At 44.4% G+C, this 117,233-nt stretch overlaps 4 protein-coding genes across 7 annotated transcripts; 3 read left to right on the top strand and 1 right to left on the bottom strand.

Annotated features, from left to right (window-relative positions):
* Positions 1-24,553: 24,553 nt before the first annotated feature.
* On the top strand, positions 24,554-25,857 carry LOC125906857 (cathepsin M-like). Its single transcript, XM_049607598.1, has 3 exons — positions 24,554-24,592; positions 25,403-25,560; positions 25,630-25,857. Exons 1-3 carry the CDS (start codon positions 24,554-24,556, stop codon positions 25,823-25,825), a joined length of 393 nt encoding a protein of 130 aa, XP_049463555.1. The 3' UTR covers positions 25,826-25,857.
* An 8,633-nt stretch (positions 25,858-34,490) lies between these two features.
* Positions 34,491-41,339, top strand: LOC120949484 (uridine-cytidine kinase). Of its 3 annotated transcripts, none has more exons than XM_040366808.2 (7): positions 34,491-34,729; positions 34,924-34,989; positions 35,084-35,420; positions 35,501-35,598; positions 35,679-35,727; positions 38,045-38,164; positions 40,484-41,339. In XM_040366808.2, the coding sequence occupies exons 1-7, from the start codon at positions 34,622-34,624 to the stop codon at positions 40,558-40,560; spliced, it is 855 nt and encodes a 284-aa protein (XP_040222742.2). In that variant the 5' UTR covers positions 34,491-34,621; the 3' UTR covers positions 40,561-41,339. The 3 variants fall into 3 exon arrangements, with proteins under 3 accessions (XP_040222742.2, XP_040222745.1, XP_040222746.1); XM_040366811.2 differs by having other exon boundaries at positions 39,526-41,339; XM_040366812.2 differs by lacking the exons at positions 38,045-38,164; positions 40,484-41,339 and adding an exon at positions 36,361-37,700 and having other exon boundaries at positions 34,492-34,729.
* A 618-nt stretch (positions 41,340-41,957) lies between these two features.
* LOC120949483 (protein crumbs) lies at positions 41,958-73,466 on the top strand. 2 transcript variants are annotated; one of them, XM_040366806.2, is made up of 11 exons: positions 41,958-43,596; positions 58,233-58,373; positions 63,766-64,974; positions 65,212-65,424; positions 65,638-66,332; positions 66,408-68,548; positions 69,034-70,181; positions 70,267-70,391; positions 70,450-70,694; positions 70,755-70,926; positions 71,749-73,466. In XM_040366806.2, exons 1-11 carry the CDS (start codon positions 43,539-43,541, stop codon positions 71,977-71,979), a joined length of 6,378 nt encoding a protein of 2,125 aa, XP_040222740.1. In that variant the 5' UTR covers positions 41,958-43,538; the 3' UTR covers positions 71,980-73,466. The 2 variants fall into 2 exon arrangements, with proteins under 2 accessions (XP_040222740.1, XP_040222741.1); XM_040366807.2 differs by lacking the exon at positions 65,212-65,424 and having other exon boundaries at positions 41,959-43,596.
* Positions 73,467-73,608: 142 nt separating this feature from the next.
* Positions 73,609-89,263, bottom strand: LOC120949481 (protein pecanex). The gene is made up of 10 exons (XM_040366805.2): positions 88,433-89,263; positions 80,267-85,808; positions 80,045-80,205; positions 79,806-79,962; positions 79,491-79,733; positions 79,266-79,418; positions 78,991-79,184; positions 78,261-78,920; positions 76,592-78,178; positions 73,609-76,500 (listed from the first exon to the last, which is right to left on the bottom strand). Exons 1-10 carry the CDS (start codon positions 88,583-88,585, stop codon positions 75,913-75,915), a joined length of 9,438 nt encoding a protein of 3,145 aa, XP_040222739.2. The 5' UTR covers positions 88,586-89,263; the 3' UTR covers positions 73,609-75,912.
* Between the last annotated feature and the right edge of the window lie 27,970 nt (positions 89,264-117,233).

Below are 117,233 nucleotides of genomic sequence, written 5' to 3'. Positions count from 1 at the left end.
CTTTCTCCATCTACCTTCCACATTTGGCCCTTTAACCTTTAAAAAAAATGAAGGCTCATCAGTCTTTCCTCTTGGTCGTCGCTCACCAAATAACCACACCGTTTCCCTTGTTCCGGAGCACTCCGTAGCGTGATTGCCGCCTATATTCACTGAGCGATACGCAGCGAATCTCCGAATATCGCACGCATCGTGACCTTACCATTACCTAGCCAACCCGGGCTCAACCGGGCGCCCCAGAGGAAATGGCTGCAATTTAAAATTAATATCTTCCATCACTTCGTCCGGAGCTGTTCGTAAAATCTCCGTGCGAGGGTGCACGAACTCTCGCGCCCTAAACTTTGCGATAAAAAACGGGCCGAGCAAAACCATCACGGGATGCAACGGGAAGCACACACACTGGCCGATGTGCATGTCCAGAAGCGTAACGAACCGCGGGCATCCAAAACTGTTCGAAAATCGTTCAAAATCGAGTGCAATCGGTGCGCAGTGCGTCCTCTCGTCTTCGTTCGAGCAAATGGTTTGCTCAGCATTGGCGTCACCCGATCGTGGTCGCCGTGGCGCAAGATAAACATTGTGTTTCGCGAACGCACACAGACAATCCGTACCCCGGTGAACGGAAAAGATAAAACAAAATGGTAATAATAAGAAGAAAATTGAATTATCATGTATTGATAATTGAAATTTATTGTTCCAGGGGCCGTTTAAAATGTTCCACTCGATTAAGGCGAACAGCGTCGCTCTCGGGAGCATCTGGTTTTGACATTTTGACTGTGGCACAAGGGTATGGCGTGGCACACTGCAAGAATGCGGGAGGATGGACGAAGGGAAGATAGGAGCGCCATCAATGGCGAGATGCATAAGGGGCTGCAATGGGCCACCACCTCGAGCGAACGCCGAGGACAGTGGGGCACGAAAAATTAAAGCTTAACCGGTAGCGTAAACAACATTTAAAGTACTAGGTAATTTTGGACTATTTATTTAAAGCACTCTTATATCTTTTCCGTTGCTTCGTATGCTACGGCTTTGGTGGCCCATCACGCTGCCGAGGGTAGTCCTTTTGCGTTAGCCAATTTAAAATCGATAATGAATTGTTTCTCACAATTATAGGCACCATGCAATATGCCTGCCCATTTCTTCCCGAAACGATAACGCAAACTGGCTGGACGTGTCACAATTCAAATATTTTTGCGAAATTGAGAGACAATATAAAATTTTTTTGAAATTTTATAATTAACAGGATTGATATTTAAAGCTTTTTTACTGTTTCTTAACTCTCAACATTGCACTGCTGGATTAGTAAATAAGATAATATACTAGTTAGTATTGTTTCTAAACAAACATTTAATTTATGTGAACAAATAGTATATACAAATCATTTCATTTAACCAAGAAAAGCTTGGAACAATGGCCTATTGTAATTAACCGACCATTATATTACTCAGCAACTTGATTCATGTTTCCCCATTGCACAAATGCTCGAAGCAGCTCTCATTTCGTCCGCCCTTTATGTATTGTCTTCAACACATCCACATACCGATGATCTTGGGCAGCAATACGAGCCATCGGATTGCAAATCGAGACGAAGATATTACAATGCAAATAACACCACAATTATACTGTGAAATACGAGAACACTTACGCAGAGCACTGGGAGACCGCAGCCGACCAACTACCCGACTACCTCCTACAACCCCTTAGCCGGAGATCGGGCAAAAACTACCGCGACACCGTGTCCCATTCCCAAAGCTGCCCTCTGGCCGGTAATGTAGGGAAAAATTCCAACGTACTAAATAAATTGCTCCGATTTAAAAAATAAACTCGCTCGCAGATACTGTCAAAAAATATGGCTCCCGGCGGTAGCCGGCACTATCTTGCCACAGACAGGAACACACAGTCGCATCGGCCGTAGCAGAGGAGCAGAAAGCGAAGCGCCCTAAATTGGTGAAGTGTAATTCCTTTTAATCGGTTGTTGGATTAACGATTTTTAATGCGCTTGCAGTGAGGTTTGTTTTTTTCACGTCTTTGAATACTTCCCTCGAACCACCCATTGAAACTACGATATCGGGCTTGTTTTCCGATGTGTTCACAAATTTTGTGTTAAATTTCGTCACCGGAGGCCATTCCAGCTCGGTCGGGAGCACATAACCATTCATTACCGTTTTTTCTCCCCCTGGTCGCTCGAACGATCGTCACACCCGTCTGGCTACACGTGACCAATGGCCATCGAGCTATATTAACTTACCCACGTTGAGCTGAGTTTATGGTAACCCCACAAACAATTATTTTGGTGGAATTAAACGGGTGGAACAGTTTGCGGAATGCTTTGCACGAGAATATATGAGTAATCCAGTCAATTAATTTTACAATACACCTAAGCCTGTGTAACAAATCAATAGTTGAAGGATAAACGGCAAGTCGATAGATCCTTTTTTCTTTAAAATACGAGAAAAATTTAACACCATTCAATTGTATTATGTGTAGTTAAGTTCTTAAGGAATCATGAGTAATTTGAAACCAGATCATAATCCTTTGTACCTACCTAAATGCCAAAGAAGAAGAAGATATACATTTAATTCAAGAACAAAATCACTCGAATAAACTCATTAAATTAACGCTGACCGGTTACATCACTCCTGCCACTTACTCCGTGTGGCGTTGATTAACCTATTGACATTGCATGGCACAGCAATTTTTGGGGCATAGCACGCAGCCTACATGCGCCGATGTTACTACCGCCACGATCACGAACGACCTCATCGTCCACGCAGTGAACACACACACGCACCCGCTTATGCTCTAGCAATTTTGGAAGATCCCAACCTGGGACCAACTGTTGGCTTCAAGCAGCACTTACTTTTTGCACTCTTTTGCTTGCTCGCTGGCACGTCCTCCCGATCGGAAAACAATGGGGACCGCTTTTGCCGCGGCGAAGCGTCCCTGACAGTCCCATGAAAATGGGTATTATCTTAATTTCGTTTATTTGTTTACCGATACTTTACCGACCGCTTCGATCCTTATCGGTGCTGTGAGTCCACCACCATGTGCGCATAAATTGGTTAACTGAAGGTGATTTTTTGTTGCCTAACTGGCGTTGTGCTAAACAAGCAAAAATAAACCGTACTCTCCTGATCTCAGCCAGCAAGATTACAGGAGCTGGGAAACAAAACCGAAAGTTTTGCACAAACCCGATTCCAGGTTCAAGAAGAAAAAAAGATCGTACTGCGTAAGGTTTTACGTGTCACTTAATTTGAGGTTACCTACAGCACACTGGCAGGACCTTCTGTTTTGCATTTCATTTTGTTCCAGGGATTATCCATATATTGATGCCTGTTTTCGATGGCTAACTGGTTAAGTTTGTCGAAACAGTAGTTTGGATGCTTTACGTGACATTCACGAAATTGGAAGCTGATACAAAATTATTAACGTTTTACAGAAATCTGTATACAGTACGATCAGATTCAGAGCATTTGTTTGCACAAGTTGCATTCCTATTAAAAAACAGTGAGCCTAAATGTTACCCATGGATGGTCATTGCATTCTATAGTCATTGTTTGCTATCCATGCTCGTTTAACCAGTTTTAATGGTACATTGTAATGATTTATGGCATATTATCACGACATATTTTAAAAGTCGGTTTTATAGCATCGTTGCCTGCAATGATTATACATCCATTCCTCACCAAATCTCCCGCTAAAGATATTCCTCTTCCAAAAAAATCCACATGAATACTAATTTACAAGATTGATAAAATTTATAAGTTAATAAACAACAGGGACTCAACCAGCTTGTGCGGACTCGTCCGACCAAACATTCCAACGCATCTTTTCCCTTGTCAGTCGCTTAATCATGTACACTAGGTAATAAGCTTACTTTAATTGCGCCTCGGCTCCAAAAAGAAAACTTCGCTTCGCAAACAAACCGCCGCTTATCGTATTTATTTTTTTTTTTTTTGCACAGTTTTTCGATAACAAAATTTAAGACATTTACATTCGCTCATAAAACAGTAGGTGTTCGGCAGATGAGATCGACCGATGCGTCCAGCATGCTTTGGCTGCACATTCCATCGGTCGGAGAGGAAGCGACGACGGCCCGCTAGCACACAGTAACTTCCAAAGGGAGTCCACCCGGCTCTCTGCTCTGCTTGTACCACGCGCCCTGGTGAATGCATGCAACCGAGCGGGCATGCATGATTCACGACACCATCGATTTTAATCAATTTGAAATGCATTACCATAAACACATCCCATGGGACAAGCATTAAAAATCAATCGCTAAAACATTGTCGCCATCTCCTTTGGCATGCGCGAACCACAAAAAGCTGCACACACATGCTATGGGTTTGTTGCACTGCTATGGGTTTGTTGCAGTTTTGTTTGTCGGGCGAAGGAAAAAAAGAAACAAAAATTGTTCAACAGATTTTATGACACAGAAGGTGCTAGCAATATGGTTGACGTATATTTGCATCATTATTAGGCGGAGTTCAGAAAAATACGCAATAATGATAATGAACATCATTTAGTGCATGTTTCCAATCTTTTAAATTGTTTTCTATATAATAATACCACCCTTCTTTATTGTGTTACATGTTACAACGTTTTTAGTGTATGTTAACGACAACATTGGTTCTTTGTTTCAGATATTACTCATTTCATAAGTAAACCCTATTTTATCATGTGACAGGACAGTTTGAACTCTCAGAAGATTTTTTTCCCAAATCTATGCTCTATTGAATCGCTCTTCGTTAGAAATTTATGCAGATTTTCGTTTTATTGATTTATGGTTAGTTTTTTTTTTCTTGGCAGATTAAGTATAATTATTATTTATTCATTGTAGGTTTCTCCCTCACAAGCTTATTCAAAACGTATAAAAATCGCAGGACAACCATCAAAATAATGCATAATTTCTCATAATTTATATTTTTTCATAATCGATCAGAAATCGTACATACTCGTACTATCTTCATTACCTTTCCATCATGCCGAGCCCTCCACATGATGCTGAAGACAGCATGAACACCACCTTGAAAGTCACTTCAAGCGTTAAACAACGTCCTTCATTGCCATCGGGGCCCGTCCATCGTAATGACAAAATTTCCGTAATTAAATTTAAGTAAATGTGGGCTGGGCTTTCATTTCATTCCTTTTTTGCACCCGTCGCCCCTAAACCGAAGTTTGCAGCTTCCCCGAAAACACACAGAGAGAAACAATTTGCGTGTCTTGATCAATCAACGGCACGCACACTCTTTTTGCGCATCACAAGAGCAGACCTCCCAAAACTCGCTTGCCAAAGGTGAACAAATCAACCGATATTGAGGGCAAAGGGTGACGCAAAGCAAATCACTTCCTGACACGCCCTTTCAGTGTCATCATTCAGCTGACAATTGCTCACTCAAGCGCATCTGTGCAGGGTAATTTGTTTTGTGCGGTGTCAAATTGCTTTAGCAATTTAACTTTTTTTTCTATTGATTGTACAGATCAAGCAAGTTTGCCAATAAATGCAGTTATAATATTCAATTAACCAAATTTATTCTTCCTGCACAGGTTTATGACTGTAGTTTTACTTAATTCCTAATCATCTATACAAGTGTATGAAATAATAAGCTGAGACCGTTGAATCCGTTGATCCACATCCTTTACACTTTACGCAAACAACCATAATCCTGTGCTTAGCAGTGAAACCCTATCAACGAACCCTTTTCTTCGCAACAGCCACCGGTGGTATCGCCTATTTATCAGCGCTTACCAAAATTAATCAACCTTTGTGATCTCAATAAAGATACGACGACCCCGGGAAGCAACATTCTGGCCTTTTATTTATCTTATCGCAGCCGATCGACCGGACCGTGATCAACGATCGGCGCCTTTGACGATCGGCGTCTGTTACGCGAGCGCCGAAACTGAACGACCCCGAACCGCCAACCAGCCGTTCGACAGCGCGAAAAGCTCTACGCGAGTTCAAAGCAGCGTGCCGGGTGGCAACCCCGGCATGTGCCCGGTTCGATAGCAGAGTGTACCTTCGGTTGAGATTAATAAAAATTAACAACAAACAAACATTTTAACAAGTCGTTTTTTTTTCTTCTCTTCTTCGCTCTTCTTAGTTGTTTGTTCCACTCTTCCTCGCTCTGGATCCCTGTACGGTATCACTGCTCGCTTTTTTTCTTAAATCGATTATGAAATTTTCTCGAAACGTTTTTATTTACTTTTTATACGCGATCTCCGATTTCGTTACAGACGCTTTGGACGGTTCTCGATGTCACGGTGGCCAAATGATTGGTCACTTGAATAGTGCAAGAAAAAAAGTGAAACAGATCGACAGCTTTGCTCCCGCGTCAGCTCACTGTCTACGAACGGGCAGCGTCACGAATGTGTCCGTGACAAAACTGTGTGACTAGGTGACTTTTTATCGATTGGCCACCATTTTTTCTGCCACCCGGATTCTACTACACAGTACCCAGTTTATAGGCTGATGGACAGGCCGCTTTTTTTCTACATCCCTTATCGCCTTACCGTGTGTACCTTGAAACGGATCAGATTTATCTCACTCTGTATCAACTGTATGGATCAGTTTTTTTTATTTGGTGCCCCAATTGCCGTTCCAACTGGCGGGCCGTTTATTGTCCTTCCTCGGGGAGTTCTTCCCCATCTTTCGACGCGTGTCAGAGGAAATCCAAAAGCTGTGTTCATTGTTAGGCTACACCGTTGTCAACATTGGATCAGCAGACTGTTACGGCTACTTAACGAACAATTAAGCTCATTGATCAAGCAAAAAAGCATGCAATTGAGCTAAAAAAGCATTCAAAAGCTTTCGGTTAACACTAGACAATAAATCGATCGAACGCGAAACCAGTGCAGGGTAAACGTGTGTGGTAGATTTGGGTGGGTTTATACTTTCAGTACACCATGTAAACTGATTGATTGATATCGGATCTGTAGACGTCTTGCAATGTGGATCAGAAAAAGTTGTTGCGAGAGATATGGATCTACTGGTCTGAAATCTCCCTTGCCAAGGTTGTCCAAACCCGAAAAAGAACAGGTTTTTGTTTTAGCTTTATGCCTTTTATCGATATTGTTACGGCTGCAGAAAGTATTTGTGACAGCTTAAAAGTAATCACAATCACAAACACAAAAAACAAAAAAACACAGTGCGTCATGTCACATTCGATTTCCAGGGAGCCTCTCATTTTTTTAAAGAAATTTTTGATATTTATGGACATCTCAGATATACGGATAAATACAAAGTTTCTTCTAATACCTCCATTACTTCTACTATAAAGAATTGAAACATAAGTATGCCCTCGCTAACTGATATCGGAAAAATGTAGTGAATCTAAGGCTACGTACAAGTTTACCAATCTTTAGGCAATAAAATAGAACCAAACACAACACTGACTTCCCTGACAAAACACATCGGCTGCTACAGAGCCTTACCGTACTTCTGGAATCTGCATTCGACCGCAAAGCCAAAGACAGTTGACATGCAAACGCGCCGTGCGCCTTGTTTTCTGCAAAAACTTGCCACATTTTGCGCTACCCGTTCGGCGGCTCGAACGACACCGAGCATTGCAGCGCGGTTCGTTGCATTCCACCACTGTCGATCCTGTCAGCGCGTACAAGCAAAGCTTCGGGCAACGCAATAAATCCTTTCGTTACCGGTGCCGGCTCGCATGTTTCCCCGAGCGTTGTTTGATTTATTCCAACCTTCTTAGTCTTCCGGCCCGAAACGCCGAAAGCATGGGGGTGGTAAAAATACATACCTGAGGGGGAGAGGAGGGGTGGATAGTAAGGTTAGGAAACGAGAAATGGCAACGCCACCGGGCAGGTTAAGACTATTAATGTGTAACGCATAGCATTCCTACAGACATCAGGTGAGATGAAATAGAACGATGTTGCAAACTGAAACATTGACCTGTCACACAGTCGTACGATTCGGTTGAACAGCGAAGAGCAGCAAATGATCAGTCTAAGAAAAACGTTTACAAAACTGTATTAGAAAAGATTTAATATTTACGAATTTTTGTGACTCACAAATAAAATTGTTGCTATTGGTTAGCAAAAAAAACAGCGACACTTCACCTTAAAAATTTCATGTACAACATCTCTCATATTAAATAAATCGTCTTTTAGGTCAATATGGCCGCAAGATTAGGCACATATTAAGCTAAATACACAAAATATATTTTTTCAAATCGGATTGGCTACTAATTTTGTCCAACTTCACTTAACCTTCCCACATTTCTCTTTCACGCTCTTGGAAACATCTGAAAGTGCTCCCTGTTTTCAGCAAACAGGACTGCAGACAACGGATATTGCTGCGAACGGGTGGGCACTCAATACAAAACCTGCTAACAAGGCCGGCATCGGGCTGCCTATCCAGAACCGGATCAAACGATATCTTGTGCCCGTCCAGTTCCACGCATATCAGCATACCGGAGCTACCACCAGAATCGAACATCGGATGCATACATCTATCGTCGATTGCAGGTGGCTTCAGCGGTAGCACCCGTGCACTATTTCATCTAGTCGCATGGGTAGAACTCACTACCGCTGTTTACGATCGCCGACCGATGGACCTCACGCCAAATATTCAGACCTCCTGCGCTTCAGTGACCGCCAAACAGGCAGACGTGTAGCGTGCGAACAAGCACTTCTGTTTCGTTAACGTAACCACAACGTACACACGGACACATGGACACATGGTTGCACCGTGTCTGCCTTACGTGACGTTGGATACGACGGGCGACGACCCAGCACTCGAGTGAACCTTCGGGAGCATGTTTTATGTTATGTTAATTCTGTTTGATAGTTCTTTGATTATGTCGATCCAGTCGCCGACCGATGTAACCATTCAACGGCCGATAGCGACCGACCCCAAAGCGAACATCTCGATCTCGAAGCAATAGCACAAGCGGTTTAGCATTTATAAGTGCATCTTACCTTTATTAATTGCAAAATCTTGCCGCCCGTTTATTTTCACAGACTCGGATAAAGTGCTTTATGCCGATACTCAAGATCAAGGATACAGTACTTGAACGGTCCCGCCACATGAATCTTCATTTGGGGGTGCCTTTATGCACCAACGCCGGCCGGCTATTTGTAATCAATATTTGGACAACTATTTCGAATTAAGCATGGGTAATAAATTAGCAATGATTAAACCTGCCTTCTCTCTCGCTCTCTCGCTCTCTCTCTCTCTTTTCTCTCTTTTTTCTCTCCGCATGCCCTAGCACTGCTGATAACACCCCGAAACACCTTGGACACCTTGGTAACCCTGCTGGTATGCCGCGTGAAATGCGATACATACCGGGCCGGTTTTCTTGCACTGCACTGCCAAACCTTTACGTGGATGGCAACTCTTTTTGAAGTTCATTAAAAATAATTGAAATTCGAAAGATTAATCGATTTGATTGCGCTCGGGACGCGCATTCCACGTGCGACGTTCCGGCTGTGTATGCGTGTGTGAGTGTGTGGCTTGTGTGTACCAAAGGCGCGTTCCTTTCGTGTCGTTACGTCTTAATTTTCGTGTCGGCGTTCATTAGCGAAAGCCGGTCAACTCTCTTCACGGTGGATTATGGCATTCGTCGATTAATCTTTAAAGCCTACCAACGCGGCCTTTCTACCCCGCTCCACCCCGGTTAGTGACCTTCCGGCATCGCGGGCGGACATTGCCGTACCAAGGGCGTGAACGTAGTGTTTGTGGATTTGTGTAGGTGCACACGATGGCGGACCCGATGCAAAGTGTGCAGTTGCCAAGCTCAGCTATTCGAGGACGTTTTTAGCAAATAACGATCATGGATCTTTTTCGCCATCATCGGCGCTCTATGAAGTCGAGCCGAGAATGTCGGCCTTATTTGATCGGGGAAGCCCTGTACTTGCTGGAATCTCGGAAATGAATATGGCAATAAGATATAAGAATGCATTAACTACAAGCAGTAATTGTTGGTGAGACGCTACAGGAATTGTGCGACACACATTGATCTCTATATGTTCACTGTGTTCACTATCTGCTGTTGGCTGTAATTAACTGCAACAATTAAACGTTTCTTGTTCATTAGCATTCTACAATTATTATTCCAATGCGTATTAAGATGTTTTTTACGTTACCCATGTCGTGCGTCTTTGTCGATCGTAAAGAATGCCACACAACCTACGACCAGTCTAGACAAAAGCATCCAATCAAACAATTATGCGAACACATTTCCCTGTCTAATTAAGGTATCTGATTAACCACTTTAAGTACAATTTTAATACAAATGGTGCACGTATATCATCCATCCTTACTCACCGTGCCTTCGTTTCAATATCCAATTTTAAATGCTACTTTTGAAATCGTTGTCCGATGCATATGAATATGATTGACACAAATTAAGCATCATCACGAATCGAAATGCTTGTATTACAACTCATCAAGCAAATTTCCACAACTCAACACGTTTCAACGGTGTACGGCCCAAAATTATCTCAAGCATCCTCATCAACGACCGACGGTTTATGTTTTGCTATGTTTGTAAAACTAATGATCGTTCGAATAGCGTCTAGCAAGGCAGATGGGATCCTCAAGCGCACAAAGCGACAACTTTGTAACGGATGCACCTAATGAACCCGGACACCTTTAATAAAACACACAGATCCCAGCGACGGCGATTCGATAACAAATTATTGTCTTTAATTTTTTTTTACACATTCGCTCCCGGGACTGGGTAAACTGACTGGGAGACTGACGATTTTCGGTTTGTGCGTTTGCGCGTTAGCCGCATAATTAATGATCGACCCGTCCTCTTTCCTGGGCAAACCCGATAACCCTCCAATCAGGGGCAGCTTTTCCTGCGTTTTCCTTTGTTTTGAACCCGCCGTTGCACGCTGCCTATACCGTACATATTCATATATCACAAGCCAATTTCGATAACAACCTCCAACCGAGAGAAAGAGGCCTGCGCAAAGATAACTCGATATCGATAAAAACTGTTTCAGCCACATATTTGCATTAGGTAATTTAAAGGGTAAAGAAGTGGGAGAAAGAATTCAGGCTGAGGCATTATTGGTTAAGAACGTCGTAGAAGGAATGGGATGATTTTTTCCTCCATCTTTAGTATTGCGTTTCGTGAGAAAGTTCATACCGGTCGGGGAAAGAACAACGAACCCTCACCAGATTCCGTTTTCTATTTGACGGACTACATGTATGCTGACTGCTCTATTCATTGCGGCCAATTTGATGTCCCTGGTGACCTCATAATAGGCCGCCGCTTATGGCTTAACGATTATCCCCCTGGAGAGCTTCTTCCGCGTGAACGAACCGTGCGAACTTGGCAGTGCGTGGCGATCGCCGTATGGATAACACATTTTAGGGGGACATTTGTCATCGTTTTTCTCACCTTTGGCGATGCGCTAAACCACCTGAATTATGGTGGGACCTGCAAACCGGCGCAGATGTGCGAAGATTATCCGCTCGGGACACAGCAATAAATAGCGAAAGCGAAACCACAAACTATAATTATCGGAACGGTTTTGTGGAAGAGGGCAGGACCTGAGCTGACTGCTTCGAGTCGGGGCTAAAAAACGCCACGCCACGCATCGCATGAGAACCACTCGCCACATCGTTTCGAGACGAATGGCGAGGTTGATCCCTTTCGGCAACGATTGTGATCTACGGTCGGGAAAGGTCCACGCAGGCGAACAGCTGAGTTGGCCCAGGACGGACAAGTCTTGCGTGGACCTGGTTGCGTGTCATGCAGATAACTCTACAAATCCAATACAAACGACCCTAAGTACGCTCTATTATGAATGCTTGGAGAAAAGAAACGCCGAACATCGTCCAGCCTTTTAGATAGCATTGTGGAAAACAAACAATCACCTACCATTATCGGAGCTAGCGATCCTAGCGCTTCACACTTTTGCACTCGCCACGAAGTCGGAGTTGAAGTTGGACAGCCTTCGTTTCGCGACCAGCTCGAATCGACTCCACACTTTGTACAACCTGTTAAGAAGCTGAAAAGAAAGGTGTCTACGGCAACGAAATAGTCGCTCGAGCGAAACGGACCTGGCTTCTTCGCTGATCGCCAATGTGATTTTTCCTGTATTGCTTTGTGGAAAATATCCACCATTGCAGCGTTTCGTACACGCTTCGGGAGGATAATAAATATTAATAACCTCCGCCCGCAGACCGAGAGTATGCAGATGTGATTGAGCACAGTTCGGTTCCACAATCCTGTTAAGACCGGAGGCACCAGACATGACCATAATGCTTACCGGGATTACGCTCCAGTCTAACGGTGCGCATGGTGGTCAGCTAGCCCTCAAGTGGTCGCATTTCCAAGATGCAATCTTCTGGTAGCAAGGGTAGCTAGAAGGGACCACATTGCCAAACGTACAGCCACTTGTCATGCCATGTATCGAGCGGGCTGTACCGATAGAAACACCACTTGGAGCTTCGCACAGACACTTGCAGCAAGATCGCCGAAGCTCCGGCACACTGCCAAGCGTAGATTTACTTTTACTGATCGATCGATACTGATTTGATTTCAATTGCTTCGAACGCGAATCAATGATGGTGAAGCGCCATGGTGCCATGGTTTGCAGCTAACCTAACGTGTTCGGAAAGTGCTTAATCCATATCAGATGGCAGCGAGCGAAAGAGAGTATTTGGCCGTTGCGCGAGGTTGTTGTAGTGCTAGACTTGAGAGGGATATAACATGTTTGAGCTGTTCCTAATGTAGATTGTGGAGGTATTTGCTTACAATGCCTAAAATTGACGAAAATAAATTATTAAAAAATAAAACAAAATATCATAAAAAGTGGTTTATCATAAATGGAATTAATCAAGCACGTCCGATAAAATCACATTCGATGGAGCACAGAAACCACCCGTTGTATTTAGTATTTGTAATTACACTACACCTAAACGGAACATAATGTTTATCAAAATATACAATATTTTCAAATTTTCATTAGACTTGATGTTGTAATATCACATATCTTATACTCCTTATACTTTTGACTATTGAGTTGTTTTTTAAATATTTTAACACTCCTTCGTTAATCGACTGTGTTGATCAATATGTAGCCCGTTTTTTGCATTACCTTAGTTCTACGAGTTGTATCAGCCATAGTTTTGCACCAAGCATCATATGCTAACAATTAGTGACATCAACTACCCTAATGCAAGTGAACGATCAATCCTTATTCGTACCATTATTAGCATGAAAGATTGTTGCAACACAGCACCGTCTCCACCAAGACCATTTGTTACCACTCGTCCTGATTCGATTAATCATGGTCTCATCGATCGCAGCTAAATGGCCAAAGCCGACCATCCAAAGACGACTAAATTCCATAACAGCATCCAACGTACCAATCCGTTTGCCTCCCTCTTGAACGTACAAGACAGTTTTCCTCTAAGCAAAAAATGGGTGGCAAAAAATGGACCAACCTAAGTACAGCACCTTATACACATGTTTCGCACCAACGCTGCAACGAAAATCGCATGAGAGCTCTGATTTATGGGCTCTCGTGCGCACCTCCGCACAAGCTTTCATGGATTTGCCGCGGCATCGAAGCGATCGAAGCAAACATTTAAATTCCAACCTAAGGTGCGGGAAGAAAGAATGGCAATCCACTTCCCATCGCGATTGCAGTCGCGATCGCAATCCGGCCAACATCGAAGCCTAAACGCAATGCCGTATTTATGGCGACGCCTTTGCCAACCCATTGGACCATAAGCCACCATAAAGGACTTAGATCGAATGGTAAACCATCGATCAACTGCTTGTACATTCGGTCGGACACGTCGGCAATGTTGCAGCGCAAGGGGCACAACGCCTATCGTCGCTACCCTTAACGTTTCAACTACACTAAAAACCAAAGCGCGCACTAAAACTCACACTCGATAAAAAGGTTATTTATTTTCCAATAAGTGTGATTTGGATTGCATTTATTTTTAAATCATTATATCTTTACTTCGTTGTTGGGCACGTGCTCCATCGGGTGAGGCAAACGAAATGAAGTGAGAAAAGGAACCAAAACCAATGTGAAAGGATAAATTTAAAATATGTTATTTGTTGAAATGAACAAACACCTACAGTTTAATTTCAAAGAATTTTCCAAATAAAAATAATCCTAACTATTCAAATTTGAATATAGCCACACAAAATGCACCCAATATAAAGCGTCACTAAGTACAACATCACATCTCGGACTCTTACACTGCTCCAAATGACCTATTACTAGGATAGAAGTGAGGGATAAAATTGCCAAAGAAATATATTTACATATTTAAGACAATAATAATGGCCATTTATTTTGATACCAATCTCCATCAATAAATTGTGTTTCGCTTCCATACCGTAACGGCCAATCGGTTTCATACGGCGTGTGGTGAAGCGTGTTGCAATTCACCATGAATGACATAGAGCACATAGTTCGTTGCAGCTGTATAGCTCTGCCCCGATCAGGCTGCCGTAGGTAAGCCCAAACGACCATTACTGCAATGCACGTGCAACAGCGAATGAATCCAGCCCTCCTTCCTGTTCTACAACACTACGCATTAGACAACGCGTGCAATGGCATTGTTAGACACATGAAATGATGCCATGATTTTGCCGTGCCATGCATATGAGTGCATGGTTCACACAAAACACCTGCAGAGCAAAAACAAACCCTCACTCTCCTCTCTTAGTCGGTGCGCTGCATTGATCAAGTGTCAAAATGCAACAATCCGCATCTTCCAGTGTGAGCGGGCCCCCCATGCGTGTCGCCTCCACCATTTGACGGACATTGGCATGGAATGCACGACCGATCCAAATAGGTTGGCGTGTTCGAGCGTGTAAAATGTGCGCCGCTGCTGCCACTTGGCCGGCCCATTGGAGCCGGTGCGCTTTTTACACCGGTGGCAGTGATATATGGAAGCGCATTACGCGACGCAGGTATGCGCAAATTGAAATTACCAATTAAGACAAGATATGCAATGCGAGCGCGCTGACCGGGCATCGGTTGAAAGTGAAGACAAGCGCGCGTAAGGGATATAGGCAATGGCGTATCATCACTCTTCCCGTGGATACTGTTTTTCGTCTGTCTTTCGGTGCGATCGCAATCGCAATGCCCCAAAAAGGGATTCGGATGGTGGGCTTTAGGAAATATTGCTTGCATGCGAGTACGAATGCGTTTGCACATGGTTGGTTTTACTTTTTGTGATCACTATCAATCGAACCTTCAAGCCCTTTTAGGAAGATGAAGATTGATGGTTCCAAGGCGCATTGCTTAAAGCAAAGTCTTTTTTAACAAATAGCTGATATTTTACGATAAAACAATCCCTTACTCAAAACACAATTTCAGTTCAGAATTCAATATTCTGCAATTTAATTATATTCATTGCACTGTGAATATTCTGATAAATAGTATTGATTCAATAAAGCCTGAATCGATCGATAAATCTACTATTACAACCCTCTCCACCAGCTTGATTGATAAATAAATCAATATTTAGTGCATGCTCAGCCAGATCTGGCTCTTCGCTCCAGTGCTCGTTTACAAACCGATACCGGCCCATACGGACCGTAGCAAATGAAAACAGCCCGCCACCGCGTAATAGCCGATTTTTATCACCTTCAAACGGTAATTCTGGTATTTTGCTACCATGAACCGATACGAGCCAATATATTAACTCAGCCAGCCGCTGGTATGAGCGCAGCGTGACGTCCGTGTACCGGTCATCTTCCCGCCCGGTTCGATCTAATGTGACCTGCGAGTCTATAAAAGTCTCATAAAAATGCGATTTCGTACCGTGGTGCTTAAAACAAATCAACCCAATGCAGCCCAACGGTGTACGCTTGGGGTGCTGGCAGACCGCCAGAAGGCCAGGATAGAGTTTCTGGCCCGCCGAAGCCCCCGTCCTGAAGCTCGACGACAACCCGGGCGACACTAGGACGTCCCACCGTGCTCCTTCTAATCAGTGTTCCTCCTCATCCCATGTTTGAATCGCCACAGCGGCACACGACCGCGACTTTGCGAGACTCCCTCGCGCGGTTTTGATTTAGCTGTTTTACGAGCCAAATATTTTACGACAAATAGTCCACCCGATCGGTGCTCGACAGGTGGCGAACAGGCGACCCTACCCGAGCGATCCTGGCGAACAACCGAACCGTGATGAAATGAGTGTGTGGAAGGGGAGCAATGGGAGCGGTCACGCTGTTAAATTAATTTATATGTTATGGAACAATATTCGCCCATCATTGTCTTGGCTGAGCCGGGTACAATGAGCCCGGGGCACGGGGATTTTATTCGCAGCCGAGTGGCAGCAGCTAATACCAGTCAAAGGCCCCATTTTTCTCCATCTAGCGATCGATCTCGTCGATCGACATTTGGAAAAAAGAGCCGAAACCCCAGTAGCCCCGCTGAGATCGGATTCGTCTCGGTCGGTACGACGGGCAGTTTCCTTCCCCCCCACCCCCGTTCTCAACCGGAATCCGACGGTACCACTTCCAAACGCCAAGGCGTCGAGGCGATGATGGACCCCGGGGGAGGCATTGAAATATATGAAAACGAGTTTCAAGCGCTCCAGCCAGCACAGTCCGGTCAGCAAAAGGTACGCGGGGGGGTGGAAAGGTGTTGGTAGAATTATTAAATTTTGATTTGTCGATTCGGATGGCCCGTCGACTTTTTACGATCGACGCCCGGACCCGGTTGTCGTAAATGAGTCGGATGCTGGATGCGGTCGAGGAAATTTACATTCCTCCTCCTGGCCCGGTTCGCCCATTGGAAATTATTTTGACTGCTGCACAATGGGCGAAAGCAAACAGAGATTAAAAATTATTGGATTACCTTCGTGCCCCGCCAGCCGGGCGCTAGCTTTTGGGGGCAGCATTGTTCGGCACACGCATGTCTGGGACACGCAAGCGAGCCGACATTAGTGGTGGATGTCTTCTGCGCAGCCTCATTGTGTTCCTGTTTGTTTTTCTAGCGCTTTTATATTTGCAGCTGTAAATCTTGACACTCCTACGCGGCCGGGGAGGGAGCAATAATTTATTTTTATTTCATTTTGGAATGCAAATTGTGCAGAAGGTGCCGGATAAAACCATAACATATGTTAGAGCTAAACGCTAGATTTGTGTGCAAAATTATGCCTTTTTTAATGTTATTAAAATTACTCAATTTTAACGCCTCTCAGTTTTTAAATCCCGCATTTACGTTTTTCAAATTCTTCTAACAGGAAGAGCATTTGAACTTTCATCAATGGGAATTGGAGCGAAATTTAAGTGTTGATTTGCAACATTGTATAACTTTACTGAGTAATTCATTATTTTTGTTTTTTACTTATATGTTTCTCACTCAATGCATAAGAAATAACCATGCTACCAAGCAAAATTATCATGTGCTTCCAAACTATGCATTGGTTTATGCAAGACTTTATTGCACTACGGAGCATATTACTTGAGAAAATCATAAACACAAAATTAGGTACCAGATGAGCGCTGTGCCATAACAGCGACTATAAAATAACAATAAAATAACCGAAGTAAAGCTCAAGCCATACTGAACGTCCTAAACTCTACACGCCGAACGATTAATACCATATGCCACTGAACAGAGCTACGTGATGTATTCCTGACAATGAAATCAATTTGCAACATTAGCAACAAGGTCGAAGGTGTGATTGCATGAGACATTCGCATTATATGACAACTTCCCTTTTTCTGTAACCCGCCAAACCTGCCATCTCGCCAGCGCATCATCAATTAACACCAATGCTTCACACCAAATGCAGGCGTTATTTATTGCCAAACACTGCGCCTGCCGGGTGGAGAGAAGCGGTCGATTATCGCCCAAACGGCAGCCACCGATCACTGCGGTGCAAGTGCAGCAGTCGCGCGTCATGCCGGATCAGACCCGGGCAGGAACCCATAAACTGCCGTAATAACTTAATAAAGCCATCAAATCGATTGCAATTATCGGCTGACAGTTTCTCATCAAACTTTTACAGCTCGCACCCCTTTCAAAACGATCCTCTAACGCACGCATTCAATCGACGACCCCATCGCACCACGTGGGGTTGCCGTGTCGGGAAGCGGTTGTGTTGAATGAAAACTGCTCACAAAGCTAACCATTCCCGCGATGACAGTGGCTGCGATGCTGGTCCGACGAATCGGTGGAGGAAGGGGGGAGAGGGGGAGAAAAGTGCCCAAGAACCCACCGAAGGGAGTTTGGAAAATTAATAGCTCCATCATAAATAACTCAATAGGCAGCAACGCACCAACAGACGAGACGAGATCGACAGCTGGCGGTAACGTCGACCTGCACCCGAGATGCATCTTGTTGGGAACGGGAAAAGAATCGTACCACCGCACGATCATGATCGGTAATGCAATGCAATGTGGGAAAATGCAATTAGTTTTATATTTGCTGCGAGGACTGTGCTGTGTGCGACCGTCACTTGCGGCGCTGCCGCATTCGATCTCCAGCGCTGGACGCATTGCACATTGGAAACCGTCGGTGGTCGATGCAACCAGTTTGCTACTTCATTCATAAATAATTGAAAAGCAACACGGACAGTGTTGTCGCGAACTGCAGCAAAAAAGCACTTACCTTATGATGGTGATGGGAAAAGCTTTAGGTTGCCGGTGTGTAAGTGTAGCTGCAGTGCTTAAGAATACACAATGTTTGAGTTTTAATTAATTTTCCATTTTTGCCCGGCAGTAGCTGTGGACACCGTTGCGTACGACATGAGTTTATAGTTCCAATCAGCATACATTTTGCATGTTTATGTACCAAAATTAAAACACAACACATTCGAAGTTGAAAATACAAATTGAAGCCTAATAAAAAAAAACCACACCGTCCTGGTAAAATATTTGCATGCATATTGAAAGTGTATCTGCTTGACAGTTGTACAGGAATTGAATTTCTTAATCAAATATCCATAAGAGCTCACCAGGCCGGGTGACTCAATACGATCAGCAACCTGTCAAAGGTATCTGGCGCAAATGAAACATGCGTAAGCATGCGGCGGCGCGTTGAAGGCACCCCAATCCGAATATGGTCAACTTGCTAGAGGATTCCACTTCCACGAGAACCCATCACCATCTTCACCAGTTGCTTTTCCCTCGACTAAAAAACAACTCCATTCCTATCCTCCGCCGTTGGACAAATGGACGAAACCGTGAGAAAGCATAAAATTGCGCCAAATAATGTTACAACCGGATCACCCGCTGGGCAGTCGCAATCGCCATAGCACTGTAGCCCATTCCTTGCCAGCGGTCCGGTTCGGTACGGCTAAGCTAATGCACTAGCGCACAATTCCGGACCAGCAGCGCACTTCAGGTTGCAAGCCTGCGCCTCATTTGACCAAATTTGGCTCCAGCTACCTTTTTGCCACATCCATGAACCGCATAATCAAGTGATTTGACACGTTCGGCCACAAACGCGAACGGTAAGCGCTCATTACGCGCTGGCGCGGGTGTTGTAACGACCTTCAGCCAAAAGCATCTCAATGCTAGCGCGCAGTTTGAAGGCGCCCAATATTTCTCATTACACCATAAACAGAATATTTCGCTTTTAAAATATGCGCTTTCCTCCCTTAACGTATGTCATAATTAGCATGCACAAAAAAAACATGTCATACCACATAAAGGCGACTAATTAGACACTCCTCGGGACAACGGTCGCTGAACTAATTATTTACCATCCGCGAGGGAATCGTAAATAAATCGCAACCAAATATTCAACCGCGTAGGCCGACAAATGACGCCCTCGTCAGCCAGCAAATAGTATGGCAAGATTTGTGTAAGAAAAATCGAACCGAAAAACCGTCCTACCCATCCAATCAGTTCTGAGCCACTTCCGAGACCAAGGTGTCTCCGCCAGGAATGACCATAATTAAGAAGTCGTTAAGCCATACTTTTTAATTCCTACCACATCCCACACCAGCTCGGGTGGGAATGCAATCGACCAAATTGAAAAGCAAACAAACAAAATGCAACGCTTCTCGTGTGATCTACCGGAAAGCGGCTGATCGTTTGGGGCAGCGAGCAGACCCCCACTCACACAGACACATAAAAAAGAATTAATTTGGAGCATTTTTGCGTTGCTGGTTGGCTCACCAAACCAACGACCCCATGAAATGCACCTAATTCCCCCCGAGGGTCAGGGCCAGAGCGTCTGGTTGCAAAAGCGTCTGGCGTGGTCGCGGTTTACTCGCGAGTGTTAATTGCTAACGCCTGCTTGTCCCGTGATCGAACGCGATCGGCGTTGCCCTCGGGGCGCAAACGTTGCTACGAAGCGATATCACAGACCTTCGCAAGAACATAAATATTCGGTTAAAAATTTCACGCTTGTCCTCTGTCGGTGGGTGTGGAACCTACGTAAGATGCACATTAATTTGGGGCGTGCAGCTGAAAGGTGTCCTGATGACCACGAAATACAACTGAGCCTGTCTACGCCCCAAACTCGCCTCTTTTGGGTCATTATTTTTTATGAGCTTCGTTTTTAGTTGCTTGTGTTAAATGGGTTAAATGATCGACAAAAGTGTCTTCATAGTACAGTTCATAACATTACAGTGATGCAATTATATGTACATAGTGAATTCACAACATGCTTTCAATAACTTGCCTTTGTATTGGAGTTCGGAAAGACAACAAAAGGAGGTGAAAAAAGTTGAATCACAAAATTTAAATAAATTGTATCACACATGTAGATTGGTATCATTTATTTCTGTTTTCTCGATTTTCAAATCTCAATCTTTGGCACCTTGAGCACCAACCGCGAGCAAAATGCATAATACATCGATAGAGCGAATGTCGATATCTTCCAAGAAGTCTCACCCACCATCGAGAACCTTGATGTTCTTGTTTTTAAACCATCGAGCAACGTTTGTTTTCGTTTTCGTTTTTTATTTAAAATATACACATTTTTCAATTTATCTTGTTCACTTTTCATTCGATTCGAACTGGATCTTCTTTTGCTCGATGGACTAGAAACGATCGAAAAGGAATCAGGAATGTATTACATGCTGTCGAATTGATGCAGCCTTTGTGTCAGAGCGCTACAACATGATCGTGGTAAAATTCAAAACTGCACTTGCATGTCGATCGTATACGATGATTCTAACCTGCTGTGAGCAGTGGTGATCACTACACACAATTCGCGCCGAGTGCGTAAATCAACGATACTTGTCCAATCTTGATTCACAGAAATGGAATCTTTATTCTGGTTGCTAGTTTGTTTGTTTTGTTTACTTCAAAGGCATTCCATTCGAGACATGGTACGTCATGTTCTGCTGTCGAAACGAGACATGAAATATTAGTTTGTAGTCCAGCTATTGTACTCCAGTGTCGAAATTGCAAAAATTAAATTTCGAAAGAATTGTAGAATTATGCAAAAACATTAATTTTCGTGACATTTAAAATTTTTATTGCTAGCTTCCTCATCGAAATGAAGCTCTCCATCGTCACACCTTCCCTGTCGGCTCGTTGTTGCGTGTTATTTATTTAATTTTACGAGCTCGTTAAGATTCCATTAGCACACCCAGAGGTTGGTACACATTTCTAATCAGACCTGACACTAATTTTGCTTATCGATATTCATCGATTAATTGCTCCTGCTCCATGAGACGCCGGACGTAACCTATCGCAACGTGCACCATTGCTTCGTTCAACCTGTTACCGCAACTAATTTCCAACTACACACACCAAGCCTAACTGCGACAACCTGCGCGGATAACCCTACGTGAACCTCCCCGAGGGAGCATCGGCAACGGGTACAAGACATCGTCATCACTCTAGCACCAGCATACGCGTATCCTCGCACGCCATTAAGCTCACGGGATCAATGATCGAAAGCTCTGCACTGCTCATGTCAAACGGAGTTATCGGGTGCAATCTCTCCACACCACACACCAGAGACACACGGTGTTCCAAATACTTTGTACGTCGAATGATGGTCTAAAGATGATTAGCTGGCCCCCTGGAGACGTACGATTGGTTCTACGCCAGAGACTACGCAGACTAGCAGCCCGAACAGGTTGCAAACTCATTCTGCAAGCGAAGCCCAACACTAGTGACTACTAACATCAGATCGCCCGATAAGATGGTGAACCGAGCCCGACGATACAAAGATCAATATTTATATGTTAATTAATGTTAGATAACCAGCAACATGGGGAGAAGCAGGTGTGTATGTGCGTGTGTGTGAGACGAGTTGAAGGGGACAAGGCTTCTGCAGTTCGACCCCGTAATGCCCCACAAACTAGTCTGGCTGAGTCTGAGCCTCTTCGCACCGCAGGATGCTGCTTCGTTCCAGACTGTATTAAAAATGATCAAAGCTGCCTCGCTGTTAAAAAACCGGACAAGGGGAAAAAAGCTACAGGACCATTGGACACCCTTAGTTGTTCGGTAAAGGTTTATCACCACCACCACCACCGGACAGTGATAATAATTTATTTCCAGTGAAAAACTGCTCCCGATTCTGCTACCCATCCCGGCCTCACGTGTTTATGGAACACGGCATACGGTATACTGTGTGGAACAAGTTCCACTTCCTCTACCAGTGGACCAGCTATAGCGCTCGAGTAAGTGCTCGAGACCCGGCGAATGAGTGCCAGTGTGCAATGGTACGCATATAATCTGCTTATCGATGTGCTTTAATCTCAGTCACCCGACACGTCTGGTGTTGGGCGGCAGTTTCGGACGGGATATAGCAGAAATGCTAATGTGCAGGAAGTTTAAGTGCGGGCAATTCTCGCGCTGAGCTCACTGTACTGATGGATACTGGACCCGTAGCAGGACTTTCTTGTAAGGACGTATTCCAACTTCAAGCGCACAAGAGTTCTTTCAACCAATTCCATCTGGGGCTGCCGTCCGTTTCAACAATCCTTCTGGTCGGAGCAGAATCAATCCAGGACGTCTGGCCAACCCGATAACTTCCAATGGCACTAATAATAGGGCAATCATGCACAAGACCTAGCGCAAGACCTGCCGACCGGCAAGCGCTACCGTGAATAGCGAAAGCGGCTCGCGACATGCCGCTGTCAGGTTCGGATGAAAAGTGTAGCAAATTTTTCACCTTAATGGACGCTGTAATTAAATCATGCACTGGTGCCATCTTCAATTGCCCTGCGCTTGGATGCCACTGAGAGCTCGATCCCGTTCCACACTTCGATTTACGATCAACTGGAACAGCAAGAGTTTTAGTTTTTTTTTTTCACGTAGATATCCCCAGGCTTTATGGTAAGGTGATAAAATATGCACCATTTAGCACGGTGTGTGTGTAAGTGTGTTCATGACACAAGACACCGCCGGCGAAGATGGAAAAAGCATTTAAGCAAAGAATTCTTCGACCGTAGCACGAAACGTATCGCAGTCAATCGGTGGCACTGTCATTAAAATAAATCAGTTGCAGAAATGATCTTTAAGGCCACGGTCACTACGATCTGTAAATCATCCGTCCTGCAGGGCAGTGCGAATGGTTTGTGCGCGTGGAATTTATGTAGCTCCCGGTTTGACCGAGTGTTCGTCTAATGAAGTACCTAATGGTAGATAAACAGGATGCTTTTAATTTATTGCACACAAGACCCTTCCCAACACGCTCCATTTAAATGATCAGTTTGGTAAATTACTAACCGGGATGGTAACAGGTGCCCGGGCTCGTTAATTTATGCACCAGAATTATAGAGCTTTTCGAACATGATCCATTTTCTTGCTTTAAAGGGTTGTAGTAACGATGCTATGCAAGTAAAATGTTGTTTTAAAGAAGTTGTGCAGGTTTTACTAATATTCACTCGTTTTCTATTTCCAGCCAACAAACTGACATTTCAGCCTGTCAGTGGAACAATATAGATCATTTCGTTCCACCAAATTGAATTTCACCATTGTTTATTTTTTGTTTTTCTATTCGAAATGAGTCATACTAATAAGTATTACTAATAGTATTATTTAATTAATTTAATAATATCCATCAAAACAATTATTGACATTTCTTACTAACATAGTCATGCTTCTTAAAAAATGTTATCCTTTATTTTATCATGCTTAAATTCTATGGCTAGATTTGCGGTTTTGTATGGAGTGTTGATATGATTTCAGCCGCCAAGTAATAAACTACTTATAAAAAAGCTGGCTAGCACCGTAAAACCATCCATTTATAGATTTTTTTACCTCAGCTTTAAGCATACTGCTAAAATTTTACTCACATATATAAAGTAAAACCTTACCATTTTTAGCATGATATGTATGTCTCAGTTTCAACGGTAACGGACTAACGCATACCAATTTTGTTTCAAAGCTCGTTTCCTATTTTTGCACGATCATCAATCTAATTGAATCGTAAATAAACAAGCACACATTTGATTCACAACAAAAACACGCTTTAGTCATGTGTGCCTACCGCTGAAACAACTCATTCCGTAGCGATTCTTCCAGTTGGTGTGAAGTAACTTCGCTAGCAAAGCATTACAGTTCTTACACGACTAGCAGCTGTAGATAGAGAAAGTCTTTGATTGATCAAAAGTTTTATCACATTGATAACCTCAACGTTTTGTGCATGACCTCAATTTACGACACATTGTGCTAAAGACATGTCCATCATGCTCGGTGAGAGCAAATGGGAGTGCAAAGTGATTTCAATGGTGCGCGATTAATAGTAAACCATCTTCTGTTTCGGCCACCAGTTCAGAGGGCATGTCAAATCAATAACTTCGCCACCGGCAACGCCCAACACCGGAAAAGAAAAACATCTGCGACCGACTTCCATGTGGTTGCAAAAATGCAAACAATGCAATGTTTCAGTGCACCCCAGTTTGACCACCGAACGCCGATGGTCTGCAAAGGAAGTGTGCGTTTTCGTCAACCCTCGGGCCGGCTTGTTTGATCCGCCTCTATGTGCCAAGTGGCGGGATTTACAATAAAGCGGCGATGCATTCATTCCCGTGCAATCCTATCGTGTGATCTGCAGCGACCGGTATTTCGAAAGGTGTTAAGCTGTGTAACGTATGCAACGTAATCGTTTGCAGACATGTACGTAAAAAAAGTACACCGCAGGATCTACCTTCCGATGACAACCGGATAAAGTTACGGGCCAAGTTCCAATCAACGCAAGCTGATGGATGTCCGAATGGCAGTGATGGAGCAGACAGGAGATGCCGCTACACCTCCTCGGTGAAAGTTTGGTTATATAGTGAACTGTTATTGCAGGCAAAGATATGAGTAATGAAAATACAAAATTGTGTTAAATCTATGAAAAAACCGACAATTTAATTGAAATTAATACTTTACTTCTAATTTCAGAGCTACTGCGTGTGAAGCATTTCATTTGTTTTATTTTTGATTATCATTTGCTTGTTTTCTGATTTTAAATTATGTCCCTTTTAATATTTCATAATGTATACCATCTTGAGTTTAATATCTATTTGTTTCCATTACCACAGCAAGGACAGTGTACCTTCAATAGAGACTATGCAATTGCCAACATTAGCGAGTGGTCCATTATGCCCAAAAACGAAGACGCACTTGCATTTGCCCTGTGGAAGGTCGGTCCCATTCCAGTCAGTATTAATGCGGCACCCAAATCATTCCAGTTGTATAGGTAAGCATTGAGTTGGTGTCTGATCCTGAGATCTTTGATTTATCTTCCTTTCCCCCATCCCTAAAACAGCAATGGTATTTACGACGATGAAGCTTCGTGTGATAACTCCAAAGTGAACCACGCGATGCTCCTGCTCGGATACACCAAAGACTACTGGATACTGAAAAACTGGTGGGGCAGCTGGGGAGAGGATGGCTATATGAGGCTGGCACGTGGCAAAAATCTATGTGGCATCAGCAACTACGCGGGCTACGTTACGGTTTAAGTGGTCGCTAGTGATGTTCTGTAACAACGAATAGCCAACAACGTTATTTTAAAAATAGATATAGCCAAATTTTAATGTAATGTTCTATGTATTTTTGGGGGAACAAGTATTATAATACATTAATTAAAGTTTCAATCCGTGGTAACTCCATTAAAATCCATGGCTTTTGATCGAACAATGCGCTAAAGTAAAACCCAAACACGACGCTACAGAACATGTAACGCCCATCATCGTTGGTCTGGAATTGCATCTTGTCGACAGAACCCCGTCCTTCTCGCTTTCAATTCAAAGCAACACTTGTTTCGGTCGAATTGGTTCGTACCAGGCACAAACAATCATGCATAAATTTTACTAATCTGATCTTTCCTTCAATAATGGTAAAAACACCATAGCCAAATCCCAAACTGGAGCTGCATCTTCCAAAAGCTGGCCTCAACTGCAATTGTATCAAGGCTTATAAACTTTGCGTACGACAACAACAAAAAACACACTCCAAAATGCAAAACCATTCAGAATAAAGTGTGAAAATGTCCGTTTACGTGAGGCGAAGGATAAGAAAAAGCAAGAAATGATGATGACACCTCCCGAAAGCTTGTTTTCAACCAGCAAAAGTCACTAAGAATCGATTGTCGTTTGTCGAAAAAAAAAAGATCCTACGCTCCAACGGTGAATCGATTCAGGCCGATTGCACGGTCCATCTCTCCATTCAATGGGCGAGCGTATGGAGGTAACCAATAGCCCGAAGCAGTTTGGTGGAAAGCATCATCACCGTCGCCGTTTGCCAAAATTGTATTCACCCGATGCCCAATACGGAGTCCGGCTAAAGCCGTGAATTATTGCAAATCAAAAAACATTTATTCCGGCCACACGAAAATACGATCCCGACCGCGTGGCTGTGATCATCCCCGGAACGGAAGCGGTTCAGAAGTGATTCTGGCGGGAAATTGGCCAAAATGACGACAGTTTTCGATTCGGTACCGAATCGAATAAAATATAACCACCGCGTATGGATGCGGCAATTTTCTGTTGTTAAACCTTTTCGTCAATGCTTTATTGCACACCCGTAGCGAGGCATGGACGGGGCGACGGCTTCAACATGTCAGTTTCAAAACTGCTCGAAGGCTCCAAACACTACAGAAAGCTGTATTTAACACTTTCCGAAGATATTTACTGCAAAGAAGACTTTTTTACATTTTTTCAATTTTTTCATGTGAAAAGTTTTAGTTCACCATACCATACCAAATTCCCATTGTTCAACCACAGCGGTGATGAACAATCGTGTTATCGTTAAAATTTACAACCGTCTGCAAATTGTACACCTACCGATTGGAGCCTATCGCCCTGATGCAAAAACTTATGAGGAATTCAGCTACCCAAACTCGATTATAACTTTACTTTTTTATATTTTACTTTATTTCTTTCCATTACCGCCACGTTCGCATTATCATTACTCAGCCTGGTATCTTTCGCGCGCGGCAAAGATACGCTAACGCCTTTGAATTGCCTGCTAATTGACGATGAAATGCATCCGATAAGAGAAACACAAACTCGAACTGGTGTGCGCTTTTGACACCACACAAAGCCCCAGCAAAAGTGCACCACTCCGCAACAAAACTGTCCGGCTGTGCGAAACGCACCGAAGCGCTGAAGCTCATCGTCACCTCGCCCAGTCGCAGATGAACCTGCTACAGGTTGGCTGGCATGCTTGCCTGCCCCCGGTCCCGGCATTGTATTCGCGGTCGAATGTTACGACGTCCGGAATCGGCAACGGAACAGCTTCAAAGCCATTGTTCGACATTTCTCTATCTTGTCGAAATGCATCAACAGGCAAAATAAATAAAGTGCATAAGGTGTCGGCATCGGCGGCAGCAGCAGCAAATCCTTCAGCTTGCTTCCATTTTGCCCACTGAAACGGATCTGGTGTCGGAAGATTGATAGGACCAAGCAGGGATTCGCGAGCAGTGGCTGGAAGCGGGATTTTTGGTTTACAAATGATCAACACTTGTAAGACGTCAGCATGGCAACGAACGTCTGCACCTGGACGGGATGCATCGATAAACGAGGTTTTCGGTTTAACGTTCTTAGCCAATGCCACGCTTATTCTACTGTGCAGAATAAAATGCAAGGATTTATTTATAATCCGTGCATTTTTTATTTATTTATTTATTTTTTTTTTTTTTTTTGAAAAAGAAACATTGTTTGAAATTTGGTTATTTCTAAATGGGAAGATTAAAACTACGCTAGCAGTGAGCAGTCCATTACCGAAAAAATGCTTTTAAATCACATCTTGTTAGTGGCTAGATGTAATAAATCAACCACCAGCAAGCCTAACCTCGCTGGGTGGCCAGCTTGACATGAGTTAGAACCACGGTTCTAAGCTTTCAACACTCGTGTGTGAACTTCTCCGCCACGGGCAACAGCAAATACACGTAAACCTTCTACCGGCAAATATGATAAATCATTCTACCGGTGTAAGAATAAATCAAAGCTTATTAGCTACGAGCTACACTCAGCAACGGAAGCCTACCGATAAAGCGTTCAAAGACGCTATTAGCGAATGAGCAGGCCACGATAAGCGGATTTAACAGCATTTAGCTTAGACGAGTGGAGAAATATATTCTCATCAAAGTTGAAAGTGGTTTAGAATTGATCTCGATACACTTAATAGCTGCTTCAAATTTAACTCAGTTTTTGTGACGAGCCAGCTACAGTTTGCTGCAAAAAATTGTTCTCCTTTGTTCCTATTTACCAACACAATCAATGCAAACGAAGCCAAACATGCCCACAAAATATCGTTGACGCTCTGATCGTATTAATAGTAAGCTTGCCAAACTTAGCTTATGACCTCAATATTTGCTCATCCTCAATTTCACGTCGTGCTTGTCGAAGGCTCGCTAGGCGTCGTCACGTTTGGGACATGGGAAAGTGAACAACATGATAGACACACAAACGGCTGATACGTCAGCTATCATCCTGACGAGAAACAAAGTCTGGCATGAGCTTATTACAGGATTGCGCAGAAAAATTAAATCATCACGGAACTGATGTCTTGACACAGGGGCTGTCTAGCCGCATATCCATCCGTTCAAACCTTTTCTTAAGCCTTTTATGTGTCCGGCTCGGTACACATCCAATCACAAGCACCTTCTACGTTGTGCAAGCTCTGTTTTAGGCACGAGCCTTAACCATTTGTTTTTGCACAAATATTTATCATCAGATAAATTGGCTTGTGTGCTTTTTTTAACGACATTTATTTGAGCATAATATGGTCGATCTCATCGCTCGAACTAAGACGTGTTTGTATAAGGGAGCCTACATTTACTCCGGTAGGTTTGATAGCGTTTGTCGATCAAATTTATTCACCAAACACTGAGTCAGCAATATGCTGGATGATCTTTAAACATTTACACCTCTTCCACATCCCAATCTATCGTCTACTGCATTGTCCTGCACCTCATAATCATCAGATTTCCCACTTATTTCTCTCTTTGCGGGTAGCTTGATTTATGGGACATGGTTTTAGCCACGACGAGCTCGACCATGACACGACTGCGCAAATATTTGGCGTCGTGCCAGTCTAGATCGCCTGTCATTGGCCACGATTTTGGCATTACGAAAAATTAGCCACACCAACCGGACGCACTCACCAGTATGGCCTCAGACTGGTCACGTGCTAACATTCCATTGTTTCAACCAGCACCAGAAGACCTAACAGTGGTCAGTGTGAAAGTGATCGCCCTGCCTGTAGAATTGGACTGTGTCGATTTGACTGATCGGTTGTTTCATTAGGTCGGATTAGGTACGGGATTATCGGACGCTCTTCATACCGCAGATTGGGTTGAAGAATGAACCTCGAAGCAAGGATAAGATTTAAACATATTTCACCATATCGTATTGACAGTGCGTTAATCTCATTTCGAATGCTTCCCCTTCCTCTTCATATAGCTTGGAGCCGCTCATCTTACGCCTCCAAAAAACCGGAATATAAGCTCGCCCACAATTGTCTGCTGTTTTCAGAAGAATGCAACGATGCATACCACTTGCACGGATGTCGCTCAAGCTAGTCTGAAAGTCAAGGAAAAAAAAGGCTTCTTAATGTTGACAGTTTGTTCAGGGTAAATTTGACAGTTACGGCTTTAAAAAAAATGTTGTTAATTTTTAAATACTAACCTGTGACTTTAATGAACAATTTTGAACCGTCCCTTTCTGTGGAAACAGATCACGTGTATCACGATGATCCCGGAAAGTAGAACCGGGGAAAAATGAAAACTACTCCGTGTCCCTAAGAACCATGAAAATGATTCGGAAAACTGCATCGGAGGTCTTATGGAAGTTGTACGAAGAATATCACTCATCAGACAATAATAATGTATTCATACCGACACTTTCCTGGCCAATCTGCAGGAATGAGTCTGCGAAATGCGTGCCGATAAGTGGTTTCCGGCCAAATGGGACAATTCATCGTATTTTTGACTATTTTATTTTTGACGAAGTTAAAAGAGGTATCAACAGATCGTTGAGCAAAAATTGTTTTATTTTTGCTCAACGATCTGTTGATACCTCTTTTAACGCAACAAATTAGTGCACTTAGGTTGGTCATAAAAATGTTAGAGAATACTATATATTACTACTTTTAAAATATGTTTTTTACATTGTTGATTTTGCATAATTATAATACGTGGATCACGAAATGTCCAACTGCCTATTGTACTGCAATGCTCACCTTTCGACACAGTATTGCCTACATTTAGGCGTATTAATATTTTTTTATGATGCATGCTTGCTAGAAATGGTATACCGTAGTGATGTGCTCTTTGGAGCGCACCTACGACTCCAATCCGACTCCGGTTATTCTTAGTGCGATTCCGACGCCAGCAAATTGGAAACCACTAGTTCCGCGTGGAATCGGAGTCAACTAGATTCATCCGGAGTCGTCCGGAATCTTCCTAAGTCGTTCGTAGTCGTCAGGAGTCGCCCGGAATTGTTGGGAGTCGAAGTCATTCGGAGTCGTCTAGAATCGATCGGAGTCAACCGATAACGGAGTTTTTCGGAGTCAACAGTAACCCTCCAGTGCAATGGTGCTTGTGATCAGGCATTTCATTTCGTTGTGTTTTTTTTTTCACTTTACGCGTGCACTCAGTGTTTGTGTCGAAGGCCTACTCCGGATTACTTCGACTCCATAAAAAACCCAGTCGACTTCGAACGACTCCGAACGACTCCGACAACTCCGACGATTCCGAACGACTCCGGATGACTCTGACTAAAGCCAACTCCTGACGACTCTAAAAGACTCCGGACGACTCCTGACGATTCCGAAACACTCCGGATAATGCTGGGCGGACCTACCTTCCGGAGCTGGTGGATTTTTGGCAACTGTACCCATCACTAATATACCATATTCTCAGACCTGCGATGATGATGACATGTTTCTGCTTTCTCAAGCCATCTTGAAGGTTGTGATATTTTTGGATTGTTGTGTTTCATTAATTATATATATTGGTTATTGTTAGAAAACTGCGGAAAAATAATTTAATGCAGAACACGTTTAAGTTTTTTGGTTGTATTTGAGCTGTTGCCAAAAAAATAAGTCTTTTTATTCCGCCAGTTCGTTTGTAATAAATTCTCTGGCTTATCTTGCGAGACTTTTTATCCTATTTTCTTACAACTATTCTTGTGGTAAAGCTCCATTAGTTATCTTTTCCCAGTTTCTTCTGGCGAATGAAATGTGTAAGTTATTAAAGCGCTTCCATAAACCAAACGAGCTGCTCTCAGCAGAGTGACCAGAAATACCGATTTATCTGTATTCCTACCGATTTCTGGTATGTAAACCTACCGATTCATTTTCTTATACAGGCGTCCCCCGAGTTACGACCCCGTCGAGTTACGACCCCGTCGAGTTACGACGATTCGCAGATACGACGATTTTGATTTTGACAGTGAATAGTTGTCAGTGAGAAGAAATTGATGTATTTTTTGAATTTCTGTGCTGAAAACCGTTACAAACACATTTCCAAAGATTCTACAACTAGCCGATCTTTGATATTTATATCGCGTAAATGACCTTCGGTGTAGAATTAATACATTATCAAACATTATTTCAAACAAAAATCACAATATCATAGATTTCGCCTCTTCAACTTCGGTTTTAAACTTAACATTGACAGATATTCGACATACGACTATTTCGACTTACGCCTTGCTTTGGGCCATTTTTTCGGTCCCAAATACAGTCGTATCTCGGGGGACACCTGTAATACTGACCGAAAAGTCATAAAACCATTTCTCAAATGATTTAGTGTAGTGAACTCCATATTTAATATGGTGTAGCATATCTGCTAAACAGAACTTATTATAAACCACACTATCAGCTATAGAGACATTGTAACACTTTTCGGAAAGCCAAATCACACTATTACTACACATTCATTATATTACATCAGCAAATCAATCCACACCATAGTAACATACCCAGACAAAACCTTCTTCTTCTTCTTCTTTGGCTCAACAACCGATGTCGGTCAAGGCCTGCCTGTACCCACTTGTGGGCTTTGGCTTTCAGTGACTAATTGATTCCCCCCCATAGCAGGATAGTCAGTCCTACGTATGGCGGCGCGGTCTATTTGGGGATTGAACCCATGACGGGCATGTTGTTAAGTTGTACGAGTTGACGACTGTACTACGAGACCGGCCATACCATCCATAGAAAAAATCATTGAGACACCCCAAGTGCCAGAAATCCACTAAACGACCACTAAACTGCTTCTAAACGACTCAAGCACTCTACCTAAACGGAATATAGAAAGACTTCGTTTAGCAGACGGCAAACGACTCATGCATTCTAAAAATAGCAAAAAAGCTGGTGGCGCCCCAAGCGCCACAGATTAAGCTTAAACGACTGGAAAATTGAATATCCATAGAAAAAAAATGAAAGCTCCACAGCTTCATTGGTTTGATCAATAGATGGCGTATTACAACTCATCATTATATTGCCATCCTTTTCTTACAATGTGTTTCGACAAGTTTCATCTTATCATGACCTATATAACCTTCTAACTTTCTGAGCAAAAATCTATATGAATGGTCGTGTGGTCAGATACGTGGGTATCAACACCAACGACTCTTACTCAAATCTCACTTGCTTCAGTGCTGGTGGTTATCATTGGAGTTTAGTATTTAAACAATCGTATCGCCGTTCTAGTTCTAGCGATGCATAACTTCAATGCAAAACCATACAACAGTACAGAGGAAATGAGAAAGCTCTCCTCCAAGCGATGAAGCTCAACTGGTTGGGGTATCCCACCAACAGATGCCCCAAGTGCCACCACCACCAGCACTAAAGCAAGTGAGATTTGAGTAATGGTCGTTGGTGTTGATACCCACGTATCTGACCACACGACCAATCATATAGATTTTTGCTCAGAAAGTTAGAAGGCTATATAGGTCATGATAAGATGAAACTTGATGATGAGTTGTAATACGCCATCTATTGAGCAAACAAGTGAAGCGATGGAGTTTTCATTTTTTTTTCTATGGATATTCAATTTTCCAGTCGTTTAAGCTTAATCTGTGGCGCTTAGGCGCTCAAAAGGAAATGTACATCTCAATCCTTCGTTGGCTTAGAATCCCTAGTGCAGTTTTCAGATCAACACTTAAGAAAGGCCTCATTCGTATGACCGCTATGGACCAAGTCTGATGCATCTCCTTTAAATAAAAAAAGGATGTATTTTCTCGTGCAGATAAGAATCCCGCCCCCCCCCCCCTCCTCCGCTTAAAACTTCAAAACATACCGAAAACTACCGATACAAATTGAAACTCCTATCAAATACAGTGGAGCGCCGTTTATCAGGGCTTCTCGGGACTTCACCTCGCCCGGATATGCGAATAACACGGATAATGAGTCAAATGATATATTTTATCACCGATTCCTGATTGAGTTTTGGAAAATTTTCTTATTTTATGATAAAAATAACCCAGTTTTTATGAATTTCATCTTTTTCCAATGATAATATTCGAAATTTGCCATGATTTACAGTAGAACGTCGATTATCCGGGGACGGATTAACCGGCGGGCGGCTTAACCGTGCTCATAAATCTGACAGCTGTTCATACGTACGGCGAAAGTTTGCAGCGATAGTCAATTGGATAACCAGTTTGTTGTGCAGCTCTGTAGTGTCTAGAGGTATTTTCGAAATTCATTTTTGTTCATGAACAGTTGTTAAATCTACAGTTATTGATTTAAGTAATATTCTACTAACGATTAATCGATTGATTCTAGGTGAATTAATAATAAAACTAGTGCATTTCATATGTTTTATTTGGACGTTTGATATTTCTTGGGCCATTATCCGTGCAAATCGATTAACTGGCAACCGTCCGGTCCCGAGCTGCCCGGATAATTGACGCTCTACTTTATAGTGTTTTCTTTTTTGTTACGACAATGTGGTCTTATAACCGCTTTTTCAATTTTTTTTCCTCATAACGCAATGTCAACTTTGTATTGAACTGTCATTTCTCTACAGCACGGATAAACGGAAAATCGGATAAAAGGTACCCGTAAAAACGGCACTCCACTGTACTACCGATAAAATATTGCCGCTCCTACCAAAAATCGCCAACAAATCTGGCCACACTGGCTGTCAGCATCTATCAAAACATAAATAAACTGTCTGTCAGTCCCTCACACCCCATATGTCATTACAGTGAAAATAATTTCGTTTTGCGCACTGCCATCGTGCGGATTATTTTTCCCCGTTTCCCGTGGTGCAAAGTGAGGAAAACTTACCCCAATCCTTAGCAATGGGTGACGGAGAGTGTTTAAATGGTGCACGATTGAATGGCGGTGCTGCGGATGGCGTGAAAACACCCTTTCTAATTGGCGTTGCTGGTGGAACGGCCAGCGGAAAGGTAGGTGTAACGTGTGAGCGTAGGGTATCGCCCGTGGGATTGCTGCGCAGTCTGCAGTGCGAATCAAAAGTATGGCCCCGGCCTTGAAAACGGTGCCAAATATAGTCGTTCGTCATCTGCATGCACCATCAATTGATAAAACATACACTGACCGTCCAACACGCAATCTGCTCCGTTTTACCCTGTTCCCGCAGTCGACCGTATGCAAACGCATCATGGAACAACTAGGCCAAGCTGATATGGACCATACCCAGCGCCAAGTGAGCAAACAAAGCGTCCCACTCATTTACGTAATCAGTGATCACTTACACAGCACCCCAACATGCATTTGTTTTCATTCCAATCGGTGCACAGGTCGTCACTATCAGCCAGGATAGTTTCTATCGCGAGCTGTCGGATTCGGAAAAGGCGCGCGCCGAACGGGGTCTTTTTAACTTTGACCATCCGAGCGCGTTCAACGAGGATTTGATGTTGCAAACGCTGCAGGACATTCTGCACGGCAAAAAGGTGGAGATTAGCGAGTATGACTACCGCCGGAATGCCGTCTGTCCGGAAAAGAAAATCACCATCTACCCGGCCGACGTGGTACTGTTCGAGGGCATACTGGTGTTCTACTTTCCCGCCATTCGAGATCTCTTTCACATGAAGCTATTTGTCGATACCGATTCGGACACCCGGCTGGCCCGAAGAGGTAATGATGACCCGTACAGCCCCGTTTATTTGGTGTGCTGCGTCATGTGATATTGCTTCTAAACTATGTTTGTGTTCCAGTTCCACGTGACATTAACGAACGAGGACGAGACTTGGATCAGGTGCTGAATGCGTACATGAATTTCGTAAAGCCAGCATTCGAAGAGTTTTGCTCACCGGTATGATCATCAATTAACATTCATTGTTTTAAAACACTACATTACTGTTTAATACATCACTACTGATTCGTCCATTTCAGACTAAAAAGTTTGCTGACGTTGTCATACCACGAGGAGCTGACAATACAGGTAAATTGAATTTCAAAATATCTGGACCTATAACTAATTATTGTTTATCACTATGATCAAACTAGGTGCATTTTTATATATCATTCTATCACAATTTGAATGATTCATTTTTTTAATACTAAATCAATCAACAAATTTATGTTTGTATTATTCAGGAATACATAATTCCATTGATTGCAAAACATCAGTAAAACTATTCTTTGAAAATTATTATTGTTTTTATTACTTTTTTACTTATTTGCTCTTTTTCGTGCGATAACTTCGCAATAAAGAATTAATTTTGTTTTCACTTTACTCGTATTATTCGCTATCTTGACACGTGAACTTTATGATATTGTTTAAATTTTCCATTCGACTATCAAATTTAAAACGCTTTTTGTCAAGCGATGTACCATATTGAGTTTTTGTGTTATTGTTATTCCTTAGGGCTCAGTTGAATAACTTGTATTGTGCAAAATAAATCATATATTCTTGACTTTTATTTCGAACCCTGAAGTTCATGCGCCGTGGCTGGTCTTTCATTCCGTGCGATCAATTAAATAGTTTGCGCCAAATAACACATCGGGGTAGCGAATGGTTTCTACTGGACGTTTCTCTTATTTTTCTTGCTCATCTTTTTCTAACATTTTACAGTTGCGATCGATCTGATAGTGCATCACATTAATGAGATCTTGCATCCGAGTGGCGGACTCAACCAGAACGGGCATTAAATCGCGTGGGGTCGTGTGTTGGTCATATTGGTCCTCTGCAATAGAAATAAGCTCTGCAGCGATCATCATACAACCACAGTAGGACTTATGTGTCATTGGTGTCACGTATAAAACGTTGTCAGAGGATAAGAGCAAATGATCATACAAACATGCACACAATTGAAAAAAAACAAACAAACAAACAAAACAGTGCGCCTCACCTCACGCATCCAATGTTATTTCTGCCGAAGTTGCACACTCGGTCCTACTTATTAGAGAAGATATATAGGCGTAACGGCAAAACACCTCAGCAAAAACGCATGCCAAATTTAATGTTCCAGGCTAACATACTGCATGACAGCTATTTTTATACCGTTTTTCACTGGGAATTTGATACCTTAACCATAATCATAGTAATAGACCATAACAATTACTTACTAAAGTACATCCCTAAAACTTTACGGTAAACCATTACATAGACTGATCAAAACAAATGAATAAGCTTCTGGTTTATTTATTTTTGCATTTTTTTTCCTTTTGTCTTACTTTGTTACAATATTAACGTTTTCGAAAGCCAACTGATTAACTAATTTAACAACCATAGTAACGAATCGTCATTCTTTAAAAGTAGTAGCAGTATACACATTTTATCTTTAATTTGCAGCTGTGCAATCAATCATGTTATATTGTTCTACCATACTGCACCTGTTAAAACATTGGCCTTTATAAGGCCATCCGCCCCGTGTGCCACAAATTCCTACGCTTGCATTTATGCATTTCAATATGTAGGTCCTGTTGAATGCCGTTTGTATTAGCCATTCCTTCCGTTCTTAAATTCATTATTCTTTTGGATTCGGAAATATCCCCCGCCAAACACATTCCTTTTTTGCAGTTATCAGTTTGCGCCACTGCCGGTCTGTTAAAATCTATTCTTGAATATCGACCTAAAACTTTATCTTATCCTACTAATCAGTGAGTTGTTGTCAAGTAGCATAATAAGTAACCAAGTTGGTAAAGGTAGCCTCAATTGAAGGTCTCACTAGACTGGACTATCGTTATGACAGCAAGACACTCCGGTTTATCTTCGGTCCCAAACGTCATCGTTGAACACGGAAAGTGTGTAAATGGCTAGCGTTTAAGAAAAACAAAACAGGAAAACGAACAAGTATAACCGATAATCGAAGCGAATGGTGATTATACAACCGTTAAGACCAATAACGAATAATCCGATAAGGCATGATTTGTGTATGGCACAATAAAGAGGACATTTTTCGAACACACATACATCGGTACGACTTATTTCATTTTGTTTTCGTGTTTATCATACTGTATATCATTTTGTTGGGTATACGCTCGGTTATGTGGTTCCACCCTACAAGCCCCATCGCTGGTTCTAATTACGTCCACTGTCCCGTACTCTTCAGTTTCCCTTTTTTTTTCGACGGATGATGCACTATCAGTTCGGTGACTTGTATTGCCTTAAATTTTGTGTAATCTTTGCTTATAAAAGCCAATTCTTTCACATTCTGAAGCAAAAAACTCGATTCCATGTACAAATTGTATCCCAAACCAATATTTGTTCATTTAATTGCACTAACAAATTCTTCTATTTGTTCTCCTCATTCCAGTGGCAATTGATCTGATCGTGCAACACATTCGCGAGTTTCTGAACAATCGCACCCGCAGCGATCATAGCCCGCATCTGGCCACTTGCGGTACCAGTGCCCTGAATCTAGCTAATGGTAGAGGTAAGCCATCCTTTAACGATACCGATCCGCACTATCGGCCACACTGAGAAGTAACAGTGCCGGACTGCCGACCGTTGACCGTTCGGGAAACACTCTTCTTGCTAGCCCTTATCCCAAAATTTTAAACCAAATCAAACTATGAAAGCATACCTGCCTGTGACATCTATGTCCTTTCACCTATATGACATTCGTGTGTCGTAGTCCTATACCAAAAAAAAACATACACACACGAACACAATAACAAAACAATTTATTTTTCACAAAAAAGTGTAGTAATAAGCATTGTAATAGCTGATCGTATTCTGACTACCAATAGTGTCTAACTCTAGTTCACACCTCGTTGCGTTACAAATGCATAAAGAGCACACAAATCGCTTCTGACGATCAGATTGCGTTAGAAGAAGAAACACCGATTGGCGTTACACCAAACTGACCATACACAAGCGTTATTTGTCAAAAGTAGTTTCTTCGTAGCGTTTTTTCGCTAATCAATTCATTTTTTTTTAATTAAACCTATTGCATACAAGCAAACTAATGCATATCAATTATTTGAAAAAAAATTCATAAAAGCACCTCGAGAATTTTTTTTGTTATTCAAACCCTTTACTTCTTACATACACACTAACCCAAACAATTATTCAATCTGCCATTAACCTTATCCTCGCTAAGGAATTTCCTCAATATGCAATGTTCAATATTGGTTGTTTGTATGCGCAATGCAAATCTTAAATCGTCTCGATAGCTAGTGTAGCAAGCTATTCCAAGCAATATGTAGTGCAGATCGTCATTTTATCTTCTAAAAGCTTGTTTCATCGCTTGCAGGTAGCAAGGTTGTGTTAACAGTGACCTACAAATAAAGCGTACCATATAGCTTTTAGTCGATATATCTGAATTTATGAATAAGCCCGATAAACCACACTTCCTTGCAAACAAAATGAAGCATACTGTTACCATTCGGATAGTGCTTAAACATAAGCAATAATGCAGCGTACATTAGGAATGCATAACATAAACATGTAAGAATGGTTAGTCGTGTAGATTGGTACCTTTAATTCAGCAAATCAGCACGAAATAACCACTAATTTCACTGTACGCCAATGTGCATTTGCCATTCATAGGCTTTCTCCATATTTGGTGTTTATTTTGTGTCTTTTTATTTTTAGTAGCCATTTTCTCCCACTAATATTAGGTTAAATGCTTGATTATTGTTGTTTGTTGTGTTTTTTACAATGTTGTAACATGATGTTATCTTTTGTTATCTTTTATGGTCTAAATTGCATTTTCAATTATATTCTTTTGTATTTTGTACATTATTAACTATGTTTCGTTTCCTCTCTTTATACCGTGTCTGATATTTCTAGTACGTTACTTCGTGTTCCACTAGAACCCATATACATAGTATAGATGAAAACTGAAGCTAACATCCAAATTTGCAATAAAAACCATTTCTACGAGTCACAGGACCTTAAACAGACGCTACAGATATAAGAAAAAACAAAACAGAGTAGACTTTTGAAGGCCCTCTATTTGAAATAATGTTGTGGACAAAACATGTTTGGGTTTTTTAATATGTAACCCTATACGATTTGGATACAGCAGCATGAACACCAAAAGCAATCCCAGTTCTATTACTCACATTATATGACTAATCGGTTGTAGCACACACAAATAGATCTTCTAGTGAACGTTCTTGACTGGACTTTATGTGTCGAACTATGAGTGAAATATAGGTATATATATATATATTTATGTTGACAATTGAAAGCTTCTTACTCAAACTCACTGTGTTGTTACCACCTGTGCAAGCACAAATCAATCTTCAATTCTATTTGGTTGTTTATATTGTTTTATTACTGTTAGTCAGCGTTAGTTAGCTCTTCAAAGTGCCATCGTTAATAGTTTTTAATTTATTGTTATATGTACCACATCACTGTACTGTTTTACTAGTTACTAGCGTGGAAAAGGTACCTAATGACATGCTGACACCAAAATTGAAACAGATTCAAACATATTGAAATAATAAAAAAGTAATACAGCAACCCCAGTTGCCTGGCTGTGCGTGTCTTTGAATGTAATGAAAATACTTCAAATGTGTTGTCCCTGGTGGACCGTTTCAACTCATTTATGTTTCACATCTAAAGCAGACCTGTTTCAAAATCGAAATTCAAATAAACACGCTCCTACCATGTTCATGTTCATCACTAAAGTCCTAGAAAATTGTACGTAAATTGTCAAACCTTTTAGTTGTGGAACCGATCCTCGGATTAAAATTATTTCAATTTTTCCTTGTTTGTACTTGTTGCTTTGTATTATCCGCAGCTCAAGCTAGTACGCACTCCATATCTCCTTCCATGATCAGTAGCCAGCTCTACGCGGTGTTGTACGAGTACAGTTGAATCGTTCGTGAGCTAATACTTTGTGTAGAGCAAAGGGAAGATCATTAAACAGTTTATTCGTAGCTTGCGATCAAAAACCAGTTTGTGAGAACAGCGTGCTCAAAATTACCCATTCTTTTCAACATAATATGTAAAGCAAGGTCCCACAAACACTAACGTGGAAAGGAGCAACTGAAGCCACCGGTGTGTCGAAATTTAGCGAATAATAGTGGGTTCTAGTAGAGAGTCCCTTAAGGTCGAACAATAATCTTTGAAGAGCAATACATTATTTATCGTTAGGATAAAATGTACGTAAGGTAGGTCAATCTGTCGTCTTGTGACATGTGCTTCGAAACAGAGAATGTGTATGCTATTGGACATTGACACGTCCTCGAGCGACTTTAAGCTACCAGCTATATTGGGAAGGTAACCAACCATGCGAGAAAGTTAATATTATAGAGAAGAACCGAAAACAAAACAAAAACAACAATTTTATAATCCCTGTGTGATATCGTACAAACTTGGATAATGATATTGGTGGAAGGTAAAAAACAACAAACATATTTAATGTTTTATTTAATAAATGCTGCAACCTCAGGACGCAGATTGTTGGTCGGCGATCCTTATCACAGCGCATTGACGCTACTAAAAACACGCATATAACATAAAAGATAAATGTACAACCGTCAACCTTTGCTGAAATCTTTGAACTTTATGTACAATAGGATAAAACACCACCAAATATTATGATTTATTTTATATCTACAATTTGAAAATAAAGCTGTTTAGACCAATGATAACATTTGATGTTTATAAATCTTTTGTAGTTTGTTGATGACAAATTTTATTGCAGTATATGTATAGATTTTTTTCTCTCTATTTTATTTCTCTTTTGTTTTCAAATTCTAGTGAAATGAACAAATCCTAGTGAATTTAATTACAAGAACATTCATTAAAAACAAAAACAATTCGGAGAGAAAAACTAACTCTGACCTATTGTAAGTTAACCCTCATCCTTTACTATTTATCTTACTCAATCGTTACCTTTTTGCTAATTCAATACTAAACTGTACTCAAAAGCAAAAGAAACATTTAAAAAAACTTTAATTTTATGCCAGTGACTAATTACCCGGCGCCTTTAGAGTGTACCGCACTGTAAAAGCTTAGCTCAAAAATTTATCTTGATAAAATGGGACCCGATGCATCGGTATAGTCTACTTTATTTATTTTTTGTAAACAGCACGTAATACGTTTATCTTAGTTTAAAATTCTTAAAAGCAGCAACTTACAGTATTATAAAATTTAAGTATTTGCTCATAGAAAATTATTAACCGATTCCAAACGGCAGCCTCTACTGTTGATTTTCACCTGTCCACACCAACACTATCATGCTGCGCCTACACATACCTGCAGTTTCTAGCAGCACACGGTGGCTGCATTAGCAAGGGCTCATTTGTTTGGCCCCGTGTAGTCCCTTGCAGTGTGTAGCGCCGTTCACTGTGCGTGTAACGGGGCTGCCCGTCGTGTCATTGTGTGTTTCATTCTGTATCATTCGTTGTGCGTTGTGATTTGTGCTAAAACTTCCCATTCGTCAACCACCGATCCCCCAAAACGGGTAGAATTCAACCTGCGTGTGAGGTTTCGTAGCAGCGGCGCAAACAGCACAATCCCACAAGGGTGCGTGAGAGCCAACCAGCAGCTAACACACCAACACACCGGTGGGATCCATTAGCCGTGTGCCGTCACGCCGTGCGTCGTTTCTCCCGTGTGTCTCGCCGTCCGGTTGTCATGGTGTTCAAACGCCAAAGCGTGTCTCGTGTCGTTGTGTAGGCACGGGCTTTCCGCAAACCGCGATGCGTACGCGAACGACGGCCGCCAGTTGAGTTCGAAGTTTGGTCGCGTACGGACGGGTCCCACACTGACGGCGGTCCGGACCAGTGGCCCTTTTCTTTTAAATATAAAGCGACCGGTCAGCGTGGCTCGGGAAAATCGGTGGCAGCCCAACTCTCCCCCACATTTGTTTTACCGTCACAGCTGCACACAACGCGAACACGTGTGCAAAGTGGCCAGTTTGTGAAATGTGGCGCTTACCTCTAGAGGGACGTTTAATGTTTTGAAATCGAATCTTGCTGCGTTTAATGTGTAATTGTTGTGTCTGTCCCTGAGAGCATAAGAGCGTGCGGTAAAATGCGTGATCAGTGTTTACGCCCCCCATCTTTATGCGCGTTGAGATAAAACGAATTTGCTAGCGCTATAGATCCGCACAGGGGGACTTGCTTGTCTCCCCAGTTCTTTGCGTTTGTGTGTTACGTGCGTCTGTGGCTATGTGTGTGTAAGTGGATATGTGTTTAGAAGGGCAGAAAAGTGTTCTACGAGAGAAGATGACAAATTTTGCATTTAAAAAAGGAAATCATTAATCGAAGCTGCTTACCCCATTTCCTTGCTGTTGGGCGGGTTTTTGGCGAGATTTAGCAACACGGGTGAAATTTTACTTCCCCCGCTTCCCGCCCCTTTTCCCGGAATTGCTACGAGCGAGTAGAAAGGAAACATCGAGCATGCGATCGTGCTCTGGCGAGAAGAAAAGCGACAACGAGCAGCATCAACGGCGAGGGTAGCTTCAAACGCCCCAATCGCGTCATCAAACGGTAGTGAAACGGTGCTCTGTGCGTGTATGTGTGGTTGTGTGTGTGTGTCTGCAGTTTTTTTTTTGTTGCGTTATCTCCTCCACCCTGCGTTGTTTTGCTTTGCACTTGTATTGTGCCGGCGGAAAATTGTGAATGTGAATGCGAAGAAGAGCCTGCAAGAGATAGTGATAGTGTGGTGCGGCGGATGTAAAGCAAAAAAATATATATATTGGGAGAAAATCTAACAGGCAGGTGTGTGTGTGTGTTCACGAGATAGTCGGCGCACGAGTCGAGAAAGTGCAGTGGCGGTGCATACGCCGTTCGAAAAGGGAAGGAAAGAAATCTAGACGCAAGCTACGAACCCCCCAGCGCAAGATGAGGATCCGCAGTTTGGTGCTGGCTCCGGTCACCACCCTTGGGGTGTTTGTTATTGGTAAGTGTTTGAGCTTTTCTGTTGCTGGCTAGCTTTTCTCACCCCTTTGGCAGCAGCTTCGTGTAAAGATAGTTTGTTGTTGGAAAGCTCCAACATGATAATAAATCACACCTTCATTCGAACACCAGGGTGCAAGGCCTATTTGCATTTCTCTTCAACCAGTTTCAGTTCTACTCTCAATTTAAAAAAAAATCGTAGATGCGAGCACCACTTAGGGATAGCGCGGACAAAAACACAAACACCGCGCCACCTTCGAGCTGGTTTGGGCGGGTGGGTAGTGGGAGGTGTGTGTTGCAATGTGAGCGTCACCGTCGTCTAGCCCGCGTGTGCTATAGGTACCGTGCCCTGTGCATGAGTCATGCGTTGGAATTTTAACACCGTCAGCGCCATTACTACCACAGCGACAGCCGCTGATGGGGTGGCTTTAATGCCATCGGTACCCACCGCCCCAGCGACAGTCACGACGCTCCACGTTCATCGTTACGATCTTTGCTATCTCTTCCACGGTGTCACGTATCGTTGAGTTTTGCATTTTTAAGTTTGATTTTATAATTAGGTATACGCTTCCATCTTTAATTGGAGCTGGTTAGAATGCGTTCCCGCCTGCGTACCTATGCACACCATGGAACGATTACATTTAAAGCCTTTTCTTGTGCGTCAAACGGGGGAATATTTCATTTTACAAACATTTTATCTCCCACTAACGATCAGCGCCTTTCGGTTACAAATTCAAAGCACGAAAGACGCCCGGTTGATGGGACGAACAGCCAGGAGCCAGGTGCCTAAACCGCCGCCTAAACCTCTAACGCACACGCTCACACTACCTCTGTGTGCTACCTGTTCGCACACAACGCCAGACAAGCATAAAAGCATCGCTCCGTGCGGATGAGAAGATCGGTACAAACACATTCCAATTCCCAGCGATCGACCCCTAGGCAGCATGTAAGAACGGGGACCCTCAGAGAAACGCTTCTTAAGAAAGTGCCAACCTGTATTTGTGTTTCCAAGTGTCTGGCTGTGTGTGTGTGTGTGCGTGGGACTTTGAACACACACACTGTTTGCAATGGGTATACCCATTTCCGTTCCCGCTCTCGCTCAAGTCACTGTATAGGGGTGGGTTTCGTGATGGTGATGATGACGGTTAAAGAACACAGCGGGAATCAGCAAAAACCAGAAATCATCATCAACCAGCGCAAGAACCACTCGGCGAAACACGGCGTACAAATGATCGCATCGTCTTCGACGTGAAGCGAAGAAACGACCCCAGACCACAACCTTAGCAAGCGTACTACACAAACGATAAGGGAAAGAACGAACCAAACAAAAGCGAGCAGAGAGAAAGATCGCCGTGAAAAGACACCACACACACATACACTTGCACACAAACATACTTTCAGGGGTTCGTCTTTTTCGTACGGTTGAAGTCTTTCGTTTGGCGGCCCTACCTTTCACTGACCCTGCGGAGCAGCGTAAATTTTGGGTTTCTCGGATCGGTTCGGCGTGATCGTACCAATTTTAAGGGAAAACTCCGACTGTCCTTCCCTTTCGCCTCGTAGCTAATTGCACACGGTTTTATGGTGGATCGTAGTTTGGGAAGCGATGGTGTACACTTGGGCTAACAGCGCTCGGTTCCCTTCGAGTTTGGACGGGATGGATAGCAAATCCGGGAAAGAATGAAGCTATTGCGAGCAGATCACAACCAGCATGGTGTCGTAAAATTCTAATTTCAAACAACAAGACATCCCGTGCTGTTGATGAGGCAGGTAACAAACAAATAGACGTTCTGCTGACATTCAGAATCTTTGCCTCTTCCTGTTCGGTGCGTTTGCTGGGAAGGAAGGTTCTGTGGGAACTGTTAATGTGTTGATGGTTTGACTAGGAAATTACTGCTTGTTATCGGCCAGAAGGTAGTATTCCAGTGGGGGGAAAAATCATTTCCCCCACTGAAACGACATTTTAACGATCATCCGTTTCAAAAATGCTCTCAATTATTCCTGTAGATTAAGCTATTAAAATGTTATTAAGTGTGCATTTTCGCTTCATTCTATAGCTAGTGCTTATTTTTGCACAATTTACACCTCGTTCTTAATCCAATCGATTAGACATGGTGCATTAAAGCCTTTCTATTTTTACCCTTTTTGCGTGATACAGTCGCGTCCTTGATAGTTGAAAGTACTGACCTTACGAGCAACGGGATTAGAGGCTAGTGAAGAAACAACTTCCCCGTGCACGTAAGAAAAACACGCGCGTACTTGAGCGATGAGACTCACGTTACACGGAGGCAGCATACGTCACTGAGGAGGTCACTTTGACAGATCGATAAATTACCGTCCCTTCCTCCGTGAGTGCCGCCCATTTGCGATCGATACACGTTCCGGCACGGCAGCGAATGCTGCACGGAAACCGATGCCATTTAGCGTAATGCAATTAGCACAATGCAAACGATTCGCTTTGTCTTGCCGTTTGCTTGAGGCATAAATTCCCCGAAGGAATGTGCAACATTTCATGGGATTTGTTATTTATTCCCTCAACAAAACATGCCACCTTTGAATGCTCACTGCCTTGCTTTTTGAGCGACAAAAATCTGACATAAAACGCCCAGCTTGCGCTGTTGCTATCCTGCCGCGTGAAATGTTTTCGCCTCACATTCTTTGGAGAGATTAATGTTCGAGAAGTAAAAATAGACCTCAACCCAGGTCCGTTCCAGCCTGCCACCATGGAAAACGTTTCTCTATTGAGCTTCTTTCAAAACTTCTTTGCAAGCAGCATTACGCTGCTTCCCTCCCCAACGAACCTGACAAACTTTCGCAACATGGCGTAATCTCTCGCGCATATATGCTTTCTTTCACACCTCAGCGTAACAGCACGGTCGATCGTTCGTTCGTCCGTTCGGTCGTCATTCGAATGCCAGCTCAGTGCGGTCCACCGAAAGACGCAGAAGAACTAAAAGCCATCGCAACCCGTTGGCCCCAAGGTTGAAAGCACTCAGCTTCGGTCACCCGTTGCCGGACGGCGCAGAGAAATGAGGCCACCGCCAAAAGACCACCACTTACAGCGGGCCCAGCGGAAGAACTTACGGCTTGAAAGCGAAGCCTTCACAGCCGCTCCCTCGTAAACCGGATGGTTTGAAAGTGTACACAGCCAGCGTCGACTCCTTCCTTCCTTGTGGCGGCTGTGCCGGTGACCGCAATGACGCGACGTCAATTCCGTGGTTCCACTCGAAAAGGGGCATCGAACATCTTGATCTGGGGCAAGCTCACTTCGGCTGTGTGCAGAGCGTCCAGAACAGGCCGGTGGCGTCCCTTAAACCGATAGCACCAAGCAAACAACCAAACCTGTTTCTGGTGCTGGTTTTTTTGACGGGGCTATTTCGGGGTTTCACGTTTCATGGGTGTCCCGTGGAATAGGGCGCAAGGGACGGAATCGGTGGTGTATACAAGCGAGCAATCGAAGGCACATTCTTGCGCACCGAAAATCGATCAGAGATCGTCTGGCAGGCGTGACCTTTTTTCCCCCCTTTGCTCTGCTTTTCATTTAAGCTGAAGGCATATAAGACGGGAATGCACGGAGGATCATGTGTGTGGGAGATGTTTTACGTCATGAATAGCATCAAGACATTGAAAAAGGGCCGGTTTCGATTAACGAAAGGATGTTGCGGTTTAATGGATCTTCGTTTGGTCATTACTTGGAAATTTTGTTAATTGTTACAAGCAAACAGTTTTATTTTTGATTGCTCCACTATATTCTCCCTGTTATGCAAAAATGTCATTGAAATGAAAAAAAAATCACTAAATCGTTTACAGTAAGCAGTGTTTATAAGCAACATAATTCGTTTAAAAACAAATATCTTCACGCATGAATTCGACTACGAGCTTCCCCACGTAGCTAAACTCGCAACACCGTACACCGAATGGCTCAACCATTGTTTTACAATCTCCCACACCCACACGCGATAAGTTCCATGCGGTGGAAGAAAAACAACACCAGCAAGCTACCGAAACCACCCACTAATTAAGCCATTTTTGTACACACGGTTTCAATTTTTCACACCTTCGCGCGAATCGCATGTACCGTTCATTTGCATGCCAAATCGGGTTAATCGACATGCCGACCTCGAACTCCTCATATGCGACTGTCGTTTTACGGAACGCTCACGCTGGTAGAATAGCGCACTTTTTGGGAAACAAATATGGTAATGATTCATCTAGTTACTGTTGCGGGTGCAGCAACCGCAAATTGTTGGTTATGTTGACTGCCTGTTTGCGTTGCCATGGTTGCCGCCACTTTCATAGCTTCGTGTGTTTGATGTCGCTCAAACCAATTCAAACCATTCCACCAACCGTACGCACTGCTCGCTGCACTGGCAACCAAATTCAAATAAACAGACTAATTGCACATACACCGATGAATGACTTTCGCCCTATGCGAGGTAACGGTAGTGAAACAAACTTGTAGCGTTGCCTGCAATTGTTTTTCTTCATATTGCTGGGCGGTAAGGTTTGCAGCCGGTCCCGTTGTTGGGGTTTACACAATTATTTGTTTATGTTTTACGACGAGTTGCAGTACTGTCGCTAAGGGAACGGAGCAGGGTAAGGTAATTGAAAGGGTGGTTTTATGCAAGGTTTTACTTGGTAGAAAACGAGGTAGCCAAAACAAGCAACGTGTTTAAATGAATGTTTTAAAATAAAAGTAAACAAACTGCTCAATGTGCTGCAAGCTTTATATAAGAGTTCACCTTGTAGCTGTTCTATGCTATTCTATGTTGAAATGAATTTAAAAGAATTTTATTCACATTTTTGTACGGACATGTTAATAACTTTTAGAGATTTTTACACGTAGTTTTTTATTGTAAGACCACTTGTTTTAAAACATTGTCTAAAATAATTGTAATGGTTTCACAACTATCATTTTATTCTCCAAAAATGTAGCATTTAAAACACCCTATCATAAAGTTGTCTATATGAATATGAGGCCATCTTACCTACCTGCTGTAAATCAGGTTGTAAATCAAACCTGTTCCAGCCCATGTGCCAACAATGCAACAATTAGTGCATTATTCACTCCCTCACTCACACAACCTTTTGTACTCGGCAAATGCACCTTTTTACCGTGCCAAACCCAGATTTTTTTCCATACCGCTTCCATATACAACCTTTCTTTCGCCTATCTCATCAGGTGGTTCGCTTGAATTGAAAAAGGGGGCCCTTTGAACATTTGAAAACGGTTGACGGGAAGTGGCACCAATTGCTACGCACCAGTGGCATCGAACCAAACCCAACATTGTCACCGATCCGGTGTCCTCACCTGAGCGTTGCATTTTTAACACCCACACACATCGGTTGGGCACGGTGTGTGTGTGCATCGAGCTACTGCTACTACTTTAAGTGGATAATGTGGTACAGAACATCGTGTTTTACTCATATTTTTCCCAAGCGTACAGGCACGTAGGTTCCTTTTGCTGAAGAAACTGACCACTTAAAGCACTTAAAGTAGTATCGATTTTATCGCACTTCGACCCTGCCGAGTCGAATATCACCTTGGGTGGATGTGGTTGAAGTTCAAGCTGCAATCGGTTCGAGGTAGTGTGTGTTGTGGAGTTGGACCGGGAAGTGAAAAAACGCTCTACCCACTACGTACTACCACAAAATGGATGTAATAAAGTACATCAAATGCGACTGTTGGTAGGGCACAACGCATAATCTGCCTAGTGCTTCTTTTGCCTTCAACCGACGCTGGTCGACTGAGTCACGTGACCACCGTTCGCCTTATGACCTCATATTTGTCCTCAATGTTTTCTACCTACATACTTTTATTCTGTTTTTAGCACCTTCACCAAAGGCCGTGTGCTAATTACCGTCTTACGCTATTACTGGGGGATGGTTATGAAAGTAAAAAAAAGAACTCATTTGCACCCAAGCAAAGCCCAAAAGGAGCTCAAAGTGTGCGCCCCAAGATTTGTCGCCAACCTTTATCTCTCACGCCCTATGCGACATGCAAACGAAATAATAACAGTACCAGAGCTACCAGAGTATTTAGATCGAATTTCGTTAACCACCGCACCAACCACACCGTATGCTAATGATGTTGCTGGATGGTGAGAATGGTGATTTGTTTGCTGCGTATGCTGCGGCTAGCAGGAGTTGCCTAATGTCGGCATTTTGCCACTTATACGCGGCACACTCCAAACACTCCGCGATACAAGCCGCGATTTCTTCGATAAGACCAAATGACCCAAGCACACACAGAGTGGCGCAATGGACGGGGAATCGTAGCAAAACCACTTCGTTTAATACTTAATGATCTTGCAGGTGAGTGAGCTAAAGTGAGTTTTGATTGCGGCATGCACCGTGCGATGAATGGAACGATATGATTGATAATGTATCAGTTTTGCTGAGCGATTTCTTTGAAATAATAATTATTTTCCCTATCAAGCGATGCTTGCACGTGCACGAAATTAAATTTTGAAGCGGTCTAAATATATAAAAAAAAACCTCCTCAACCCACCCACAAAACCCATTCGTAATCTGATCGACCGCCATTCATCTGTTCCCCGCGTGCAGCTGAGTGACACACCGTGACAGCTTTACTAGAGCCACTGAAAAATTGGAGGGGGATGGTGAATTTTGGTGAAAAATGCCGCGGAAGCATTCCACCTAAAGCGTTCACGTTAAACTATGGCCGTTCAGTGCATGGTTCGTTTCTTTTTTTACTTCTTTTTTCAATACTTACATAACTATTACGACCGGCTGCTTTTTGTGTATGAACGATCTGTATGGTAGGTATTGCGTTCGGCCAGACGGCGTTTGGGGAGCCCTCAACCATAATAATACACGTGATTGATCTGTTAGCGGGGCTGTGGGGCTTGGGATCGCTTCGGTTTTGTGATTTACCCGAGACTCTATTTTGTGCATGTTTCGGTCTCTTTTTTGCACCGTGCGTTTGGTGCATGTGATCGAGGTTTTCCTTTCGCTACATCTGCAAAAAGGTTTTCCTTATTTAGTTCCCAAAAATTGAGGATTATTTATACTTTTTATTGCTTGTTGAATACTGCATGCAGTGTTAAGTAATAGTAAATTGAACACCATTGTAAAATAAATCTATCCAAAATCTTGTTGTAAAACTAAATTTTAAAGTTTTCAGAATTCATATTTTTCAGTATATACAATATACAAGGCTTTCAAAACTGTTATTATTATTTTTTGAGGAAGTTGTATTTTGTTTTGTCACTTATCTTTTGTATTTTAATCATCAATTTTCGAATAACCTCCATCCATAACCAATAATTCAATAAGCAAATTGTGGAGGCCCATAGAACAGATAACACAGAACGCTTTCTGACGTAAATTTATATTCAACTTCCAAATTAAGCTACCTTACACAATAATGATTCAATCTCGATCGAAACACTGAATAACTTCATCTGAGCAATGCCTTTCATGATTTCTCCTGCTTATTTATTTTTCATTCCTTCCAAAACATACATCAGACAATGCAAAACAACACTTCTCTCTAAGTGACTGTTTTAATGCCGAAAAAACAATACATAAAACACACCGCACGACTCTGAAAAAGAAAGGAAACGATCATTTGTTTACCGAACTGCCCCAAACTGCTCACAGTTACTCCAAGATGCAACATACTTACCAGTACACGCCATTCCACATACATTCCAGCGTCTGTTTATGCTTCTTCCTGCATCATTACACTGCGGAGCCTTAACTGCGCCATCATTAGGAACAACCGACAAAGTGCAGCCACTCCATTAGCGTCTTTTAATGATACTTCCTCGACCGACGACGACGACGACGACGACGACAGCGTCGACGATGGATATGCGAACAAAACGTGATCGATGGACGAGCGAAGCTGAGGAAACCAAATGCAACATTGTTGAATGCGCTTTAGCGCTCCGAAGAATGTGGCTTCTTCATCATTTGAATTCGTCGTTTCGAGTCTAGAATTCAATAGCCTACTCTACCGTGCGCGTTGAGTTTATTTTCTGCACGAATCGAAAGCTTTCAATAAGTTCATGCAGGGTAAAAGGGTGGTAATTTATTTCCCCGCCATCGACATTGCGTGCATGAATCGACCAACAAATCACGTCTGCCGTACACCGATTGGTCGTGAGATTAGATTTGGTTTACTGTTTTGGTGCACGATCTTGCGCTTGCTCACGATCGAAACTACCGGAATTGGCTCCAAACGTACCTGGACACTGCCATGACGCTTTTTTTGTGGGAACGGGTGTAACATATGATCGAATGTGCATAAAGTGAATCGTAATTGTAATCATCATCATTAGCCTGTAGGAGAAATGGGTTGGAATTGAATTGTGCTGTTTGTCGGCACATGTTTCGTAATTAGACGCGATCGTAATTAGAATCTTAGAACCACAAGCACCCACTGTAACGAACCTGCGAACATTGAACCTTAGTAGTCACAGGGAAAGCCCGCTCATCACCTTCGTACATTGGTGTTCACGCCACGGAGGAACCATTTGTCCACCGATTATTTACACCCCGAGCCACGCCGGCCCGCTGGGAAGCGGTGATGTAAAAGTTACGCATCGCGAGATTTTCTGTCAAGTGGTTTCAGTGGTTTGCTTCAGTTCGGATTCGTTTTATTTTCCTTCGCCTTCGCTTTCATACGCACCACTCCCGCATCACGCAATAGTGGCGGCAGCGCACACGAGAAGGCGAATTTTGCGCGACATTTGTTTTGGTTCACGGGGCACGTAATTATGCTGCAACGGGCCGCACTGCTCCAACCCATCTGGTTGTTGGGGTTGTGTTTTGCCCAAAAGGTTTAACGCTTTTTCTTTTTTTGGGAGTGGATTTGCAACGGCAACTAACTCGTCGTACGCTTCATTGTGACTGTCAAGCGGAAATAAATTAGCAGTTTAAGTCGTGGGTTAGTTATTTCACCTTTCGTGGTTTGGAAAACATCCGCGCCCTCGATAAAAAGGAAGGGCATGGGAGAATGTATTTTAAAATCAAATGAATAGTGATTCTATGAAACAATTAAAAAAAACTCTAAAAACTGTTCCAACCGAACAAACCAGACCTAATGTAACAAAATACTTAGACAAACAAACGGCAATAAAAATCAATCAAAGGACAAAATCAATCGCAACAAGCAATTACTGGCATCGATTATCTCCTGTCTGATAAGCGACCCAGAAACGGCACGTACCGCTCCAGGGTTGTGTTTTACAACCTCTCTTTTATTTGCTATCCGTTTGTCGTTTGCCCCTCGATTGCAATAACCAAACACGCTCGCAAACACAGATTAGCAGCCGGTGTGGAATGACACAAAAAAACATCAACCCGCTCTACATGAACGTTATCAGTGGCGTAGGTGGAAAAATATAAAGATACAAATCGATGTTCCTGTCAACTTCCTATTGTGACTATAAAAAAACCTGCCCTACACGCGGCAAAAAAGATAAGGTATCTTTTCGCTTCTTCTAGGTGCTAACCGCATAAAATGAACCACGATACGGTGGCTAAACTGACCTTCAGAGAAAAGTCCTTTTCATTTTAGAATCTATATCAACAAAACCCCTCTTAAGTGAAACCATTTCAATATTTGCGCAGGAAATTGATTCGTTAAAATGTGGATCGTTTAATGCGTTTGGCGATCGGAAAGGAAAATCTGGTTTACACTCATTTTGCGCAAGGTCACACTGTGCTGCAACCTCGACCATGCAGCAACCCACAGCATTTTCACCCACCATGGTTTCACTTTCGTTGTTGTCCAGCCGAACAACAAGCCTTCACGTAACCTCTTGCAATGTGATGTATCTCCATTTTGCTTTCCATTATCGCTCCGCCTCCGCTTTCGGTGGCGGTAATAGAAAAACGGTCTCTTTTTTGTTTTGTTTTTTTTTTATACTTGCAAAACACCTTGAAAGAAGTAGCTCCATTTTCCGACTTTATCTCAACAGGTAGCGCTGCAAACAGTGTGCGTAAAAGAGAAAAAGAGAGAGAGAGAGAGAGAGAGAGAGAGAGAGAGAGAGAGAGAGAGAGAGCCGAATACAAATAAAACACGGTCATTAACCCACCGAACTCACGCGGCGTTGGGGCGCGCAAATTATCTTATTTTTACCGAACCGATTCGCCGATTTCCTCTTTCACCTTCGCGTTAAACCGTGTGGCGAAAATTAGCGAATGGAAAGAGTGGAGAGAAAACAACAACAATCGAGAACAATCATTGCAGAATAGCTTTTTGGATTAATTCAGTTTGCTTTTTACACCTTTCACCCAATTAACTACATCCCTCGGCAGTGTTAACGTGCATATGCAAAGAGATGAACGATTGCACTGAGTTAATTGGAATGTAATAGTCGGCCGATTTGTTGCTGGCATTGTGATGTTCATATCACTTGCAATTCATTGCGATATATTTGTTCTCCTTTGTTGTTTGAAACCACGAAAGATCAATTCCGTGACCTTCTACGAAATGAAGTCTCGTTTTACCCTCCCGGCCGTGGAATTTAATCGTTCGCTTTCTGTTTCACCATGTTTTTGGCTATTTAGTGTACTGCTGGAAAGTTTTACAGCCAAGGCTCGTGTAAACTAAACGGTGGAGGCGTTCAAGCATCCTTGGCTGCACTATGCACGTGTTGCATCCGCCAGTATACGAACTTCGACACGGTCAATGTCGATCGATCGCGAACGATTGGCACGCACAAACGAGCTTAACCGAGGACTGGAGCAGTTGGAAGCAGCACTGGTAGCCGAGATCAACAGCAGCAGCAGTAAAACGATGTCATTCTGTTTTATGTGAGAAACTTGTGCAATGCTTAACAGGGCATAGCTAATGCGTCAACCTAGAATATGTGCACCATTTGCACAGTGTCACGTGTTGTAGCGTAAGCATAGCATATTGCACGAAATGCTTAAGTATGTGCTTAGAGATTATCTCTCTTTGCATGGTGCATGATCTAATTCATGTACCCATTAATTAACTATTATCTTTATCGGAGCATCTTTACCTTACTAGAGTCTTAGTTTACTAGAGTTTACCTACGACTAGTATAAAATCAAATAAAATTCTCCACAAACCAGGCCTAATACAAACCCTATAAATGTAAAGTTTCTTTTGATTGTCTAATTGATTTCTTGAACATCTTCATATGACGCATTAAGCAAATAGGTTCAGCGTTCACTCTTCTAACCATGGCAAGATTAATGATCAGCCAGATGAATCACGGCTCGGTACACACTCGGGTTTGAAAACAATGCGACTGCATAATTAATGTTCATTACCGGAAGCACTTTGTTTGTTTACCCTGCAGCAGGGCAATACCTTCTTGCTGTCTTTGCGGTTCGGTAAAAGATTTGCAATCCCTCCATATAGCCCACTCCAACTAAACTGCGCCGGCATATATTAAAACAAAACACAAAAGCCTTCACCTTACAGAGTGGTACGACTGGTTTGTTTGCCACTTTGCAAACACAAGACGCCTCCAAACAGAAGTCAAACAACGGAGGAACGGAAACGGTAGCGCAAGGTATTGTTCTACCAATCGGAACCGGCGATACAATTGCAAACAGTTTCATTAAACTATTAGTCACTTACGAATGCAAAACGCATCTTTTTTCCCCTAAATGCATTATAAACACATTTTTATGAATGCTTCGGAAGGTGATCCTTGATCCTTCTAAGAAGATTTTACCATCGTCTTTAAGGTTTGCTGGCCGGTTACGGTCTGCTGTTTCTGAGTTTGGTTCATACAATTCCGTTTTCAGCTCAAGATCTACGATCGCGTTGACCAATGCGTATCGCTGCCGAGACTGGCTACCGAGCTTACAGAACCGTGACCACCGTGACGGCACTGACCCCAAAATGTACGGTTCTACTCACTTCAACACCATTGTAAAGTTCATTCCCTAGCAGTGCCGGGCGACGGTTAATCTTAGACCACATAGCATAGATAAATGGTTTCGGCGTGATCGGCATCACATGTACCTACACCCACCCTCTCACTGCTCGGTCGGCACAGCTTTTGCTGCACAGTACCATCAACGAATGAATCAGCAATGAATCAGCGTAGAAACTGTGTAGATGGAACGTATTTGCGACCAGTTTGTGCAGGCGACTGACCAGGCGATGGTTCATTTCTACCCGATTCACAAACATTGACATTAAGTCGAAACATAGCAAATTGTTCAAAGGTTAGAAGTGTGTTTTTTTCTATTTCATTAACAGTCACGTTTGGTATTTCTTAATCTGGGGCACACGCGTTCCGAAACTGTTTTGGAACGATCGGAAATGAGTAACGCATTTGCTAAATATCCTTAAGAATCGTTCTTTTAAATCATTATAAACATGATCTTAAATTGTTTAAAATACACGATCGTTATGACAGTGAATATGAACTTCCTTAGTCTTTTTATATAGCAAACATTCATTTCTAAACCATTATTTATGAATTCAGCGAAAAAAACTAGCTTTAATTTGAATATCACACCTTCTTACCGACAGCTCAGCTCATTACATTGATTCACTTAACGAACCAAAGGAAATCCCTCAAGTGATCGCTAATTAAACTCTAATCCCACCCATCTCTCATTCTCCTGCCACCAAACCACTGGACCGCTTATCTGGTCGCCTATTTTTCTCACGATCCCCTATCCGGGGCGTCATTTGTTAGCCCCTTATTATTTTTCGTCTCAGTTTCCGCCGCCTTACCGTGGCGGAAAATTCGCCGCATTATGACCGGTCGATATAACGCCTGTTTTCACTTTCACGTACATGACAACTTTCTTCGATCGCAATAGCAACCACCGGGCGGTGAAATTGTCTTTAATCCATGCACGCAGTAAATTTGTGATGAAAATTACATTCCGTATTACGGGACCCTGCACGCTGCCACCGTCAGCTGCCGAGCTGAGGTGCACCTACCCAAAACGCGCCTCTACCGAGCTATTAACATTCATGGGCAGCATGTTAATGAAATTATCTTCACCTGCTTCAGTTTTGCTACGCAGCATCGCAGGTGGGAAACAACTTGAAACTGTTCCACGACCGGTGGTCTCGAACCGCATGGCGTGCGGGGCCTGGGAAAAGCGGGAACACCAGCACGGGTAGCAGCATGGCTGAGAAAGTACGAAACAATGCGTTTGCATAAGACTCGGCGATGGCTGGGACGATAGATGTTGTGACAGAGTGGCGGCATGTGGTGACGGAGCGTCATGTCACCGTTATGATGGAGAAAGATCACGCGATCAGCATATGACGACAGGGTTGTGACAAAAAAAAGAACAATATCTTCCATCGCCCGCTAGTGCTGCTACTCTTGCTTGGCGTAAGGCGGGACAGATGGATAGAAAATTATGCGAATTTCTAGCGGGGCTTGATGAGATCCACTGAATGGATTAATCTATCGACGTGACGATTACGTTGTGTGTGTGTGTGAGTTTGTGGTGAGTGTGGTCTGGTAAAAGTGGGTGAAAAATAAATTGATGTGTCTAACAACCGAACGTGATTTGGAACGCGTTTTGCGTCTCCGTTCGTAGGTTTGTTCGGTTGTCAACCTCCCAGTGCTGAACGCTGAAAACGTCGCCATGACAAGGGATTTTAAATAAAAGATCGACACCTTTTTGTTACTCTCCGATTCCAAAGACCCAGAGATTCTTAAAGCAATCAACTGTTTCTGCAATGTCATGACTTCTATCTACATAACGGTATGTCTGGGTCTTCCAAATGACCAAACAGTTTGACTCATTGGTAGAAGCATGTTAAATTATAAATGCGATAAAGATACAAGCAGTGGCGGATTGACACGAGCGGAGACCCTACGCAGTCACACGCCTTTCTGAAGTGTCGAGCGAGAAATTGTATGAAGAATTCTAAACTAGAGAAGAATTCAGAATCAAATTTACTTGTGAGCGGGGGATGGGTTCCTATTTTTTGGGACCCCACGCGGCCGCTTAGTTTACTCAGTGCTTAATCCGCCCATGGATACAAGTGTATTTAAATTGCTGCCTATCCTCAACAATCATCGACTTGTTCATACAACCGAGTACGCGTAATTGTTGTGTTACATTAGAACTGTATACTTCTAATAAAAATTGTTCTACATTAAGCCGATTATCTCAAAGCAATCAAATACTTTTAGCATCGTCACCCGAAATAAATTGTTGTATGCAGTTTCACAAAATTTCTACTAGTCACATCTGATAACCCAAGATCAAGATTATCAAGAACATTCCCCAGCAAATACAAATACTAAGCCCAAACCCTAAAAGTCAATTAAGAGTCGCTCTATATTCAAATTGAAACAACTCAAGTCATACAGACCACGCAAAATGTCTAAAACTCGACGCCTTCGTCCTAGACACCTTCTTCTACTACAAAAATCATTTCAGCACATAAATGCAACCAACTCCGAAATGTTTTGGCATTTGTTCGGCTTTGGTATTCGCATTAGTAAGCTAACCATTAGACCATTTTCAATCCAAGAATCAGGCACTAACAATAATACACCCATAAAAACAACCCGGGGATGAAGAACACCGTTCCGTTAATTTATTGCTACTGAATTCGTAATAAATTGCATCGCCAAATAGATCGCTTTAATTTAATGTTTCATATTTTTTTGTTCTGTTTGCTTCACTCTCCTTTTGCAGTGATCCTTCAGTGCTCGGTACAGACCGTGACGGCGATACAGACGGAAAAGGAAGCCTACTTCAATGGATCTGCCTACCTGAGGTTAAAGACGCCAATGACCCTATGGAGCTATTCGGCGATTAGTTTCAAGTCGTGCCGAGGTAAGTCCGCGAGGCCAAGTTGAGGCTTTTTGCTATTCTTCTTCCACTTCCTGTTTCCACAAGAGAGATCTCCTTCTCACTGGCCTGCCACCCAGTGCGCCAATCACGGACGTGGTGGTTCTGTTTGTGCAACGGTAGCACGCCAACAGCCACTTTCAAGTTCATGGGAAAGGGTCTTGTTTTTTTTTGTTATACGCGCAGTTGAGTGGGCATGGGTGGAAAATTCTGCACTGCAATCTGGTTGGGGGCGTCGTTGGGACCTCTCTTTCTCACTCTCTCCCATCTATAGAGGGGAAGGAATGTTTTTTCCGCAACGTCTAGAACAACGGCAGCTCCAAACAGTCCACGGTCAGTTGACGCTTTCGTTACGCTTCGCCTGCAGGCATCGACAAACCGTACCTCTAATAAACCGACCACATCCCGTGCCTCCTTCCACCCAGCTGACCGCAAAATCGAATGGCTAAGTCCACGGTTCGGTGCAACCTCTCCGGGGGGTTGCGGTGAGCGTTTGCCGTAATGAAAAACCATAATAAAATTGAACCAAAAAAGATGACCGGGGCTCGATCGTCGCTGCGGACAATCGCTAGTTGTGATGCGCCAATGCTCTCCCCCGTTCGTGCAGTGTTTGGAAGGGATTAGTTCACCGAGTAAGACAACCTCCCGCATGAACGTTCCACGAGCTAGAATGATGCAATTTCAATACCACGAGCACGTGGAGCGCGTTTCGTTTTGCTAGCTAGCCTTGCGGTTTGGTAGAGTGTATGTAACGGTAGCGTAATCGAAGCACATAAACACAAAGCACGGTGCAAAGCGAAACCGAAAAAAGAAGCGGTTTAATTTTGCGATAGGTTTGGTAAATAAAGCCCACTCTAGAGGGTTAAAAAAAGGAGGGGAGAAACAAATCACTGTGCTTGCGCAGAAGAGTGATCAACAGTCCGTTTTGCCAGAATGGAAAAGCGGAGAGTAGGAATAATAATGGGCTCATGTTTGCTATTCAATGAGAATGAAGCGGTTGGCTTTTATTATGATAGCTTATTAAGTCGCTGTTTGCGAGAGAATGAGGCAAAGCGAATTTAATCTCAGCTGCGCTCGAAGTCTAAAACAACACGTTAAAAATCATCTCCAAAAAAAAGGGGGAAACCACTTTTCCGAGCCTTTTCTTGATATCAACGTGCATTAATGAAAAGAGTGCGATATGAGCTATCTGTTATTTCAACATGTTTTCTCATAAGCAGTCCATCCTATCGAACCATAAATTCCACAACAATGGTAATGGTCTCAGGGAACATTTTAAGCTTTCGCTGTGATGAAAAACAGTGCCACCATTGTTCGTACGATCGTCACAACGCGCTCACGCTCAGCCGGCATGTTTGTACCTTTCGATGAAAACAGGTATGTGTGTGCTTGTGATATTTGAATACCGCCCTTCAAAAACAATCCGACAGAAAATCCCATCCATGAGAAACAACCGAAAATGAACAATGACGCGAAACACATTCCGATCCAAATAATTGGAACATTCTCTTCTAACGGACACTTTCACTGTCCACTGCGTACTCTCACCGCGTGAAATCGAACACAGTCATCCGCACGAAAGGGAACGGATCTGTTTTTTGGGGATGCAAAATGCTTCAATAACAAAAAAAAAACAATCACACCATCTCTCACACACTTTTCCGATGTACAATGTAATGATTGCATTGGCGGGGAGCTGTGCAAAGATTTAATAGACCGGAAAAAAGGCGTCGTTTCGTATCGACTTCAATGTTCGTGCGTTTGTAGCGCAAGGTGTTTTAAGCGGTCTAACGCTTCCCAAAAAAAATACAACGAGAAAGGATAAAGGTGTGGTTGCGTTTTGTACGTGAATCGGAAAGCAAAAGTTCCGTTTTTGTTAGTAAGACTGGTATGTTCAAGCGATGAATTTGAGATCAAAAATTTCTCTTTCATCGTCGATCTGTGAAGCCATTAATCATACACTTGCTGCACCTTGTGTAAAGTCACACCCTGCAACCATGCAAGAAAGTAACAGGCTAACATGGAAACGAAAAGGCTAATTCAAATTTACCCTAGTGTGACGGGAGAGATGCTGTGTATTGAACTGTATGTTCTCTTGCATTTGGATACTTTTGCTTACAAGTGCATGTTTATGGATATTAATTAGTTGCAATCTGTGTACCTGAAGATGCGGATGTAATTAATACTGTTGTATTGATGGCACCGTCCACTACATACACTAGCGGTTGCATCAAATAGAACATGAGATTACTAAAAAAATCTATTTAAAAGCAGGATCGCCGCAAACATAGTTTACATTAGGTACTAATACACAGTACCTGGCAGACGAAGTGAATTAATTAAAAAAGCCAATCAAATGATGATGATGAAAAGGATCTTTTTTTGGTGCATAAGCAATAAAAAACTGAAGTAAACCATCTAAGTGATTTGATATAATAGTATTACCTCATCAATAAACAGAGTGGCATAAAATAAGTCGCTACTGCTGTTCGTTAAAATCTTCATGATTTTGTGGTAGGCAAACCATCATTTCCTCATTATGCACTATATTTATACGTTATTATAATGCATTGAGATAATCAAACGAAAACAAATTTAAACCCACCGTGCAGGATTTACCTTTTTATGACTTCTGGCAAATTGATAAATTGATCTTTGAACAACATTTGGGGTGATCATGAATATGGATCGAGAGAAAATCTAGGTAAAAACCATTAAACAAAGGTATCTAAAGCTATTCCACAAACGACCGACATATTCAACACACACTATTAAAGCAGTATTAATTCCCATTCCCGCTCGTACTAATCATACCTCCCAAAACTTCATTTTCCCATACTGAAAACGATTCACAGCACATCCCTAACAAAATTACACACCGAGTTGAGTCATGCATCGTCATCGTCGTTTGTGGCACACGGCCACACTAACGGTTCGTCGAGTCTGCATGCAACCACCAAAGCTGCACCAACTGCATCCAAACGGTGGTGGTTTACGTTGCGCCATACTCGCATACATGAATGTTCTGTTGTGCCAATGTTGCAAATGTACGAAATTAGTACTACCTTCAATAGCGCATGTGCCAAGTATGCACATACAAAGCAAACCAACTGCATTGTGCCCATTTTTTTGGGCTTGTATTTAATTCTTTCAAGCTCAAACAACCCATGCAGGAGTTAGCTCGCATGCTAGCCCAGACATGCGCAGCTGCGTTGCCCGACTCATTTGTTGACTCACTATCGGCATGCCGCAAACCTACACGATCGGCCGCGGTATTTCGAACGCCTATTTCGGCTGCATTTGCTTGCGGAACGAAAACCGGATTTTTGGTATCCGGCGTTTTTTTTTTTGCGTCAGCACCTTTCCGCTGTAGTTGGCCAACCCTTCTTGCCGGTTAGGCCCCAAAATAGGCCACACGGAAAGGCAAAATAGGAAGTAGGCGCTTGTCGAGTGTCACGCGCAAAGCAAATTTCGAAACATTCCCTTTCGGGCTGCGATGGTGTGAACTGGAGCTGCTTGAAGCTGATCGTGTCCCTTCTCGCAAGCGCACACACTGCTGACAGAGTTTCCCGTTCCGGTCACATCGCCCATTAACCCTGTTCCCGTGTTTGCGATTCCGACGTGTGTGTGGATATTCTTTATAGCTCCGCCTGCAGTTCCAGTTCCAGATTTTGCCCTCCTAACCTGACGTCAGGGAGAAATGTGTGACCACTTCAACACACACCGGGCACTTGTTTTGTTTTTTTCGAAGCTCCGTTAGTGGAAAGGAAACAACTCCTTCCTGTGTTGCGTGCTGTAAACACCGACCCCCTGGTGCAATTCTGAACGATGTGACAGTTTAGAGAGCGAGCGCTAAGAAAGCCGTGACGTAGCGCATTTCGGTGCGTTTTGCGGCTTCCCTTCCGTTAGACGGGGGGGCTGCTCTAGTCGTTTGTTTTTTTTTTCAATCCTCTCCCTCTCTCCCGCTAACCATCGTTCCCGTTCACCGTGTATGTGACCAAGTGGTGCTTAAAACGGTTCATTAAAGCCACGGACAAATAACGCGCGAGTGACAACGGCCGAACACCGACAAACGCTGACCATGCGCAGCCGCTCGCACATGTTTTGCTGTACTTGGGGAAAATGAGTTTTGGTTTTGTTGGGGTTTTTTTCCATGTTCATGCTTCGTGTTGGGTGCATTTCAGCTTCATTCAATGTACACACATGCTCTGCCCCCAGTGTGGCGTAGTTCCTTTTTCCGGACGGCAGCCATTCATCGTGGGTGACAAATTAGGTGTGTCGCGCCAAACTGGGTCACAAACCACACGGGATGAACTAATTGCTTCCTGGTAAAATCATTCACAACTGAGCTTAAAACTCACGAAATTCGAGCGAGTGGACCAGAATTGGGACTGAAATGATCATTTGTGTAATAACACCACAAGTACAGCCGTTCAGCTAATGAGTAGAGCATAACAAACCTCTAAGATCCGCAAAGACCATTAGTTCAAAACTGATCAGCACTTAACTCTCCAGTTTATGATGCAAACAAAATGGGGCCATTGTCTTGTAGCTAGCCACATACCTGACGTTTTTGGTCCGATTGAGACCCAATAACAACTAAAAACGCAAATAACGATCTTGAACGTTGCATCAAACAACACATGACTGAACTCGTGTTTGTTGTCTTACTTAAATTGCCATTTAGGTAAGGATCTTGAGCTGTAAGCCATAAGCCATAAAAATGTATACCATGTTTTACTGCTTTCCTATGCAAATCGCATCACCCGCGTCAGATGTTTATCACAACGTGCTATAAATGACGCTGCCTCCGAGGTTAACTACATTTCTGATCAATCAGGAGTTCCGAGTGCGTTACTTTCACGATCTCCGCTGCTGAGATCCGGAGCTCGTAGCAACCTTTGCCGTTCGCGCAAATGCAACGAGGACAACGTTCACTGGAGCAGCACACAACCGGCAGTGATTCTCATCGCGTGATCCAGTTTCATGCGGATGGCGCTCTAACCCGTAGCCTACTATTCAAACACGGTGTGTCTATGACTATTTCATCTGCCAAAACAATGTGCTCTATGGCGAAAGCTACCGTGCCGTAACGATCGAAGTTTTGGGATTGTTTGCCAAAGGGTCTAATCTATTCTTCCTTCAAAGCTATAACCGTTCCTTACTGGGTCAACCCAGGCATTGAAGAGCTGTTTATTTTTCTCTCTACCCAATTTCCATACAATGCCATCGCCCACGCCAGCCCCAGCTCGTACCTTGCTTCCTCCTTCGCGATGTGCATCTCCTTTTTCTAACCTATCACAGACCTCCTAGAGACTCGTACCACATTCACCCACCTCCAATAAACTCTCCGCTTCTGTTCGTTTCCTTCCTGCAGGTGGAGAAATTCTCTCCCAGCGCTATTCAGGTCACGCCCTACTGGTGTCCGTCCTGCCCGACTGGGTATCGATCGTGCTGTCGACGCCGGCCCAGCAACCGATCGAGGCCCGCGTGACCGGCCGCCTGCTGGACAACCGGTGGCACACGCTCGAGCTCATCTACCAGGCCGGCACGCTGTACTGCGTGATCGACAAGCAGTCGACCCCGATCGCGAACCAGAGCTACAACGCGCAGCTAATACACGACCAGGAGATCAAGAACGAGGCGGCCGTCCTGATCCTCGGCAAGCAGTACTCGGGCTGCCTGCTGCACGGCCCGGGCCTGGTGTTCAACTCGAGCGCGATGAACGCGGAAGCGGTCGTGTTTGGACCGTGTCCGCTTGCGGCCGGCCCCTGCTCGGACCACGACGTGCTGGAGGGCGTCCCGGTCGACTACTGTTCGCACGATCCGTGCATGCAGCATGGGACGTGCATCTCGCGATCGGACTCGTACGAGTGTCACTGCACTGCGCGGTTTAAGGGCAAAAACTGTGAGATCGACATGGGGCCGCCCTGCTTGTCGTACCCGTGCCAGCACGGAGGGACCTGCCTGGAGGACAGCAAGGGCGAATATCGTTGCACGTGTGCGCCGGGCTACACGGGTGCGGTGTGCGACACGGAGCTGAGCGTACATCCGCTGTGCGAGAAGAACCCGTGCGCCAACAATGGGACGTGCCGGGTCGCGCCCGGTACGAACACTGTCGAGTGTGAGTGTCTGAAGGGATTCATCGGGATGCGGTGCGAGATCAACTGGGACGACTGCAAGCCAAACGTGTGCCTCAATGGGGGCCGCTGCATCGACGGCGTGGATGCGTTCACCTGTGACTGCAAGGGGACGGGCTATGGTGGCACCCTCTGCCAGAACAACATCGACGAGTGTCTAGCGAACCCGTGCCAGAACGGTGGCACCTGCTTCGACACGTACGGATCGTTCCTGTGCGACTGTCCGTCCGGCTTTACCGGGCCCAAGTGTCAGATGAGCGTGAACGAGTGCAAATCGCAACCGTGCCAGAATGGAGGCACGTGCATCGATACGCGGGAAGGATTCGAGTGTCGCTGCATCCCTGGCTACAATGGAGCGCTCTGCGAGCTGGAACCAGGCTGTGGCCAGTGTCCACCGGACTCGGAGTGTATCGCGGGACGATGCGTCTGCAAACCGGGAACTACAGGTAGGGCAAAACGATCTTATTCGGACAATCATTGATCACCGAACACCGGGCAGTAGCCTCAACTAGTACATCAACCGTAGAGTAGCTTGATAAGCACTTCAAAATTCAAAATTTATCTACAAAACACACCCTTTCTCTCTCTCTTTCTCCCTCTCTCTCTCTCTCTGTATTCCATCCATATTGGCTACTCCGTTTTACTTTCCCCTTTTTCGACCATTCGGCTCCACTTCGCTGTAGGCATGGTAGGGCTTTGCGTAGAGCAGGTCACTGCCGCCGCCACCGCCACGATCGCGACCAACGTCAATGCCGCCGGCACAAGTGCACAGAAATCTCAGGCCCTCACTAATGCATGCGCTAGCTATTGCTACAACGGTGCCAGCTGCGTCCCGGCCCCGGGACCCGCCGGCTTCGCTCAAAATTTTACCTGTCTTTGTGCTAGCGGATACACAGGTTGGCTTATGTTACGCAAATTACCACAAAAATTAATAGCTTAGTAGCTTAGTGTCTAGTGTACACCGGCACGCTCTGTTTGCACCTCTTAGATAGTAACTGTGGAAGCAATCGACAATTTTGCTACCAGAGAATACTTGGTAGCAATATTGAAGAATTACTTTCACCTACAGCAACCCAGCGTACTAATACACACTCTTCTTTAAACGCCAGGAACGCGCTGCGAATCTCCGATCGCACTCCCGTACTCCGACGAATGCAACTGTCTGAACGGGGGCAGCTGCACACCGAACGGTTCGGCCTGCCTTTGCCCACCCGGGTACGATGGGGCGCGCTGTGAGCAGCCCGTCGGCAACGGGCTTTGCAGTCCGGCCAACTGTGCCGAACCGTACCGGTGCATCGGCGGCAAGTGCCAGTGCCCGGACAACATGAACTGTGACAATCCGTGCGCTTCGTCGCCCTGCCTGCACAACGGGTCGTGCTATCTGCAGGGCCAGGGATACGCCTGCAAATGTACGTCCGGGTTTGAGGGCAAGCGGTGCGAGAACGACATCGACGAGTGCAAGAAGGACGGTATCTGCGGCAACGGCATCTGCCAGAATACGCCCGGTTCGTTCCGGTGCTTCTGTACGCCCGGCTACACCGGCCTCAACTGCGATCTGGACGTGGACGAGTGCCTGAGCCATCCGTGCAAGAACAACGCCGAGTGTCAGAACAAGCAGAACGATTACGAGTGCATCTGTCCGGCGGGCTACACGGGCAAGGATTGCAGCGTGGACATTGATGAGTGTGAGAGCAACCCGTGCTCGAAGGGTTCGAGCTGTGTCGATCAGGTGGCGAACTTTACGTGCATGTGCGTGCCGGGCATGACCGGTCGACTGTGTGAGATCGATATTGACGACTGTGAGGTAAGCAAAATGGGGTTATTAAACAATACAAGCTGAGCGGATTATTCTAATCGAAACTTCGTGTCTCCTTTACAGAGTCAACCATGTCAAAATGGAGGACGGTGTATCGACCAGCTGGGTGGCTTCCAGTGCGACTGTAACGCGACCGGCTACTCGGGCATCTACTGCCAGACGAACATCAACGAGTGTGAATCGAACCCGTGCACGAACGGGGCCGAATGTGTGGACAAGATCAACGACTACCAGTGCAACTGCTTCCCGGGGTACACCGGCAAGAACTGCGAGGAGGACATCGATGAGTGCGAAAGCGTCCCCTGTCTGTACGGTGGCACGTGCCTGCAGCGCTCCAACTACAGCCTGTACCAGCCGCCGGCGCTTGCCGGTGCCAAGGGACTGCCGGTGCACTTTGCGCAGCCGTTTTCGTACGCGATCGCGGCCGGCTACGAGTGTATCTGCGTGCCCGGCACGATGGGCACGAACTGCGAGACGAACATCAACGAGTGCGAGAGCAATCCGTGCAAGAACGGCGCGTGCGTGGACGGCGTCGGCAACTATACGTGCGAGTGCGACCCGGGCTTCGAAGGGTCGCACTGCGAGACGGACATTGACGAGTGTCTCAAGTACCGGCCGTGCGTGCACGGCACGTGCATGGATGGCCGCAACAACTACATCTGCGACTGCGACGGGCTGTGGGGCGGCAAGAACTGCTCGGTGCAGCTGACGGGGTGCGTTAACGAGCCGTGCCTGAACGGTGGCACCTGCGTACCCTACCTGGAGAACGAAACGCAGCACAAGTTCAACTGCTCCTGCCACCAGGGCTTCCAGGGCAAGACGTGCGACACGGTGACGACCATGTCGCTGGTGGCGAGCAGCCTGCTCGTGGTCAACACGACCCGGGACGAGGGCTATGACATACAGCTGCGGTTTAAGACCACCCTGCCGAACGGTATACTCGCGTTCGGGAATGGCGCTACCTCGTACATTCTGGTGCTGAACAATGGCCGGCTGAATCTGCACTCCGCGCTGCTCAACCGTTGGGACGGGGTGTTCATCGGATCGGAGCTGAACAACAGCAAATGGCAGAAGGTGTTCGTGGCGATCAACTCCTCCCATCTCGTGCTGTCCGCGAACGACGAGCAAACGATCTACCCGATCAACTCGTACGAAGGCACGAACGGTAGCAACACGTCCTTCCCGATCACGTACCTTGGCGGCACGATCCCGTCGCTAGCGCAGCCCTACCTCAAACACATTGCCCGCGCCGTGTCGAGCTTCGTCGGCTGCATGGAGGACGTCGTCATCAACGGGCAGTGGGTGCTGCCGGGCCAGGAGCAGGAGTTCACCACCCTGCACAACATCGACACGGGCTGCCCCCGGACGCCGCAGTGCGAGCCGAACCCGTGCCACTCGAACGGCCACTGTACCGATCTGTGGCACACGTTCTCGTGCAGCTGCCAGCGGCCGCATCTGGGGCACACGTGCAAGTACAACATTACCGCGGCGACGTTCGGGCACGAAAACACGACCAACTCCGCGGTGAAGGTGACGGTGAGCGATGTGGCCCGCCGAGCGATCCGCTCCGTGCTGGACATTTCCATGTTCATCCGGACGCGCAAACCCTCCGGCCAGGTGTTCTACCTTGGGTCCGATCCGGACAATCAGAACGCCAACGCCAACCAGTCGCCGAGCGACGATTCGTACGTCGCCGCCTTCCTGTCCAAGGGCGAGCTGCTGGTGCGCATGATCTTCAACGACACGCCGGAAGGCTACACGGTCGGTGGCAACAAGCTGGACAATGGGTATCTGCACCTGATCGAGGTGATCCGCAACTCGACCCTGATCCAGGTGAAGCTGAACGGCACGGAGTACTTCCGCAAGACGCTGTCCACGTCCGGGCAGCTGAACGCGCAGGTCCTGTATTTGGGTGGGCCACCGCCGAACGCCGACACGATCAACAGCCTGTACAAGGACGACTCGGAGAAGCAGTACTTCAAGGGCATCATACAGGACGTGCAGGTGTCGAACGGGTCGCACGCCATGATCGTCGAGCTGTACCCGCTCGGCAACGAAACGGAGGGGCTGGAGCTGCCCGCCCCCTTCGGACAGGTCACGATCGATCGCACCTCCGTGCTGGAGGGTATCGTGTCGGACGATCTGTGCCGCAGCCAACCGTGCTATCACGATGCGTACTGCGAAAACACGTGGAATGATTTCATGTAAGTGGATGGCTTCATTTAATTCACGTGTAGGGTAGCTAACATTGCTTCAAATGACTCGTATGGACTATTGAGTATTTGGAATGTATTTTTGCTAGTTTACTTAGCCGAAAGTGTAAACAAATCAGTGTCATACACGATCGCCCAATGCACACGTATTAATCAGGAACTATAATTTCTTTCTACATGACCTTACATTAACATGCTTACGGTACACGCTTCCTTTTCGCTCGACTGCCAGAACAGTCTGTGCAAGTGGTTAAGCTTTGTGGACACGTTAGCGGAAATGAAAAAGTTCTGGAACAAGCTATCGGTGGCTAGGTAAATCGACGACCCTCTTGGGACACTTCCCGATAGATCTTTCTCGCTAGTTCCATTAACTTCATGTTCAGATCTTTACAAAAAACTGTAGAAAGTAGTAGTCGGCAGTACCACAGACATCACTCATTCTTACCGTACTCATGATTCACCTTTCCTCTTTCCAGCTGTACCTGCCCGCGAGGCTACAAGGGCAAGTACTGCCAGGACATTCAGTTCTGCGAGCTGCAAAAGTGTCCGATGAATGCGACCTGCCAAAACCTGGACGCCGGCTACGAGTGCATCTCCAACATGACGTTCCATGACGACAAGGAGCCGCTGGTCTTCTCGTTCAACGACAAAGACCGGAAGGACATCAGCATGGACACGATCGAAATTTCCTACCGCACCAAGTTCGGCGGCACGCTGCTGTACGTGCACGATGGCGATATGTACTTCGAGATCTCGACCATCCGCCAGCTGGTAACGATCTCGTGGCTGCTGTCGGGCGACCTGCCCGAGACGCACCGGTTCGAGCGGGAGCTGGCCGGCGAGGACGATAGCTACGACTGGCACACGCTGCTGGTGAAGGTCAGCCAGGGCGGCAAGCTGGAGGCGGGCTGGAAGGGCTGGGAGACGGCGATCGATCCGCAGCCGAGCCTTACCGCCGACATTGACTACTTCGCGTTCCGGCATCTGTTCTCCGGCCGGCAGCAGATCTACCTGGGCGGCATGCCCGAGATGGCCCACATCGAGAACAACTCCGTGGTGAGCGGCGGCATCGACAAGGGCTCGTCGTTCAAGGGCTGCCTGGGGGAGACGCGGGTCGGCGGGTTCCTGCTGCCGTACTTCCCGCACGAGCTCATCTACCCGGACACGTTCAATCTGACCGAGGGGCACTTTACGCTCAACTCGAGCCAGCCGGAGCAGGGCTGCATCCTGTGCTTCCAGCAGTCGTGCAAGAACGGGGGCGTCTGCAGCAACCCGTCCGAGCAGTACGCGTGCGAGTGTCCGGCCGGGTACGAGAGTGACGATTGCTCGCAAAACATCGACGAGTGTCTGGCGGCGAACTGCGCGAACGGGGCGACCTGCGTCGACGGCGTCGCCAGCTTCGCCTGCCAGTGCGTGGAGGGCTACGAGGGTCAGCTGTGCGAGATCGAAATCAACGAGTGTGACTCCAACCCGTGCCACAATGGGGGCGTGTGCCAGGATCTGCTCGCTGGGTTCACGTGCACGTGCACGGAGGAGTATGCGGGACCGCAGTGCGATGTCTTCCGGCTGGTGACGTGCGAGAATCTGCCGTGTCGCAATGGTTCCCGTTGCGTGGATGGATACAGTGAGTAGAGGCCGTCCGGCGTGTTGGGGAGTTAAGCTCACCCGTTGCTTTGAACTTCGTCCTAACTGCGTGTCTTCTCCAACAGATATGACCACCGGCAACAACTTCACCTGCACGTGCAGTGCCGGATATGCGGGTCCGCTGTGCGACGTACCGTTCTGCCGATTGGAACCGTGCCAAAATGGTGGAATGTGTGACACGGAAGCAATGGTAAGTTACAATACCGCGGGAAAAGAAAACGCCTTTTACAATGTTGCTTCTCTTGCAGATTCCCGTCTGTAACTGTTTGCCCGGATACGTGGGCATGTTCTGCGAAACGGAACTGAACGAGTGTGAGTCGGCGCCCTGTCTGAACGGTGGTCAATGTATCGACTTCATCAACGAGTACCGGTGCAACTGTACCGGTACCGGGTTCGATGGCAAGAACTGCGAGCACGACATCAACGAGTGTCTGCAGGAACGGATCAGTTGCGGTGGCCGAGGACACTGCATCAACACGGAAGGTTCCTTCAGGTTGGTATGCCGCATGTGAACGTCACTCTGACTGTGCTAATCAACTGTCCATTTTCGCAGATGTCACTGTGAGGAAGGTATGTGCGGGAAGGACTGTGCCCAGTCCGATCCGTGCCAGGTGAACCCGAACGTCTGCCTGAACGGAGGCATCTGCGTGGAGGATTGTGATAGAGAACGAAGGTACTACTGTAACTGTACCGGCGGTTACACGGGTGTCAACTGTTCTGAACAGGTATGTCAGCGTATGTGCCACCATCAACACCGCACTCGGTCTGTGCGTGGACGGCAACACTAACACACATATATTGCTTCATTAAACAGCCGGTTCTTCGTGCATAGATAGGGGCATCGGATCGCTCCGATCGCTCGCTCGATCGGATCCATACATCACATCATCGCTTTTCTCACGCATTCTCATCTCTCTCTTCTTTCTCACCTTTCTCGTTTCTGGTACATCGTCGCCCTTAGGCCGATAACAGTCTCAATGAGATCAGCTATCTGGATACGGTCTACTACTATGTTCATAACTTTGTGGGGAGTGTTCTATTCTTACTCTAATCAACTCTTTTCGCACCATGGCCGAGATACTGAACCTTTCTCTGTACATGGTTTTGTTTTATCTTTCTGTTTCGTTACGGTTTATATGTTCATCTACTTTTACACTAACACTAACTAACGTCTAACGTTTATCTTTTGGGTAGAATGTACTTTCTCACACAACTAACCACAATGTGTTTGTGATAGTTTTATGTATGATTTGTCATTTATTTTGGTAACAAGACTTACAAAGATCGCATTAATTCTCGGTAGATCACTTAGTCAGATCGCATTTAATTGATCGACGTTTGATTTACTATTTGGTTACCCCTCCTTGATGCTTTGCACACTCTTTAACAGTGTATCATTTTTAGATTGATTTCATTTACATCGCATGCTGCATCAAACTGCCTGTCACATAGAGAGAAGCATGATGTAGTGAAAAACCCGTTAACAAATGGTACAACAATTTCAATAATGTTTCCCTGTGTGTCCAAATGCATCTTCCACCCTACAGGCGACACTAGAGGCCGAAGAAGCATCCGGTGCGGACATCGCACTCATCGTCGTGCCGGTCGTGATCGGCATCCTAACGATAGCCGGTGCGCTGATCGGTACGTTCCTGGTGATGGCGCGCAATAAGCGCGCGACCCGCGGCACCTACAGCCCGAGCGCCCAGGAGTACTGCAACCCAAGACTGGAGATGGACAACGTGCTTAAGCCACCGCCGGAGGAGCGACTGATATAGGGTAGTGGTGCTCGGTGGTTAGTTCTCTGTTATTGTAGTCCCTTTTAATATGTGTAGTCCCATTTTGTTTCATTTATGTCCCCCTGTGTCTTCCCGTTCCTTCCCATTTCCTTTCATAAGCTAAAAACATTGTTCATTGCCGTCCAAAAGCGATTATCATTTTCGCCAGACAAAGAAGGGTTAGGATTAATTCTCCTTTTGCCGTCCTTCCTTCTGTCTTGGGCAAAAACCCGCAAAAGAGGATATTGGGGTACCTAAACCTTAGGGAAAAATACACACACCCTTAAGCCCGAATCCCAACCAAAGTGGGGATTCTAATTGTAAAAAGTTAGCGTAAGCGTCGATGTAGTTGATTGAGAAAACAAAAATTAGTAACAACTTTCCAATTAGGCATACAAAAGCGTCCTATCAGCACACACTCACACCGGGGTACCGCGCCACTGCACACGACTTGGGGTGGTTTTGCCTCACTTTACTTGTATTCATTTTAACGTCTGTTTTTTTGGTTTTTAAACGCCTCAGCTGATAACATTGTGATATTCATCAACTGCTCGGCTAACAACAGTGGTGCACCGCGAAAAGCGTTCGATTATCCAGCCCCTGGGTGTGCGATAGGTAGCGCAAAACAGGAGCAATGGGACATTTTATACCACTTACAACACCTTCGTTGAACAAGATTGAAGCATTTTTACTAGATCCAACGACAATCATAGACACACACACACACTTATCGTGTTCCGATGTGATTCCTCGACTGTGGTATGAGGATTATTCGCAAAGGGATGGGTTAAACATTCCTGGCAGACATCTAATGTGCCTACAAAATTTTGTGATCTATGCCCGAACGGTGACGTAGGTGAACTCAGCATGCTCCAATTTCCTCACACTCAAACAACGCTCAGGACAAGGTTGTCTGTGCAGGTGAAGTTAGTGTTAATCTTTTAATGCCCTATACTTATGCGACCAAAAGTGCAGATAGAATCACATTACAGATATGGTTAATGAAACACGTATGGTTTTTGTAGGCGATACAGCTGTCAAGCTACTATATGATACTATGAATCTTTAGCAACCAAGAATGCAAATGTCCGCCGTGTGAGAGAAGAGAAAAGCGACGGACAACACTTTACAAAACGGGGATATTGTGCGCGTTTCCTCCAAACACAGCAAACTGCTTCTAGAGTTGCAAACAACTCGTTTTTACTAAACTCAACCAGGTTTCGTGCGTTCAAACAGGAAAGCTGCTAAATCAACCCCATCCAAAAAAAACGCGAAGGATGAATATTTTTGTAAAGTAGAACCGTAGCGATGCATAATTTTATTCTATAAAACGACAGTGTTCAGAGCATGCCGAACATGTTTTGAGGAAAAGTTACTTAAACGAACGATCGATAGCCAGTAAGGTAAAACTAATCGAATGCCGGAGTGTAAGCTTGGTGCGTAATAAATTTCGTTCGCTCAAGTAGATACCACTTGAGTACCGTGTACCTAGTCGCTGTATTGTGTTAACTACGAGTTTACTACGAACAGAATTTACTACGAAAGAAAGAACCATCGAAATACGTCACTTTTCGGATAAGTTTTACAGTGGCCGTGAATCGCGCGGACAAGATTCGCATTTTAATTCGGTACGTTTGAAAAGTTTCTGGTTTTTATTCTTGTTTTGTTAAAAAAGGCATAACTTGTGAATCCGTTCAAAGATGTCCATGAGCGAGTTTGATTATATGATAACAGAAAAAAAAATACTAGCCACCTCTCGCCAAAGATTCAGGCTCCTCACGGTTCGTCACCATTGTTCGTTCAATTGTTTTGTTTGTTTGGTTTGGATCCCTATTCATAGTTGCTCGATAGTTAGCTGTGTAATGATGTAAGGGCATGCTCACGTATCTTTGCGCAACTGTGCTCTTGCTCGATTATCTAGCGCCTTCGCGCACCTTCCGCTCGCCATTCGCCGTTTACCGCCCCCATTCGTTTCGTTTCTAGTTTAACCGATATATACATACAAACGTTACACAAGCGAGATAGTATGGAACAAATCAACATGTTCTAGTAGACAGTAGTAAAAACAGCAGTAACTCTCCTCTCTAGGCGTTCGATTCTATAACCACGGCGCTTCTGGGTGACTGGGGACTCCAGTGCTCCGCTCTCCTGTGATACTTGATAACAAACTACCGTGACCGTCGTACCCGCCTCCACCTTCGTCGTATCTCTGATGATCGGTGTAAAGTAATTAACTAACTAGGCTAACTACTCTAAAAAATAATCTTCATCAATTCATCGAACGAACGCGGATATCGTAAAGTAAGGTATAAGCATTCTTCAGTGTAGTCCGGCTGGAGAATGTACAGGTTTTCCTCCCGCTTCCTTCCTCCGGCTCAAGTCTTAATTCCTCCTTCAAGGATCGTGTTTTTCTACTTTCTCTCTCTCTCTCACCCTCTCCCCCCTCCCTTTCTGTGTCCCTGCTCCACTCGTATCGTCCGCGGAATGCGAAATCGTATCGTGTTGTCTTACTGCTTTGTTTGGTTGCAAACGTCATTTCTTGAACTCTACATAATAATTTAACGAACTTTCGATATAACGAGTAAACGAGTGCCGAATATAGCATTGTTGGTTAGTTCCATGATTTCTCTATTTTAATTCTTCGCATGACTTTTTTCTTCAACTATGTCTGGTCCTATCTATGTTTTTTTTTTCTCTTTACAATCCTTAAAACCATTCCTAAAGCAAACATTAGAGGCAAGCCTTTCAATCTTTTATCTACTTTACACCATATCTATATATGATTTTTTTTTGTTTTCACTTAAACGTTAATTATCACATTTCATCGCGTTTGTTTCCTTCGATTCCATTCTTTTTTTTTGCGATTTTCTGCGGGCATTTCGCTTACGCTCTCGCTACATAACTCACGCATACGCAACAGATCAATCGGTTTCATGCTAAAGGTGATGATGATGGGGGAATAGGAGGTGGCCTAGCTCAACGATCTACGCTCCCTGCGCTCTCCGGCTTTTGTTTTATTTTTCTAGCTAGTAAAACAGTTTTAAAATTCTGTACGCAAGTAGAGCTTGTGTAATAGAAAGTGCGGAAAATATTACGTTCTGAAGCCTAAAGGACTTGTGAAAACAACTATCGGGGGACGCATGGAATATGTTTGTAGGATGCGTACAATAACATGAAAACAGATGAAGCACAATCTCGTTTTTAAACTATTGCTGAGTGTTAAAAGCAAAACAGATAACATGATACACGAAACAGTTATGTAGAGAAACATTAAAAAAAAAACATTGATATTGCATTAAAAACAAGTGACTTGTCTTGTGAATCTTTGAGATTAAAGAAAAAGAGTAAACAACACAACGGAGCAAATTGAAGCTAAATCGTACGAATACTGTAAACTGTTCAACAACAGTGGAACATTGTTTGATACAATTTTGACTCACTCGATATTGGTTTTTTGCATATGTTACGTGTTACTTTGTAGGTAGGAAACGTTGTCCCTAATACCTAATCCCTCTATCATTACGCTGACCAAATTCTTCATGCTTGCACCTTATCACTCTCTGTTACGCCCCTCTGTTTGGTACCTAAACGCATACCGTGCTTCATTTCGTGAAGTTTACGTTACGCATATCTAGCAGCTTAGTGCAATCAAGTGAAAAAGCTGATGCCCTAATTGATGCCAGAGATGCTAACGAAAACTACAGAAAATGAACACGTACAACAAACCACGCTTCGCTACAATTAAACTATAACATGAATAAGGCGATGATGAAAATAGCTATTTACAGTCGTAGTGTAGTTCGTTCTACAACTTACCAACCTTCACGCAAAAACCTCCTTAGTTAATTAAAGCAACACATTTAACGTATGTGATGTCTTTCGAGTGCTTCGAGATGCAACAGATGCTTTTCGTGTGCGGCCCCCAGTCGGGTACTATTTCGTTTGCGCTGCGTCCACCGACGACTCGGCAGGCTCCTCCATGCTATCTGGTACACCCTTTGGTTCGGATTCAGTGCCACCCTGGCTCGCTAGATTGCCGGTCGTGGAAGTTATCTGTGTTTCACTCTGTTGGGAGGACTGCATGTCATTCGCTTCGGTTGACGCACGATCGCTGGACACAATCGTCGATGAGTCTACGGCAATGGCAGATGTTGTATCCTCACTAACTGCCTCCAGGGAATGCTGTCGTCCTGGCGCGACGCCACTCCTGCTAGATTCATCACCCTGCACGGTAGTGGGGAGAGTTTCCGCTGCAACCAAGCCGATCGTGTTGTACTCCTTTATACCCTTTTCACCGATCGGTACATGCCGTTCGCCGATCTTAACTAGCAGGATGGTGCGATTTACGTTTGATCGGTAGTGATGGTCGGGATGGTTCGGCTGCCAGTAGTGTACCACGTTTCCCACCATACCCTCCTGTGGGCTCCATTCTTTCCACGACGAGCGTCCTCCACTCGACCGAAACTGTTCATTCGGCCAAGTCACGTCGATACGACGCCCCAGATCGAGGCAGTCATATATCTGGGAAAAAAACCAATTGGAAATTTTAATCTATACATTCACTAGCTTAAAGAAGCTGACCGAGGTCTTCCGATTAGATCCTACTACCTACCTGGGATGCATCCACGATGATCACCTTCTTGTTCAGTCCGATTGTTGGCGGCGAATGCATCCACTGCACACTGGTCTTTGGTTCGTCCGGCTGCGCCTCCGCCATCACAAACAGCGAGTACGGAGCATCGTCCGGTGGTGAGAGGGTAAAGGTCAACGTTCCCGGCACCCCGGGAATGCGACTACCGGCAGCGACCCCATTACCTCCGCTCGCTAGGGCCGCGCTAAACCCCGATCCACCACCCGAAAGCATCGACGAAGGAACGTTCGCTTTGTGGACGTACCCGCTAGCCAGACCGGACGTGGATTCAACGCTTCCCTGCTGCTTCAACGTCGAGTTAGGACTGCCGCCAGCAGTGCTCTGGCTTTCATCGTCGGCTCCGACAGAGCTGTCGTTTCCGCTGCCACTAGCACCGCCGGCCGCTGCAGCGACCGCTTCCGCCAGCACCTCGCGGAACGAGTCGCGCTTGTTTATCTGCAGTGCGGCCCAATCGATGCGGTCCTTGCTCGTGCTGCCAACGTTCCGCTTGGCAATAGTGCTCCGTTCGCGCACACCCGTCGTCCCCATCGCCATTGCCTCCCGCTCGGCGTCCCTCTCGCGTATCAAAAATCCTGCCAGCAGCGTGGAGCTGGTCGGTTTGTTAATGCTCGCCATACTGCCGCGAGTCGCCGCTGCGCCCGAGATCGACATGTTCTGGCTGCCGTACGAGAGCGTGCCCGCTGTGCCCGACAGCGTGTTGTTCGGCGTCGGTGTGTTGCAGTACACGCCCTGCATTTCCGTCATTTCGCCCTCGATGATGGCACTGCCGCTGCTGCACCCTTCCCGGCATCGCTGGCGTATGCGCTTCCAGGTGCGGATCAGCATGGACTGAATTTTCTCCAGCGTTATCTCGCCACCGATTATTCGGCAGAGCTGTGCGTTTGTTTCGGCATAGGAGGTCGTAAGCGGCGACACGTAGATCGGATAGCCGATGGGCTGATCGCACGACGAGTTGATGATGTTCCGCAGCGCCTGCTTTGCGTTCTGTATGCTGCCCCGCTCGGGATTGCGATTGCGCAGATAGATCAGCTCCTGCTGCTGCCCAGCCCACAGGCCACGCACACACTCGCGATTCAGCTTGATCACCCGGAAGGTAAGAAATCGCTTCGTCAGCCGGATGACGCGATATTCGTCCGACCCGTCGTCCATGACGTGACGCAAGGCGAGCAAGTTGGGCGTCCCGCGCAACACCGCATTGCGCCACAGCGGATCGGCTTCGTGCGAAATCACCAGCTCCTTCGTGTGGAAGTCGATCGCATTGTACAGGTTGCTGTAATCGTCGTACTCGTCCGGGCAGAGAAAGTGGTCCTGGTGAAGCTTCAGCGACATTCGCACTGCCGGCGCAACCACACCGTGCAGCAGCTCCATGTCCGCAAACACCCACTCATCCCTCGGGCAGGTGATACGAAAGTCGCCTTTGAACAGCGCGTGCAACCCGTGCAGAAAGAACTCTACGCCGCACGAGGAACTGTGGCTGGCGGTGGCAAGAGTGCGCCGCGCCAACAGCGCCAAAGACATACACAACGAGGTCACCAGGGAGTCACGGTTCTGTAAAAGGGAATAAACTATATGTGTTAATTTAAAAGCCCTACCATCAGTGTGTTTCGGTTTCATCGGATGCCTTACGTACCGATTTGAAAAACGACGTCCCATTGGCAGACCCATTCGATGCATTGTTCGTTGATCCCGCACCATTCGCTTGCGATCCGGCCGATGCTCCGGTCGAGGACGTGCCCGCTGGTACAGTATTCCCATTTGTTCCACTAGATTCGCCACATTCTGCCTTGTTGTCTGCCGATCCTGCTTCCATCCAGCCATCCAGTACCGTCGATCCGGTGTTCGTGCCGACAGCACAACCCGTCGATCCTTTCCCGTCCTTTGTCGCACCGCTGGCACTATCTGCTTTCATAACATTTGCATTCGATGAGGACGAAACGAAACAGTTCCCAGCTCCACTATCGCCAGGTGTGGCGGTTGTTGGAGCAGCAGTGGTAGCAGTAGCCGCTGCTGCTCCGGTAGTTTTCCTTGGTGTTCGCTCGTTCAGGGCCGCCTGAAGCTGCTGGCGCTTTTTGTCGCTGCAAAACTGTATCCAGTCGCCGTAAATACACCAGAAGCTGCTACGCGTAATGCCGGCAGCCCGCGAGTCGTAGTCGTCGTCCAGGTTGATGTTGAACACTGGGTCCAAATCCACAAACTGCCGGTCGGTGGTGTGTTCGAGCGCTTCCTCTATCGCTTGCGACTGCAGCCAGCTCATCAGCTTTGGCGATCGGAGTGTGTAGTAGATGATGCTCTGGATAGGACAACGAACAAGTAAGACACTGCGCAAACAGCCTGTCGGAACTTTAGTGTCCCCGACTTACCTTTACGTAATACGAAATGAGCACCTTACGGAACTCAAACACCTGCATGGTGGCAGTGGCCGAGTTATCTGAGATTGAGTAGCCCTCCAGCACGTACTTGGAGGCCATCACTTGCCAGGCTAACCAGCGCGTCGTGAACATTGCATTGGCACTTAACATACGCGGCAAATGGCCGATCGTACAGCAACAGCATCCTGTTAAATGGTTAAACGCAGTGTGTTAGATTCCGCCGTTTTAAAGAAAGCGCCTGCGCCAGCGCCAAACCGTCTACCTACCGATATTATCTTCCACCTCTTCGGAGATTGCTTCGACTTCGCGCTGCTGACAGTAGGTGCCTCGAAATTCGAGGCCACGCATTTGAAACGTACACAGCCCGTTGCCGAGTTCGATGATGTGTACAAGGCAGTTTAAATAATCAGAGGCAAGCACTAGGGAAAGAGAAAAGCACAATCAGCAAACACTGCGCACGCAATGGCAATCTCCCGCAGCTCGTCTCTTACCGAAGCAATCTCCCTGGCTGACGTTTCCCCAGCGACCCATTAGCAGATCGCCGCACAGGGAATGCTGCAGCGATCGCGTCAGGTGCTCGTAGAATATGCTGTTCAGATTATTATCATCCGCACCGAGGTCGCGCTCGAGCTGCGAACTCAGCCGGGTGTTCGAGTGATCGATGCGCCGTGTGTTGTAGTCACGCTCCCAGAACTTAATCGGGCGTACGTACGAGGTGAGAAATATGGCACTTCCTATAAGAAAAGAGAAGAGGAATCAAATGTTAGGGCTAATGGGAAAAAAGGGCTAGATGACACGCTTCTTACCAAGGAATGGATTGAGAGGTGTTGACAGGATTGCACTGATCGCCGTCTGCAGAAACAGCATCGCCGAGTGCGGTACGCTGAACGGTTGGGCAAAGGCGTGGAACGCGGAGCCCCACGTTATTTGCCACGGTGCGATGTATGTTACCACAAATTGTAGCTGAAACCATCCGAGAACAACGTACACACAACGTTAATTAAAAATTGAGCCAATTGAGAGGGATATTAGTGATAATCTTTACCTTTAGCAAGAATTCTGCAATCTTGCGATAGAGGATCGAAATGAGGAAATAGTCCAAAAGAAACGTTTCACTCGACATTTTGTAGTCCGATCGAAAGAAGAGCACCGTAAAGATGAGTATAACGTACTGGCTGCCAGTGTCGGAGTACGCATTTCGAACGCCTGTAATACAATAAATACATTTTTGAATAACTCCTCCTCGTGAGCGTCTTCATAAACTTACATTTCAAGCTGCACATTACGATCAGGATCGAACCGAACGTGAGACCAAACTTGTCCGCAATCTGTCCGCAGTCGGCGGTCAGTGCGCTGATGAAGATCAGCGGGTAAAGGATGTTACGCTCGAAGAAGCACAGCACCACGTACATCGTCTCGAACCACATTATCTTCGACAGCTTGTGCACCTCGAACAGGCCAAACTCTTCCGGCTTCAGGATCGGCTTCGCAATGCACAGCCAGGGCAGGTGTTTGCGCAGCTGTGGGACGATGTAATGCATCAGGAAGCCAAGAATGCAGGCACCGGAGTGCAGCACGTGATTGATTTCGGGCTGCAGCACGGTAAACACGGTGCTGCAGTGCAGGCTGAACATGGCCACCGATAGCACCACGCACACGACCGCATCGTTCTTGAGGCGAGCCGTCACCGTATCCTGCAGCTTGCGGGGCAGCGGATCGTCCAGCTCCTTGGCGACTGCGTCCCGTCCCGCCTCCTCGTCGAAGTCCCGGTTCATCTCGTCGGTGGAGCGGGCCGAACCGCCGGCCCCACCGTCACCGCTCGAATGGCGCTGCCCATCCTCCTTGCCGTCGTCACCCGAGTCGGACGATATTTTCGAATCCTCCTTGCTCGACGCATCATCGTAGTCGGAGTGCGTCAGCAGGCTCGACTTGATCACTGCCCAGATGTAGGTGTAGTCGCTGGCGCAGCGCGACAGATGGTACGACACCGTCACCAGAAACGCGCAGTACATGGAGAACAGCACGTGCTGCGTTCCCGTTTCGGACAGTGCGCCGTACACGAGCCCAAACAGCAGCGTGCAAGCGACGATCGATCGCACCACCGACAGAAAGGACGCCAGCAGGCTGCAGGACGCATTGCTCCCGAACAGATGCATGTCGACCTGCTCCAGGAAGTACATGGTGAAGGTGTTGATCTGCGGAAACAGGCCCAGACAGAACAGCAGCGGAAAGAACAGTATCACATACTTCAGTACGGTTTGAGCCGACTGCAGAAACGCTACGATCGAGATCGGCGAGCCGAACAGCACGATCGACACCGTGTCGCGCCCCATGTCGAGCTGATACTCGCGCAGCAGCTGGTGAATACCCAGCAGCAGCCCACAGCACAGGCAGAAGTAGATCGGCCGCGAGTAGGTGACGGTTTTGTTGAAGCCATGAATCGGGGACGCCGCATCCGGCTGCACACTCTTGAGCAGCGAGTACTGGCTCCCCGCAATCACGAAGCAAAAGATGAACGCGTACAGATCTTCGTAAAACTTCTGAAACAGCACCAGCGAGCCGAGCAGCGAGACCAGCGTGCAGAGCGCGATCGCCAGCACCACCTGCACCCAGCTCGTGTCGCGATCGAACAGCGCCAGCAGCTGCAGCCGGTTCATCGATATGTTCAGGTGCTCCCGGAAGCACAGAAACCGCAGCGACAGCTTGTAGTACCGCTTCGGGCGCACCTTCGGTCCCGATTCGCCAAACATCGAGTGGGGCACCACGTCGATCGTGCTTTGCGCCCGCGACAGACTGCAATCGGTCGAGGCGACGATCGTTTTGTCCGCGATGCCGCTGCCCGAATTGATGGACGCCGTGTTGAAGTCATCGCCCGTGGACGAGATCGTGCCGCCCGTTGGGCCGCCCGATGCCAAACCGCTGCTGCCGCCAACACCGCCACTGCCCAGCCCGCCGATCACGCCCGATGTGCCGCTCGTCGACGGACCGCTAATGCTGATCGTCCGATGGTGATGATGGTGGTGGTGCAGGTGGTGGTGTGAGTGCAGATGATGGTTGAACGCACCGAACCGTTCCTTTAGCACGTTGGCCGCGCAGCGCAACCACCGATCGGAATCGTCCGTGACGTAGAAATTCAAAGGCACCTCTCCGACGGTTCCCGGCATCAGCGCATCGTGACAGATGCTGCGTGCGCCGGCAGGATAGCCAGCAAAGCTACCACCACCGGCAGCAGCACCGGCCGTGGCCAGGGATTGTAACCGCGTCTGCGGACTTTCCAGTGCGTCCAGGCAGTAGTTGCAGTTGTTATTATCATCGTCCCGCCAATACTCTCCAGCGGCAGCGGCTGTGCCGGCGCTCGATGCTGCCGCTCCAGCGGAAGAGGATACACCCGGCTGAGCGAGCGACGACGAGCCGGCGCCGCCCTCACTGCCACCATCCGATTTAAGCATGCGCAAGCGGCAGTTCAGCTGACGGTAGGGACGCGCGGGCAGTGGTGCCGGTCGACGAAAGGTAAAGCTAGCCGTCTGCTGCTCCGACAGCGCACTGTTCCCGGGCAGATAGATCGGCGGGATTGGCACATCGGACCGGTAGTTGAGAAACGTGATTAGCGGCGCGGCAGTGGAGTTTTCCGGTATGCGCTCGGCGAGCAGTCGCTGGGAAAGGGACCGATTGTAGATCTTGCTACTCGTGCTGGGATAGTTTTCCTCCACGCTCAACCGCCGCACGCTGGCACTGCGGCCGGGTGGAGATGTTTTCGGTATCGCACCCAAGTTGCGCGGCTGCTGCTGCTGCTGCAGTTGGGCGACCGACAGGGTGGAGCCGTTTGCTGTGTCCGTAACAGCCGAGCAGCCGGCGGTCGCTTCCTCGTTCGTTTTCGTCTTGCTAGCTGCACCACTCGAGCCAGGAATTTGCGGGTCGGATTCACTAGTCGCCACAGCCTTCTTCAGTGCTCCACTCGCACCGTGTCCCTCCTTCGCCACCGCACCGTCCTTCGCGATGAGCAGATCTTTGGAGCTTGCGCTGGCCTGCTCCCAGTCGCTCGACGACAGGCAGCCCGTCTCCTCGAACGCCTTCATCGGCGAACGCAGCATGTGGTGATGGTGCAGGTGCAGGGCGCTACTGTCGCTGCAGCTGATCGTTGGACTCGAGGACGTCTTCTTCACTTCGCTGCCAATCAGCTTCGGAGGCACTATGGCGCAGCAGGCCGCATTTTTCGCCTCCACAATGGTGGCCGCCCCTACCTGCTGCTCGGAGTTGGTTCGATGCGTTCGCGGCTCTAGCAGCGGCGAACGCGAGCCGGCATTCGTTTCCGTATCGGAATCGGTCGACTGTGGCCCACTGTCCGGATGCTCCATGTCCGATTCAACGCCAGCCGCGTCTTCCAGCGAATCGTCCACCCCCTCGGACATCCTTGGTTGTAGCTGCTGCTGCTGCTGCTGTTGGTGGTGCAATCGTCGTAGCTGGTCGTGCAGTGTGAGATCCTCTTCACTATCACCTATCCTGTCGGGTTTCTTCAGTTCTTCCGCGGCATAATAGCTCTCCCCCCGCAGCTCCTCTCCTTCCTGCCGCGATCGCTCTTCCCGACCCGGCGCCTCCTGCTCCATGTTCTCCTCCTCCTCATCTACATCATCATCTTCGTCGTCCTCCTCTTCCTCGCCGTCCCCTTCGTCCTCCTCGTCCTCGTCGTCATCCTCCAGCCCATCCTCGGAGTCGGAGTGCAGATCGAACCGTTGCACTGGAGGCGTACTTTCGTCCCGCGCCATCACCCTGCCCGTCCCGACCGCACTCTTTACCGGCGTACTTTCGTCCGACTGTTCCGCGATCGGATAGACCGGGTCGCTACCGGCATTCGTTGCACCGGGTAGCACCGATTCGAAGGCAGCCGCACTATCACAACCAGCGCCCGCGAAGCTGGACGACCCTCCCGCCACGCCACCGCCGCCGCACACGTCCACCAGCCCGGTTCCACTGCTTCCTTCGTTCGATTTCGTAAACAAGTTCAGGTACGGATTGCGCGATAAGCACTTGCTGGGCGGCGGCAGCACCGTGTGGCGCGGGTTGCGCAGCGTCTGCCCACCGATCACCTCCACGCTGTTCGGGTGCGTCGGCGTCAGGTTGGGTATCGAGGCGGGGCTGCACGTTTCCAGCGCGGCACTCTTAATCCGCCGGACCGACGTCAGCGACCGGGGCAGAGGTCTGCCCGCGCCATTACCGCCGGCCGTGTTGGCGGCCGTGTTCGAGTGTCTGCGCCGCTTGCCGGACGCATTGTTGCCGCCCCTGCTGACAGCCCGATCACCGCCCGCCCCCAGGCCCGCCGTACTGACACCGTCCCCCGACACGCCTCCACCGACGCTGGATGCGCCGACCGGACCGCTGCTGCTGCTCGCGATCGTCGGCAGCTGCAGCGCCGACATGGTGCTGCTCGAGTCCCGCCGGATCGGGGTGGTCTGGTGCAGCAGGTACGTGATCTTGCCGGACGCATCGTTCCCGCTGCCCGTGTCCGCTATCGCCAGCTGGACCGCCGATTTCGTGTAGTTGTGATCCATGTACAGATCGGGGTCGAGATTCTGCAGCGCCAGCATGTGATGGTGATGGTGGTGGTGGTGATGGTGCAGCTGATGGTGGAACAACGAGCCGACCGATTTGTTGTTCTGATCGTCCGAGCTAAGGTGCCGCTGCAGCTGCAACCCTCCCTCGGGGCCGACCCCGCCCGCATCCGTACTGCTGCTGCCGGCGCCGCCCGTCGCCCGTCGCCGATTGCGCGCCCCACCATCGAGCATCTCACCACCCAACTTGCCCTGATCGCATCCGGCCAGCTCGTCCGCAAACACGTTGCTACCGTTCAGCTTTTCCGAATCGAGCGATATTTGGCGCTGCAGCTGACTGTTCATGAAGCGCTGTTTCCGCTTCGACTTGTACTGATGCCGCCGCAGGGAGGCGTTTGACTGCGCGCCCAGCAGCCGCGAGCCCGTCACAGCCTCGCCGCTCTTCCCGTTGCCGCCACCGCCAGCGCCGGTAGCACCGTTGGCGGCCAGCGGCAAATCGCCGAACTCGCGCGTCATCTCGCGCATCACCGTCTCGAGCACCAGCTCGGAAAACCGGTCCTGGCTGGGCGTGGAAAGCGAACGCTTGTGCGTGCCCGTGCTGCACACTTCCGCCGTGTGCGTTTTCACCGGCCCGCCGTACCGGACGACCGGCGCACCGAACGGCGTCTCGTTGTTCGCCTCCGCAATGCGGTCGCTACGAAAGCAGGCATCGCTGCAGGCGGCCGACGGCACGACCGCTCCGACCAGACCGCCACCGGTTGCGCCGCCGGCCACGCCACCGGTGCCGGCACCCGTGGGCCCACTGCCAGCCGCTCCGCCGCCGCCGCTCAGGCCGCTGTCGCTCGACTCGGAGCTGTTCTTCCGATGCACGTCCACCTTCAGATCGATCGTGCTCGTCACCTGCTCCTGGTAGTCGATCGAGATCGCACTGTTGGCATAGCTGTTCTCGTCACTGTGGTGCTCCACCGACGTGCGCGACGACACGTTCGCCGGCGGCGTGCTGCCGGCCACCTCCCCCGTGCCGAGGATTTGCATCTCGATGCCGGGCTCGTCGTCGCCCGAGCCGCCGATACCGATGCCGGCGCCCGCTTCGCGCGGCACTTTCGAGCTCGCGCTTCCGGGCTTCTTCAGGTTCGTCTCGGACAGTGTACGTGCCCGGTCGTACATGCGGTGCAGCGCCACGTTCACCATCTTGAAGAACGTGATGATGATCGCGATCAGCACGCAGTAAACGCTCCACACCGCTACGGTGGTCGGGAAGTACTGGAATAAGCGTGAAGCAAACGAAAACAAACAAACGTTAGCAAATTGGCATGGGGATGATTATTGAGTGTTTTTGTCCGATAAAAACAAAACCCTTAAAAACCTCTGCCCAAAATAGAACCCCAACCGTTTAGCTGCACGTGATGAAAGACTATGTGTGTGGGTGTGTACGTGTCCATGTCCATGTGTGTATCTGTGGGATTATTATCAACGCTTACAACAATGGTGCGCTCATCAGAATGTCAATTAAATATTCGTCCTGCCGTTGATGCTTGTTGGATCAAGTCCAGCCCGGGACCGAACCATTGCACGGTCAACACACAACACATTGGGCACTGGCGTCAATGCTTATCTCTCGTTCTTCTCCTTTGCTTTCTTCGCCCATCATCGGCCGCCACGGATCTACACAGACAATCTAAGGAAAGTATGACTCATGCATTGACAGGCAAAAGGTCACAAGAACACACCATTGCCAAGATCTGTGCCAAAATGGGTGACAAACATGTGTAGCCTAAGTTTGACAGCAGGTTCTCCAGCATTCTACGTCACTTTGTTGACGCAATGAATAATGTTTTGGAAGGTTTTGGATGTAGAACTAATTATTTTGCCTTTCTTGCCGCCTTCTAAAACAGGCTGTTTGTTACATTGTAAAGGAACAATACATTATCCGCACCAGTACATGACCAGCCAAAGAATGGATTTTGGAGCTACTAAACCCTAAAAGCTGGTGGTAGTATTGGTCTCTTTTTCACTCCACCAAACAAAAAAAAAACGTTCGTCCGTAACGGTGCCACACACATCCAACAAATAACAAGGATGTTAGCGCCATACTTCGGCCACTCGGCATTACACCGCACAATGAATGTCTCCAACGTGCACCCTCTCTCCCCCTCGCTTGCTAGAGAACATGCCTTAACCAACACCACTATTCGCACAAGAAATGAAAGTGCGAACAGGTCCGAACGACTCTGTCGGCCGTAGTCGTTCGTAGTGGGCATCCTTCACCTTCTTGCTCGCCCTCCTCCTCCTCCTCCTCCTCCAATGAAATGCACCGTGGCACGGCAAATGAAAGGCTCGCCCACCAACCCCCAACTACCGGAAAACTGGTCGGAGCCACAGAAGATAGATGTTAGACAGGTTACACCGGCCTTTCAGTGTGCGCGTGTGTGTTTGTGTCTTTGTGGCGGCTCGCTAATAAATTAGGACTAGTTTTTCCCCCATTGCCATGCCGGAGTCAGTGACACACGCGCGCTCAAGCTTCGGCGGAGGAAATTGGGAAAGACAAAAATTAAACGAAATGCTCGAGAGGCGAATTAAAAACTATTAGAAACTGCTGTTATTCGGTGCGGTAAATTCGTGCGCCCGGGTAACGGCATTAGGCAGACGGCGCAGCAGTAAGCAACGCAAAGCCCGAGCCAGTGGGAAAGTCACACGACTGTCAAGGGCCAGCCGCTGTTGGCGCACGTTAGGGCAATGGATTTAGCAACAAACGCGTCGGGCAAGTGAAACTAGTGCAAGACGATTTCAGCTACAGATATTCTCTCCATTCTGGGCAAGGCCGGCAAGCGCTCGGTGGTTCGTAAAATAATATACATTAAGGTTTGAGTGGCCCGTACCATCATCATCGGCCATGCCGTAAACGATTCGCAAATGACCTTTGCCTTTGAATGATCTTCGCTGGCGCTCTTACTAACCTCCTACACGCGAGAAGAAAGTATGCAAAGAGCTACCCTCCCGCTAGACACGTGCCCGCCACGACCCTTGCTTATCACCTCACTCACGGGATGATGATTCGTGCGATTCGCGCGCGCGTCTCTAAAACATTATTATGAAACAAGGCCATGGTCAAGAGTGTAATAGCGTTTGCCATCGCACAGCACGGGCCCGGATAAAGGCCGCTTGGGGCTGAGCATACAAAAAAACAAGCAGCAGCACACCGCGCCGCTGCGTGCACGGTAAGACAGAGAGATCTACTTGAATCAATCGACAGCAAAACAACGGCTGAGGGCTTTGTCTCATGCCTCCCTGCATTGCTCGCGTACGGTACGGTACCTACCGTCCCACCACCATCCGATCCGAGGGGGAGGTTAGGATTACGTGAGCATTATAGAGGGTGGCGCAGTGTGTCGTTGCTGTCGTTGTTGATGCATGTTGCGAAAACAGTGCACCTACTTCTAGCGTGCCCTTTCCTTACTGACGCGACACTGGGTGTGTGTATCGGATGCGTATCGAGAAAGTGTTCTGTAATCCGTTCTCGGCTACACACGGAACCATCGCTTCACGCTCGACCATGTGGATTAATTAGGTCAACGGTGCTACCAATAACCGGGGCCGTCTGTCGCCGTCTTGTTGAAATTGATATTCCTTTTCGGGAGCAGACATTTATGCGTGTTGTGAAATAATTCTGCCTCTTGCCTGGTCATGATTGTTCACTATGGGGTGTTGCTGATATGCTCCTGTTGTCGTATTGTTTATCAACCGAATCGTCCATGAAAGATACTGATCCTGCTGAGTTTGTTTTGTTTTCCGCTGCGAATAGCTGACTCAGAAAAACGTCGGTGTCGATGAATCATACAACTAATGGATAGCACTCCCACCCTCCGTTACCACTGCCACACACTTACCATATAAATGATGAACGGAAGAAACAACAAAAACAGCCAAATGTACAGATGGACGGCATTGCAGAAGACATTCTGATGCACGTCATAGTACCAGCCGCCGGTCAAGCTGGCCAGCACACCCTGCCGCAGGATTTTTAACGTTTGCGAGCCCATTGCTGTCGATTCATTTCATGCTGCTGCTCCTCGGGTGCCACCGTTCGTCGTCGCTGGCCCGTGGCAGTGCGGTGCCGTGCTGAGGCAAACGACCGGATGCGCTTGAGGATGGCGAAGCGAGGACCATCCGCATTCGTTGAGCAGCCCGGGTGCTGGTTTAGTCGCAAGGAGAGCAAGCAAAACACACAAGCGAGCCACCCCGGACCAACAACACAACGTACGGACTTCACTCTATCTCTTCCCTTTCTAATTTGGCCTCTGGCAGTAGTGGCACTTCGTTGTTACATTAAAAACAAACTCTTCTTCTTCTTCGCACACCTTCGCTTATTATTATTTTCACTACTATTCAAAACACACACACACACACTCACTCACGCACACGAATGTGAGCGCACGCGACTCGTTTTCCTCACTTTTCTTCGCTCCTGGCACGGCTCGATGGCGTGCAACACCAGTAACACCTCCTGGCAAACGCTTCCGCACCAAACGCTCAATCCACTTTCCTTCAATTGCCACTTTCTTCGGAGGCACCCACCGTCATGATGCACACACCACTTGATGCGTTTGCCACCGACACAGTTTCCCTTACTGCACCGAACCGACCATTTCCGACAATTCCGCCACTCCCGGATCACGGTGCCGGAGTGCGGAGGGCTGAGGGGCAGTGCAGGGGGGGGGGGGGGGGTAGTAGTGTTGCTTTTCACGTGGATCACGGATGGTGCTGTGGCCCCCAGCCAAGCGAAGAATTTCCGTCGCTGGAGGAGAATGCAATTCGGGACGGCGCTGTATGTGTGCTGTAACGCGCTCGCTGGAGTTGGTGAGCTGATCTACTTTCTTCTTGTTTGGCACCAGCACTCGCGGAACGAACGCGACACGAACGCGATGATTACTGTGGCTGTGGGTGCACACGAACACTCTCGCCTAGGAAGCGGAAAGTATGCTGTTTTACGCGCGGTGCCACAAATTATTAGAGATGACTAACATTAGCAGCATTACGAACTATTTTATGCATTATGGACGTTTTAACAATTGTTTCGTCAAAGCGAGCGAAGGGAGCTTGACATTTGTTTCGTTGAAATATGGTTTTGACGTTTGCTGTCCAATGTTATTCGTTCAATTACAAGTCCCCAGGTGCACAAATAATTTACACTTTTGTTGATTTTTGCATTTGAAAACACACTCTATCCTCGCTGTTACTGAGCATTTAAAAATTTAGTAACAAATTAAACTGCTGGAAAATATAAATACAAATGTTTTTTAGCTGGTTCATTTTGAACCCCACGGAACACCAAACTATACTGTCCTACCCCTCAGTTAACTGTCAAATTCAAATAGACAAACGACAATCACGTGCTCGTTCAGTTATACTGGAATGAAAATGTTTTATATGATCCCGTTTGTAAGCCAATGTCGATTGTTGAAGACACAAAAGGTAGAAAATTTTTTCATACACATAATCTCACTATACACTGGTTGAACTTCAATCTCCTATCAAGTATTAAAATTGTGCTTTTTAGTTGGCACGTTTTTCCATACAAACGCATGATTTTCGATTGAACTGTCAGCTTACTATCGAGCGTACAACTAAAAAGCATTACAACGACAAAATCTTCATAGTAGGTCGTTACGTTTAAAAAAGATGATTCATTTTAGCACTTTGTCACTTTATTGAAACAAAAAAAAAACAACTATCAACTGAATGGATTAAAAACCATGTAACCATTCATGGTTTTTTATCCACACAGTTGATAGTTGTTTTTTTTTTGTTTCAATAAAGTTACAAAGTCCTTTAATACATTTTTTTTATTTTGGAAACGTTGTTGTAAATTGTAAATCGTTAAGTTCGATGTAATTTTTTGAGAACGCGACGATTTAACTGTAATCAATTATTTTGACGAACATTTTTTAAATCTTTAAACGCCAACGTGAGATTAAATTTCAAATTTAAATTCAAACCGATTTTCTTTAACAAGCAAACCGCAAAAATCGTGAAACCTTTTCAATCGTGAAACCTTAGCAAACAGTTAGGATTTAGTCTAGAAAAATAATAACGCAACCGGTAAGGATAAAACAATAACAAGTAAGAAGAAACACTAACTTACAAAAACTCAGACCATTCATGCAGCTATTCAAATTTTAATCAGAATTTAGTTTATAATAAACTTTAGCATAGGAGAATTAAACCATTCCGGAAATGAATCCATCTCTAGCGAGTAGAAACAAGATAGACGCAACGCACGATCGTCTCCCCATAAGATACAGCTTCTTTAAAATCCAAAATGGAGAACGTAAACAAATAATTAGAATGCGTATTAGGCGGACACAAAGGCTAGGCTACATACGGCAAAAGTCTAAAGAAGTTGGAAATGATAAGATACGCGCTCAAACTCAAGCGAACTCAAAGGATCGCGTAAAACGGGCCCGTACATCCTAGCCTAGCTCTACCGCACGAATGTGTTTTTTCTCTCCCGTCGCTGCCTTATTCTCCTATCCGCTCCTCTGGTCAGTGACCCGGGAACTCACGCACTTTTTTTTTCTTTGTTTTATAGAGACTTTGAGAAATTGGCCTCATTTGCCTCTTAACTCCCGCACATCCTTTCCCGCACACATCATACGACAACCGTCGACTGCTGTCGGTGAGTGGCGCGCCCAGGTGGACAGAACTGCGTAATCAGGTTGGGCCACAATAGTAATAAACACTTGCTAATTAGATCTCAGATCTGTTCCTCAAATTTTAAAATGTGCTACTGTCAGCGCGTTGGCAACCATCTTGTTCAGTCGTCTGATCGAGCCAAAAAGGTCTTATGAAAAGCCAAAAAGGCCCTAAAGTTTTACATTTAGGAAGGGGCCGGTCTCGTGGTACAATCATCAAATCGTTCGACTTAACAACATGCCCATCATGGGTTCATGCCCCGAATGGACCGTGTCCCCATGCATGGTACTGACTATCCTGCTATAGATAATTAATAAGTCACTGACTCGAAGCCCACTAGTAGTACAGGCGGTCCCCGAGATACACGGTTAATGGAGACCGAAAACGGCCACAAAATACCGCGTATCTCGAATTTCCGCGTAAGTCGAATCTCGTGGTTTCCAGCTAAAATATCAGTAATGGTCGTGTAATTTTGCAAGTAGGGGGAGGTTATAGTTACTTTATGAATTAGTTGATATGATTCTGACTGAATATGACAGTTTTAAACCATTTTAAATAGTTTTTAACATTCGATCAAAACGGAAATTATTTGGCAATTTAAAATTGATGTGTCAAATCAGTACAATTTGCTCAAAGAATTGTCAAATTTAGAAAACCGCGTATCTCCGAATCCGCGTATAAGAGGTACCGTGTATCTCGGGGACCGCCTGTATAGGCAGACAACCCGACCAACAGCGGTTGTTGTAACAAAAAGAAGAAAAAGTCTTTCCAAGAAGGCATATTCTCACTCGTTATGCAACAAACGTCTAATGCGGGAGGCTTTTTCCATATATAATTTATATAAAAAGTAAAACAATTGTTCAAGGACTAAAAATGTGCTGGTAAAAAGGACGTATCTTTTCTTCTTCTTCTTCTTCTTCATTAGCACAACAACCGTTGTCGGTCAAGGCCTGCCTGTACCACTAGTAAAGTGGGCTCGGCTTTCAGTTATTTATTTATTACCATAGCAGGATAGTCTGCCTTACGTATGGGGGCACGGTCCATTTAGGGCTAGAAACCCATGACCAGCAGGTTGTTAAGTCGTACGAGTTGACGACTGTACTACCAGACCGGCCTAAAAAAGGATATATACGTATCTAAAAATATTAAATATGTCTTCATATTTATAGTAATTGGAATATATTTTTGGATAACTATTTCTTTGTCATTATAATTGATCCATTTTCTTGAACATATTTAGTGTTTTCTTTTAAAAATACTTTTTCGAACGATTTTTAATAGGTTTGTAGCGACCAGAGTTCCATCTGGTGCATCTGGTGCATGTAGTTAGCAAAGCGTGTTGCGTATCTCTTTAAAAAATTAGGGACCACTTTTGTGGCGCCCCTAAAGGTTTTAGTATTTTTCCTGCCACGGTTTTTTGCTTGGTAACCCAATTCAATCACAATTAAAACAAATGTATGGCAAATATTTTTCAGCACAACTTAGACGACTATAAAGATTTCCATAAGCGAAACTACTCCAAGTGGCAGCAATTAGCAAGGGAAACTCTCCCCTTCGTGAACAAGTAATATCCAGATAATTAGCGTGCAAGTAACACTCGTCCTTATACCACAGACTTTTGCATATGGCACGTTTTCTGCTGACAATAGCGTTATACGAAATGGTGTTTAGTATCGATACTCTATTTTTCCTAAGCGACAATCAAAATTAAAGAAATGCTCAAAACTAACCGATCGTGATTTTAATTTCACATTGGCATCGAAAAACGTATCAGGAACACAATATCATATCGATCGTTATGCGAAATGTTATTTTTATGCAAAATTTTATTCGTTAAGAGAGGTATTTGATTTCGCTTTACTCGTTATGCGAAAACCTCTTTATAAGGGATACTCGTTATGAAGGGTACCACTGTACTTGAATTCAGGGTACTCTAGTAACATAATTACCATTACCTTAAAAACGTGCACCCAACGTTCTATGAAAGGAACTGTTCCAATTCTTAATACCCTTCACAATAATATCTTTTATTAACGTCCTTCAATCATACAACCGATTTTCCTTAACCTTAACATTTTTAGATAACTTACAGAGTTTTGCAGCCCAATAAACAACTGTATAATAAATATGAGCCGGTCTCGTAGTACAGTCGTCAACTCGTACGGCTTAACAACATGCTCGTCATGGGTTCAAGTCCCAAATGGACCGTGCCGCCATACGTAGGACTGACTATCCTGCTATGAAGGGATCAATAAAGTCACGGAAAGCCAAGCCCACAAGTAGTGGTACAGGCAGGCCTTGACCGACAGCGGTTGTTGTGCCAAAGAAAAAAGAAAATAATAATAATAAACATGCTTAAGCAATGTCCGAATAGGAAAACACATCTTTGTTCAATCGATTCATTTAATATTTGGTCAATTAACAAGTGGTGGACAATAGTGTTCTCTAAATCTGGCATTTTATTAAGCATGTGGACAGCTGTTTATTGGATTGTTATGTCGTTGATACTGTTCTGTTTCTCAATGTACTCTAATGCCGTTTTGTAGGTATTTCCGACAAAGTTCTGACATTTTAATTCTTATTCCCAGAACATCGAGAAACGGTACAAATTCGGGTTTTTAAGGATACGACCGTAAATTTCCGAAACGGAACTTTCATACAGTAAAATACGTACCGTCTGGTCAGTCTAACGAAGGGCCAATGAAATTGGTAGTTGAATAGGCCAATGACAACCGCCATATTCGATAATTACTTGATTCTCTGTTTTCATAGCTCACAATTCAAGCGCAATTAAAGTGTGTAGTAATAATGAGAAACCAGTGAAAATTCGTATTTTTCGTATTCTTCATACTCATGACATTAGTGTAAAAAAATTGAGTTGTTGCATTTTCAAATTGTATAGTGCCATTCCATTGCCAATAGATGGCGCTATTGACATATAAGAGATTGAATGGGTATTAAAATATTTTTCAGGGGGAAATGGTTGCCATAAAAAAATTAAAAAAAAAACATACATTCACGTAAAAAATTATTCTATTTACAAAAAAAAGTTTCTTAAACACTAGACACTACAATAATATGAAGTTAAATTTGTATTGTTTCAAGTTGCAGCTTAGCCAAACACTACCCCAGCTGCTGATTCGTACTTCATCGGACTCATGATTTGCGCATGATCTTTGCTGCTTTTTTATAACTGCTGACAAACCAAAAACGAAAACATACCTTCTACCACCTCTATTATCGAATTGATGCCGCCATTACTGTTTTCCACCCTACCATTGCCATCCTTTTTGTGCGAAAGAGCAGAGAATGGTGTATCATTATCGAGCGAACAAGGGTCGAAATTCTATTACAGACTGCCGCTTACATCCTCCGGCACCATGTACAACTGACACTGGCGCATTGTTTCTCACCCCTCGTTCACAGCATGAAGTCGCGTTGTGAAAACGAAGCGAGTCAAGGGGATTATTAATATTCATACATTTCATTCCATTGAGGCTCCGATTGAATACGCCAAAATGTGATACGCATCGTTAGCACACACATTCAACGATACATGTGGCAATCGCAATAGATGCTATGTACAAACCGAACATGTCACGCGGCTGGGTGCCACATGGCGGGGAGGATTGGTTTTTATTTTTCGATAAATTGTAACGCGATAACGAAACATGATGACGTGCTGAGTTGAACGCATTGCCCCGCGCGGTACGCCTGTAGATTTACCACCATTTTGTAACAAATGTCGTGGAAGCAATGGTGTGTTTGCCGGATTTTCAGAAATTTATTGTCTCGTTATACAAAGTTTGTTTTAAGCTATAGAGTTATTGACAGTATGCTGTTTTTGTAAAGTGTCAAGGAAATTTTGTAATAAAATTACGTTTCCAAAAACATAATAAAACATTTCAAATATCACATCATAGAACTCATGTTTTGATTCAATTCTCAATTCTGAAACTCGTTTTATAACTTGATAATATAATGTTTTATATTTCCGAATAGAAGCCAAAAAACTGGATTCAAGTATACACTCTGTAAAAAATAAGAATAATAAAATAATGTACCAACAACTAAATAGTGAAAAAACTGATAGAGGAAAGTAGTTAAGATGGACACGTTAAGGAAAATGTTAAAGATATTGGGATATATAAATACGAAGGGTATGAGTTTTACAGTATTTGTATATATCCCATTGCTTTCCACGTCCTTCCTCCAACATAAAACATGTTTAGCTGTTTGCAAAGACTGTTCATTCAGCCGTGAATTTAAGAATTTTTAGAGCCGTAGAACATATCGTAGAATATAGAATATAAGCATTATTGAAAAATCGAGAACTAACAGCTTCCGTTGTTCCAGATTATAGAAGCATTGTTTTCCGTCCGTTTAGGAAATTACTCTGCGGAAAGTCCGCGACCCCAGCTTGTTTGATGGACTTGTTAACAATGGCTTGACCATTGTTTCCACCATGTAAAAATTCAACTTTTTGATCTTTGTAATTCCATAGAATCTCTTATCTATTCCTCAAGGATATGAAATCAATTCCTCTTCTTTTTGTTTATTGAAGTGGTTCAAGTCATGGCAAAATGTTGGGCTTCGTGAGGCCCCTCATCATCGTCGAGCGAGTAATAGCATAACGCATGTTTTCAAACATGTTGGCATAGCTTCAGTTTGAATGCTATTTTGTTGAATTATTCAATAATTACTTTTATCGTGTATTTATGAGAAGAGTCCATCTTACACGCACTGTCCGTCTTTACCTGCCTTCCCCTACATATTTCTGTACAACATCAATATACTGTGGTTGTAACCGTCCTACGATTCAAAATAAATGATGCGCTAGTTTGCTTAATCCTAGCTGAGGTGGAATCGTTTCATTGGGTGCCTAATGCCATGTGGCACAGGATAATCGCTCAAATTTATCATAAATCTATTCTCAAGCAACTAGCCAGAGTGCAGGCATCGTTGGCCATTAGACGAGTTGACTACATGAAAACACAAAATAACAAAAGCAAACAAAAGTATTCTTAGGAAGCAAAACCAACATTGCTGACCAACTAAACGGTGCTTTACCCAAACATGGCATTGAGCATTAAGCAATTTTAAGGCAGCCTCTTGCCTTCTGGCGTTCGAGTCAATTCTACCATCGTTCTACATTCTCGTCGTTGGTTCCATGATCACTTAAAACATTTCTTCTCCATTACACGCGAATTGGCTAGGGAAGGATGTGAAATGAACTTGAAAGGTAGCAGTTGGATGACTCAACAGTTTGTGGCATAGCCTATAGCCCGCCCGATCTCCTTCATTGGCAGGCAGGACCGATTGCACACGATCGTTTAGCTCACCCACTGACAAAAAAGCTAGATGAAATCAGACTGTCTTCGGACAGGACGGACCCCAGCAGAAGAAACCACATTCAGGGTGGCCTGGCGTCTCTGGGGTGTGTTGAAGTGATATTTTTGAACCACTTTTTCACTCACCTCATCTATTCCTCAACAGTAGAATCACGTAGAATCACGTTGCAACCATTTTTGTGTGTTTTGTTTTGCTTTGCTTCGATTAACGGTTTCGTATGATTGCTGTTTGGCTTAATTGTAAAATTACGGGGTACACGCTTCTCGTTTTTGTTTTTTGTTTATTTATTTTTGTGTAGCTTTTGTACTATCTTCGATTAGGGATTCGAAATGGTTGAGTGAAGAATGAAGTCTATGAATGGATAATTTGAAGAAATTATCAAAATGGATGGGTCTACAGTTGGCATTCCACAGCAGTTGATTTGTACATACTCAACATATCCAGATGGCGCATATCGATAGAAAGACGTGGTTGTGCTTTAAATGCGATTCAGACTAATCGTTTTACCTCTTTAATCTGTTTGGTTATCTGTAAAAACATGCACGCAATTATTACTGAGCTGACGGGTGTCGTCTGCGGCACAATAAAACTTAAATATTTAATGGATGAAATAATAACAATTTTGATAAACAATAAATAATAAATCTTTGTTTTATATTGCATATGTATTCAATGATTTGCGGGTACATACATTATAACTTTAGCACAAATCAATTGATAAAATTAAGACTAAATATAAATATTGGTTCATTTAGAAATGTGGCACTTTGTTTCAATTATAGTGGTGCCCCCTATGGACAAAAATTGAATCTTTTGAAAAACGCTACACTTTTGCATGTAAATTTAATTATTCCTGCTCTTCTTGATATTCCTGATATAACGTCCTGATACATGCAAGCGGAGAAGCGAAAACTGATTGTTCACAACTATCTGCTTACTCCAGTGTCATCTCGGGAGCTGGCAAAACGATAAACTTTGCCTAAGTCGACTTTTGCGCGTAGTGGCGGAATAAGGGTATCTCAGGCCCTAGGCGGAAAGACGAGCTGAGGCCCTCTGTAAATGGTACATGTTGTTGTGGCGGGGGGGGAGGGGGGTGGTAGCGGCACTAAACTTGCTGTTAGGAGATTGAAATGCCGTCGGGGGCCCCGTCGATCATCAGTCACAGGCTCTAAAATTTTTGCTGGCGGGGGGGGGGGGGAGGAGGGGGGTGCAAATGATACGCCAGCCTTGGGGCCCCAACGGTCATCCTTCCGGGGGCCCTTGTCGCTAGTACTCTGAATCATAAAATGCAATCGAAAGTAGTTCGGAAAATGCAGGCTAAACTAAACATCTCGGACTGCGATTTGGTCGAAAAACTTAACATTCACCGCTCTACTGTACGGCAAAGCCGACTTCGAGAAGGTTTAAAGTGTTTTCGAGCCAGTAAACATCCAAATCGAAACATGAAACAACAAACAATGGCCAGAAACCGGACTCGGAAGCTGTACGATCAAGTGCTGATCAAACCGCATGGTTGCATTTTGAAGGATGATTAAACCTACGTGATAGCCGATATCAAACAAATCCCGGGGGTAAAATTTTATAAAGCCGATGCTCGCGGTACCGTCCCCGATAAGCAGCAACAGTAACTAAGGAGCATTAACTAAGGACATCATACAAATGAGGAATTGGTGGAATTTACTGAAGAACAGTGACTGAAGAAGCTGTGCGCCGATTGATGGGAGGTATAAACAGAAAAGTTCAAGATTTTCTTCGTAGAAAAGAAGAATATGTTTCATATGTTTTAAAAATATATTATAATAAAACATATGATTCATTCAAACATAGTTTTTCAATTGCATTATTGGCATAAAAGATACAGGCAATGCATAGTGCCTTATTTCTAGTGGTCTAAGCCTTATGCATATATTTTATGTATACATTGAATAAGTATTGTAATCGTGCTATTTTTTTTTTGTTTTCGTTAGCATTAAAGGAACCAATTAAACCCTATAACAAGCAATAAGTTTTTGAAGTTGGTACAACCATGATGGCTCGACCAACATGACCAACTTATAGATTTAGCCAAAGCAGGATAGTCAGTCCTGATTACGGGTACATCGGTCCAATATAAACTTGGCTCATAGACATGCGACTTAAAGGCTATAACAAGTGATAGGTGGTGGGAGGAAAACATATCACGTTAATATTCTGTTCGTTAATTCTGTTAAAAGATCGTTGAGGATTTCGTGTCGCTTTTGTTTGATCGGAACAGTTTTGAACCGTTATTCACTAAATTGATAAGGATCTCCTGGCAAATTAAAATAATTTTTTGATGATCTTCTTACATACTTTGATTTGTATTTTCAAATAAATCATTAACTGCAAAAAATGGTTTTTGAACATTATTGATACCTTAAACAATATATTTTGATAATTATCCTAATAAAACTTATAAAACCTAAAAGATGTGTTAAAATTTTATTTTAAATATCATTCAATAATGTTTTTCTGTAAAACCTTCCTAACATATGCTATTGCTATATGTACATATTTTTGCATTAGTTATTATAAAGCCCTATTTTTCTAAGTGTCTTTATAACCCTAAATTTGGTTTTAGTAATAAGACATGTAATAATCATCCTAAAATTTGGAAAAAAATATACAAAGATATAAAATAGTATTGCAGTAGTTCACAATTCGTACATTCACTATTTTTATCTGTCTCCTCGAGATTTTCCGTAAATCGCGAAAATCACTGTCCATATAGTAACGGTAGGCGCTGTACCAAGATCTAACAATTAAAGAAAACAGCTCATTTAAAACAAAGCTAGCCCTTTACTTAATGGTATCGTACAAACATGTTTAAAAATGTAACGTTGTAGCTATTGATGTAGCATCTGTTCTAATATGACACCAAAATATATTATTTTCCAGAAATCTTCAAAAACATTTAAAACATATTACTCAAACTTTCTTGAAACCAATCGTAACAAAGCTAAATGTTGGATGATTCACAGGACATAAACCTCTTCAAGAAAACAATTTTCTTCACCATGACTAAGAGATGCGAAACAAAGACCACACATCTCTCGCTGCTTTTGTCCCTACGCATTCTCCTCCATTCCTGATCGCAACCTGATTGATCAAACACAGTCCCATTTGATGGGCCACCCATCCCTAACGGCCAAAGCATCCCCTGGTTTTGATCCACGGCAGATATGCTCAATGCATTCAAATAACACAAATTGAATGTTTTGACAGACAAGTCGTCCGTTTTACTGACGAATTAAATTCTCGCTCCTCCACACGCTCAGCCACCCGCCCCTTTCGTAGTATGTAGGCTTTTGATCGCCATTTGACATTTGCAGCCAGTCAGCTAAATTACATCTCATGAAACATTTTCATCACCATCAACTAACTCCTCCACTTGACGCCTCTTTCTGTCTTCATTCCGCGTTCAGAGAGATGATAAAAAAAAAAACTGGGAAGCGGGTAAGGAAAAACCAACAACCGGTTCCAGTGTTGATGAGCACGAGATTAATGCAGCAGCAGCAGCAGTAACAGCAGTCGCGAGGACAGACAGCTGGCCGGAGACGATGCGGACGCCTTCTCAATGCCACAGTAAAAACACGAGCCACTTAACACGAGTTCGCCCTCGAACAAGTCCGACAAGCGCGTCGCATCACCGCACCATCCTCTGGTAGATTTGTCCACTCGAAACGCCTCGTATCGCCGTCCGGCCGGCCAGCCGACACGGTCCAGAGGAACTCCGGATGCTCCGGGTAGCGAGCGCTTGTTTAAAGTGTTTAATTCTATGGCCATCGTCATCGAACATGACACAGCACAACATTGGCGCACCACACTGGCGGCCTTACGTGACGGACCCGTCCGAGCCTCGAGGGGATAAGAATGAGATGACCGGAAAACTGTCGGGTACCACTGCAGCTCTGGCCCTTTCCCGCACCACGCACTTCCACTAAAGCTCTATTTAACGCTAACCAGGCGCCGGACAACCAGTTGGACAATTTCGATTGCCTTGCGTTGTGGCAGAGAGGCAAAGTTTTGTGCTATCGTATCGGAAACAAATAACACAAATAAAAGTCATAACAATCGTCACGGGCAGTAGAGCTAATAGTGAAACGCATCAACCAAACACTGGGGGCAAGCTGTAGCTACAAATGCTATTAAGCGAAGCTGAGGAAAGAGTAAAAGATGGAGAGCACTATCGAAACATCGGTGGCAACAAGCAAAAAGCAACAAACATCACAATAGAAAATTGAGCCGTGACTAACGCCGAAATTGAAAGTGCACGCGTGATGATCTTTATTGTCAGGACCATGATCTTATCGCAGTTGTATGACTATTATATAGTTGAAAAGTGAATTATTTTTCTTCTTCTTAGTATTTTGTGACTTGCGTTTAAATATATTTCATTTATACTTTTAAGAGATCATATTTTATTTTATTTATTCATTCTTTACTGAAGTTTATGAAGTCTTTTGGTATTCCATGTAACTTAATGATTAACTGATCATCGTATTTTTGTACTCAAATGTTCAATATCATTGTCAATAGGTTTTTAGATTGCCGGTTAAAACTTAGGCTATTTACAATTTACCTTTATTTATATTTATCTCTTTCCACTTGCATTTTAGTTATTAACATGTAATACAAAAATCTATTTTTGTCTGTTACTTACTTAAATGAGTTGCGACCAAAACTATAAAGACATGTCCAAGCTACGTTCATATGACTGATTAGCAATGTTAATAACAACATTTTCTATACTGTGCTGCGACACACCCTTTCATTACAAATGTTTAGTAAACAAACTAATTACGGTGCACCAGAAAGATATTGATCGTTTTGCGCTTTTCTCTTTTGCTACTTTCTCTTTCCTAACTCCGCTCCACCATAGCTTTGCGTATGCAAATAAATTTTAGCTTCATCATTTTAGCGCTTAGTACGCGCCAGGAGAAACACACGATCACGGACACAGATCGATCGGCGCTCCTGTGGCTTCTGTTGGTTCGATTACGAGGCGAGGTAAGCTGAAAAAAAGAAACACGATGGTGAACAGACAAGAGCGGGTGCCGTAACGAATTCATGCACCGTCATTGTTGTTAACGAGGTCAATTATAGTTGATAATAAATTGGTTCTTCGTGCGAAACAGAAAATTATACGCTTTGCACATTTGCTGCCGAACGTCGACGTGCTGTCCGTTTGTTCAGGCTGTTGCATACACGTATGTGCGTGGGTTCGGGTGCGACCTGGCCACCACGGGAGAGTAATTGATGAATGATGGTGATGATGATGATGGTGTGCAGTAGAAAGCCTGGAAAAATTCCAAGCTCGTACACTGCAATGGCTTCACCATCGGGAGTCAGGTCACGTTGGTTTGGTCTGGTTCCGGATTCTGGCTTCTCACTCGCAACACTCCTTATTTCACATCTATGTGGTATACCGTGCATTTCCCAGTGCCCGGCACAAGTTGGCTACTCTAATGATGATGACCGATCTAAAACATTGCGCTGTGACCAGTGTCTCACTATTTGACAGCTGACCGTTTTGGCTTCCGGTTTCGAGTTTCGGCTGCCAATTGCCATTTAGTGCGAGCGGCCGACACTGGAAGTGTCAAAAATTATAGCCAAGTACCTGCCAATCATGCTAGTCCAATCGGTGCGAGACTGTACGTCTTGATCCACCTCATCCGACCAGACCATTTGATACGAATACGGGCTGATTATGATGACTAGAGGTAGTTTTTGATCAACTGGTAAAGCTAAATTTGATATTGTGAGCTCCATTTGTGTAATAAGCCAATTTGTACTACTTTGATTTAATGTTTTACTTTGTGTTAGTTAAAAAAATCTTACTCAAACACTTTCAAAACCAGAGTCTTATCTTAGATTTGTTATTTGTTATTTATTAATTCTTAGATCTTAGATTTTTTAGAAAATAAAGAAAACAAATTGGCCGAAATGGTGGTACAGTCGTCAGCTCGTACGACTTAACAACATGCCCGCCATGGGCTCAAGCTCAAAATGGACCGTGCCCCCATACGTAAGACTGACTATCCTGCAATGGGTAATCCATAAGGCACTGAAAGCTAGGCCCACTAGTAGTACCGGCAGGCCTTGACCGACAACGGTTGCTGTGAAAGAAAGAAAGAAAGAAAAATAATACCAAAAATGGTCATCTGAATGCAATGTAATGCTTAGTTTTTTATACACAAAGCAACTTGAGAATGATCAGGATGGAAATTGAACTGCATCCGGTTTTACATGAGCCGACGGGACTATCCATTCTAGGACCAAGTAGTCTCAAATTCAAGAGATGCTAATGGACCTTGAATATTGAAATTTTCTCTTTTTTGTAGTAGAGCAATTAACATACACATTGAAATATACTAGATCATTGATTAACTGAATTAACTGAGATGTACTAGATCAAGCCACCGGAGTACCCCGTTTGCCTGAGGATCGCATAAGGAGTTAAGCATTCATAAGTAATTCATTGTTGTTACCGCTCAGGGCCTCAGAAATATTCTTCGTCCACAACTGCTTAAACATTGACGTTTGAAGACGACAATAAAACTCTAATAGGTATAGATTTATCTTGTTTTACAATTTTGACTCGTCCTATAGCGTAACTTTTGTGTAAATGTAACATTTCAAGTTTACCTACTACTTTTAATCAACTGTTTATCAATTTATAATCATTTATTAAGTACCCCATAGATTAAGGCAATTTTTAATAGTTTAATTAGACAAAAACATTACAAAATTAAAGCAATTAAGCGTAAACGTAACACAGAGAGATATCTTACGTCGGGTACACAATACGAAAAAAAATTCTTAAAGAAATAAAACCAAGATACCAACATGACGTCATAGAATAAGTGTAACTATCCAATATATTTAACCGCGTTAATGTTTCGTCATGACGAATAATAACATCTTACCAATTTACGTTTAATTTTATGAGCTTCTTTTTATTTAGGAAATTAAAAAACGAGTTTATTCAACATTAGATACAACATGAATTGCTTCTAAAAATATATTCAACTATTAATAATAAATACTTTATCTCTATATTACTTTACAACGCATAACTTTCTTTCCCGGTCACAGCACTGCAATGTACAATTCAATTTTCTCCAGCATCATCATGGTGCTTCTGATTGCAGGGAAAAGGCAACGAAACAATATTGTTTCACAGTGTGACAGGAATTGAATTCCCCAGGAATAGCATGTCAAACGCCCCTTCTGCAATATCAATATTCTACACCAGGCGTACCCGTTCACGCTTTTGTTGTTGACTTCGTTCTTCTGCCAGCGTTACACATCTGGACGGGGTGAGTGCTTCAGTTTACGCAATAGGGATGAATAAAAATGGCGTACTGTTGTTACAGCTTGTACAACATCGTATCGTTCCAATCTTAAAACCATTTGAAGTACGCGGCTTAGTTTGTTTGTTTTTTTATGCTATCTTCAGTAATCGACAGATTTATTTCATAGAATATTTAAATAATCTGATACTTAAGACAACATATTATTTTTTGTAAAAAAACGAATGGAGGCCATTCCGTGATCGTTATCGTCGTTATCTCGCATGACCAAATGGCATGCTCGTTGTGGGTTTAAGAATAGACCGTTCCCCCGTAGCACCATCTGACTATCCGGTTGCCTGGTTCATTTCAAACATTTTACATGCACATAGCTCATGCACATTGCACATACTTTTTTTAAATACATGTTGTGCGACCTACATCCTACATACAGCATCTGAGAGGCAATAAAACATTATGGTTTATTAAATTCAAATCACATGTACATTATTACATTATAGCACATTATCAATGTATCGGTTGCAAAAAATTATCAATCAATACGTTTTCTTCTTCTTTGGCTCAACAACCAATGTCGCTCAAAGCCTGCCTGTATCACTAATGGGCTTGGCTTTCAGTGACTTATGTGATAACCCATAGCAGGATAGATAGTCATCATTGGTCGGTCCATTTTGGGCTTGAACCCATGATGGGGGATGTTGTTAAGTCGTACGAGATGACGACTGTACCACGAGTGCGATCAATTTCAAACATAAAAAACCCTTTATTGATTTATAAAATCGTATATTAAATAATAACAGCAAACAAACATACGTTCATTTAAAAAAAATAATAATTCATAAAATAAGAGATCGTGCGTATCGATAAAGAATATCTAAAACTATTTCACGAATCTAGTATCATAATATCATAATCATAATCATCATAATCGTACGATAAATACGATTTTATTTTTCTTCTTTTCGAACATTTTGATATTTCAAATTACATTTTTATGTACAATTTTCAATACATCTTGTTCGCAATGGAGTTTTTCATTCTACAACTTTCCGATGCTACAGCTCTACAGCAAAACACCCTCCGATCAATATGACTAAAGTGACAGCGATGACGACACCATTGAAAACGGATACAAATTGAAAATGTATTTTTAATCTACAAACCTCCGGTTACGGGTTGGGGAGATTCTTCATTTCATTTCTTTTTCCTATTGTTGCTTACGCTTTTTGCAAAGTGGTAGAAGCATTAATATCAATCCTGGTCACATCTTTGCCACCTCCCGCCGTACTGCTGAAAGGCTGAACGGAGCACAGCGTGTACAAAGGATGCACGTATTTATTATGCTTGGATAGCGTTTTCGATTCGTTACAGTATACTTTTCCTGCTACCGTGGTGGTGTTTTTCATTTCAAAATCGAACTAGACGTGATCCGCGTTCCTTCCGTTTCGAGGTGCAATATTGGGGTAAACGTGTTTCAATTCAACAGAGGAAACTATGCGTATTATATTTGTTTGTGATAAAAGAAATGAAAGTAAGTAAGTAATATTGAAATATATTTGTTTCAAACAAATAAACTTCTAATATGAGGTATGCTCAATTTATACAATTAATGTATCAAGTATCAAGTACTCAAAAGATTTTATGTTTAAATCTAAATTAATTTGAAATTGAATGTTTTAAGCATAATATAATTGGTATGCGCGACCGATCAGATCCATTTGGCCATTGAATACTTTGCACACGTCCGGAAAATAAAATCGATCATCGTATGATGACTACATTTTATTCATCGCACGAAACACTTCATCGTACTCGAGCTACCACGATACACGATATTGAGCCCTCGAGTCAAGCCGAATCCTCCAGAGCCGGAACGCAATCACTTTGCGCTGTGGCACTCAAAGGCGGCTTCCATACTCTCCTGACTTTTCTGTAGGCTTGGCAAGGGAGGGATTTTGTGCCACCATACTCGAACGTTGATCCTTGATAGGACAATCGATTCCCTTCGGTGGATGGCAATCGCCATTCCGGCCATCGGGGGCCACTTTGTGAGTCCATTGAGATTGGTCCGTGCGGATCAAACTCCTGACAGGGCAGACCGGTAACGTACTATCTTCGTCTGTGTATCTTTTACCAAGCAGTGAGAGAGCCTACGTGAGCCAGACCAATGCGGATGCTTTCATGTCAAGAACACGCTGCTCGGTGAGCCTGCATCGATACGTTGGAAGTAGAATACTAATGAAGGATCTAGCTTTTTTACCTCGATATGTGCAGCCCTTTTCGCGTTGGTTGATTGATTGACGGAATATCAAAATTCGTGAACGAGCAAATACATTGTAAGGCTTGTCATGTTTTGTACAGTTTTTACTTTGTTTACCAAGTACCATAAAATATATTTTTTTACTACAAACGTCCTGGTCGTATTGCTAATAGACATCAAGTACATTGAAGTATATATTTCCTAAAAAATAAATAATTCCATCACGCAAGCGGAGCATTTAAAAAAACCATACAAAGAGTATTTTAATATGATTATTGATCTACAGTTTTTTTTTTTCAAATACCAAGACGCCATTTTATAGCGAACTATAAGAAATTTCCGGTCTCATAGTACAGTCGTCAACTCGTACGACTTAACAACATGCCCGTCATGGGTTCAATCCCCAAATAGACCGCGCCGCCATACGTAGGACTGACTATCCTGCTATGTGGGGGAATCAATTAGTCACTGAAAGCCAAGCCCACAAGTGGGTACAGGCAGGCCTTGACCGACATCGGTTGTTGAGCCAAAGAAGAAGAAGAAGATAAGAAATTGAATTGCGTAGTTCAATACAAATATTAGAGCTATACGTATAACTATTAGAAACACTTGTATCTTCATCGTCTTCTTCTGCTTGGCGTAAAATCCTACGGGACTGATTCAGTGCCACGCAACCGGATAGTCAGTCCTTACTACCGAGGGATGGTCCATAATAAGCTTGAACCCATCACGGGCATGTTATTAAGCCTATTACTTATATTATTATATTGTGAGTTTTACTGAACTTTTATAGAATGAGAATTAAATCACCATAAACTTCTTTATTCCTCAGTAGCAGTCACCCATGCGTGCATAACTTTACATTAAAAATACAGTTTTTTTCAGTTCAATCTAACGCCATCTGCAAGCATCAAATTGTACCAGTTTTTCATTTTCTCATTATTCAATTGGTGCCATACAATGCCGTAAGCACATTAACGATAATTTAGGTAGGCCCTACCAAAGTCACTGGAGCAGCAACCGCAACGTACCGCAAGCGACGAAGTACGAATCATTTGAGCACCACCGAAACACCTTTTTCCGAGCACGGTTAATTCAATCAAACGAATTGCCCTCGTATTACAAAAGGTGGCAAAAGAAATGAAAGCTTTTCTTCTGTCACATAATGCGCAGCCTGGTAACATGATTATCGGTACGGAAAGAAAGAACACACTCAAAAACGCTCGGATCTTTATTGCAAGCCACAAAATGCCCGCAGGCTCCTTCATTCTACGGAGCTGTATGCATTTAAAGTCCGTTTGCAAGCACAATGGGCGCTGGCTGAAGAATGAGTGGTTCCATCGTGGTGAAATGTGTCGCGGCGAGTCGTTTCGGTTTCGGTAGCCGTCGTCGTCTTTGACAAAGGTTTCTGTTTTCATATTTCAGCGTGTCGATTCACACGTTCGAGTGTCGGGTATTGTGGTTTTTCAATATTTTTTAGCTGCCTCCCAGTGCCGAGGCCTTAGTGTGTGCTTCAGTTGTTCACAACTTGAGCGTAGTGGGTGCTATGGGGTACCTTACTGTGAGGATTATCCCTATAGGAAAGATCGAGATGATAAACGAAGCATGAACAGCACCGATGATCCTTTGTTGTGCACGGTAAGGTCTGTATCCAGATACTTTGCCAAATGAGTCGTTTCTTTGAATGATTTCTTCGAAAGGCAGGGATAAAAGCTTCCTCGGTCTGCCTTGGTAGCACCGTATCGGGTTGGTTTCTCAATATCCGTTGACCATTTTGGGCTTGAGTCCCATTCGGGCTGTGTCGATGCTCGCTGCCCATGCTACGACCAACATTTCGTGGAAGCAACCTACCTCGGAATCAATTCAATCTACTACACGTGCGAGTAATACTCATTTTGCCTTGACGTAACAGGGGTATCCTGTCCGTTAGCGAGGGACAACGTCTTTCCTGCCCGTCTGGCGTACTCAATATTGAATGAAGGCACTCTGACTTCATTTTGTAAATGGAAACCATTTCCGTAGAACGTTGAAATAACGAGCCAAGTAGGAGGAGAGGAATGCCAAGGACCAGTCGGGGCGATGCAGCGAGGCAATATTACGTCCCAGGACGAACAAAGTCAGGAAGTTTCCTTCCATTTCGACCTAATCGTATCACATCGGCTCGCTGCCCAACGAGGAGTGCCAACTGGGACAGGGGTGCCAACGTAGGATTGCTGCCAGCGCCGAAAATATCAATGGCATCCAGCAACGGGAGTGGGTGCACTCAACGGTGGACACAGCGGAGGGTGTCGGCTGTTGTCGTTGACGTACATTATCCATTCTGGGCCCGGACCTCTCTTTATGTAGCCCTGAACTCCTCCTCGCTGACAGCCACCTAACGGCATCGGTAGACTGATTTCTGTGTATGAATTCGGTAATTCAATTTATGGTCCAACAAAAGGCCCTAACCTATGGCTTGAAGTATCGGGATCGAGTGCTGGAACCAAGCGTGATACCAGGCGGGGCATGTTGCGCAGAAACGACTTGGATAATTGACATTCGTTTTCCGGTAGCGTTTCCTATTACATAAATTTGATCCATTTTCTTTCCCAGATCCCTGAACACGCGGCTCAGCCCTGAGCGATGGATCCTGCACGGGGACTCGTTGCGCAAAATGGGGTTGGCAATCGTTACGCAGGCATTAGTGACGCTTTTTTAGGACGTGAGACAACCGAACGTGACGCTGCTGATGACGATGATGGTGGTGGCGGTGGTGGTGGTTGGTGGTAGGGACCAGGATTTGGATGGAAATGGTTTCCTGCCGTGTGGTGTGGTGCTACTTGTACCGATTCCGCCATAATGTCCTTCTCGGCGCTGTAAGCGAATGGTGTCGCAGAAACAACAACACCAGCCAGCATACGAACGTACTTCTCCTCTCCAATCCGTCACCCGGGGAATGGGAATCGTTATGGTTTAGATAACGAAATTATCCTTTGCAATCGCACGAGAGTGTTCGCCTTTACGTTTTTTGTGCGTGATCAACGCCCTGGAACAGTGCGGAATTCCCCGCGGGACAGTTTTTTTTTCAATTGAGGGTTTGATGCGCTGCGGGTGTAATTAGACTATATATAAATTATTTTTTTAAGTTTGTCAACTGCCATATTTTAGAATTACAAATGAAATAGCTGCGGAAAGTGTTATTTTGAAGCGAATCGATGAGTGACGCTCATTAAGGTAGTAACTGCGGAAGTGTTAGTCAATTACGTTGTAAATAGATCCGGGTGTTGAAAGCCACTGCAAAAATGCCGTTTTTATCAAACTAGGCTGAAATGATTAGAGCAAAAGCACATGCATTGCATGTTAAGTGTTGAAGAACCTATTTTTACTGCTGTTTATGATTTAAGATACTTTTAAATAGCAATAATGAATAAATAATCATCATTTTACAATAATGCAGATGCTGAATATATATACTTAGAATATATATAGCAAAAAGGCCCAATTACTCTAAATTAACGAATATTTTTTTGTTAAATTTAGTGCATTTTTATTGCCATTCTAATGTTTTTCATGTTTTTTGAAAAAAAAAAAACATTTCTGGAAGCATTTGCGATTCAAAACAAGTAGAAAATAACTTCAACTTAATAGTCTTTCGTCATTCTCAGGGACAAATACATGCAATGTTTTTGAAATAAATTAAGAAATCTCCATCTATTTTTATTTAAACAACTTTGTAACAATAACTTCAACAATGGCACTTAGAACAACAAACGGTTTTAAGTGGCAAATTTAAAAACGAATTTTAGATAAATTTCCTAGTCCTATGTTTGGTGTACCAATTATTAAGCAAAAAATAAGTAAATTTAAATTAGATTTAGAATTGTGCTACTTAACCTATTTACTTGATCGTTATAAACTCGCTTCATATTTTTACAACTAATTAAACTTTTCTGGATTCAATAACTCTTAATATATAAATAAAGTAACATATAATCCCAAATAAAATTAGACAAATGAACATTTATGGAATTAAAATAAATAACTTACACCTACCCACCAAAGCAGCTAGATGTTTTTAATGTAAACTAAATTTAAGCATATCAAACTGTGTGGCTAAAATAATATTATTACTTAAATTCGTAATTAGTTCCTTTTTCATCATTGCCTTATCCCCAACAACATTTACCAGCACAACGATACGTGAAATCTAAGTAAAGGTGGCATTTTAACACCACACCAACCATAACGTAATATCCGACCATGTCTTCGTACATATCTAGCAATAAAAGCTCAAATGAATCGGTGCAGTAAGAACGAGCACTACGGTCCTGTAACCGCTCGTTGACTTCTAGTAAAGCAAAGATTCCGGCGTTTTAATTTAGCTCGCTTGCACGCTCTGGAGAGCTCTCATTCTTACCGTATGTACGGGCTGAAGTATCAGTAGTACGGTGCTTCAACATGTCTGTCATTTTGACGAGTGGCTTAGCGTGAAAGATGGTATAGAAAAGGGTGATCGCAAGTGGATGCGGGAATCAACGAATCTACTTCAGAACGATATGGATGCTCAATTACTTGCATGCCCGACGGACTAGACAAGTTTTTGCTTTTGTTGACTTATGCCTGACTTTTCTTCATTACGCTAATGTTTCATTCTTATTTTGGGTGCATCTATAAAATGTTACAGTGAGGACACTGATGTCAAATATTATTTCGTAATTAATACGTACTCTCTCCAAATAATCGAATGAATTATTGACTACAAAGAACTAACATAAATAAATAAGATATTAGTTAAACAGACATTTTCATTACAAACTCTGTACAATGTTTAGTTTAAATTACGTTATTCACATTGGAATAAACCTTCATCGTTGGACAATATTTTACATTGATATTTGAAGGTATACTTCAGCGCAATCTAATCGAACAATTAGTCTCAAATTGGTTCTACGCCGCTCTTCAGCTTCGACTTAATTTAACTAATAATTTCATCTCACGTGGCACCGACTTTTATCCTCCTCTGAGACTTGCGAAAGAAGATGATAATTAGAGCCACGATTGCGACGATGAAGTGCCATCGTCGACTTCCTACGTAACGATGAGCTCGTGGCGGTGATGCTACAGCTGGAGTGACACTAAATCAATCATTTTTAATTGTCGTCAAGGCAGCACGCTGAGATGCTCTTCATCTCGGTTTTCTGCAACGCTAACGAGAGCCGTTAATTTACGTGAGAACGTGCAGACAGACTTATCGTGAGCCATCTTCATCACAATCTTTTTCTGTCGAAATTGTGAATGATGGTAATCATAGGAAATTTCATCAACTTTCTGTATTTCAAAAATCAATGAAACATCACTAGTAAACAGCAACTGTTGTTGAGCATCCATATGGAATGAAATTGTCAATATCATATTACAGCATTACAATACCGTGTGTCAATATTATAACTGATATCAGTGTGTGAAGGTCATACAGTAAATAAAATAACACCGACGGCCATTACAGTCCGACATTGTGAGAATGATTTTTTTAGATACATCAGAGTGAAAGAGAAAAATGTAATGAGCAAGTAGCCTAGCATACGAAAATGGCGATATCATGAGAGATAGGCGTGGCTATGAGAGACGATATGAGCATATAAATATATGAGAAAAAATGAAAGAGAAATGAAATCAGATAGCAGTTCCAAAGTTACCCACCAGAGAGCGCTTACCGCGACAAAAAGAACCAGCGGTTTTATTGTGGATGATGCCATAATGATTAGATTTTTATAACTGTTCTGATATCTTTTCTTTGTTAATGTAATTCAAAATATATTAATTGATTATACGTTCAACAAATAAATAATACAAATGAGTTTCCCATTTTTTTTGCTGAGAACTTAATATGGACTTCTTATTCCTTTCAACAACAAAAGTGCTTCTTGAAGAGCTTTGGGTTCATTTAGGGATTTGCAATTGCGTGTTTATCTCAGTCAAGATGGTAACCCAAAATGAGGAAAAAAAATGAATTTATTTCTTGTATTTGTCGTACGAACGACCTAGCTGGCCGATGTATTAGAAGGATGCAGGAAAAACAATGAAATTAATCACACAAGATCATTACTCAACAATCACGTACTTTATTTCCTACAGGAATAATAGTAGAATGTAATATATGTTAGATGATTCAACATGTATGTTTACTATCACTACGCAAATGGATTGAGTCCAATTTAATAGCCCAGTCATCTAGAAGTCGTTTAAGTTTTACAATCGATCTTCAAAACATTTCCTAAGGACAAAGAATTTGGTACAGTATGTAAGCTATAACTTTATTTTATTTAATTTTGTATTTACGGTAATTGCTCGGCCACGTTGGGTTACAGCAATGGTGCTTACTAATTAAAGCGTGCAATAAGTCGCGAGTAAGAAATGGACGGAAAAGAGGAGGAAGGAAATTATGATATGAAACAGGAGCGAAGACGCGATCGGAAGACGGGAAGGGATAGGTTGGAATCGAACAGATCTCAGCACTAGTAAAAGACGAAATAGCTCTTTATAAAAGCTCATTGCCAGCAAAACGTGTACGATGTATAGGTATGTCGAGACGAAAACGATAACGTCAGGTGCGACAAAAAATGTACACGAGACATAAGGAAAGGAGCATCGATCGTATAAAGTAATAGGTCAGCCACGAAAGATTCCCGAGCTACCGAGAGGCGATGCTCCAACTTAGCTAGGCTTAATAAAGCGCATCTATCGGTATACGAAGGATTCCGCTCAATCCTCTGGATCCTTTTAATTCTTTTTATAACAGATACTTTGATAGGAGGCCAGATGATACAGGCATATTCCAATACGGAACGGATTCAGCAACAGTACAGGGACCTATAGAGGATCGAGAATATTCGACAAATATAACCAAGACATTTATTGGCCTGCAGGAAAAAAATGAAATTAATCACACAAGATCATTACTCAACAATCACGTATTTTATTTCCTACATGAACTTATTGGCCTTATTGATGTCATAGTCCGTATCTCTAAAAGTATTTCATGTCCGCTCTCTAAAAGAGATACTGGCATCAAATAAGATGCCAAGATCCTTAGACAAAAACACATGGGGAATGGACATCACAGAGGCTATACAAGTGAGAGATACATGAGGATCGAAAGAAAGATTAGGCAGAACATTGTTCATGACATAGCGCACACCATGTAGATAATTTACAGAACCATGGTTAAAAGACAAGACAATCAGTTGTAGAAGAAACATTAAGAAAAACTTTAACCGTATTCTAGTTTCTGCAGCTTAGCAACAAGTAATGATAGAGATATACTGTCAAATATCGCATTGAAATCGGTATAGACCAAACCCTCTTGTTTCCACGAGACATGGTTTTGTTTATTGTTTATTAGTATTTGTTAAGTGATTGGCTATCATTGCGGCCTTATCACTGGTCTTATAAACTATCATAGTTGTTTAGGGTAGCAATAAATAACATAAAGGTACATTGTAATATCAGCACAAAATAAATAACAAAGAGTATCACCGTAAGATATACAGGTTAACATTAGGAATTCCAGTCAACAGAGTCATAGTAGTCATAAAAAGAAGACAAAAAACGTCACGACGACAAAAAAAGACCACAAATTCAGCAACCCAGAAATATGATTAGTCATATTGATTGACATGTGTACAACGTACGATCATTTTACAACATAAACAACACCTGCTCCGGTAGTGAAAATAGGACGAAAAACAGTCTCAAAGCCTATAAGCAATCTAGGGCAGGTGGCAATAGTTTTCAAACGAATTCCACTCGAACTTTTCAGCGACTGTTTACATCCCTTATAACAGAACTTAGAATCCTAATAGCAGCTAGATCGTATAAACGATCGCATCAACAGGGCATTCATTTGAGCAACCCAATTCGTCATGGAGTTTGGTGAGAAGAATGGCGTTACTAATCGATGTAACTTTTTTGTTTCTCTAGGTTGCTGGTGTATTTAGAAAACCATTATACCTAATTTAATTGTCTTAAATAAAATACAATTAAAGTCAGGTACCCAATGATTGCCTACCGATGTGGAAAGATTCTCCTAGCGCTTCACACATGAACTCATTCACAACCGTAAATCTAATACGACATTTCTCCTAGCACAACGTAATTATCGTGAAGTCGTACTCCAAATATCGGTGCAAAAGTGACAACATAAAAGAAACGACTGCTTACATCGCGGAACATTAACACTGATACAATACAAAAAAACACACACAAACAACAGCAAACAACTGTAGTTGCAGGAAACAGGTTGTGTGATAGTTTTTTTTGTTCTCCCCCAATCGTCAGCGTGATGAAGATCCCGCCTGCCTGCCACTGTTCGTTTGACAAATAACGATAAATATTTCCACTTCCATTCATTCATCCAACCAACGACCGTTCATTAATCATTTCTACACTATTTGCTACGAGGGTCCTTTTCGACGGCACCTCCGTCATTACACCTTCTTCATCGCTTCCGTGCAAACAGAGTGCTCTACCGCTTGAAAGCTTGTGGTGTAGTGAAGCTTAATCAAACCAGTACGATTTATCAATGAACTACGTTTACCTTGCAATGCAAAGGATAATCATAACCGCAACGGATTTTGTTTGAGACTAAAGCCGAATGTTATCTCACAAATGACTTTATAAAACATAAGTCACCCGGCCCAGTTCAGTACATACGACAAAGCTAAGCACACGAACTGTATATGAAATACAAGAGACATCAGGCAAATCGTAATCCACGAAACAAAAACAATACAAAGCAGTTAAACGTTGTTGGGCTCGATCATTCTCACACAAATGCTTGAAGAACGTTTGTGAAACAATAAAAAACAGACACAGTGATGTATTAATAAATAATGAATCATTGAGCCCTGGCTGCCCCGTACATAAAATAATAAACACTGCAAGGCATACGTATGTAGACTGGCAAACCGGTCGCCTTTCAGTTCGCATGCGCATGATTTCACTAATTACGCCGTGTTTTTGAATTCCAGACAACTTCATTTCGAAAAGCATGCGGCGCACGCTGAGTGAGATCTAAGGATATGTTCCAGTGGGGATAAAAAAGAACCGAGACCCCTCGAGCGTTGGGTCCGTCCCCTTCCACACTGACGTCGTTCGAGTTGGATTCGGTTTCATCTAAAACTGCCGCTTTCGTTCCAATGCAGATGTCATGCGGGAGCCGTGAGTGATTCTCCAACTACTGGTTGATGAAAATGAGCCAGCCCGACTCTTCGGTGTGCTTGGGCCCTCCTGCACCGCAGTACACCTAATGCATAACTTATGATGATTATTTGACCCCAGTGGCCAATGGTAATTAGTTTTTCTTGTCCCGTTTGGATCCGCTGTGGCATATTACGGCATACTACGAACATGCTGCGAGGTGTTGCAAGCGCCTTCGACTGTTTTCTTTAAAGTTTCACCGACACCGGCACCCGCTTACACCCGTGGTCAGTTTCATGTTCAATTTGAGCGTTTTGCTCCCCATTTTTTGTGGGTTCTCTATACGCTGCACAAAAACAAAGCGCAATCTTACCACGCCTCACGACTATTTTTCTTTCGCTGGACAACGGATTGGGAACGCTCCTGCCAGTGTACCAAAACAGTTGCTTACCCGGATCCAGCAAGAGCAGACGGCCCTCCGGAAGGTTAATTTGACAGAATGATAAACTGATATTGATGACCATCATTAGGATGACGTATGGAATCGGTTACCGGTGGTGCTAAGAGTGCGAAGTTTTATGTGCTTTGCTGCTTTTATCGTAACTCATTCCTCCGGTACTACAGGGTGAGTTTATTGCGCACTCCCAGGAACCATGAGGCGAGCGTGTAAGGACGAATGGTAGTGTGCGCTATCGGTTGATGGTATGACGATCGTCTGTGATAATGTTTTTACAGTTCCAGTACATTCTTTGCTGAGAGAAACAGTGAATGATATACAAAACTATCATGCCTCTATAGATTGATTTAGCAGTATAAAATTCCTTTTGTAAAAAAATAAAAAGGCGTTAGCATAGATCAAAGATAAATATTTTATCACATGTTGAAAGTTCTTGACTTCTATACATAAAACTGATATATAACAACGATCAATATTTTCTGCTTCCCATGCAGCAAAAACAGGGGTTGCCGATCCTTTCGAACAATATGTTATTAGCATCCTTAAAGTGTATTGCAATGAAATTATCACAATTTTGCATAATTATCATACAAAATTTACTGTGTGTGTGTTTTTTTTTTATTGTTTTCTGAAAGATTTTTGATCGTTCTCATATTTGTTGGGATTCGTTCCACGATTTATTGAGCGTTACCCAGACTTTAAAAAAATCATTCGTATTGACTTTCAATAGAACGATGCCAATAACTTGTGGGAACTATATAACTATCAAAAATATATGAGAAACGATGAATAACCCGTGAAATTAACCAAAAAAAAAAACTACGGGAAATAACCAAAACATCATGAGAAACTTTGTATTACACATCCTATAAGTTTGAGATTGCTCGTCTTCTTCACATTAAATGTTTTGATGGAATAACGGTCAACACAGTCTTACGGGTCGAATAGGTTTGTGACGCAAGTTTTTATTATGTTCCCGCATTAAGAGATAAAAAGGACAGCTCAATGTGTTTCCAATTAGAGGTATCTTAATTTGCACGCAACCAAGATTCAAAATTCAATCAAAATTTACCGAGGATCTTGTATATTTAGAAGATGGCATGAGATTCATACTCATTAGCGCAATCAATCTAACTAATACACTTTACCTTTTATTCAATACGATTCATGTAGATAATTTTGATATTTCTGGTTTGTAAGCGATTAAACTAAGCCGGTCTCATGATACAGTCGTCAACTCGTACGACTTAATAACATGCCCGTCATGGGTTCAAGCCCCAACTGGACCGTGCCGCCATACGTAGGACTAACTATCCTGCTATGGGGGGTAATCTAAAAGACACTGAAAGCCAACCCCACAAGTGGTACAGGCAGGCCATGACCGACAACGGTTGTTGAGCCAAAAGAAGATTAAA

This window comes from Anopheles coluzzii, chromosome 2, assembly GCF_943734685.1.
Source record: "Anopheles coluzzii chromosome 2, AcolN3, whole genome shotgun sequence".
Classification (NCBI taxonomy): domain Eukaryota; kingdom Metazoa; phylum Arthropoda; class Insecta; order Diptera; family Culicidae; genus Anopheles; species Anopheles coluzzii.
This window is presented reverse-complemented; position numbering and strand designations above follow the sequence as displayed.

Excerpts from the sequence above, each read along its gene's own strand:
- LOC125906857 (XM_049607598.1), top strand. The coding sequence starts at position 24,554 with ATGTCCATCATGCTCGGTGAGAGCAAATGGGAGTGCAAA. Across the intron at positions 24,593-25,402 it reads AGAGCAAATGGGAGTGCAAA|CAAGGACAGTGTACCTTCAA; the intron begins GTGATTTCAATG and ends CCATTACCACAG. Across the intron at positions 25,561-25,629 it reads AAATCATTCCAGTTGTATAG|CAATGGTATTTACGACGATG; the intron begins GTAAGCATTGAG and ends TCCCTAAAACAG.
- LOC120949484 (XM_040366808.2), top strand. The coding sequence starts at position 34,622 with ATGGGTGACGGAGAGTGTTTAAATGGTGCACGATTGAATGGCGGTGCT. Across the intron at positions 35,728-38,044 it reads ACGAGGAGCTGACAATACAG|TGGCAATTGATCTGATCGTG; the intron begins GTAAATTGAATT and ends TCCTCATTCCAG. Across the intron at positions 38,165-40,483 it reads GAATCTAGCTAATGGTAGAG|CTCAAGCTAGTACGCACTCC; the intron begins GTAAGCCATCCT and ends TATTATCCGCAG.
- LOC120949483 (XM_040366806.2), top strand. The coding sequence starts at position 43,539 with ATGAGGATCCGCAGTTTGGTGCTGGCTCCGGTCACCACCCTTGGGGTG. Across the intron at positions 68,549-69,033 it reads AACACGTGGAATGATTTCAT|CTGTACCTGCCCGCGAGGCT; the intron begins GTAAGTGGATGG and ends TCCTCTTTCCAG. Across the intron at positions 70,392-70,449 it reads TGTGTGACACGGAAGCAATG|ATTCCCGTCTGTAACTGTTT; the intron begins GTAAGTTACAAT and ends CTTCTCTTGCAG.
- LOC120949481 (XM_040366805.2), bottom strand. The coding sequence starts at position 88,585 with ATGGGCTCGCAAACGTTAAAAATCCTGCGGCAGGGTGTGCTGGCCAGC. Across the intron at positions 79,734-79,805 it reads ACCTCTCAATCCATTCCTTG|GAAGTGCCATATTTCTCACC; the intron begins GTAAGAAGCGTG and ends CTTTTCTTATAG. Across the intron at positions 79,419-79,490 it reads CAGCCAGGGAGATTGCTTCG|TGCTTGCCTCTGATTATTTA; the intron begins GTAAGAGACGAG and ends CTCTTTCCCTAG.